General features: G+C 41.1%; 6 protein-coding genes, 1 long non-coding RNA gene and 1 pseudogene across 9 annotated transcripts in view; 3 read left to right on the top strand and 5 right to left on the bottom strand.

The window, feature by feature from the left end:
- spryd4 (SPRY domain containing 4) overlaps positions 1-735 on the bottom strand; it is a 1490-nt gene extending 755 nt beyond the window's left edge. Inside the window, exons 1-2 of the mRNA XM_076092130.1 lie at positions 585-735; positions 1-175 (exon numbers count right to left, since the gene is read on the bottom strand). The exon at positions 1-175 is cut by the window's left edge and continues 755 nt beyond it. Coding sequence (XP_075948245.1) covers positions 1-175; positions 585-699 — 290 coding nt within the window. The 5' untranslated portion in view covers positions 700-735. The remainder of the gene's footprint in view (positions 176-584) is intronic.
- A 4492-nt stretch (positions 736-5227) lies between these two features.
- LOC142950373 (acid-sensing ion channel 1-like) lies at positions 5228-42086 on the top strand. 2 transcript variants are annotated; one of them, XM_076092131.1, is made up of 10 exons: positions 5228-5589; positions 9302-9497; positions 38547-38697; positions 39541-39668; positions 40184-40334; positions 40436-40504; positions 40621-40795; positions 41243-41334; positions 41414-41493; positions 41964-42086. In XM_076092131.1, the coding sequence occupies exons 1-10, from the start codon at positions 5228-5230 to the stop codon at positions 42084-42086; spliced, it is 1527 nt and encodes a 508-aa protein (XP_075948246.1). The 2 variants fall into 2 exon arrangements, with proteins under 2 accessions (XP_075948246.1, XP_075948247.1); XM_076092132.1 differs by having other exon boundaries at positions 40436-40492; positions 40642-40795.
- Positions 42087-45874: 3788 nt separating this feature from the next.
- LOC142957962 (glycerol-3-phosphate dehydrogenase [NAD(+)], cytoplasmic) lies at positions 45875-53600 on the top strand. The gene is made up of 8 exons (XM_076099757.1): positions 45875-45994; positions 47424-47601; positions 47883-48023; positions 48225-48363; positions 49961-50073; positions 50322-50558; positions 52197-52303; positions 52396-53600. Exons 1-8 carry the CDS (start codon positions 45951-45953, stop codon positions 52490-52492), a joined length of 1056 nt encoding a protein of 351 aa, XP_075955872.1. The 5' UTR covers positions 45875-45950; the 3' UTR covers positions 52493-53600.
- Positions 53601-54274: 674 nt separating this feature from the next.
- Positions 54275-64045, bottom strand: g6pd (glucose-6-phosphate dehydrogenase). Of its 2 annotated transcripts, none has more exons than XM_076099755.1 (13): positions 63975-64045; positions 61766-61884; positions 59310-59347; positions 59070-59178; positions 58375-58592; positions 57845-58003; positions 57076-57201; positions 56514-56607; positions 56242-56428; positions 55912-56147; positions 55686-55762; positions 55389-55481; positions 54275-55314 (listed from the first exon to the last, which is right to left on the bottom strand). In XM_076099755.1, the coding sequence occupies exons 1-13, from the start codon at positions 63994-63996 to the stop codon at positions 55224-55226; spliced, it is 1569 nt and encodes a 522-aa protein (XP_075955870.1). In that variant the 5' UTR covers positions 63997-64045; the 3' UTR covers positions 54275-55223. The 2 variants fall into 2 exon arrangements, with proteins under 2 accessions (XP_075955870.1, XP_075955871.1); XM_076099756.1 differs by lacking the exon at positions 63975-64045 and adding an exon at positions 63817-63951.
- A 647-nt stretch (positions 64046-64692) lies between these two features.
- On the bottom strand, positions 64693-73931 carry LOC142948303 (polypeptide N-acetylgalactosaminyltransferase 6-like; annotated as a pseudogene).
- Positions 73932-76026: 2095 nt separating this feature from the next.
- spmip11 (sperm microtubule inner protein 11) lies at positions 76027-77335 on the top strand. The gene is made up of 3 exons (XM_076099760.1): positions 76027-76406; positions 76591-76798; positions 76877-77335. The coding sequence occupies exons 1-3, from the start codon at positions 76202-76204 to the stop codon at positions 77025-77027; spliced, it is 564 nt and encodes a 187-aa protein (XP_075955875.1). The 5' UTR covers positions 76027-76201; the 3' UTR covers positions 77028-77335.
- Positions 77336-78430: 1095 nt separating this feature from the next.
- Positions 78431-106856, bottom strand: LOC142957978 (adenylate cyclase type 6-like). Its single transcript, XM_076099759.1, has 24 exons — positions 106679-106856; positions 103313-103581; positions 102254-103193; positions 89075-89224; positions 88085-88206; positions 87373-87484; positions 87017-87144; positions 86758-86916; positions 86480-86621; positions 85703-85831; positions 85580-85608; positions 85346-85493; positions 84660-84757; positions 84331-84418; positions 84109-84225; positions 83851-84009; positions 83529-83704; positions 82910-82936; positions 82772-82801; positions 82534-82666; positions 82074-82337; positions 81759-81963; positions 81520-81644; positions 78431-81302 (listed from the first exon to the last, which is right to left on the bottom strand). The coding sequence occupies exons 2-24, from the start codon at positions 103330-103332 to the stop codon at positions 81174-81176; spliced, it is 3630 nt and encodes a 1209-aa protein (XP_075955874.1). The 5' UTR covers positions 103333-103581; positions 106679-106856; the 3' UTR covers positions 78431-81173.
- On the bottom strand, positions 93470-102247 carry LOC142958010 (uncharacterized). The gene is made up of 2 exons (XR_012956158.1): positions 94487-102247; positions 93470-93949 (listed from the first exon to the last, which is right to left on the bottom strand). It is a non-coding gene; the product is annotated as an uncharacterized LOC142958010 (long non-coding RNA).
- Positions 106857-116815: the final 9959 nt, after the last annotated feature.

Raw genomic sequence — 116815 nt, forward strand, 5'->3', positions numbered from 1 at the left:
CGCCCGCCGCTGATCTTCTCATCGCCAAACACGACGGCCCAGTCTCGGAAGCGCTCCGGGTTGCTTGGCACGTGGGTGGGGTCCAGACCCAGCATGCGGTAGATGACGGCAGTGTTTTTCTTGAAGAGGTCCAGACTGCTGTGAGCCGTCAGCTCATCGAGCCTGAACTGGAGATCTACAGAGAATAAGAATAGAAAAATGTTTTCTCAATGACTTTCAGTTTGAAATTTAATGGAAGCCTCATTTATCGTGTTATTAGCATCTAAACAAAGTTATGGGTCTGTTTAAAACAATTTGACAAGTGTATCCACCAGAGGAAAGCTCAACGTTTCCTCAACTTCCTTCACTTTTGTTTGCTATTTGTTTTGCCAAGAAGACGTGTTGACTGTTACTTCTTTACAACCCATTTATCGAGCTTGTTGTTGTGACAGGAAGGACCAGTTACAACAGGAACGGTCCAGAACAATAACAAACAGTCATTTGCTGTCAGTAGCTGTGCTTTGCCTGCTGGGACACTGACCTCTGAGCTGCAGCTCAGAAGCTAACAAACTATTCTTATTATCATTTACAAAACATCCACTCACTGTTCCCCGTCGAGGTGGACAAGTAGCATCTCCTCGGCCTGTGTGTGACTGACAAAGAGGGGACAGTTCGTCCTGCCAGTCGACATAGACGGGCTGCTTTCACGAGTATCGCCATGTTTTTCAGTGCTGCCGCTGCTGCTGCTCACAAGTTTTCTTCTTCTTCTGGTACTTAAAATGTAGCAGCAGCGCGCTCTGTCGCCCCCTGCAGGCCTGGAGAGGGAACACCACAGACCCGCCACACACAATAATGAGACACATCAGCACCAAGGACAGCATGAAGGACGGCTCAACGTTTGCAACCGTTTCACTTCTCAGTAAGTAAACCTCTGAAACCCCAACTGACCCTGACTTTATTTGACTGAATTATGGGGAAAATGTGAATTAAATGAGATTCACAAGACATCTATAATTTGATGAAACGATGCAGCCTTAAAAAAAAATACAGGGAATCTTTGATATTTCACTCAGTAGTAACATTAGAGCTGCAACTAACGGTATTAGTCTGCCGTTTATTTTCTTGACAAGGCAACAATAAAGTAACACATTCTCACAATTGAGAAGCTGGGGCCAGGTGTCATTTTTACTTACAATGACTTAAACCATAATAGTCTTCAGTAAAGAGCTTGAACAAGCTTAAAGTGGCAATCTCGGAGATTTTCATTGAAATAAATGTCTGTTGAGTCACCGTCACCGGAGGAGGTAACACAATGGTGATGGAGACTATGGCCGACTGATGAAAGTTTTGCAATATTTGCAGTTTTACAAACTGGGTGTCTGCGGCGACATTCCTGGAAAACATGCTGTACTCGAGTTTTTCTCCATTGTATAGACAATTCTGAAAACTTGAAGCTCATTTATCAACAAAAAGACTTAAATAGAATCGAAGTAGCACGGACATGGAACAGTTTCCCGCGGTCATTTGACTAGTGCAAAAGAAAATGGCGTTTGTTGTCCGTCAGTGGGGCCCTAGACTGTTATCCCAGCTCGTTGGGAAGAAGCATTGGAGACGTGTGGCTGGCTGGTTAGCTAGGTAGCTAGTCCTTCTCAGGAGTGGTGGAAAGTGAGGCGGAGGGAGCTTTAGACCCAGCGCTGCCGCCGGCCACCAGCCCATTGTTCAGCTCATTTTCTGTAACCAGCTTAGCATTAAAGCATAGTGGAATTAGCCAGCTTATCCGCGATTTGCCTTATGCTGCGATCCATTTGAACTGGGAAGTAGGAATTTCCAAGTTCTCAGTTGGAAATTTCACCTGGAACGCCTCCTGAAGTTGGATTTTTCACTCGGAAAGTCTCAAATTCTATAATGTCGTGCTATTTTTAAGAATTGTGTGCATAGTTTCATTTTTTTGTGTGTGGAAAAAATGTAGTACAGCATTTTCTCAAGGGAAAGTTGCCACAGACATCGAGTTTGCAATACAGCAAAGTGGCCAATATGCCCCATCACCATTGAGGTACCTCCTCCAGTGATAAACAGTGGCTTAACAGACATGTATCTCAATGAAAATCTTCAAGATATCCACTCTAAGTTGGTTTAGTTTATAGAGAGAAGCCCGCTACAACGGTCGCAACGGCAATTCTGCTACGATGATTTGAAAGGGAATGTCTGTTCTACTCCTGTTCTGTGTCTCTAGACAGACTGCTAAACTCTAGCTCAAAAACATAAAGTACACAAGAGTAAAAAACAATAACAGAATGTTCAACTGAAACAAACTGCTGGTGACTGAATAACCAAATCACATTATTCCTTCCAGGAAACCTTATTGGATAAATGATATGGACCTGTAAACCTGTAAAGTTTCACCGTTATATTTCTCAGCATACTATAAGGGTCTAAAGACCTTCCAGGTTGCTGAAAACCGCCACATTCCCAGAAGAAGTCTGACCTTAGTTATTTGATTTTTAAAAAGTTTATGTTTGGCATTTGGCTCTAAACAAAGAGCAGTGGGGATCCATACTAAGTGCGAGCTTCAAACGTGGGTAAGGACCGCTGTTGAATACTTAAACTTCCAACTCGTATTTGGATTCGATAACAAAAAGTATCTTTTGGCTTCTGCAGTATTATTACAACAGTTTGTTACTCCACAGCCGTGGTTGAGGATGTATACAGATCACTTACTATATGTATAAATACAGAACTTGAGTAAATGACTTGGTCACAGTCACATCTCAAAAAACCGTACACCTTTGGTTTGCTTAAGCTTCATTAATATTTTGAATTGAATACACACCTCTGCATTAGTTATAGCTGTTTATGCTGGATCTTTAGATACGATTAGATAAGAACTGCTCCAGGGCACAGTTGCAAATGTAGTAGGACCTTTAATGTCAAAGATAAGATATTTCATGCTGACGCATTTAAGGTGGGTGATGCATCTTTCATGACATGTACTAAATATTTTGTTACATTAACAAAGCTTGATTCAGCCTTGCTGCACAGTCAGATCCATTTTTCACGCCAGTATCCAGCCGGGGACTAAATGTCATTGTTTATTCATGGTCCAATCTAAAAATGATTTTCCTTTGTGGTGCCTGATATATGGCTTTGTCTTGGAGAGTAGCTGTTCAGATACTCTCACCTCTTTGAACCTCTGTAGGTTTGGGTAGAACCTTTCCTTTTAAATGTCTTTCTCTATTTCAAGTCTGAATTGAATGAATTCAGAATGTGAGCAAAGTCATGACAGATACACTAATTACACAACACACATTGACATAACAACATTACTGTTCCACATGGTATCCTATTGGGAAAGAAACTAAATTGATCTGTCATTTATGTCAATTTGATTTAGTCTATAAATTTAACGGTCTATCTTTGCATTTGGGACGGTTGGTCACACAAAACAAGCGATTTAAATATGTCAACTTGGGCTCTTGCTTTAACTGTATAGACATTTTTCTAGATTTGATTTAGTTGTTTTATAGACCAAACAATGAATTGATGAATTGAGAATATAATCAGATTAATCAATAATGAATATAATTCTCAGTGGCAGCCGTATATGTTGTAAGCTGTTAAATAATGCAATAATAATGATGTAAACCGTATAAATCTAATCATTGAGGCAGACTTTGAAAGAGTTCCGTACAGTTTCATGTGTTGTTTTTCACTCAAGAAATATTTTTTTTACCTCTGTCTAAATACTGGATTATATTTTGGTCTGTGAGTGTGTTGAGTCCTTGGTATTTGAGTTTTATTTCATGTCTTTCTACTTTATTGGCTGCAGGGAAGTGTTGCTCTCCCTCCATCTCTCCCTGTTGGCATACGTTGACACAGTCTGTTTTACTCTGAGTTGCCAGATTTGTCCGGGTCCGCCAGTCTCAGTGGCCGGGTATAGTGGTCACTCCGGCTGTATGTGGTTAAAGGGACACTGCACCAGTTTTACACTCAAAGTTCAGTCTAATTGTCCTGTCAGGAGCAGCCTGTTGAACCGATGTCTCCTGCAATGCAACTTCGATTACACGCTCCAAAGACAGGTGAACGAAATGCTAAATGAGAGACTGCACAGAAGAACAGAGGCCAGTGGCCTAATGCCCTTTTGCTGAAAGACGTTATGAGTTTGCCTCATATAAAGTCAGGATATTTGGGGCCTCTGCAGCTTCGATTTTGCCCTTTCTCCCTTTAATCCATCTCTCATGACACCCCTAATTTTATGGAAGCATGATACTAAATTGCAGTTGTTCCCCTTTAATGCACCTATTGCTCAAATTCATTCCACTTGGTGCTCCCCCCCCCCCCCCCCTCTCTCTCTCTCTCCTCCTCTCTCTCTCTCTCTCTCTCTCTGTTTTTACTCGGGCTGCGGTTAAGCTGTGAAACTACAGTAACTCGCAGGTGAACAGTAGCGCGTCAGTCCACCCTCCTCTCCTCTCCTCTCCTCTTCTCTCCCGTCCACTGCCGCTGCTGCCAGGCAGGCAGACACAAACACGAGCGGAGGAAAAAAAAAAGCTCACGACTCTCCACCGACCAGAATGTCCAACCGCCATGACTCCCAAACACGTTTTTTTTTTTCTTCCTAATTCCAGAGTGGAGAACATCTCCTGACTGGACCTGAGAATCTGCGGATTTGAAAGGACACGCGTAAAGGGCAGCTACAGGGGAACTCTTAATAAATGAGCCGGAGTGTCAAAAAGGATTCTTTCTCTTTTCGGTCTCCGGGTCTCCTCTTGTTGGCGTGGAGCAATGGTGCGTGCTTCACTGGACTCGACCAGCGAATTCGCAGGCTGATGAAACACTTTGTCAATCCTCTTTTTCTTTCTTTGCTTTACTGCACCCCCGTGAGAAACCTGCAAACCATCACCGTAGCGCAGCAGTGATCGATCTTCCTATTGACATTTGGGTTGTGCGTGCTTTTTCAATCGCCTCTCGTGAAATGCATCACTTCTGCTCGCAATTCCCGCCCGTCTGACTTTTGTTTTTCATAAAAGAGTGGCGGATGATCAAAATGTTTCTCCATCTGTCTGCGTGAGGGATGGCGACCAAACCGCGCCAAGTCCAAGAGTGGTTATCTTCACGTTCGCACATGTTCGGATGGATAATGACAGCTTATGCCACAGGTGAATGAATATCGGCTCGGTTTCTCTCAGCGGCGAGTGTTTTGAAGCTGTTTTTGTGACTCTGGCATTCAGATCGAGCTTGTTGCACGGTGACGATGGATCTCAAAGTGGAAACCGAAGAAATGGACACAAATCAACCTCCACCCATCGAAGTTTTTGCGCACAGCTCGACTCTGCACGGGATCTCTCACATTTTTACATACGAGCGGTTCTGCGTCAAACGCTGCCTGTGGGTCGTGTTTTTCTTGGGGTCTCTGACCTTCTTGCTGTTCGTGTGCGTGGACCGGATCCACTTCTACCTCGAGTACCCGCACGTCACCAAACTGGATGAGGTCACGACCCCGATCATGACGTTCCCCGCGGTCACCTTTTGCAACCTGAACGCGTTTCGGTTCAGCCGGGTGTCGCGCAATGACCTGTACCACGCAGGGGAGCTGCTGGCCCTGCTCAACCAGAGGTACGACCACTTCAAAAGTTTCTACATTCTACTGTATTCTTTATTATCTGTATGTTGTTTTCCCTTCATATCAAATCATTTATTCCACCCTCCACCCTTTCCCCCTGTTAATGTGAATACATAAATTAGTTTCATATTGCAAATATCAGTAGTGGAATGTAACTTACTCAAGTACTGTACTTTAAGTTCAAACTTCAGGTGCATTTACTGTGGTTCCATTTTTTTTGCCACTTCCACTCCACTACAGTTCAGAAGGAAATATTGAACTTTTTTCACCACTATCAGATGTATTTGACAGCTATATACGAGATACTTTGCATATTAAGATTTAGACACAAAACCTACAATGTTCTTGTAAAATGCTGCTACTAATGTATCTGTAAATGCAAAATTGTCGACCAGCTACAACAGTAAAATGCTGCTTACACATAACTGCATCAGCAATAACACTCACAGGGGCCACTTTTCTGCATTTTCATTATTTATGTACATTTTGCAAATGATTCTTGAATACTTTAAAGTTATATTTCCAATGCAGGACTTTTACTTGTAAAGGAGTTTTTTGTATTTCTACTTTTACCTAAAGCTAGGTACGGTAATTTAAAAAAACATCTTTTGTTATACTTATTGAAATTGTCAGTAAATTATGGTCTGTTTGACTCTAAATGGACCATAATTTACTAAATGAACATCATGCTGTATTGAAGAAGACTTTAAACTAGTGATTGAGACCATAAACTCATATTTAAGATGTTTACTGAGGTAATAAATCAAGTGAGAAGTAGGGTCATTTTCTCATAGACTTCTATACAATCAGACTTCTTTTTGAAACCAGAGGAGTCGCCCCCTGCTGTTCAGTAGAGAGAATGCAAGTTTTAAGACACTTCCGCATTGGCTTCACTGGGCAGAACCGGAGGTTGCCGTCTGGTTGCAGAATGACCATAAATGATCTCTGAACCTTGAACCTTTTAACTACTTTCATTGGAAAAGAGTTAGCAACACTAGGCTGGTTTTTTTTAGTGGATCATTTTTCAAATCTAGCGTACTAGTGTTGGTTTCTCCAATATAACCTTCCCAAACTTTAGGTAAACGATCTGAATACTTCATCCTCTGGTAATTGTGTCAAGCTCTAATGGTTTCTACCTTGTTGAGTCACTCAGTGCTTGTCAGGCTTGAATTTACTGAGGCGCTATAATCGGAGAACGGCAGCCGCCTTGTCGGTGCAGCTGAGGGCTCCGGATGCTGGAGCTGGCAACCACATATGCACATGAGGAAAAGAAGCAGAGAGTCAGCTTCCTTTGATTACAAGTGAAATGACTGATGCTCTGGGTATCTTTGTCAGCTATGCATTTAAATCCTCATGTTTCTGTGATTTTAACAGAGCCGAAGACAACTCCACTCCTTCACAGTAAATCCACTTTGTTTCTGTGCAGTCAAAAAAAGGTAACTTCTCTGGATAGTTTACGTGGATGAAGATGGTTGCACAGGTCTGTCCAAGGAGTAGAGAAAGAGGAAAGATCTCATAGAGAGAGTGGCTTTGAAAGTTGTTTGAAAGATGTTGCTCTATGTGGTGTTGTAATATTGTGCCAAATGTCAACAAGAGCAGCCAAAATGAAACAAAACAGCAGGATAGTGTTATTTGCCACGTTTAGTGACCAGTGTCTGTCATCTGAGTGATCAAGAACTCAAAAAAAAGGGGAAAGGCTCCGATGATTTGAACCTCTGACAGGCTGTCAGTTAAAGAGATCAAGGTGAGGGCTCAGCATACAGCGCTGAAGGCCTCTGATGGCTTCACTTTTATGTGGATGTGCAGCCAACTTCTATCCTAAATCTTTAATGAAGATCCCAGAATGAACACTAAAATTAGCTCTTTTTTTCTGTGACGTTGGTGTCACTGATGATCAACACTTGCCATCTGGACTTTTTTTTTTTTTTTAATGAATACATCTCATAATATCGCATTTCCAGGCAGCAGTTCACATGAAAGACTTTGCAGAGTTTGAGACCGAAGCATGGCTGAGTTTCCTTCTCCGTGTACTCATCTCAACTCTTACACTCTGCAGTAGGTTCAGTGCTCATTATCCTGCCTCCCTTGGCAAGGCATAGAGGTGATGCAACGGCACACTTAGCTGTTATACCCCCGGCCAGAAATGAAAGTGCTTGTGGCATGAAATCCATTTAAGACTGTTCTGCGCCCACTTCCCATGTTTGGAGTCATTGGTCTGGGAAATGTCTTGTGGCATGATATTTAAGCTGCACACATCCTGAAGTGCGAGCCTTCGCCGATCCCGGCGGCTCGTTCTCATGGGATTTTAACTCATAAGTGCCTTCTTGGCGGGTTTTTCCACAACACATAAACAGTGGGGGAAGCGATTGGCTCTCCTGAATTGAGTTATCTTTGAATCAAACAGAAACACTCCACTGCTCTGCCATAATGAGGCCTAATTCAATCTTAATGTCACGAAAATAATCCCTGAACTAATTTCTAAACTTGAATGAGGTTATTTATTATTGATTTGATGCTTGAAAGGTTCCAGGTACCTAATACATCATACATTACAAGCTCTTCCTTAAATAAGAGAGCATCTCGTTTGTATTAATGTCATCCGTAAAAACATATTAGGTGCAGTAATAGTCAGTCACACAAAAGATCAATGAAAGACCATATCCACACAAGAGTGGCCACATTCGTATGAGAAATTTTCATTTGAGGCAGTGTTCTGAAAAAAAAAAAATTCCACTCAATTTGCTCTTTGGTGAGTCCATTAAGATGGTGACATTTTTAATAATAGCTCAATGGGGGGATCACAGCGAGGGTATAGAGGCTGGGTGCATTTACAGCGGGTCTGCTCTTTTTTGATACGAGGCAGCGTGGTCAGATTTCTGTGAGCTCCATTAAATGAAAGGAAATGTCTTAGTGCCACTGAAAATGCTGTGTTTGATGTGGGCTGTCTGGCTCCCCACTCAGTTACTTGCAGGCCTTTTATTCCTAATGTAGTTTAAAAAAAGACTAGGGCTAGTAATGCAGACAAAATGAAAAATCACAGTGTAACTGAATACCAAGCTACGTATGTGGTGATATCTGGGGCTTAGCTGTTACCATGCAAGAAAACCTTTGAGAACTCAACGTACTATTAGTAATAAATATATGATGAAACATGACAACATTCATTCTTTATTTCATTGGACGAGCTAATACGTTCAGAACATTGTATCACTGTTACTGTTACAATTCCAATTAACACAAACACATTTTTCTCCAAGTTTGAATCCAGTTAAGTGAGAATGGAGTTGATGTGTGGCCTGAAGTTCCTGCATCGACAGTGAATGGACGACTGTCTTTATGGGCCCGCACAGCTCTTGTCTGTACTTTATTATCTACTGTACGATAAAGCGTTACACTCTGGTAGTGCCATCGGTTCAGAGCTAGAAAATGCCCCAGAAAACCAGCTATATATTGTTCCTCGGTTGTCTGTCTCTTGTGATTCATTGTGGACTCTATTATTTTTAGCTTTGGTTCAGAGGGGGAACGGTTGAGATGAAGACTCATAAACCTTCCTGAAGTGTGCAAATATATGCAGTCTACTTTATCGTCAGTGATCATTCACTGCAAAGTCCTGTTCCTCTCTCCATACCTACCTTCATAAAATCTGCACTTAAAATGTATGAAATACTTCTTTGACTTTTCTTTCTGTCTGTCGGTTTATTCCAGGTATGAGATCAGGGACATACATCTTGTGGAGGAGAGTGTCCTGGAGAGCCTGAAGGTTAAAGCCGATTTTCATAATTTCAAGCCGCGACCCTTCAACATGCGGGAATTCTACGACCGAACCGGCCACGACATCAACGACATGCTGCTGGCCTGCCACTTCCACGGCACTGAGTGCAGAGCGGAGGACTTCAAAGTGGTAATTTGTCTCCCAAGACGATTTGATCCAATCTTGATTAAAGGATGAGTTTAGTATTTGCCAACAAATCCTGTTAAAGACCAAAACCAACAATGAATTCATCCTGCTACACTAACAAGTGTCGTCTGTGTAGCCAAAGCCTGATATAGCACGTTCCTCTTATCCCGGTTATTAATTAAAAACCAACATTTTAATTTTTTTAACTTTCTGTGAAAGGAAAACTATAATGACACTGCAGCTATTGTGCACATTGTTTCCCATTATCCAAAAAGGATAGAGCCTCTTTTTTGACATATTTGTGTGAACAGCGTCCAAGCTTCTGGCTTATGGATGGTTTTTCCCACAGCAACAGTTTTACTGACATTTGAGAGCTGTCGTTGCTCAGAGTAAGAAACGCGTCACAGACCTGTAAAGGTTGCAAACGCTGATACAAGACATTTCTTTTTTAACAAGCCCATGTACCAGTCTGACGGGTAGGTAGTTTAGTGTAGCACTGCACATAAATAGAATAATTAATGTCAATATAGCCTCTGTATGAACGTACTGCTTATTAAAATGCTATTGAATAGTGTAACAAGATGTATTGCATTTTACACATTAAACAAGAGTTATATACAATGAAATAGAGCACTTGGTTTACAAGCTAGCTAGCCGTGACAAGCCAACTGTTTGACCCACCAGTACGTATATTTTGTGCCTTTCTAGACAAGAAAGCAGCACATAAATAGACGCAGGCGTCCAAACCTCACTCGTCCACACAGCACATTGTTGCTGAACTCAGTAACGTCAGGTTAGACATTTATAACTGGTTGATTACTAGCTAAAGCCGTATAAGAAGTTCGTCCCTTTACATTCAGTATTTGGGAGGATGAGCCATGCTGTTCTGTTTGTATACCAAGATAAAGCTAGTCAGACATTGTCAGTTGAAACCAAAAAATTAATTACTATTTTCGTTACCAGAAAAAGTCAAAATAGACACCAATTATGCCGATTTCTCACATCAATAAACCACAATGAACATGTGGGCACTGTTTATTCTGAGTGGATCCCACATACACAGTCCTTCTTACTGAAATGCTTACTTGGGCACCAAATCCGCCGCTGAAAATAGTCCACAACAAATGCCCCATTTAATCCTGTTTAAGTAACGTTTGCTAAAAATTACAATGTGCCCGTGTTTTAGGAAATGATTGCTTTAAAAAGAAGAAAGATTTTCGTCTTCAAAAAAAGATTTGGGGATTAAGAGTCACAGACAGGAAAGTCGTAAAGTATTGTGAAGCAGATTAACACGTTGTTCAACACATTGTTGGTTTTGGTCTATTCATTATTATTTTTTTACAATAAGAAAAATATAGAATATCACAAGCCTTCTCTTACTTTAACATTTCTTTTATTTTTTATTTTTTAAATAACACAGTTCATTCATAGTGGCGTGCAGACAACACTCACTGTATAAATCATAGGACTATCTATTTAAAGAATGATGAAATCCCGACAGCAAAGAGAGAGCAAACCTCTGAGCCAACGGAAGGAAAACACATTTTTCTAGGTTAGTTTTCGGGAAAACTGGGGAAACCTGCTGTGATTTTGTCTGTGGATGCTCTTGGTTTCAATCAGAACCTTCTCTGGTGTAAATACCTCACAGTACATGTCGTTGGGTGAACATGTTCGTCTTTTATTCCCAGAGCATGTGTCAAACAAAGTCTGGAATACACCTCTACGATTGAATCTTCTTTTTGTTGTTTTACGATGACACCATCAGGGTGTGTTTATCAGTCTGCCTGTAAAATACGTTTTCAATCTGTGCCGACAAGTCCTTGTTAAAATTCATGATCAAACATTCTTTTGGGCTTTTTATTTATTCTTTTGAATCCCCACAGCTCTGAGTAAATGTTTACATCTACCTTTTCATCTTTTTATTATCATTTTTTACTCCCAAAGCAAAGGTGTTATTGTGCAGCAATGTCCTTTTTGAAATGAGACCCTTGTTGAGAGGAGGTGTGGAGAGTGATGCAGTGAAGCTGGTCAAAGACATTTTTTTATACAGTCCACCGACATTATATATGTCCACGTGACGGATGCTCGTGTAAGTTTACTCTGCAGCAAAAAGTAGAGGCTGTAATGTCTCTGCCATAAAAAGCTCGCTGTTGCTGCTGTCACACCCAGACACCGCTGCCAACGGTCACTGGCATCAGACATGGTTTTTAATTTGGAGCCGAACATTGATCATTCCACACAGCCGCCTCACTGAATAGATTGGATTGAGTTTAATGGTATTTTATCTTTCGCCAAGAAGATTCATGCTTATCTTCGCTGGACATCTCTGGTTGTAGACCCTCTTATATATATATATTACAGCGCCAAATGGTTCTTACCTTGATTTAACCAGCAGAGATGTCTCAGAAGATCGATATATTTTTGGGTGGGGGAACATAAATACACACAATCATACACATTGACACCAAAGAGCATAGCAGCTGCACTGAAGTAGCTTTGAGGTGATATTTTCTGCTTATGGGCAATTTTTTAAATGTTCTCAGGAACCCATTGATAGGAACTACTGGAAGCCTTTATGCAGTTTGAAGTAGTGATATTAGTCTGGATCAACCCAGTTATTAGATGACTCGAGTAGTCAGGCACCTGCCTACACTAAAGGAGACTAAAGGTGGCTCATAAACTGCAAATAGTTTTTAAAATGCAGCTCAAGACCATAACGGTTTACACTCGCCTTTGTTTAGTGTTTTGTATTTGCATAATTTATTATTTAGTTTTTCACGCTTATGCTGTGTCTCAACTTTATGTCAAGTTCTTTCTATTTATCAAAATCACAAGTTTACCTCTAAAGGGTTTTACAATCTGTACACTCTATCTTCGATTCAATGTCTTTTGCTTTTGTGTTTTATTCTGAAGAAAAGCTGCTCAGTCGAGTTACAGCCTCGTGTTGACTTATATAAGAATGATTCAAACATCAGTGTGACTCTTAACGAGTCTCTTAACTCAAAGTGAAGTGAGTATTCTGAATCGTTGTTTGTCACTGAACGAATCCGTAGCATTTAGCAGCGAGGCTCCCCTCCCTGGTGACTGAGAGCCTCGCTGTCAGCTCAGCTGTGATTCAGTTGATTACCTCCTCATTTAAAGCTTATCAAACGACTGGGACAGTTAACACATTATGGTTGTTTCACTGGTTTTCACAAATAGATGGTCCTGCACTTGTACGAAACTGGACCTATGTATGTCACTGTGATGTGTTCACTTCCTGCTGTACGTATACTGAACTACCATTGAATGGATGCGATCATTTAGCTTAGAAAAATAAAGAGACCAAACTGCAAAGTCACTGACTTTTAATCTCTAAACTGAACTACAGGCGTAAAAGGCATTTAAGTCAGCAAGTGATTTGTAATTTCCACCTCTAGACTTTTTTTACTACATAATGCATTTATTTACTAAATGACTATATGACTCATCAGTATAACTCAGTTCAACCGTGGTACAAACTACTTCCTCCAAAATGATCATAAAGTTGAATCAACACCTCATTACAACATTATGATAGTATAACCAGATGCCCTCAGACTTTCCACCCATCTACACACCTGTTCCCACTTTCCCTTATCAGCCCTGCAGTACATATCTCAGCTCCTTTCCTTCAGTCAGTTACCAGTTATCCGTGTTGCTCATGTCTGCCTGCCTGCACCTTTTCCCTGCCTCGTTCTGGTTTGCCAGTAGGTCCTCAGTGTTTTGACTTGCTACCCTCACCAGGAAGCCTCTATATTTCGTCACTTTTGTCATTGAACCATTGAATTGTCCCTGTCTGCCGCGACTGCATGCGTTCCTTCCTCTAGTACATGACTTCCACCTTGTGACAGGTTTCTTTTTACTGCTGTAACAAGTTAATTTCCCCTCTGGGGAGGAAAAGTCAGTCACATTTTATTTTTAGCATTACACCGATTTTAAAACCGCTGCAAAGAGAGCGATGGTGTCGAAATCGGTAGTCAGACCAGTGCATAGTATTTCATAGGGTGGCGTTTACTATTTGTCAGCTATTTCATTTAGTAGATATATCATAACAATAATTTAAATTGTATGGAAATGCTGCTGATCCTCTTTCTGTGACTTTGGGCTCTTGTAAACTTGCGATGAATTTTGTTATTGCTTGTGACATTCTTAACTTTATAAATGCATACGTTACAACCTTTAGTTCAGCTGGAGCAGCTATCCATCTATGGCAAAGTTTAAATGTTATTTTCGGTACCTTGGGGCCCACATAAATCTAAAGAGAGACTTTAGTCACAGCAGACATTTTGACATGTCACAGCAGGAGAAACACAGGTGTAAATAATACAATGAACGATGGCTGAGCTCTATTTAGCTGCTTCAGGTTCGAGGTCCTGGTCCTGGGTTGGCTGTCATCGTTAACGAGTCGTTCCTTCTATAGGAAGTTAAAATGTCTGCTGTGAAAAGATTTATTAAAACGATGTGGGCCAAGACCACCTTTGAACCCTGAAACATGACAAGGCCTTGAATGAGTTTGTTGTCCTCAGAATAGGAAGTTAAAATATTAAATCCCCCCTCAAACAGAACAGTCGCTTGCAGTGAGAGGTGCCGATTGTGGTTCTGTGGCACTTTAATGATGCAGTAGTTGTTGGCCGAGCAGAGTGCTCTTTTCCTAAAACCCCCCCCCCCCCCCCCCCCCCCCCAACCATTACATCATGACTTTTCCCTGATTGGATTGGAGACAGCCTTCTGGTTCTGAGCACATGCTCCCAAACATTTGCTTAGTTCTGCCTCAATAATTCATTTCAGCAGTGGAATATGAAATGCACACATATTAAGCATGTAAATAGTTGTTGGTAGTGTGTGTGTGTGTGTGTGTGTGTGTGTGTGTGTGTGTGTGTGTGTGTGTGTGTGTGTGTGTGTGTGTGTGCAGTCCTAACACCTACTCAAGCATCTTATTGACCTTTCCGTGTTTTTTGTCTACTTTGAGGGGGATGGATAATTTATCCGGTAGTTAATTTATGTAGCTCACAAGTCCAAGACTGTTTTTTTTAAACTGTCCTCCTCCTCCTGGCTCTCGACTGTGATGGAGCAATTTCTCTTCTCTTTGAAGAGCATTGCGGCGTCCAGGAAATTGCATCCGGCCAGAATGTAGTGGCAGCAGAGAGGTGTTCCCCCTGGAGAGGTTTAAGGCCTTTATTTCTCTCCTCTCAACTTCCCTTTGTTATCTACATCACCGCATAGCTCCAGAAAACTGGAATATGCTCTCCCTTTGAAGACCGTCTTTGATGCATTGCATTGTTAATCTTTTCATTGTTTCATTGCAAAGTGCTTGATGAATAAGGAAAGAGGTATATCCCAACTGACTGTTCTTTGTGAAAAGATCAAAAGAATAAAAAAAGAGACTGATAAGAAACTATTTCAGGCTGTATGTGATACGAATATATATTCAGCACTCAACTGAATTGACAGGATCACTTCTTTAAAACAATAAATAAAAGCCTTCCCACATTATGTGCAAAACAAAGGAGTGATTGCCTCGAGGGGAGACTTTTCCAATTGATGCCACACACAGAAAGTCGAGCATGTTGTCATCTCCTGTCACAGAATTTCAAATGTCTATTTTTCTGCATCCTCACAGCTAATATATTTCCTGAGGTGGTGTTTAATAATACACCAGTGTGATGAACAGTGGTCCCAAAAGTGGGAGCTAGATACAATATTAGTTTGAACCTTCAAATTAAAAACAAGATTCACGTTGACAGGATTCTCCTGAGACGTTAAACTTCAGTGTGATCAGAAACTTGAGTTTTCTTTCTAAAGAATTCTTAGAGGCTGTTCACGTGTTGCGTCTAAAAACACCAGCCGTGCCGCTTTCATCCTTTTATTCAAGCTGTTTGGGAGGTTGCGCTCCTGCCGCGACCGCTGTTACTAAGCAACCAGAACCTGTGTGCTGCGATGGTGATGATTATGTTGCAATAATTTAGCAGGAAGCCTCGCTGACTAAACTAAACAAAGTCAAAACAAATGGATTTCCAGCACTGTAAATCAGTCACAGTTGCTTTAGTGCTTGATTTGTCGGACCTTTCAACCAGATGTTGAAAAATCCTCAGACGAAAACGGTGACGCAAGTAAACTCTGTGGGACAGATGGTAAAGCTCTTGGTAGCCCCGCACTAACACGATTAACTTCTTCTCCATATAGTCCGATATTTACAGAATATAGAAAAGATATCTGCCGGCTGTGATTGGTTGTTCCTCGTCACATGACATGCAGCGCGCGCTGCAGGGTTGCAAAAGTTTAGTTTTTTTCATCTCTGGGTGAAGCCGCTGCACCCTGAAAAATAGGGTGCAACGCTTTTGAGCAGCTTCCGCGCGTCTACATTGACAACAATGGATTTGAGGGCGCAAAAAATGCCAGTTTGTCATGTCACTTGAGGACATGTGGACGGGAAAACAGCTAGCTTGACTTTGGCCAACAAAATCCGCTAATTGACACATTTAATCTCGTGTACAAAAACAAAGTTGCAAAAAAAGACAATTCAGCGTTTAGTTAAACTAACCAGCTGTAGCTTCATATTTACTATACAGACATGAGGGTTTCAGCAATCTTCTCATCTAACTGAAAATCCCCAAAATGTTAACAACTCATAACAGCTTAAAAGCAACAGAGGCAGAATCGTTTTTCCTTTCATCGTTGACGTTGTTGTTTTTTCCATAACCTTTCCAGGATACTCTTTGGATAATTGATTTCATTTTAAATGACAAAAAAGGAAAAAGGAAAACCAATCAGGCTCATGTGAAGTTATTGTGTTCCTTCACCCAGAGAAACACTTTGAGGAACGGAGAAATGGCTCCGGCAGTTCTTGCAGAGTTATCGAAAGCACCCAGCGCTCCCCTTCTGCTCCTCAACAGTTGCAGAGAATCATCGCTGCTAATTGGACTCGGGAGGTATTCCCACTCACCAGTGAACTCCAGTAAAGTAGAACGGAGCAAAGAGTCCCACTCGTGACAAGCCCTTCTCTTGGTCTGATGCTTGGCCCTCTTTTATTTGTCAAACTCAGACTTTGACAGCTCTACCCGGGGAATAGATCTGTGTCTGCAAGCTCCCAGCACACTGCTGTCGTGACAGTTGTGTTATCATTTCTGTACTCTGATCGCTGCTGTCATGCCTCGAGAAGGCGACGCACATTTGTAGAAAAAATGTGAGACATGCTGTACCTCGGAGAAGAGACGAGACAGCTCAGTGGTATGAGGCTGTAAATGTACAAAGGATTCTGTTTAAGAAACACTGATATTAAAAGCACCATGTTTTAGCCTGTTTGTTATAAATCCTGTTTCTCTATACGTCACTATTGACTATTGGAAAAATGGTCAGCAGTAATATGAAATATACCCTAACCCTCTAGCGGCGGAATAAAACATATAAACCCCCCTCTGCACTGCACTTGAAATCCCAAATACAGTTTCATTTCTGCAGCGTGAGGTTGTCATTGAAGTGAAGGATTGGAAACAAATCCAGAGTGCTTTCATGTCTGGTTTCCAGTTAAACTGCTGTAAAGCTCACATAGTGATGGTTTTTAGCCGCAACCTGAACCCTCCTAAAGCAACCCAGAGGGTGACGATGAGCTCCGATTTCTCTGACAGCTCCGCCCGTGTTGGGAACTGGAAAAGAACCAGACTCCTGGGGGGGAAACAGCCCTTCTTTCCCCTGGCAGGAATATACTTAGGCTCGCATTGCCTCTGGGTTTTGTGGCCTGACGCGACAGATGTGAAGCACAGCCACCACCCACACTGCCCAGCGGCGTGCGGGTCAGCACAGCTGCGCTCCACATCTTGGCTCCGGAACCTGTCGCATCCTCCTGCGCTGAGCCAGCAAAGTTATGTCACCTCTCGGTCACAGTGTTTATCCTCATTTGTTTTCCCCGTCTTTCGCTCCTTTTTTTTTTTTTGTCTGCATTCCTCCTTCATCTCAAGCCCTGCACAGTTCATCCCTCACATCTGCCCCTATAGGCATGACAATCCTCATTACGCTTTCATGTCACGCTCTCTCCTCTCTCCTCTCTCTATCTCCCTTTCCCTCCCTCCCTCTTATGTCCTTTCCTTTGTTCTCCTTGCTCCCATGACATCCCCCTTTTCACTTTCGACTCAGGAGCGAAGAGTTTTCAAAGACAAAACAAAACAAAAAGAAATCTTGATGAAGAGATCTTGAGGAGAGGATAGGTGGAGAAATGAGCGCACAGGAAGTCCCCCAAATAGCCTCTTAAATGTTTTCCCACTGCGATAAACATACAAACACACTTAGAGGATTAAATTAATATTCGCCCCAAAGTGCTGAACGAGTGGTATTTAGTGCTGACCGCCTCCAAAGACTGATTTAGGGGCAGAGTAACCACACTACCCAGATCAGCAGGTGAATACTCTGGCCTCATAATGGAGAGTAATCCTGTACACGAAAGTCAACTGTCAGCAGCAAGACGAGCAGGAGAGCCATAGTGCAACTTTGTCGAGCGTATTTCCAAACAGGTACTTTAATGAACATTCACCTCCTTTACGTCCCCGCAGATGAAACCCATCAAGTTTAAAGCCATGTTAAATTACAAGTCTGCCAGCGTGTCACTTCAGTTATTATGTGGAACCCCCAAACTCGGAGAAGACCTCCGTTTGTTTGTCAGATCCCCATAAGCTTCTGCAGCTATTTGCATGGTGACAATACAGGAACACTCATTCACACTACTCATCACACCAACATGACTCATCGCAATGCACGTCTACTGTAAATAGAACAATAACAATTGACACAATTTAAACAACACAAAGGAAATAGACGAGCTCAGACTCGTTTCCATCCAAATGTAGCTCAAAATTTCAACAAATTTCCAGAAAATGTGAATTAATAAGTGTTTCCATCCACTAACATTATGTGAATATTTAGGAGTTTGATGTGTTGAGATAAACAGCTGGTGGCACCAATTCTCCAGTTGAGTGATATTAAACAGCTGCAGGTTATCTCCATTTCTGTGTCTTAATTGTTTACCTTTTGTTTTTTTTATGCCATTAGATTCCCACCCCTTAAGACTGGAGAAACTGAGGGTTTTTAGGGAGTAGCAGGGGGCAGTTTAGTGCATCATCAAGTGCAGGTAAAAGGAGAAGGAATGATGGAAGAAGAGAGGAGGCGTGCAGTTTTGCCACAAAAGGCAGAAATCAGCTTTCACAGGGAGAGGAATCAAATGCTATGACTGAGCTTTAAAACATCACCGGTTGTGTTTGCATACTAATAGCCTAATCATTCTTTTCATGCCTTTAACTGTAACTCCCACGTTAATAACCCAAAACAAATGTGTTCATCTCAAACACCGCAGATATCTTATCCCGTGTTGTTAAAGGGCGAACAGCCACACAGCGTCTCCACGACTCCAGCTGGTTTCTAGACGGATCAGTAATGCTGCTCAAGCACGCTCTATTTGCCCCGGCCTGAGAGGGGGAACCGCTTTTCTATGAAGACATTTCGGACTGGGGAAGTAGGAGGAAGAATAAAAAAAAAGCATAGATGGGCTGAAAATAGCCCGGGTTGGCTGCGCTGCTCTTCACATGGTTTATTTATCCTGAGGATTAGTGCAGGTGACTTGAAGGCAGGGCTATGTGGGCCGGAGACAGGCTCACAAAGGGCTAGCTGTGACTCAGACTGCTGGATGGAGTTAAGGAGGAGAGGAGACCGAGGAGCAATGATGCTGCAGTTCAGACCACCAAGCTCCTCTGTACTCGCCTGACCCCAAATCAGGCTAATTGTGTGTTTCCAGAGGCTGGCTGAGAGACACAAAGGCCTCTGATAGATGTGACAGAAGAAGGTGTCTAGTTTGGGTTCCTTGTCGTGTTTCAAATGTCTGTGAGGTGTTTCCTTTCCTTGTCTGGGTGCAGACCTTTGAATCTGGCCACTCTACCGAGTTCAAGTTGACTGATTCTTCTGGCATTGTAACATAAAGAAGCGGTTTCTCGTTTGAAAAAGCAATTGAGTCAACGAGCGATGGGGGAGCTAATGATCAGCCAATCAGTGCCAGTGGCGGGACTAACGCCTTGTCAAGCGTTGTCGAGCTGTGACGCTCAATATCTCCCGACACCATAGTTTGTTAAACCCAGTGGCTAAGCATCAGTGTCGACTTAAAATGTCGTTAGGCTCAGGCAGATACGTTTGTCTCTGGTGATTGGTTGGGATAATTGGCTGGGAGCCAACACTGACACCACGCTGCCGGAGACCCAGGTCGTATTGCTGGGCCCGCTGGAGGGAAGGGAGGCGTGGGAGAACCAGAACCAGGACTGACTGGAGCAGGCTGACAGACACCTGCTGCAGTAACATGAGTGGTTTTCTAAAGGGAATCTGGTTCCTGGAAACCACTTTCGTCCACAGGGACCGCCACAATCCACACCACATGAAAGTACCTCTTTGTAACTTTAAGTAAAGGATCTGAGTACTTCTTCTCCCACTGTGAGTAGTGCAGTGTGTTTGTATCAGATGGATCAGGATGGTTACAATCTAAGACAAGACAGCATTAAATGTTTCCATGGTTTCCATGTCAGATTGAATCACATTCACAAGACCACCGTGAAAACATGACGTACTGGATTTTAATATTTCTCTCCGTATGAATGTGATATTGCTGTAATGAAGCGCAGTAGCACAGACGTGCAGAATATATGAGGTATTGTTAAAGAAGAGTGGAAGAAATGAAGCTATGTTAGAATAATTTAAGAGGGACATAAGGAACATTTTGGTTATCCAGTCAGATGCGCAGGAATACACAAACACACACGCACACACACACACACACACACACACACAAACAAACTCCTAATAATCCTGTATTGTCGGGGAACATGTACCGTAAACGCTGCTGAATGATAGCAGACAGCACTAACCCTGTCAACAATGAAATGATCCTGACACAAACAGCTCTGACAGAGACACAAACACACAGAGAAGAAGACAGAGAGGCAGCTGCAGAATAAACCTGCCTTTATGTCTTTTTCTTTTCTTTTTTTTTTTCTTTCTTTCTGTGTAAACTGCACAAGAACTGTGCGCAGACAGACGGGGGCTCAGCGTGTGACGAGGTCGGAGAAATGGACGCAGGGCAGGACGAAGTGAGAAAAGACAGATGGGAGGAGTTGTAGTGACAGGTGAGGATGTGGGCTGTAGTCACTGTAGGTGTGAAACACCTACAGTGTTTCACACCTACAACGAACGGAACGAGGCAAGGACGAACGGACAAAAGACAGGAGAGAGAAGAAAAAACTGAGCTTTTTGAATGGATCGAGAAAGCTGCGGGAGATGGGAACAAGGAAGGCTCTGTCTGCATGTGTTACACTGACACTGCTTTTATGAGTCATTTGTTTTAATGTGCAGGAAAAATCCTGCCCAAATTTACTCTGCCCATATTAACGATTTGTATTATCGTCTGAGGGAAAGTAGGAGATATTAGTGTCTCTGCCAGGAGGATCAGACAACGGAGCACATATGCAACACACACACACACACAGAAACACAAACCAACATATATAAAGCGCTGTTGCAGGAGGTAGTGGCATTCACAACAACCGCAGCAGCAGCAGCCTCCTGGGAGAACAGCCAGGAGACTGATTAGTATTTCCTGGATGTGCTTTTGCACTTTTATATCAACCTCAGACTGGCATTTCCACCACAATTACTGAGCTAATCAGTTAACCAGCGCTGGCCTGCAGTCTGAGTTTGTGGAACACTTTTATCTGTTGTTTTTACTTTATAATGTTTCTGTGGGAAATAACGGCACGTCGGCAGGAGCCACAGTTCACGGGGGCCCACGTGTGGATTTGTGCGTGTGGTGTATTGTTGATTGGTTGAGACCTCGCTTCCTCTGGATGCTGCACTCTCTTGAGAGATTATCATTGTGACATTTTGCGATTATCGCACAGAATACAATGCAGACTGAGAGGAGAGTTGGGAGACGGATAGAAAGACATTTGCAGGCTGACAGGGAGGAGGAAAGGGGAAAGGACAAAATGGCCGGACTGTTCAATAACTGTCAATAATGTCTGAAGTTCACGTATTGGCTCATCAACGTCGTTTTTGGTCGCAGCGGGCAAAAGCTCTAAGGACTGATGGGCGAACTCCCAAAGAATGGATTGCGGCCGTTGAATCACTTGCAACCGCTATCTTCTCCATCTCAAGGTCCAATTCACAAAAGATATTGCGGTAACGATATTACAGCGCAAGCACGCCCTTCGGGTTTTGCAGCATAGTGCAGCAATGGCAGAGAGAATACGAAATATGAATTTATGAGACTGTGAGCTGTAGCCCATGACTGAAGAGGTGCGGAGGCATTCCTCAAGACTTCAGGAAAGGAATTTAAACGTGACGGAGAGAAACCGTGTCCGTTAGGGCTCTTGGTGTTTTCAAATGCACACTTTCAGACTTCAGAAGATGAAGCGGAGGACAAAAGAAAAAACATCATTCCACACTTATAATGTTACCACCAACTCTCTGAAGACGGTAATAATTCCACTGTATCTGCGTGTGGCTGATTTTTGTGAATTGGACTGTTTTTGCAATGAGGCTCATTTGCATAGAAAGGGGACAATTTTGCCCCAAATGTATGTTATTACCTGATTCAAATACATGCAAATAGCACAGAAGCATCGACACACTATTTGCATGGCAGTGCAGTTGAGGGTGCCTTTCAGTACACTACCCGTCCAGCACCAAACAGCAGCCAGACACTGTCGGCCACTGTAGCTGGTGCACATAGTGAAGCATTACGCTGCTAAAGAGCCAGATGTCTCCCCAGGAGTTGGTGGAGAGCAAAATCAGCGCTAAAAGAGAGTGAATATTGGACGTGCATTAATCAAATGGACAAAAACAAGACTGCAATTGAATGCTAATGTTGCTTCGTGTCTGCTGGATGTGTTAGTGATCAACTAACAAGTTTGCTGTATCAGCGGTTTGAGGTGATAAAATGTCAGTGGCTTATTTACGGCGTGTAAATCCATCAACTCGGGCGTAAATAAAAGAAAAAGAACACTCATATGGGGATTGAACGGCTCCCCTGAAAGTCCTGTAATTCTGCTTGCTGCAAGAAGATCTCTTTTGCTCATCTGTTGATTACTGATTATTACAAGTACTTGCGTGTGTCTTTCAACTCCACATGCAATGGAAAGCTTAACACCACATTAAGTCCACTTGGCCTCCATCTGTTACTGCATTTTAACACGCTAATAGTCCCAAGTTATTCTGTGACTTTGTACACCACAAGTGTCAGACGAGTGGGATGAAATGGCTGCGGGTTGACACTAAAGACAAATATGTGAGATCTATGTAAAACGATCGCTTCTCTCATCAAGCAAAGAGAGTGGAGAAATTATTTGTCCTTTTTTATCAAACGCATCATTTGGATGAATGGACATTTTTCTCCGTTTACCTCCCACACACTCACTTCAAATATGATGCAACTGTTTGTATAATGAAATGAAATTAAACACATCCCTCATGTCACTATGCATTGACATTAGGTAAAACAAGCATTTCCTCTTAGTGAGTGATGCTCGGATAACCACCCAGAATAGAGGACATCAGTCACCGCGGCGTGCACTGCAGGCAATGACGGGTATATCTTGAAAAGCAAATTGGCTGTGCGTTCGTTGTTTACTCTCTGCTGGTCATTGTTTCTCTGCTGCTCTGATAAGCGGAGCAGAGCTGAAGTTGAAGCCGAGGTAGAGGCGTGCTGTCTGGCCCGGCCCTCTCTCTCTCCCTCTCTCTCTCTCTCTCTGGGTGTTAGAGACACACCTGTTTAAAGTAGCTGCAGAAAGTTATTATGCTGCTCCAGTCGTCAGTCCTCGCTGGGTGCAGACGCTGCTGTCTGCACCGCACGACCCCGCCGCTTCAGCTAAACTCCATCCACACCGACGCAACGACACTTCAGTGCTCAATTAAGGGATCAGGCGAGATGTTTTCAGTCAGAACTGCATGTCACACGGCGTGTCACACTTCTTAGAGAGCCTCAAGTTGTAATTTTGGCTCTGACCTCTGACATGAAATAAGAGCTTCTGCCTTTTAAATCCTGTGAGCAGCCTTCAAAGTAAGTGTTTGTCAGCAAAGTGATGCAAGAAAGTTCATACACTTCCCAAGATGACCTGATATTAGAAGGTTATAGAGAGCGTTTGTAACTCCGTACGATATCTCATTTGGTATTTTCTTTCAGACTTTATGAAAAAAATTAAGCTGTCTCAAGGTGACGCCTATAGCATTTGTGGCATTTTTTCTTGACAGACTGTGAACACACTTTACAGATTAAACTTTTAGCAGACAGTGGCGTATTTACACATCAGGCACCAGCATTTATTTGGAGATGGTGTTTCTGTCCACCTGATGAATAATGGTCCAATATTTGCTCCTCTTTTTATTTCTCCTTTGCTCTACACAAGCTGCTGCTCTAAATATCCGGCTCTTTAGCTACTAAATGGTGTACAGTCGGTTTGAAGAGCGTTGAAAACAGCTGTCTGCTGCCAAAAGTGACACCATGAGAATGAACCAAAACAGTGAAGTTAAAGACCGGGAACACCTGATCCTTTATTAATATGAAAATATGTATTATTTGGCTTTATATGAAGCATAACAAATAGCTTAAAAATATAACTGTTGAGCCAAAATTATCATCATTTAACTTTAGCTGTAGCATGCTTAAGTATGCTTGAGAGAAATTATGTGTGTGTGTGTGTGGGGGTGGGGGGGGGGGGGGGGGGGGAGGTTATAACTTAAGACAATAACCTACTTATGGAAGGCCACTGAGCAATCAGAGCTTTAATCCTCACACTTTCAAATTAATTTTGGCCTTATGGTCCCTCTCATTATAACTCTATTGTTGCTTTTTAACGAGGCAGTGATTGGGTGCCTGCATGTGTACGTGTGCGTCTTTTAAAGAGTTATCAGAGCCCTGTGTTATCACCTCTGACACCTTATTAAGGACCGATTGTGTTAATTATACACTGATATCAGCGAGCGGAGATAATTTTGAATAATTTTGAATTTTGAATTGAAAAAACGAGAAGGAGAGAGAGGTGATAGGACAAAAAAAAAAGGCCCCTGCTGTAAAATGCAATTTCTACCTTTTAGATTACATTTATATGATAAAAACGTTCCTCTCAGATTTGTAGAAGAACACACAAATGACTTTGGGCTGACTAGAGACATCCACACGTTAAATTTAACACTTTGTTTCACTTCATTCATTAATCTCTCACTGTCACTGTCCTTTGTAACTAACCAGCATCCTTCCTTTTCTGCTGCTTTTAGACTTTCACCACACAGTTACAAAGCAAGAATATAACAATATTTCCTGAATAAGACTGGTTGGACATGTGATTTCACAGTCTCCACACTTTCCACACAGAAAATGAACAGGAAGTGAATTTTCGGTCTGACTGCACCATCATAGAGTTGGTTGCAGAGGTGTTTTTTCCTCGTTCTGTATCATTTTTTAAAATGTTTTTATAATATCTTCATTGTTGCACAAGGCGCAAAAGTTTAAGTTGCAGACGGTTTCCTCAGTTTTCTCACCAAAGCAACCTTTAGCTTCCACCCAGGGGCACAAAGAGGGGAAGATAACATACTTTTAAGTCAGTGATTATATGTTTCTTATGCACCTTAAGAATGCACCTTAGCGGTCGTAACCTTTCGTTTTTAGGTACACAAGACTACAAATTTTCTAATGCAGTTGTTCATCTTCTGTACTGAGGGGACTTCCAGAGTGCCCAAAATATCCCACTTAGCAACTCTATTGGTGACCTGATGACCTCATGTCACAGCGGAAATTGTTTTTATTCATCGTCACAGAAGGGACAGGACCTATATCCCAGCATGCATTGGGAATACCCTCTGGACCTTCTTGCTGTGAACCAGTATACTGTGCAGAACATTAGTTTATTGGAAAATGTATATAGCTTCAAAGAAACCCCTCACAGTGTTCCTCAGAAAGAATAAAAAGAGGAGCAGGCCTTTTCATCTTGGTTTCAGGAAAGTTTCCGGTTTCCTTTCAGTTGCTGTAAACAACCAGTCAGACCAGCTCACGACCAGCTCGACTGCAGGGTTTGGATGTAAACTCACCGTGGATACTGAGCGCTGCTGCTCTCGAACGCTCATAGAATGTCAATGTGGGAGCTGTGAAGGATATACGTATGAAGGAGCCATTGTGCCATGCTGAGAGGAGTTTTTATGTAGTTTATTTGGGCCTAAAAAAATCAGTGATGGACATATGATTCCATGTTTGTCTCCTTTCTGCCTCCTTTCCCCTCCAGGGAGCTCATCCAATCCTCAGCAGCACTGTGCCAGTTTTCATGCTGCTGGCTTCAACAGTCTCTCTATTGGATCCTGATGTTTTTAATAAGAGTTGAATTCATTTTCACCTTTTTTTCAGACTAAGTTTTACAAGCAGTTTGCAAATTGTCAATATGCAGATGCTGCTGCTGTGTGTTCCTGCTTTCTCTCTGATTTGTGCAGCAGCGAGGCGCTCATCAAGCCATCATTTGATTGCATCGTGTATTTGGATAACAAGGACGCCATCGCCTGGAATTGATGCCTCTCATTAGCTGCGCCTCAGACCCGGGCTGCTCTTCCAGACAGAAGGAAGATGACTGCGGTATTTCTTTTACTTCCCGTCCCTGTAGGATACCTTCAACACATCTTTACTTGCAGAAAATGAACAGATAAACAGACAGATGCGCTCTCACAACAATCTGACACCTGTTGTAGGGTTACAGCGAATCTCTGTCCAAACAAGCCTCCCAATATCCCATTTTTAAGTCACCATGGCAACCTCAGCCCGTGAAGAGGCTGCACAGACCTGACCCTCAACTTTCACCAACGCTGCTCACTAAGCTCAGTGGGATTTCTAAAATGAATCCGTTCCCAGAAAAAATGAAAGAAATAAATCAGTGGAAAAGCTTCTTTTTTTTTTTCATCCCCTAACTGATAAGAGAAAACATCTGAAATCCATAAAACCATTCGAGGGAGAAAATTCAGGAGAAATAATTTATAAGAGACAATCGTTTACAGATGCAAATCAATTTCATATCCATTTGTCACAGATTGTAATGCCTCTGTTTATAATTGCTACCCTCTATCATTTCCTGGTTGTGTGAAATATTGTTTGAAATGATTTTTTTGTTATTTTCAGCAGCTTCCAATTATTTTTGAATGTTTCGCAAATGGCCTCAGATAGTTCTGCCATTTCAATTTGCACTCGCTCTTTCACATCCGCAGTGTTTTTCTTTTTTTGTCTTTTTCAGCTTTAAAAGGAAACTGTATCGCGACAATGTGGGTAGTATGAACAACAATCAACACCCCTCCACGTTGCCAGCACCCAGAGCCCCACAGCTCCGGGCACCGGCAACACGGAAACCAATAGTTCATTTATTGACACATACCACCCACATTGCAATGATACAAAGATGTTTCCCTTTAAGCCACAGAACTATTTGGACTTTCTTTGTGACTCATATGAGTGCAGTGTGATTGTAAGACCGATTGCACGGCTTCATGTGCCACTGGGCAACTTTTATTGGATTGAACAGGGCCCCGCCTCCTTTGCTGTATCCAGGTCTCTTCCTACATCCATTCACTCAGCCTGCCAGCTGCTGTCAATCAAACACAGACACGCCAGGTTTTTCCCCAAAAATCTTTTTTTTCTTCCTTTATATAATAGTTTTTTTATTATATAAAGGAATGTATTATATATTATCAACAAATAAAAACATGTTGACATAATTTAGGCTGCAGAAAGGGATGGATAAATGTGATTTTAGTTGGACTGAAAGTGTTGTGTGGTACATGTTTGCTGTTTCTGTCATTGCCTGCTGTCCTTTTTTCTCTGACAGGACACAGCAGGAATCCTATTTCACCTGAGTGTTTATTCCCCCCTACACACACACACACACACACACACACACACACACACACACACACACACACACACACACACACACACACACACACACACATCCATCTAACCAAACAAAGAAACAAACACAGTGTGAGGCAATAAAAAAACGATTGGTTCTTTGACACACTATGCACAATACAACAAATGAATGGCTGAACTATGGCTCATTCCTCTGGAAAGTAAAACATATTTTCTTTCAGTCTCTCCAAATGGAATATAGCAATAAATCACAGGTGGACATGTCGCCTACTCATTAATCTTTAGGACGAAGAAACTACTTTTAATACTTATCTTCTAATATACTTTTACCGCCGTCTGAGCTCTGCTTTTGTGAGAAGCATGATGAGGTCTTTAACATAACTCTGCTCATTGATAGAGGACTCATAAGACGCGGGGCATAAAGTGATATGCTGTTTAATGATTGCTGCCTGCAACTGCAGTAATGTTTTAAAAATGATATGGTCAAACCTGCGATAACTTTTTATTTTTTATTTGGTCGCTTGGGGTAGCGGAGGTTTGTGAACACAACATTAAATTATCACTTTTAAGTTGATGGAGAACTTGTTAGCAAACTGCTGCTTACACATCCAGCAGTTACAGAGCAACATAGTCTTTCTGGCCACCGGATAAATGAAAGACATGGAATCTCTTTTAGTTTTGGCTTCACAAACTCCTGAGGGAAATGTCTGGATATTAAGCCTCCGCTGTGTTCACCAGCTAGCTGCTAACTTTGCCTGGCTGCTGTTTGGTGTTGAACAGCTGGTGCACGGTCGGTTTTTAGCACTTGAATATGACGAGTCGGACAGCTGGAACTCTGTAAAGCTGAAGTGAGGTGCAGAGTCGTGTTCACCACTACGACGACCCCCTCCACAGTGGCACATCATTGTTCCCACTGTCATTTAATACATTATTATAAAAACATTGATTTTAGCTGCTTCAACGCATTTATTCATGAATTTAATTATCCTCTGAAGTTGTTAAATTAGTTTGACCAACACGTTGTGGCTATGTCAACTATTGCATATTATACAGGACTCATGTGTTTTGTTCGACACGTTGACCTTTGTGCGTGCTTTCTGTTATCTTGCCTCCCAGCTTGAATATTTCCTTGTTGTCCCTTTGAGATTGGGCAGGTAGTGACGGCGTGAATGCTGCGAGTTTGGGTGTCTGAGTTGCTCACACGAACCATCTGTGAAATGAATTAATCTCTCGGTATTCAGCAACAGCATGTGACAGGCTGGCAAATCCAAAGCCTCAGCGGATTTCTCTCAGCAGAGTGTGAAATTTGTCACAAGGAGGTTCACTCCAGGGAAGGAGCCGCAGGGCCTTTTTTTTCCCTCCTGACAGTTTTCCCGCCCTCTAAACTGCACCAAAAAGTGACGGCAGTCCCGCAAGGACTACATTCATTAATTCAAGGTTCGTCCCACCTTTGCTGAGTGGTATTTTGGGAATAGCAAAATGAAAGTGAGGAAAGAGGGGTTTGTTAGCTGCAAAGAAACAGAGAGGTGCTCCGCTCCAGCAGCACCACTGTCTGTGTTTTCATGTTTCCTAACTAATGAGGGTGATGGCTCCCTCTGCGCTGTTGGGATGCAGTCCCCGATGATCAAATTGGCTGCTAATCAAAAGCTCGGGGCTGCAGTGATTCTTCCTGTCCGGTTTCCAACATGGGGCAAATCTACTGTACGAGCTGGTCCCAGTTCATCCCCCTGAGGAGCTCAACTACGTTATTACAGCCACTCAGATGTTGAATCATGGAGCTATTCCTGAAATAAATCTATGAGTACTCTATTGTGCAACTGAGCTGTGTGTGTGTGTGTTACGAAGGTTGTCCTGAAGGAATGGAGATGTATGTATGTCACGCATCATCCATCACAGCATCCCCATTGTGCATCCCTGCATGTATGTGTAGTGTTGCCCTCTGACATATTACCATATGTCTATACTTACTTACGGTCTTTATCTTGCCTTAGAACATGCAGTGTTTTACTTATTTATGTGGCTTTTTCTTCCAGGAAGCCGTCCGTCTGCCGCACAGCATCCACAGCATTTCTTTTGTCAGGCTCTCACAGCACACATTAGGAGCCCCTTCCCCGTCACTGCACCTCAGCAACCCTGTGAGGAAAAGGGGTCGGGAACTCTTTTTAAGCGGATTTGCCTTAACTTAGAGAAAAAAGTCATTAAAAGTAACTTTAACATGATACACAGTTTAATTAAGCGAGTGAAGACGGTATCGATTTCAGTCGGCGTAAATTATGAGAAAAGTCCGGATGAATGTGCAAAGTGAAACATGCAATTTGGGGAGCCTTCTGGGGCCATTAGGGAGTTCAAGGTGTCAGGTGAAATGACAGCCTCTTGGCTTTCCAAAATGAATTTCCCTCCATCCTGCTGGAAGGTGATTACGGCTCATTATAATACAATGCATATTATTAGACATGCACTGAGGAGACATCCGCACAAATTTGAATATTCAATTAATCAACATATATTGACAGACAGACTGACATTTACCATACTGGAGCAGCCAACAAACATCTACCCGTTGTAAGCCAGAAATATTTAATCAACCGCCTATTACAGCTAATAATATGTCATTCACAGATAACCTTTTGTCTTGGGCTCTGCAGCCAGACGGACGCGCAATCATCTCTCTCTGGAGATTAATCCAAACTCACCTGAAACAACCCGTCATTATTAGGCTCATTGTGATTATTCATAGAGATCCCTCTGGGGCTGTGGTGTAGTTAGTGTGCTTAGCCTACAGCAACAGATAAGATAATAATGAAACAAATACATGTTAAAATATACATAATATATTTGGAGGCTACTCAGTGGAGAGAGCGGGTTGTCCTTTAACCACAAGGTTCGAACCTCGGCTCCTACTGTCCACATGTCAAAGTGTCCTTAAGTAAGACACTGAAGCCCAAAGTAGCCCACTGCTCCTAAAATCTTGAGGACGGGTTAAATGCAGGGGTCACATTTCATACGGTGTGGTGAAAAATTGTAAGAGCACTGATACTGACTTATTAGTGCGATGAGGTTATATATTTGCATTCTTCACAAACTGTGTAATTTATTCATTCTATTGATAATGTAATTTGGAATAATAAGCTCGTTGCAGAATAATAAGCCCATGTGCGAGAAAACTGGAGAAAAAATGTCTGGTTGGCCCAGGGGTCAACATTGTTTTACTAGCTTTTTAACTAGTTTTAGCCTCGTTTTTGTCAGATTTTTTTGTCTTAGTTTTCATCAACACTGCTGTTGAGAGCATCCTGACGGGGAACATTACAAAGCGGTTTGGGACCTGAAGGCCCCGCAGTGGGTGGCGCGGTCACTTTACAGGATGGAAGCAAGAAAAAAATTGTTAGGGACACCAGCCACCCCAACAATAGCCTCTACTCTCTGCTGTTGTCAGGGAAGCACTACTGCACCCTGGAGGCAAGCTTAGAGAGGACGACTGTGTCCGACTGTCAGACACCTTTACATCGGCCTTCCTTAGAGACTTTGTGCTCAGCCACAATATCATGTCTGATTTATTAGAATGACTTTGTTCAGTCTCAAATTCATGTTATCATGTCACTCTTTTCATCTATTACCTTTTTTTTTTGCATTGCACATACATATTTTTTCTTGCACAACCTGCACTTGACACGTGAGGATTTAATCCTGGTTAACCCCGCTGTCTGCTACTTTAAGTGCCCTCAGCCGTAGTAAGGCCTGACTGGGCTCGGGGCTGTTTATCCCTCGATGTTTACTCAGCTGTGCGTGATGAGAGGACACTCTGGAGTTATAGGGCAGCTACTGTAGCTGCCGCTGGGTTGTCCTCTCTGCCGAGCGTGGGTTCTGCATATACGACTGGCACAAGCAGGCAGGCAGGAGATTTGTAGGCGACGGTGAGGATTGAGACATGCAGAGGAGGTTGGCACAAGGGATGGAGAGAGAGGAAGGGGAAGCTGTGATGATGCTGAGATTAATGGTACATGTCACAATTTGCAAGCAGTGCAAGTACTTTTAAACTGCCATCGAGCTATTTTACTTTATATAATTATATCGTACCGAACAACTGCGTCACATAACTGGCTGATAGTGAATGTCTTCGCCCTCTAAAGCAGCCATTTACCATCTCACTCTACTCTACTTTTGGTCACTTGGGAGAGAATAAGAGAGAGGCTGCTAACTGCAAGAGCTCTGAATGAATGTGAACTGACAATTCTAAGACATTTATATTGCCCATCCAAATTCACCAGACCATTTCCATTATTCACCGAGCAGCTCCCTGCACTGCAATTTTCAGCAGTTATTTAAAGTTGCTTTTGAACAGAAACTTCCCTCCCTCTTCATTTCGGAGAAAGGCAGGTGGGAGGAATCACAGGGAACCTTCCCTCAGGGTGTTATTTCCTCTCAGTGTGTGGTGCAAGTCCATCCGCCATAGAGACCAGGGATTGCATTAAACCAACAATTAGTTGTCCTCGGAGACAGATAGAGGCCCCGCAGGCTCTGCTGCCTCCGCTTGATCCGCTATTATGTTGTTTTGTTGTGAATTTCCCCCGTTTTCCTCGGGAAAGGTTTCGCTTTAATTCTCTGCTGATTTGGATCCTAGTGTGCCTCATCCATCAAAATGATTTTAAGCGTTGGTGCTATTTTAAATTGTGGATTAATCATTTTCTGGATTTATTCATTTATTATTTGGGCTGTAAAACGCCCAAACTAGTGCAAAATGCTCATCGAAGTTTCCCAGAGCCAAAGGTGACATCTTCAAAATGTCTAAAACCCACATATGTTGATTTTATGGTGATTGACTGACTGATTTATCGACTAATTGTTTTAGCTCTAACCGTGTTGAAAGTTGTAACTAATAACTTTGTTAATAAATCATTTACTAATTCTGTGTTAAGAGTTATTGTCCACAATGTCAGAAGTGATGTACGTTTACTGCTGTAACTTTATCCCCTCTAACCTCTCTTCTAACTAGTATTTGTGACTTCATTGGCCAGACAACTTATAGTGTCCACTTATAAGTGGAAGACACATATATATCAGTCGCCCTCTTTCTGCAGAATGAGTAACTCTTGCTGTTGATACTTCTGCCCTTAAGTATCATTTTTAATGCGGGACTTTTACTTGTAATGGAGTATTTTTAAATGGTTGTATACTTTTCCTCAGGTAAAGGATGTGAATAGTTCTTCCGCCACTGGACAGTGTCGTTATGCATCCATACATGCTAAAAACAACCTCTTCTCTCACCTGCTGCATGTTGAGGTATTATATTGTAACACCTGCCTGATTCAACCCATATCTCAAATTCACTTTGCCATGCTGTGATAGGTCAGCACAGTCTACATTTTTAGATAGAGGCAGTTCTCTGAGGCATATATAACTTAAGTGAATACACACTTCCATTTTTCTTCATATGATATGCTCCCCGCGCTCCTGAGGTGCCCCTTACCCGGCGTTATGATACTATCGTCTCTGAAGGTGATAAGTACTGAGAGCCCGGACGGTGTCTGAGAATAGTATGAGCGAGGAGGAGGACTGTCTCTACTGGCCTGTGAAATATTCATCAAATGAAGCGAGGGCGGGTGGGGAAATGCGGCAGGAGTCCACAGGGGAAAGAACATCATAGCTCGGGAGACACAAGGGAGGGAAGAGTGATGCAGACCAGGGAGGAAGGAAATGTTGGAGGGTTAGAAATATTTCTATTGTGTGGGAGCTGGTGGTTGAAATCCCAAATGTGATAGACAAAAAGATCCCCTCACAACAGCGGAGGAGGTTCTTTATGATGTTTCATCTATAAAGCAGCAGGTAAAGTGAGACAGAGACAGATGATGGTTTCCTAAAAGTATTGAATTCTGACATTTATACTGATTTCTGACTCATTTTCCTCGAGCACTGGAAAGGTTTATAACGGCTCATGTCCTCCGTTTTCTCCTCTGTTGTCAATAACTTCAAGAGAACTGGCCATCTGAACCGATTAGGTGATCGTTACTCGGTCCAGCCTGCGCCGCCCCAAGGTGTCATCCAACAGTCAATGCTTTGGACATGATGGTCTTGATTTGCATGATCAATGCTCACTCATTATTCTGTCTTTGACCTCCAGAAAAATACAATGGTTCAGCCTCTTTACAGTTACAGATAAATTGGCTGTGTAGACAAAAGCCTAATAAAGCAAATTCTTGAAAACAATCCCCAACAAATACACTATTAAGTTGGTTTTGCTAAAACCTTTTCCTTGCTTTTTTAGTCAACTAGCGGTGTTGCTATTCAGATGGTCATGCCATGCAATTTTGTACAGACATTCATGGTCACCAGAGGATAACTCCTACTTACTTTGTTGCTCCTTTGTCATTTCCAATGGCAACACCATGTTGACATTTGTGATTTAATTTAATGATTTAAACATCTCAAGAAATAGACAAAAAGTTTAGGAGTCACCAAGGTTATTACAAGTCATCCTGAGGGGAACATGAATGTCTGTGCCAAATTTCACGGCCATCAATCCAATAGTTGTTGCGACATTTTAATAAAAAGAACAAAAATGTAAAACTCATCGTGGTTCGAGAAGAAAATTCAGGGGACAAAGTCACTGAGCGTCATCCATTCAACAGACTGACATCCAACCTTGGAGCTACGCCGCAAATGAGGCTTGAAATGCTTTTGAAATATAGATACTAAACATTCACTTATAGGTTTTCAATTTTGTGACCGTTTTGAAACCACTGGCATAAAAATGTCAGATATTCATGCAGCTGTTATCTCTGTAGTGTTTTGTCAGCAGAGAAGGGCCTTTGGTCTTCTCTCTCTATTTAAGAGAAGGGTTTTTTGTGTGAAGCCTTTTAGTTATCCATACTCCCAGAGGAGCCCTGCGGTTCTCTTCTACCTATTCTATTTTAACTCTACTCTTGACTTCTTTATTTTGACCATCAGTGATGAGTGACTCAGGGTCTGATTCCGTGTTCAGGGCATCGTTATTACACACATACAAACTCCTCTGTGCCTCAGGCTTTCAATCCCCTGCCTGTAGTTTATTTACTCTGTGGAGAGGCTCTTTGTTGTTTAGCGTGGTGAGTCAGCTATTCATTTTAGAACCAATCAACGGGGGGGTGATTTGGCTCATGATGCTTTTATTCCTGACAAACGGTAGTGATCTGACGCCAAGATCACCCATTGCAAAGAGTGTAAACTGCAATTGGTCATCGGTATCATGAAGCCCTGAGTATTCTCTCATTGAATTAAGAACTTTAGTGCAAAGTGATCAGATTTTCTGAGAAATTTCAATAACTATGTGATTGTTATTATCAATTAAGACAACTTACTTGTGTATCATGATCTCTCGATATATGATTTCAACACGATACCATTCCTTTGAAAGACAATAAATGGTCATATTGAATTTTTGTCCAGCCCTACTTTTACTCTATCGGATGAATTGCCATGACATTTGGTACAGATATTGAAAATGGGAATACGGCACATGTTAGATCAAGAGGAGGAGGAGGGTTGAACTGAATAGATAAAACCTCAACCACATTCTTTTGAAATGTAAGCGGAAATCCAAACACAGTATAATATTGCTCCAGGTTTTAAATGACGGATGGGGTTTTGTCACCCTAAATCACCTTTGATCTGAGAAATGTACCTAACCACCCCGAGTTCAAGATGAGTCATCAAAAATAGTTTTAGGGTTTAAAGAAAAAAGAGATTTTGATACAGAAAAAATACTTGAAAAAACGCACTTGTTTAACATGTAACAAGAGATTAATGAATAATCAACAAATAGACAGAAGGTTAGAACTTGAGAAATGTATTTTGTGCCATCATCAGATAAATATTTTAAGTTCATGATCAAATACCTGCAGAACTAGACATTTAATAGCCTCTGCTGTACTTGTGTTTAGTGATTATTATCAATACTTAGCCTGCTAACACGCTAAGCTAAGATGGTGACCATGGCAAACAGTATCCTTGTTAAAAAATCACCATATTAGCGTTGTGATTGTGAGCATTTTAGCATGCTCATGTTTATCTTTTCCTAATAAAGCCTCACAGAGCTGCTGGCATGGCCGTACACTGTTAGTCTTATAAATATTAATCCCTTCATTTATTTCCATAAAGTTTATTCATGTATGAAGGCAACGAGTTTTTCCAGGTCATCTGAAATCCCAGTCGGATAAAGAGTCGGAAATTACACAAGCTGCACACAATAAGATGCAAAGAAATGTGGATGTGTTTTAGTGCCGGTCATCGTGGGCCTCTGGCTGCTCGCTGTTGCATTTAAATAGCATTTTCCCAGAGATAGCAGTTTCAGCGTACGGCATAATAACAGTGAAAGTGTTGGCACTTAACGGAGACGGCTTTAAAATCTTTGAAAACGTCCCCGTGAAACAACAGAGCGCTAATGGATTGAATTAACCCGGCTGAGACAACTCTTAGCAGCTCACAGATTGCAAGACTTCGCTAAATGGATGAGAAAGTGCATGAATTTGTGGTTCAGGGATTCTTTCAAAACCTGATGTGGCTTTAAAAACAGATATGTATAATCATGTGCATAATGATTCATTACAGCAGAGCTCTGTTGAGTGCTTTTCAATACGTGGGAAATTGTGTCTGAGTGACAACTTTATTGATCACAGAGCTCTGAATATTATACCCTGTTTAAACCGCAGTCAGTAGGTAATGTATTCAATTCTGTGGAAAAAGAGGATTGATTTTCTGAAGTACCTTAACAGCAAAAGAGTGATAAAAGCATACACAGGTCACAATTAACAAGTAAACTGAACTTTCAGAAATCAGAATTTCTCTTTGTCACCTATCGTCCTTCGTGTTTCTTATGATTTCTGCTGCAGAAAACCTTTTTCATATGTGCACAATCATTTATTAATTCCTCATAACAAGCAGAACAAGCCGTATGCATTCTGTGCAGACTTTGTGCATTATACATGTTTAATGTTTTCATTCTCACCACCTCTGTCACATCAACTATTCAACAAGAGGCAGGTTACAACTGTTAGCCGACATCGCCTCACTTCAGCGTATCAATCAAGATGCCGGCGAACATCATGCTCCCGTCATACACAGGGTTTTTACATTTATGTAATGATTTATTTATTTATGAAGTACAGCAAGTGCAGCCGCTGTGTGATCTGACACATTTATGCTTTCATTTGTGCAGAAAGGGAAGAGCCTCTCTGATAGCTGGGTTAGTTCTTACAGATGTCTCACGAGCCAGCAGGATTCACAGATCAATACGTTTGAATGAATGTGCAGTGAAGGCCACCGGCAGCAGGTTGATGAAAGAAGATGAGAAGAGAACGAGTATATAGTTTAAATGAGGCTCTGTTTACCGGATGATTGTTAGCCATGCTAGCTGCTTAACTGGATGACAACGTCAGTCTGTCCAGACTAAAATATGTTACTAACTATAAAATGGATTGCCAAGAAATTTTGTACAGAAATCCCCGGCCCACAGAGGATGAATCCTAATGACTTTGATGATCCTGACTTTCTGTCTCGCTGCAGCATCAGGTCAACATTTGCATTTCTCCAACACTCAAGTCTCTGACCAAATAGCTTTAGCTGTACTTTGCATTTAATACTACAAATGTTAGCATGCTAACCCAAGATGGTGATCTTGGTGAACATTACACCTAAACATTAGCATGTTAGTGTTGTGGGGACATTAGCACACTGATGTTAGCATTTAGCTAAAGCACCACTGTGCTCGAACAGAACTTGTTCGTACAAAGTAAAAAATTGTTTATAGTTTGTTTGAAAGGCAGAGTGTAAAAATGGACATCATAAGAGAGGAGGGAGGCGCGATGTCGTCTAAATTGTGGGTTACCATGAGTACTTTTACTCTCCTGGAGGGAGATCAAGCTGCAACTTGATTGTTCAGATGAAAAAAATTGAATAAATGGTTGAATAATAAATGAAAAAACAGAGCTCGTCAGAGCAGTTCAAACCCTTTCTCGCCTCCACACAGCAGGCCAATCACAGTGTGAAGTGGGTTCGTTTGTTGGGTTGTCGGCTTTTTAAAGTCACATCAATGTTCGGGCACATCCCCCGACACCGACATCGGAAAGATGGAGGTTTAACCTTGCAAACTTGTAGCGTATAGCTGTAGTCCCTCTCAAAGAAACACTCTGACAAACACCTGCAGGTCTGTCAGTATGAGTGCAAATGTGTGCACACTATTATTTGTTGCTTGCCGTGCATTTCCCTCGGGTTGATGTCTTGCTTTTACAACCAGCTGTCTCTAACTGACTACATGATAGATGGCTGGAATGTTAACGTTGCCCGTGGCAGGACCCAAACCCTTTCTCAACAATTACTTGGTTGGCTTGTTCTTTCTAATCCTAGATATGTCATTCTGTGCCATAACGCTGAACAATAGCCTGCTCCGAGCGTTAGCAGCTAAACTCCCCCCCCCCCCCTCTCTCTCTTTCTGTCCCTTTCGCTTTACGTCCCTGCTCTCCGTTGCTCCCTACTCTCCCACTCTCTCCCTGATTCTCCCTTCGTGGATTATGTGACTCATACTACACTAAACGCTCTAGTGCGAGATGAACTCTTTGCCAAAGCTCAGTATTCATCCGTTTATTTACTGCCGTGCACGCGTGGGCTGTTTAAAAGATGTCATGTGGGGCTTTCTGCTGATATCTCACACGCAGCTTTCGATCTAACATCTCGGCTTTCCTCAAAAATGAAGGCTGCACTCTCACTGGCTGGGATGCTTGGTCTCCATGGTAACATCAGGTTCATTATAAAGTGCCATAAAGAGCATGCGAGGGAACATTAAATCCCCAGTCTGCTCGTCTACATCACCTCACTGGTTTGATTGTGTAACCCACAAACCTCTCAGGAGGACTTCCTTTAATCACTTCCCTCTAATCTCTCTCCTTTACTCATCCGCTCTTTCTTTCCTCACCTCCTTCTCTTCCTCCTTATCTCCGTTGTCTCCACACACACACATGTTCACACACCCATAACAGAAATAGAGCCAAACACTGCCCCCCAGTGGGAAAGCATTGGTGGGAAACCTTTTGAAGTTTTGCAGAGCTAATGTAAAAAAAAAAAAAAAATCTCTCTCATGTGTCTCGCAGGTCTTCACTCGCTACGGGAAGTGTTACACCTTTAACGCCGGCGGTGATGGACGCCCTGCTCTCTTCACCACCAAGGGAGGTATGGGTAACGGACTGGAGGTCATGCTGGACATTCAGCAGGATGAATACCTGCCTATCTGGGGAGAAACAGGTGAGGTGTCCACAGTGTGTGCGTGGGCGGTCCTCAGCACCGCAGGGAGTGAGACTCTGCAGTGGTAGAAGAAGTATTCAGATGAGTGAAAGTACACCACTACAAGTAAAAGCACTGCATTCACAACCTTTCTTAAGTTAAACGTTGTAAGTATTCAGCTCAATGTACTTAAATAACAAAAGTAAAAGTACTCATTGTGCAGTAAAATGTTCCCAGTCAGTGTTTTACTATTATATATGATTCATATCACTGATGAATTCATGTTTATGTTGCATTTTGCTGCTCTAGATGTTTACGGTTGTGCTGGTTTTAACTCATATACTGTTGGCTAGTTTAATCTACAGCAATGCATCATATTCTATAAGATCATATGTTTGTAGCGTCGCTGTCCTGTTAGAACCACGTTTCTAAAAAGTCAACTTTTCATGAGCCAAAAGAAACAGCCTTTGTTTTCAGTTTTGTGACGATGCATTTTTCAGCTGACGCAATAAGGTTTTTAAAAAGTGTTTATCTTATGAAGTAGGAGAATTTCCTCAACCCATAAAGAAACATTTAAAACCATCTGTTTATCTGAAACATTCAAATTCAAAATCAACAAATCTGGAGATACTGAAAATCTGAAAAGAAAGATTTGCCTCTGAGATGTAGTTTAAAGTATAATGTTGCATTAAATGGAAATACTCAAGTAGAGTACAATAACCTGAATGTTGTACTTTAGTACACTAGTTGAGTAAATGTAGGTACATTCCACCACTGCCACTCAGAGACAAAACTCTGGATTCATTGGTGAAACACATTTTCACGGCGTGTTGCTCTGATTCATCATTCTTTGAATTTCTGCAGATGAGACTTCATTTGAAGCCGGCGTCAAAGTTCAGATCCACAGTCAGGACGAGCCGTCCTTCATTGACCAGCTCGGCTTTGGCGTGGCACCCGGCTTTCAGACGTTTGTTTCCTGTCAGGAGCAGAGGGTACAATCCGTTCCTCTTTGATCAACTTTATACAAATGTTAAACAGGTTTATCTAAAACCTGCATGATCACCTGACTGCTGGTGTTTCTTGAGCTGTTGCTCGTCATTTTTAGCCATATTGCTTTGTTTTGGTGAATACAATTGTATTATTACTGACAGGAATAAAATGCAAAAAACTATTTAAGTTGTGATACACCAGAATATCCTTTAAAGTCATTTTAATCTACAGTATATCACTTTACTGTATTTACACAGATATAGAATAAAATTACATTTGATTTAGCTGTTTTATTCCTCTATTTGCATTCTGTTATAACTGGAAGCATCCTCTTTTTGATTTGTTTTTTGTTCTTTATTTGTTTTAATTTACTTTTATTCACCTACATTTTCATTTCAAAACAACACTATACATTGTATTTGACTTTCTACAGTATATACTAACTAAAAGTGTCATTAATAGTATGCATAAGTGTGAATACTGCTTTTGTATAATAAGTGGCGTGTGTTCGTTGCAGCTGATATATCTTCCTCCTCCCTGGGGAGACTGTAAGGTGACGGCGATGGATTCAGACTTCTTTGACAGTTACAGCATCACAGCCTGTCGCATCGACTGCGAAACTCGCTACCTGGTGGACAACTGCAACTGTCGCATGGTGCACATGCCCGGTAGGGATCCTCTTACTTATTACTGTGTGTCGCATTAGAGTTACTTTAATGATATAAGTGAAAAATTACTTTACTGTGAGTGTGTGTCGCTTTGACTGCAGGCGATGCTCCCTACTGCACCCCCGAGCTGTACAAAGAATGTGCTGACCCAGCTCTTGGTAAGAGGCTTCGTCCACGTCTGTTCTGAATCTTTAAACAGATACAAAACACACACACACACACACACACCATCCCGTGACATTTCAAAGTCACAGCAGCATTGATCTGTTCCAAAGGTCAAACAGAGCTCTGGTTTTGTTCTCCACAGACTTCCTGGTGGAGAGAGACAATGATTTCTGTGTGTGTGAGACGCCGTGCAACATGACCAGATACAGCAAAGAGCTGTCCTTCGTCAAGATCCCCAGCAAGGCCTCCGCTAAATATCTGGCAAAGAAATACAACAAATCTGAGCAGTATATTAAGTAAGCGTCAATCTGCATTTTTGTCAAATGCAAACAATGCACTGAAAAGGAAAACAAAGAGGAAAACTAGATAAATAGCAAATTAAAAATGGGGTAATACTTTACTCTACGCAGTATATAGATATTTAATAAATGGTTTCACTAGAATGCAGTAATAAGTATATACGAGGATAATTTGTCAACAATTAAAACTCCTCATTTGAAGACATATTTTACTATTTTGTCATTCATTATGTTTACTCACCAGCCTCCTCTTATGGCTGCCCACAGGAGGTGTTATAGTTGTTGACAAATACGTTAATACACATTCATATCTGCGTACAACTACATTATAGTGTTTTATAAGCTATTCATTAAACGCCTATGAATGCTGAACAGTTTGACACAGAGTAAAGTGTCCCCTGAAGTGGACTTATAATGTTTTGACTTGCTTTCTTTTCTCCACAGAGAGAATATTCTGGTTTTAGACATCTTTTTTGAGGCTCTCAACTATGAAACTATTGAACAGAAGAAAGCTTATGAAGTGGCTGGACTTTTAGGTACATGTCGACTGTCGACGTTCTGTCTGTCTTTATGGTCGATGATGTTTTTTTATCAGCTTGATTCTTGTTATTCCAGGTGATATCGGTGGTCAGATGGGACTTTTTATTGGAGCAAGCATACTCACCATTCTGGAGATATTTGATTACCTTTATGAGGTGAGACCTCCTCTGGAAAGTGATTAGATAGAATAATAATCCTGCATGTAAATATTTACTGATATAAAGTTGTAGCTACTGGACCATTGAGGACACTGAGGTCATGTAGTTTGGATTTCTTTTCTGGTAATGTGGGTGTTTTAGCAACCTTAAGGGAGCCAAAATGTACACCATTTTTTAATATAAGCATTCCACTAGTTGTAAACTCATATTAAAATTTTAATAGATGTAAGCCGACGTAATATAAACAAACAAATTAACAAAAAGTTTTCTCCCACCACAGTTTAATGCCTTTGTATTTAGACCTTCATTTTGGGAAATAAAACTTACAGAACATATAATTGAATGGATAATTGGATAAAATATGAAAAACACAAATAATTAGAAACATTTCTTTACATTTACATCCTCGTTGAGCCATAAACTGCTGATTGTCGTGGTGACCCGCTCTGTGTTTTTACCCCTCTCAGGTAATAAAGTACAAGTTGTGCCGCTGCTCCGATAAGAAGCACAAGCACAACAACAACAACAACGACCAGGGAACGGTCTTGAGCTTGGACGATGTAAAGTGTCACGTCAGTAACTTTCATTAGGCTCCTGCAGACGCGAGGAGGAGGAGGAGGGGGCCCGCTGTGCTCTCTCGTCTCCGAGCGGTCTCGTGGACTTTGTTCATTGCAGTTTTCTTTCCAGACTGCAGGAGCGACCAGAGGAAGGTGTCTTAACTGTGCCTGGTAAGGTTTGTACGTATATACAACATGTGGCTGAAGGGAGGAGAAGCCACACGGACGGCAGTGCAGCAGAAACCAGAGATCCGATATGTTGTGATGGATTAAAAAAAAAAGTCAGACTAACTGCATGGTCATCTGTCAACAGCTTCTCAAGACGTAGTATCAGATATGGGGGCATGAACCGAGCTGAGGTTCGTACGTGTTCAGTGAATCAGCATTAGAAATCCCAGCTGTGTGGTGGTGTTTGTCATCTGTCAATCTGAAGGAGCTCTTTGTAAAATAATTGATGGGACAGGTTTGTTTTCACTTACAAGTAGTGTTTCTTTATTATTATAGTTTTTTTTTAGGCATTTGCATGTCAGTGCTGAACATTCTTTACTTTTTTTCCTTTGGCTTTTGCTTTCATTGCTCTTGTTCCTCTTTCTTTCCACCAACTTTCCATTTTTATATGCATGTCATCCAACCTTACTTTATGCCCGACGTCTTCCCTCGTTAAAACCTGAGCATTTTTGCCAATATACTGTACTACCTCATCTTGCAGGGTGACAGCGCCCTTAAGAATTTACAAGCCAAGCAAATTAATAATAAAAAGGTAATTTCCATGTATAGAAAAGAGCAGAACAGGTTGAAAAAAAAAAAGAATCTGGCCTTAAGGCGAGTCCATGCGACATTTGCTGAGCAGTCTTTTTAACAGAAGACATTTTGACTTGTCACAGTAGGAAAATCAAAGGTGTAAATGCAGCAGTGTCTAACTCAAGTTTGCCAATATTAGCTACCATTAGCTACCATAAGCTACTATTCACATCAGAACAAGTAATCCTAGAAGCCGCAAAATCCCTGACCGCACTGAACTGAATTGAGAATAGTTTGACTTTTAGGAAATAAGCTTATTTGCAGAGAGTTAGATGGAAGAGTGATACTGTAAAATATGACGTGACAGCCAGGAGCTGGTTAGCTTAGCTTAGCACAGAGAGTGGAAACAGGTGGGTAGCAACAAATGACAACAACCTATAAGCCCTAACCCGTAAAACCACGTGTGTCGTTTTTGCTGTAGTAATTGAAAGTGTTACCTTTGGACAGAGCCAGGCTAGCTGTTTCCCCTTGTTTCCAGTCATTATGCTAAGCTAAGCTAACTGGCTGCTGGCTGTAAACATTCTCCACTCGAGAACTAAACCCATTTTTTTCCCATAATGCTGAACTTTTGCTTTTAAACACTTTTAGTATTTTGAAGAACATACAGTAAAATTAGGGAAAACAAGTATTTTAACATGAAAAAGAGACGGTTGGATACACAGCCACAAAATGAAATGGTGTACAACCAGGTGCTACTTACTGTATGATTTGCCTTCAAAATTCCCTTTCAATGACAATCACTGTATACGTTTAGAGAAATTTAATCTAATCTAAGGCAGTGTCTTACATTTTTACATGTAGATGCTGTTCATCACATTTAAGGGAATTTACCTTCGGTGTTTGTTAAGTTAACATGGCAAGAAAAAACTAATCAGTATAAATATGTTGAATGTGTTTTGCCATCTTCTAGGGCTCTGAGTTGCATGTAGCACTGTACAGTAGGCGTCTTAAATGTGGTCCATCAACGAACAGGTTTATCTGCAGTTTAGGTCATCTGTCGGTGTGTTTGGTTGGATATGAATATTTTCTTTTGAATTTGTATGTGTGTTTTTTAACAACGTTGCCCGCCGTCTGCGTCAGATTCAGAAGCTGAAAAAGGAAAAATTCAAAATGCTGCCCTCGTATCCAAAACACCGTATCTGTCATCAGTTAGTAAACATGTGGGCTCTGGCGGTGCATGTTCAATACTGTGTCTATTCTAACTCTGTTTACAAGAATCAAACAATATTCTGTTGCCGTTAATTTACTTGCACTCATTCCCATTGAGTTCTGTGTTTTCTTAACAGGAAATGGGAAATGTATAGAGTGTAGCAGTGTAGTGTTGTTATCAAGCACAATCATACCATCAACCGCAGTGTACTGTAAATATTGGATAATAATCTCATTGTAATTACGATCGTCTGATCTGTGTAACGTTGTACTTGTTGTATTTATTTAATCTAGACTATTGCGTGTCTCTTTTTCTGTATATATATATATGATTGTAGGTTTATTTATGAGAAGTATATTTATCAAATATTAAAGTATCAGGCTATTTCTATTCCTGTTCTTTGTATTGCTACGGTCACAGCTGCTTCAAATGTATCATCAGTAAATAAAGATGAACAGCTGGGTTGTTGTTGTCAAGCGGCCACTGCATGAGGTCATGCATCTCAATACAAGTCCGAGTATTAAAGATTGATTATTTTAGTCTGGTGATGTATAAAATGCAATGGCCTTGAAGCAGTTGTTATATTAAAGATTAAATGCTATGTGTTTCTTTTCAGTGGATAGAATTTTCTGTACATATTTTCTGTTCATTCTGATCAAGATCCATCAGAGTTTGTTCAGACATTCATGGTTCCCAGATGATGTACTGTGGTTACTTTGGTGATCCTCTGACTTGTCCTCTAGCGCCACCATGAGGTTGACATTTGTGGATTTGAGTAAAAAAACAAGTTTTGGAAGGATTATACATTTTGTTCACACATTCATGTTCCCCTAAAGATGAATTTGAATTACTTTGGTGATCCCTTTACCTTTTATAAAGCGCCATCATCGGGTCAAAATTGCAATTTGTGAAGTATGAATAACTAAATCTAACGACATTCCCTTCAGCCTCAGTTGTACTTTGTGTTGAGTGCTGTATAGCAACTGTTAGCATGTTAACACACTAACTAAATGCTGCACATGGTAAACATTATACCTGCTAAACATAAACAGCATTGTTGGCATGTTGACGTTAGCATTTAGCTTCAAAATACTGCAGCCAGATGGCACAGTGACTGTGGCCTTTTTTAGAGCGTATTAATTCATTAATATATTCAGAAGTCACTGATGTAATCAAGGAAAGTGAAGGTTGAACCACAAATAAAAACAGTCAGTAAGTTTTTAACTAGAGGTAAATATAAAGACATAAGGAAAGATTATTGCAATATTTGACTTCATGATACTGTTTGTACAAGTGGTGCAGATATACTGTATATAATCATGAAAACTCAATAAAGTAAGTTGGATTTTGTTCGTAGAAACCAGACATGATGAATCAGGAGTTTTGTAACTTCCTACTCTTCTGTTAGCTCCAACTCTTATGCAACAACTTCCCCTTTTGTGTGAGAGTCCTCCAGACCAAACAATTCTTCTCAATGTGCCGGCTCTGTTCTGCACCGTGACAACTCAACACAAGCTCCTGTGAGAGAGAAAAGCAAGAATGCATATAATAGAAAGGCTTAGTAGTACACAAGTCAAGGCCACAGTGTTTTATTTAAGCATAACATAACAAAGAAGGATGTTCTGCTAAATATACTGTGGTGCATTCTCAGCTTTTAACAACTTTCTACAACATTAAGCAGTTTAATGTGACTATATCAATGTATTATAGTTCATGCAGTAGCCATTGTTCACATGGGGACTTTAGTCCGCATTACTTTAAGCCTACTGACCTCTAATCAGCTGGATGAATGAGTGACCAGACCTTTAGAGGGCGGGTCATCGTCTCCCCTCGGATGAACCAATGAAAAGCAGGCGTGCTGTTGCGTGTTGCGTAACTCCACTGCAGGTTCACAGCCGCATACAGTGTCATCCTGCTATCCATCGGGTTAACTCTACCGCTACACAATGTCAGCGCCGAAGAAAGTCTGCATCATTGGCTCCGGGAACTGGCAAGTTGATAGCGTTGTCCAACTTTTAAAATGCGTTGCATGTTTAACCCGGGTGAGCCGTTGCTAGCCCGCTTAGCATCACTGGGCACCCAGCCGGCCAGCCAGATAGCTACCGTTAACTAGCAATCAGCCGCTTTTCTTATGATACAGTGAGATACGTTGTTGCATTAACTACTGTGTTGCATTTAATCAACGTTAGCTGCAACATTTGCCCGTTTTATATCATTGATTATGTTCATAGGAAACCGGCTGAGTAGACAGAAAACTGACCACATGTCATGATTAACGTTAATCATGACATGTGTCTGCAACGGACATACAACACGTGAGCTCACTCTGCTTAAAGCGCCACTACAGTATGAAAGTGTTATTGTTGTTCTGCTGCAATATGCATCACATTCCTCCCGTCAATGTCTTCTCTTTGTGAAGCCGAACCCCGTTCAACAGTGTCAACCTTGTCTACTTCAAAATCATACAAATGTAATAACAAGCCATGACTGAATACTTTAGTCCTCTGGTAAATTCGGCATATAGCTTTAGTTCATGAACCAAACACTTTAATTGTTTGAGTTAAAACTTGTTTTTATACACACTGTTTAAAGCTCATTTATGCTTTATGTATTGTTTTTTATGCCAAATGAATGCGTCTCTTACTATAGTAACATTACTGTTGGGTAAACGAACATACAATCAGAGTTCTCAATGGAGTTTTACACACAGTCAGCAACAGAAATACAACATGTCAGCGCTTTCTCCTTAGCAGCTCTACAGTAGAAATATGTTTGTTACTTTACAGTCACCATCTAATCTACAATGGTCATGTCTTTACATTATTGCCAACAGAAGATGGCCCCTTCAACAGTCTTATAATTAAGTTAACTTGTTGACTTCAAAGTCCCAGAGGTAAAATATAAAATCAAGCAATTATTTTTTTAAGTTCTCTAGTAAATCTGGCATATAGCTTTAGTTTATCAACCAGACAGATTCATTTGATTAGTTAAAACACAGTGTTTGTTCAGGATTGTAGCTATTGTTGGAAAAAAAACTAAAGTTCTTTATGTGTTCTTATGCCAGATTCATGTGTTGGCCCAAAGTATAAGAAGAATTCCTCAAAATCATGAGTAAAAAAACATAAAATCAGAATAGTTCTCAATGCAGTTTGGCGCGGTGTCGACACAGATTTCAGCTTATCTTCAGTGCTGCCTGCCGGGTCATCCTGCTGGTGATCAAAGAGCAGCAACGTTCAAAGTGAACCAGTAGAAACCACACAAGGGGCCCTGATTGTCAGGAGTCACGTGTTATTATCGACTCTGAGAAGTGATTAACATCTAGACTTAAAAAGGCAAAATCACTCTGTGTTGGATCTCTTCTGGACTCTTCTGTTTTCTTATGTAAATTAAATACTAACCTGTAACTATTAACCATACAGGGGTTCTGCCATTGCCAAGATAGTGGGTGCCAATGCTGCTCAGAATTCAAATTTTGACACCACCGTAAAGATGTGGGTGTTTGAGGAGATGGTGAACGGGCGCAAACTGACTGAAATAATCAACAGTGACCATGAAAATGTGAAGTACCTTCCTGGGCACAAGCTGCCAGCAAATGTGGTAAGAAACTGTTGGTTTGTCACCATTTAACATAATATGTATTATTATGAGGTATTATGTGTACAGAGACATGATGCTTTGTATCTGCGTTTGTTCTTGTTGCTTTAAATAGCTTCCTCTATCATCACCTCATCATAGATTTTTTTATACATTTGACCATTCTGGTATCAGTTTCCTTAATGTTCTCTTAGAGCAGGTTGTTGCACCAGACTTTAATGTCGGTTACATTTGATTTGTACGAGTCAGACCTCTTCCAAAATCGCCCTCCGATTCCTCCTCAGCTGGCCGTCTCAGACCTGGTGGAGGCCTCCAGTGACGCAGACATCTTGGTGTTTGTGATCCCGCATCAGTTTGTTGGGAAAGTGTGTGACACCATAAAGGACAAGATAAAGACTGATGCTCTGGGGATATCTCTCATCAAGGTTGGACTCTGCTCTTTGAAATTTTGCACCTTTTTGTCTCTAAATAGTGGTGCGATGCTACTTCATGTTGTATACCAGACTCTTAGTTTACTTCCAGGTTGAAGCCGTAAACCAGTTGAGAAGTGTGATCTTTCACCCAAATACCAGCTTCTGTGTATGGCTTCATGTAAAAACACTGCTTGTGTGTTTCTGTTCCTCCAGGGCGTAGACGAGGGGCCTGATGGACTTAAACTCATCTCTGATGTGATCCAGGAGAAGCTTGGCATCAACATGAGTGTGCTGATGGGGGCCAACATTGCCAATGAGGTTGCTGATGAGAAGTTTTGTGAGACCACCATCGGTTAGTCTGTTCTACATATTTTTGATTGCTCAGCTTAGGGATGTTTTGAAAGAAACGCTTATTATTTAATTAGGACAAATATGCACATTTTTAAAGTTACAATAAGCAGGTTTTAGTCTTGAAGCAGGAAGTATGTTTGTTGTGGTTTGTGTTCTCTATCTTTCTGCGTCGTCAGCATAAGTGTGTCATTTTAATCCTACTCTGTAAATGACAGAGTGGGCTTGTTCAGTCTGACATTTGCTTTCTACCCGTCTTTGTACGCACCACATGACTGCATGCTTTTAGTGTTTGAAAGGATTGATATTTATATCAGTGCTGTGAAATGCTGTGAAACGGCAGCACAATACTTCCTTTCTTTCCATACAAAACAATATAATTGCTGTGTGTTATTTGCTCAGTGATAAATGGAGCGGGAAGCTTAAAGAGCAAACAAATCAAGTTTGTCTGCTCCAGTTAAAATCCTGGGACGAATGGTTTGTAATGTGTAGCGACAATTCTAGGAGAAATATGTTGTAATGTGAACAAAGAAGTGTGGTTTAAAGAGTACATACAAGTATAATTAATAGATGTGAGAGCCAGTCCTCACTGTTTAACCTGTAAAAATATGCATTAATCCACCGATCCGAACCTGCAAACCACTAACTCTTTGCATTATAGCAGCACTGAGGACTGAGAGACTGAGAGACGAGGACACAGACACTGAGTGTGCTGAGCTCTCCTCGGAGCTCGTCCCACAGGGAGCGGCTCGTCTTTCTCCAATGCACAGTAGAGGAAAGGTCTAGGCTGAATAACTGTAACAATTACACTGTTGCTCATTGTTAAATACGGTGGGAGCCTCTTATAATGATCACGGTTACAGTAACCAGCCGCTGATATGGATCAAAAAGCTTGTGACAGAATCATTCTTATTCTAATGCTGTAAAGATAATTCACTTATAGTCTTCATTTTGGGTCTATTCGTACTTGATTTATGGAAAAACATTTTTAAATCTAATGTTAGTTTAATTTAATTTTACTTTTCTTGCTTCACGGTAACCCGTCTACTTCCAGCTGCGTGCTCGTTGAAATCATGACGAGAAAACGACCGTGCACCTGTAGTTGAAGCCGCTCCTTGTCAAGTGGATTGATGGTGCCTGGTTATGTAATGCCCCCAAAGTGAAACTCTGCCACTGCAGCGTGGGTAGCACTTGCAGACGAACAATGCCCCCCCCCCCCCCCCCTTCAAGGTTCATCTTTATGCAGCACCCGAGCTGCAGTGACACAGAACCAGACGAAAGCCAGCAAAGACTCACCTCAAGCGAGCAACGCTCTCTATTTCACTACTTAATATTCATGTAATAAATACACAAATGTCAAATTAGGAGGTAATCTGACTAATAAAGAAAAACAAAGACAATTGGTTATAATAATCACTTTGACAGACGTGATCACATATTTAGTACATATTTACTCACTGATCAGAAGGTGTCTAGTTTTGATCATGACTCTTCAAAGTCTAAAATCAAAGTATAACTATTTAAAATGGTCGTGACATCAATTCATATTGTAGATATACCAAAAGATAACCAGGTTCTTTTTTTTTTTTTTCTGCTGGCAGGGTGTAAGAATAAAATCCACGGGGCTCTCCTGAAGGAACTCATGCAGACCACCAACTTCCGAGTCACTGTGGTAGAAGAGTACGATGTGGTGGAAATCTGTGGAGCCCTGAAGGTGAGCTTTTTATTACAGAAACACAGCTGCATGCAGCAGAAGTGGGGTTCATGCCCGTCTTACACTGAGTCATCATGCTAAATTACTATTGTGCAACATTGAAAATACTTTGGCCAAGTGGAACAAGTGTCCATTTAGTATTTAAATGTTGATCCTCCAGATAGTCTGCGTCTTGTCCAAAAGTATCCAGGAGTGTCTTCGTCTCTTGTGCCTAAAAGTACAACTTTGCCTCCTCGTCCGTCCTTCAGAACATCGTTGCGGTGGGAGCCGGTTTCTGTGACGGTCTGGGCTTCGGAGACAACACGAAGGCAGCAGTGATCCGGTTAGGCCTGATGGAGATGATTGCATTCGCCCGCATTTTCTGCACTGCCGGCCCCGTGTCCTCTGCAACCTTCCTGGAGAGCTGCGGTGTGGCCGACCTCATCACAACCTGCTACGGCGGCCGCAACCGCAAAGTAGCAGAAGCCTTTGTAAAGACGGGGAAGGTGAGCGCTTAGATTAGAGCAAATGCATTTACCGCTTTTTGGAAAATTAAAAGTTTTTTTTAATATTGTTTAGACAAAGTTAGACAAAGACAGACTACAAAAACAAAAGAGGACAAAAGCAAACTGGGTACAAGTTTAGACTGATGGGTAGAAGAGTCAAAAACAGGTTTTTAGAAACGATCAGATTCAGCAGTCAAAGCTGATGAATAAATGGATAAAATAAATATTTAAAATTAGTAGTAAAAGAGCACAACACACTTCTGTAGGTGCACGACCACTGTGGACAAACTACAACGAGCCAAGAAGGGAAACTAAAATAAACACGCTGCTGTCTTTAAATGTCTTTAATAAAAGGTTTAATATTCGACCACAAGTGGTTGACAGTGTAATGGTAAAAATATGCATTTGAGCTTTGTGTCCTCGATGTGAACTCTCAGTGAACTCGAAAACTTACGTGTCATCTATTAAGGAAAATGGCTACTGGAAAAGTAACAAAACTACTTGCAGAGTGGCAAGAACAACTTGTTCCTTCCATGGAGTAAAGAAAGTGCAGACTAAGCAGTAATCAGAACTGGTGGTTGAAACACCTCATGTTACCTTGAATGTATCGAAGCTGTGAAAAGTCAGCTGGATGCAGCAGACAAGCCCTCGTGGGTGCTGCACTTTTGAGAAATAACTTGTTGCTGTATAAATAAAGGAGCTTGTGTGATACAGATTTTGAAGCATTCACACAGTCTACTGAATACGTAGCTGTTGTGCTTTCTTCCCTCTTGCAAGAGAATAAACGGAAAAAGACAACTTTGAATCTTCTGAAGACTTCATTATTGATTTGTGAACAAAACTCTCTTCTCCCGATTAACTTAGGAATCTTCCATCACAACAGTAAAGACAAAGGAAATAAATATATATATTTATGAATTACAACCTTGTCGACTTGATAACGAGCTCTAATAGAGTGCGATAAAGTAAATATATTGAACTTCAAAATATAAAATAAAAGATAATAAAATCCATTTTATCGCAATAGAGCTTAAGAAAGGTGCTTAAAATCACGTGTTAATGCACCTTTAACCCACTTTGTTTAAAAATGTTTCATATTTTGATATACTGAAGTTTCTGCACTTCACACTTCAAACAGTAAAGTATATTTTTAGACGAGCAAATCCAAATAGCAGTTAATAAGGCTGATGCAGCAATATGGCTATCTTACGTACACATAACTCAGAAAATACTATAAAAATACATAATGTTACTTAATATTAACTACAATATGAAACAGAATACTCACAACACTGGTGGCATTATTATTATTCCGATGTTTTAAAGACACACTTTTACTGTGAAGACACTGCAGTTTTGTGCTTTTTCCCTCCCTCTACCAGCATAACTCTTTCTAAATACAATCTTCAACCTTAATATAATAATGAAAAGGACAAATAATATCTCGCCGTTTATAGAAAGTAATTATGAAATGATTCAAGCCCACTGTACCGTACTAAAAGGTAATTTACAGTCCGCTACTTGCTGAAATGTTTTTGGTCCAGAGGTACGTAAGCTGAGGAAGCTTGTAAAAGCTCGTGTGTGGACCGTCTCTCCTTTTCCACTGAACACGAGTCCACCCTTCATGTTTCTTCTCAGTCCATCGAGGAGCTGGAGAAGGAGATGCTGAACGGCCAGAAGCTGCAGGGACCAGCAACAGCAGCTGAGGTCTATCTCATCCTCGAGCACAAAAACCTCATTGACAAGTAAGTTAAGCAGCAACACGACACACCGGATCTCATCAGACATCATTCCAGCTGTATTTATGCACTCAACAATGCCTCCTCCTTCCTCCCAGGTTCCCTCTGTTCAATGCAGTGTATCAGATCTGCTTTCAGGGCCATCCAGTCACAGAGTTCATAAGCTGTTTGCAGAACCACCCAGAGCACATGTAAAAACAACAACAACAACAAACTGACCAAGTGCCTTTTTAACTGGAGAGCATTAACCTTTTCTCACCTGTTACCGGTCAGAAATAGACGGGGGACCAGTCACTCCACAGCTGTCGTGCAACCGAGCGGCTCCAGCCAGCGAGTGCAATGTTCACTTATTAAAAGAGGTTGCGTAACATTCGTGCATGTTCAGCTGTAGTTTTACCGCTTTGTCCTTAACGCTCAGTTTCTTTTTAAGTGCTTTCGTTTATTTCCTGACACGTGCATGATGACTTGAGTAGTAATTGATGACGGGGTTCTTTTCCCTTGTGATTGACAGACAGCACTTTTTGCCTGAGTTTTTTAGTTTTGTTTTTTAGAAAGCAACCCAATTGAAAACACTTATGAATATATCCAGACTTTACTGGATATCAAATTGATCATAATACAATATTTTTCTAAAAATGTTTGACTGCCATTCATTCAGTACCATGTTTGTACGATGTTCAAATGGCACCACATCATGCATTCAGATTTGGGCAAAGACCTGTTGACGGCCTTCTGTGAGGAGTTATTGTTGTCGTCCAGTGAAAGCCTGTCCATCAAGTTATTAATCATGTAATACCTCAGATAATTATGTCCTTGCTTGCTCTAAAGGTGTCTTACATAATTCACTGTTTCCTGTCTTGTACTGTGTATTAACATACTGTCAATCGCACAACTGTTTTTAACATAAAAACTGACAGTGCCTTAGAATGCACGATTGTGTATTTTTGGCCATTGATTTTTTTTTTTTTTGGGTCCAAACCAAAGACTTAACTACTTAACGTCCAATATTCCATTTGTTTTTGTGACCCTGCCTGATTTTCATTGATTTGCGGCTCATGTGTGTTGGTAATTATATCAACTTTTGTCTGTAAATAAACTAATTCTAATCATCGCTTGAATCCTTTTTCACTCCCTCACACATTTATCTCAAACTACAAATCACTGCAGCGGGAATCTTAGTTGGAAGAAATACTGCCAACTTTTAAATTTAAAAAAAGCAAAGAACAAACTATCGTAGTGGCAGGAGAATACAAGTGAAGTGGTCATTTGACAGTACTAGCTCAGCTTCATGTCAAAATAGTTCAAACAAGGCTGAAATTGAACTCATTTATTGTTCCAATAACAAAAGCTTTCATCTCTTATTTAGAAAATGTTAAAATTGTGGAAGGCTTATTTGAAAATATTTGCCTTTTTAATGACTGAATTTTTCTAACGTGTTGTACTAGGACTTTATAGCATGATGGACTTTGACTTTTTATGATACTATGAAGGTTAATGACTTTATGACATCTTACGAGTACAATGACCTTTTTATTATATACTATGCTTAGACTTTTTTGAACATGTTTATAGTACAATACTATACAATGACATTTGTATGGTGTATTATACTTTTTATGGCTTCGACATTTAAGACATACTATACTACAAATCTTTTCATGATATTTTTATGAAATACTGACTTTAAATGACATTTTAAGTTAAACTTTCACCCCAAACTTTGGCATTTTGAGTCCGATATCTCAGCGCCACTACGCACCACCTCTCCGGCAGTGCGCGGCTGCAAGCCAGTGCGTAATGCTGCCTCCAGACTCTTCCGCTCATCCTATTTGGCCTGAGCCCCTCATGGGTTTCACCGGAGAACACTCAGACACCAGCAGCGACGGCTCATCTCCATGACATGACTCAGTTAACTTTATAAAAATGAAAGAAGGTACAACATTGTGCTTAAAGCAATAAAAACCACAGAGCATGAAACCCGTTTACAGAGAAGCTAAAGCTAGTTTATTTATTACAAGTAGTGGAAATGTAGCTAGCTTTACATTGTGCACCTAACAGCAGTATCCAGTACGTTATTACATAGACATTCACTGTTGACCTGCGGTAGACACCGCTGCCGTCTGAATATTTTTGAAATATGGAATAAACATCAGCAGCTTAAATTAACCTAAAAAACATGTAAACAAAAAGGGAATGACGCTCAGAAGAAGGCTACTAAACAAGACAGAGCTCGTTTGGTTTGTCCATCAGGACTCTTAAGACTATTCCAGTATGAATGCTGTGAAGAGAAAAGTGCCCGCATTGCCCTTTTTAAACCACATTGTCTATCTAGCTTAAAGAGGAGGCAGAAAGAGTACGCAAGTTGTAAAAATAAATTCCACTAAGTGTGATTAATAACTGCAGTCAAAGCATAATGGTATTACAATCACAATGTTATTAAGAGTGACAGCTGGTGAACAATCCGTCCTGCTGTTCCTCGTCTCCGCTGTGTTCAGTTACCGTCTTTGGTACACCGCTTACGATGACTGAGCATGACTCAGCTGAGTGTTTTGTTGTTGCTCCGCTATTGATATCCAGACATGGAGCTAGTTCATCAGACATGTTGTGTTTGTTTAGCTTTGTTTTTTTGTTCACCGATTTCTTTTGTTCCCTCTCCAACTGAATTGGTCCCACCTCTCAAATATAACATGGAAAGTTGCTGTGAATGTATGAAGAAGTGCAGTATAAGCCCATGATGACGGCATAAATAGATCACTATCTTTTGAATGTCTGATGAACTGGTTCCAAGGAATAATTGCCATCCCTGATAAATGTTAGCTTGTTTCTGCTACAGCAATGGATCCACATAGTGGAAACTCCTCTTTCCCCAAAAAGACACGGCTCACTCACCCCCTCCTGCTATCCTACCTCTACTCCTCATCACAATTCACAACCTGTGAGGGTTGACCCATTTGTAAGTGCCTTCATAGCGAAATCCAACTTTCTTTGCCAGGTCGTCTGCTTCTGTTGGGCCCCGACTGACAAAAGAAAGTGAAACAATCACAATCAACACCATTTTCCAATTGAAGGAATACTGAACAACATTTCCTACCTTCCATATTTGTAAGAAATAGGTTTGGGCTTCTCTCTGTCTATGTGATGAAGAAGAGGTGTGAAGATCCTCCATGCTTCCCTTAGTTCATCACTGCAAAGACAAACAAGTCAGCATGCGGTGGAGGACATTACATCATAGCTGTATGTAAGGTTTTAACAACAGTTTCCCTTCTTCTCTGAGGCAGAGAAAAGATGCACTATGTCGCCATCTAGTGCAAAGAACTGGTAGGTTTACTGACAGGTTTAGTTTACAAGTAGTAACATGAGACAACACTAGTGAAAAACAAAGACACACCTGCGCACAAAGTGCATCTGACTCCCACAGAAGACGTCCAGGATGAGACGCTCGTAAGCGTCTGGAAGCTTCACGTCCTGGAAACAAGACACATTTTAAATCGTTTCTTTCTTAATTAAAAAAACATTCGGTTAAGAAATTAGAGACGCGATACAGACAGCTACTTTCTTTGTATTCGCTATATAAATCACTTGCTCTTTGCATAAACAAATCAACTTGAACATGCCTTGTATCTACTCTTGTAGGTGAGGTCCAGCTCAGTTTCCTCAGGGCTGAAGTAGACACCAGGCTTCTTGCTCATCATCTTGGCGTAGACGGCCTCGTTGGGCTGCACACGCACCACGAGCTCATTCCTGCGACACTGATTTCCAAAAATGTCCCCTGGGACATCTGTGAACTGCAGCCGCACCTCAGCTTTCCTCTCATTCAGTGCTTTTCCACAGCGAAGGATGAAAGGAACACCTGAGGAGCGAAACACAACGCCGAAGCCTCATGAAAGAGCACGGGAGACATCAGTGGGATTTTTTTTTTTTTTTAAAGGCCACAGTGTGTTTACCATCCCAGCGTTCGTTGTGCACATAAAGTACAGCAGCGGTGAAGGTGGCCTGAGTGGATCCTTTAGGAACTGTGGGATCATCGAGATAACCCAGTTTGGCATCTCCCTCCCCCTCTGGATTCCCCACATACTGACCCAGCACCACATCAGATATGGGCACCGGAGCGATGCACTTCAGCACCTTCACCTGCGAGAAGGAACACAAGAGAAACAGGACATAACTTAACATATCTCTCCATATTTGCAGTAGTGTTCGAGAGACGATTTTGTACCTTTTCATCCCTGACATCATCAGAGCTGGTGGAAGCTGGTTTCTCCATGGCCACCAGGCAGAGCATCTGGAGCAAGTGGTTCTGCATGACATCACTGATCGGGGGGGGGCAAAGGGAACAAACAGGTGGTCACACAAAAGACGGAGAGGAGATCGCTTTGATAATCGTCATAAAACGATAACCGATGTGTTAAAACTGGTTAAATCAACACTTTCTATGACGCCCATGTCTATAATGCGTTATAAACTATACTTATGCATTATACTCTGCTTATTGCCTTGTATAATAATAGTTATAAGCATAAACATTCATAATTAGGGTTATCAATGGATTTAAATGAATGATTGTCCATAGTTTATCATTTTTATCTGATCGAAATGTACCTTAAAGGGAGATTAGTCAAGTATGTATTACTCTTATCAACATGCTATATTATTTGTAGATGACTTTAAAAAGGAGGTAAGATTCCTAATTTATAAATACTAAACAAAACTTTAAGCATTCAACTTTAATATTGAAGTTCAAAGACAAACTTTAGGGATTTATTTTTCTCTCCACTCACCGGATGATGCCAAAATCATCAAAGTAGCCTCCTCGTCCCTGAGTCCCAAACGGCTCTTTAAAGGTGAGAACAACACAGGCCAAGCTGTCCCTGTTCCAGATCGGCCCGAAGATTCGGTTCCCAAACCTGCAATGACCGTCACATTATTCTTTGTGTCTCTGTCTGTCTGTCTGTCTCTCTCCCCGTCTCCGTCTCTCTGTGTCTGTGTCTCTGTGTCTGTTTGTGTCTGTGTCTCTGTGTCTGTTTGTGTCTGTTTGTGTCTGTGTCTGTTTGTGTCTCTGTGTCTGTGTCTCTGTCTTTGTCCGTCTGTGTCTGTCTCTCTGTGTCTCTCTATGTCCGTCTGTCTCTCTGTCTCTCTCTCTGTGTCTAGTGAATTACTTGTCAGTGAAATTCTTGCTCATAGTATGTGCAAGAATTTGGACCCGCTCAAGGATCTAGAGCTGGTGTCTCTCATCTTCCACTTGAGAGTGGACCCCAAAACTCAATATCTCGTACTGTAGGTATCCTATAATATATTATAATACTATGGGCTAAAAATAACACAGGGAAGTACTACTAAGTATTAACACTACGGGTAAATATAAATAATATCAACACCACCTTTACCCGTAATGTTTGGGAAAAGACTGCCGTTCGTGACAACACGCATAAACAATCTTCAACGGGTTGAGACTTTCTTCCTCTACACATGTTCACGATATCCCATTCAATAAATAAATAAAATAAATGCACGCAATGAAGCGTTCTTATCGGACGATGCTTGTCTCACCTGAGCACCATGAGGTTCTGCACCATTTCCTTGCCCAGATAGTGATCTATACGGTAGATTTGGTCCTCAGTGAAGAGCGAGGAGAGGTGAGTGGACAGCTCCTCGGAGCTCTGAAGGTCGTGTCCAAACGGCTTCTCTACGATCACCCTGGTCCACCCTCTACACACACAGAGAGAGGGAAAATAACACGTCAAGTCCACTTTGATTGACCTCAATGACACATTAGTGGGACACAACTGTTTAAATTGGGTTTTCTGCTTAAATCTGAATTAAAAGAAAGTGAGGCAAAGATCACAAAAAGAACATGACAGAAGTTGTAGAGGATCACTTGTTTCCTCCATCAGACCAACTTATAAAAGTAAGAGATGAAGACAAATGAAGGAAAACTACTACTACATACACTAAATTGCCAGGTTATAAAAAGGTACACCTCGAGAAAATCATTTTTATTTGTAATGTTCTGTTTTTAGAGCGGTGTTGATTTAACGGCATCATTTTGCAGTGTAACAAAGCAGAAGTAGTGTACTGACTTGGTGCTCATACAGCGGTGCTTGATGTTCTTGCTGACATCGTGGTAGACGGTGGGCGGCAGCGCCAGGTAGAAGAGCCGGTTTGCCTCGGGTCCTCCGGGAAGAGACGTGATGTGCGTGTCGAGTTTAGAGAAGGAACTCTCGTCAGCATATTTCCCACTGATGTACGTGTTCCTCCCGAAGAAGGCCGACAACCGGTCTGCATCTTTATCCGTCGCCTGGGTCAGAGGGTGGGAACGTTTACACACCCACGGATTAAATAAGGATGTTTTTAAAAAGAATGTTGGTCTAAAAAGGCTGACTTCCTTTGGCCACTTGGGGGCAGCAGAACAGAGCTGTTAACACAACACTGACATATCATCACCTTCTAAATTCAAGCGGCAAACTTATTACTAGGTTTCTAAACCTTTTTTTCTGCTGTGGCCGAAAACGACGCCATGAGAGCGGAGAGAGTGAACCAAAACAGTAAAGTTGCGGACCGTAGAGCTAAACCATAAACTTAAACTCACTATAAAGCTCTGTAAAGCTGAGTGGAGCTGCAGATTAAGGTGATAAATCTCTGTCGGTCCATCGTCGTTTAGGATTAGGCCAAAGGAGGGAGGAATGGCAGATGGACCTAAGGACATTATTTTTGCTACTGTCTGCTCTAAATTCCTCTATCCTCCTTGAGATCTATCTCAAAAGTGCAGTTTTACCTTCAGGTATGGCAAGCAAGAAGTCCGAATGGCATCAACTGTCAGGTCAGAGCGAGCAAAGCCCACGAAATAAGTCTGCTCAGGGAGGAGGCCGTCTCTGAACAACCACCTGGGAGAGAGCAGATCAATATATGGATCAAACTATAGAAGCTGCCGTCCAGATTAGAAGAGTCTCCTTCCTCAGACTCGGCTTTGCTATTGATGGCTCATCCTTTTCACGGGGGTCAGAGGTTCGCTCACCATAGAGTTGGGTAGATCTTCTTCTTAGCCAGATCCCCCTACAGGTGCAAACACACAATCACAAATATGATTTCACCAAATAAATCTAGGTCGCAACACACAATCATTAGGTGTGGATGCTGTGTTTGGTTTTACTGTGCACCCTATTTAACCAATGCACTTTGTCAGAGTGGTGATTTGTTTTCCATGAAACAAGTTGCTGCCGCACCAGAGGTCACACGGTCTGGCAACAGGTAAGTAGGCAGCTTTGTCTAATTTTAGGGATTGCGCCACTTTAGTAATCCCACTGAGAGTAAATGCCAACCACCAACAGACTGTGTGGAGACAAAAGACAGTCCCTGGTGCCAAATTAAATCATGTTGAAGAACCTGTTGCTAAGTAGTTTAACTATAAGATGTGTAAGACAGGAGGAAGTAGGAAATCTGAGATGAACCGAAGCATACCTCAAATCAATACAAGGAGAAGACAGGACAGGACATTAGAAGTCAACTTAACCAAAAAGTAGTTCCTTTAACAGTAGATTGTTGGCTTAAATCACAATCTGACATCTCACTTTATTCATCTCTTCCTCAACTGGAAATTCAACTCCATGTGTTACCCTGCTTCTTTGTTTAAGACTGCGTGTTTAAAATAATTGCTGATGAGAAGAACTGAACAGAAATGTCTTTAATGTTACACTTAAGTTAGGAAGTTGGTCATTGATGTGGTCTGGTATGTACAAAGTCATAACACAACACAAGCCAAGGACAAACCTGTTAAACAAACCTTTCATATCATGAAGCTGCACCGCTATAACCGTTGAATTAGTATCAGTAAGTAAATGTTTGATAGTGTGGCGTGACTGTAAGTTAACACTTGATGATAAACATGCAAGTATCTCGCAGTGCAGCCATTTAAAAACAGCTGCAGAAACACACACACACACACACACAAACACGCATCTATGAACCAAGTGGGGCCAGAGTGAGATTACACACACAGCCCAGCACTTCCTGTGCCAGTGAAAGAAAACAGCTGACTGTCAGTGACACTGCAAAAAAGAAAGAACTCATTCCCCAACTGAGCAAACAGTGCAAGAGAAGGAAGGACTGAGCAAATCTAATATGCAGGCTGACTAGATGTTCTGGTTTGAGTATTGAGAAGCATTAACAACTATTTGAAATAAATAAATAAATATATATTTATATATAATTTACAAAACAATATTTTTAAAAAATATACAAAAAAAAATAGTTATTATATACAAGTGTAAAAAAAAAATCCACATATAAAAATAAGATGTACTAATATATTGTTGATGCTCTCACAAATATTTCCTTTTTTGTAATCAGATGTAATAGAAATCCACACATATATATATATACATATACATATACATATACATATACACATACATATACACATACATACATACATACATACATACATATATATATATATATATTTAAAGTGATTGCTTTTTTTTGAGACTTTTGTAATTTCGCTTGATTTACAAATGCTTTTTTTTTTTTTTCCAACAGAACAAAACTGCTCAGCCCTCTCCATGTTGAGCGCTGTGTGGAGGCACTAGATGTGCTTTGAATCCCATATAAAGAAGCTTTAAATGGGAGAAACTAATGAATGAGTAGGAGACACATTTAGATCGTCGGGTAGAGAAGAAGAATGCAAAGAGAGAAACAAAGAAACAGTTCTAAAAATACCTGAAATGATTTTAGTTCATGAACTCGACACCTGACCAGTATGAGGAAATAGTGAAAAGGACATTTCTGATCACATTGAGATTGATCAACTTATTATTCCATTTATTTTAGCAGTAAAGGAAATTAATTATGTCTGTGACATTGAAAGTCACAAAGTTGGTTGACTTATTCTTTGCAAAATAACACAATTCAAATTTTTTAGTTGTTGAATTGACTTTATTTAATCTAATGAAAGTTGTTATACAACTATTTTATATTGTAAGTTATCTTATCTGTGTAAATACAATAAACAGATGCATTTGAGGGGTGCGTTTGATTTAAATGAGCACAAAAAGAGTTTTTAAGATGCCATGTTTAAAAGATATGATTTACACACTATTGAAAAGAGGAACCTTGAGGTTTTTTCTGCCTCCGTGTCGGGCTCGTGAAAGCTTGGACGACTGTGTGGTGAAATCAGTTTCAACAGTTCCTTAATCGCACACATGTGCAATTATTGCAGTACACTCATCCGTAATCATGGCCAACAATGATTGCCTAAGAGGCCTGAACAGTAAATGTGTCGAAATTATAAAAGGTAACAGAACAGTTACATGCTGCTGGTTGGTCCTAAAAGATGAATTTATTTATTTTAAATCACGCAGTACATTTTGTGTGATTAAGACATTTCACACGTGTCATTGTATTTCTCAAGTGTTGCACCATATTTATATAATTCACTGACTAGATTTTGAGTCCCCTCCCCTGCTCTGCTCTCACCGATGCTCCCATGATGATGAAGATGTGAGCGGACTGATCGAACTCTTTATCTTCATGGAGCTCCTTCCTCAGCTCCCCAAACACCTCCGACCGAGAGAAGGGAAGTTTGCTCATTTTCTCTAAAAAAAGGAGACAAAAAAAACACCACCCCCCAGTAAATAAAGATTGTCCAAAGTTATTTTACATGTTAAAGCAACATCGGGGAGACAAATACAGACAGTGGTCTACCGAAAAAGAATGCATCAGTGCTGCCGATGATTTGATAAAAATAAAAATGGAAGAAAGTTTGTTGAGTCATATGTGATATAATGGACTTTTGCTCCTGGCTGGTAGAACCGTAATAGCTTTGTATAATTGTTGCAGTTTAGGTGAAGCAGTGCAGAGTCTGATTTGAAAATTCTGCACTGTCATTGGTCACCGTGTCAGCGACATTTTCATACTAAATTAATATTAACTGAATGGTACTTAAATGATTACGTGATTATCCAAGATGAAAGACAGAAAACTAATCGTCAACAATTCTGATATTACAATCTTTGTTTAAGTGTTTTTTCAAGCAAAAGATCCAAACATTCACTGGTTTTAACCTTTACAAATGTGTGGATTTGCAGCTTTTCCGGTTTTATAAAATTGTAAATTTTATATTTTTGGGTTTCGGACAGTTGGACAGACAAGCAGGCAATTTGCTGACGTCACTTTCTCAGAATTAGGTTGTTTTCACCATTTTCGCATATTTTAAAAATACACTACTCCTGTTCTTTCAGTTGATTAATTTAATAGAAAAAAATATTGATTGATTTACATTGAGCTGCAACGGTTAGTCAATGAATTGACTGATATGTATTGTTTCAAGTAATTTTGGGGTATTTGCTGGTTTCCTTTATCTTCTGTGATTGTAAACGGAATAGCTCTGGATTTTGAAAAATATTCAAAAATAAACATTTATAGACCAAACGATTAATAGAAAAAATAATAGTTGGATTAATCAATAATGAAAATAATCGTTACCGGCAGAAACCAATGGATACCTGAAACCACAGTATTATTTTCTCTATATACTATATTATATTTAGGACCTCTGCACTACTTTATATCTTCAATCTTCTTTATTTTTTTACATTTTGTTGTTGCATTGTTGTCATTTTCATCGACTAGCCCTGTAACATGTATTGTTGTGCATATGACAAATAAAAACGAGATTAAAACCATAAAACACAGCACTATTGTTTGAAAATGGTCAGCTGTGACATAAAGTAGGCTATATGTGACTTTTACTAATGGGCCAAGAGGAAAACAAACACTGGCATTGGTCCATTACTTCCTCCATTATCCAACAATTAAAAGATAAGGAGCAAGATTTTTGAGAGATAATAAACTTGGATTTCCTTGTGAATCATGGCAGCAATGAACCAAATCAGGAAGTAGGTACTTTTTCACCGATTTCAACACCAACACAAATGGTAATTTAGTGGGTGAAGTGTTCCTTTACCTGCGTTAAAATGGACAATCAACAGTCATGTGAGGTTACAGATGAATATCATCCCTAGTATTAACATAAACAACACTCAGAAGGACACCACGTGTATTTCCTGTTAGACTACTACCACTAGCTCCCAGATTTAGCCCGACACACAACACACTATAATGATATTAGTCAAATCCTCCACATAATCCTGTATTTACAGGGCTAAACTAGATACGTTCGGGTAACACATCAAGATAACGAGGGCTGACATGTTGCTGCCCATCATGTTAGCTACCAACATCCAGCCTGAAACACCTCACAATATGCTGCTATTTAACCACATTTACGTTAGTAATGACTGCATGCTGGGCTAACTAAAACTAAAAACCGCTCTGTCATCATCCCTTTAGATTCACATACTCATGTTATAAACATGACAGACTTGACAAGCGATACAATTCAAAAACTTCCGCTCCGCAGCTAGCAAAACATCCACCTAGCTTAAAACGAACGTTAGCTTATACACACGCGACAGTGACTAACGGTTATAAGTTAGCTCAATAGAAGTGAATCTACTGCTACTCACGGGTCCGTTGGCAGTTTAGCGTCAAACCGTGGACTGACAGCGTCGTACCAGAGGCTTCACGGTACACACTCTCACTCACAGAGTCCTGCCTACTTCCCTGTTTAAGTGACAAAGAGGAAACGGAGAGGTTTTTTTTATTGGTTTGGGGAGAAACTCACCAGCGCTCGCTCGAGTTCCCATCGCGCGTCCAATCGAGTGACGTCATCGACTCTGCCGATGGGCGTGGTTTAACATTACGACCCCCTCATCACGCTCTCACGCTCTCACGCTCAAACACACCACACTGCCAATAATGAAAAACCAGACAGGTGGGAATTGAAAGGAGCAAGAGGAAAAAGGAGCAATTGTTTTGTTTAATCTTTGAACACAATCTCTCAGTTTATTGTTGGAATGCTGTTAAGCATTGTATTGTTATCCTGTTTCTCTTTATTCAACTTCTTCCGTACGTATTTTGCTACTTATCTCCTTCCACATTTTTTAAGCTACAGAAACCGTTCAAATATCAAAATGTTCAGCTCGTTAAGGACACTTCATATTTCTAATCTTTCAACTTTTTGAACTATTAAGCTTTTTTTAAATTTGTTTTGAATGGGATGTCTATGGAGACATTTTTCAAATCCTCTTAAACTTCTTCAACTTTCAAATCCTTCTACCTCCTCATACTTTCAGCTCCAGACACCATTTCAACTTTAAAATGTTGAAAAAAAAACTGAGCTATTGCTGCAAAATTCAGCTTTTTGATATCTTTTAAACTTTTTAAACTCACATTTTAACTTTTATGATTTTTTCAGTCCTTTTCTGACTTTGTAATGGGTGTGTATTGCGCAGTTTAGAGTGCGTGATGTCACCGCTAGAGTGAAGAGCAGCTTCAGAATCTTGTGAAAAAAACATTTATCTTTTGCAACTGTGTCCACAATCTTCACTCTTCATGCATAATTTCTGGATGTAGAAGTAGCTAATCGTGTCCTTGTCGTAGACAAATGACTGTGGAATCCCACAGGTTTACACATTTGGCACAGAAGCCTGTAATTGAGAGGAAAACCAACTTTCTGCTCCATAGAGACCAATGTTAAATTTTGCTTCAAAAACATCTTCCACAGAACACGGTACCCCATTTCTAAATCGCCAGTTCAGCCACATTTTTTACACTACAGACACAATTTTTACAGGATCTGTTCTTCAACTCATCCTTCCTCTCATTTATTAATATCGGAGCAATAGGAGCTACGGTTATGGGAGTTTTGAGGATTTGTTTGAGAGGTGTTTCCCTGTTTTATCTCCATGAAAAGGCTGCAAGGACACAGGTGTTTCTGATCAAGCTAATTAGTGATGTTGATAAACACAGACTCACAGACTCTCCAACAGGTGCTCCTCACCATGGCAACCAGTTACACGCGCAGGCAGGCTCTCTGTCTCTCTGTCTCTCTCAACACACAGACACACATGAGTTGGAGATATTCATGGAAGATCGTTAGACCTCCTGTCTGTCTCACTCACTCAGTCCATAAAACTGTCTGTCTGCCTGTCTCACTCACTCACTCCATAAAACTGTCTGTCTAGCTGTCTCACTCACTCAGTCCATATAACTGTCTGTCTGCCTGTCTCACTCACTCACTCAGTCCATATAACTGTCTTTCTCACTCTCTTCTCTCTCTATCTTTCTGTCTATGTCTCTATCACTCTCTCTCTCTCATACAGTCATTCAGGTCTATGAGATTTTGAGAGGACTTTTCCCTTTCAAAATGTTCAGCTTTTTCAGGAGACGGGTGCTTTGACTTTTCATATTTGTAATCTTTAAACTTTTTGAAGCTAAGGATCTCTATGGAGAAAATCTTCAAATCCTGTTAAACTTCTTCAACTTTCAAAGCCTTCTTCTTCCTCATACTTTCAGCTACAGACACCATAGTTAGACATTTCAACTAGAAGGGTTTTCAGCAGTGCAGTTTAAATGCTTTTGGGCTTCAACATTTTTCAGACGTGTAGTCTCCCATTTCTTAATTTTCAGCAATTTTTTTACAATTAATTTCAGCTTTCAGCATTCCAACGCATTTTCAGCAGGAAATGCATTTTCTAGTTTGCATCTGTAGTCCCTTGGCAGGTCAAAACAAAGAAAGCAGAATGACAAAAGGTACGAGGTAAAGACATAATACAAAGATATACAAAAAAGAACACACAATACAAAGCTACACACAATATCCAAATGTATATCCAGTGGTGGAATAAGTATTCAGATCCTTTACTTAAGTAAAAGTGGCCTATTAACACACTGGGAAAATGTTCTACTGCAGATAAAAGTCCTGCATCACAACATTACTTCAAGTATCAAAGGTAAAAGTATAGGCTACTCATTAGTCACCGTCAGTGTTTTACTATATGAAGTGTTTGGAGTATTTCAGTCCTGGTTCATTTAGAATTTCTAACTGAGAGAAAGAGTTGTTCTTATGGTTGAGCAGTCTGGAATCTTTGATAAATGAGCTTCAAGTTTTCAGAATTGTGAGCATAGTTTCATTTTTTTCCCCCATGTCATTCATTCCCAAAGACTGGTTCGGGATCATGGGTCGTAGGAGATTTTATTATAGGCCGCCAAATAAATTTCATCAACATACAGTACACCTTTGAGCCACATGAAGGAGTTTGGATGTTCGTATTGTTCTAATAATTGTAATCTACTTAACATTGAATCTAATGATACACCTTTAAAACTGACAAACCATTGTGAACAAATTCACAATAGGCCTCATCTATCGTGAGAAGAGCGACTTTGTGCTTAAATTAATGTCTCCTGACCATTTTACCGCCATCACCTTATATTATCTTGAATAGTTAAACCAACCATGTTGAAGAGAGATATTTGATAAATCACATTTTTGTTTGATGCATGTGTTATTGAAAACATATACATGTTAAATGTATAAATGAACCCAAATACATGCATTTAGGGAGAGTTCACAGGGTTTTTTCCCCCTCTTATCAGTAAAACAATAAGAATCCATGTTACCCTTTCATATTAGACTCAACGTTATAGTTTAAAATTATCAGAATAATACAGACATTCAGGCTTTCTCATGTGGCTTAAAGGTGAACTGCAGATATAAATAATCAATAAAAAACTAAGGAAGACGTTCTATATATTTATTTGGCGACCCTTATAAAATCTCCTGCGACACAAACTTGTGGTGCAACAATGTGGCTCATTGATGTGTTTTAAATAGGAATATGATCAAGCTTTGGCTACAGAAGTAATAGGTAGTAGTTGTAGGATCATTGTAGTGTTTGGTCTTTTAATGGAATTTGTTGACCTTAAGAAAAATATAAAATATCACTCATCCTTTGATTTAACACTCACATGCCCAAATGCTCATTGAATGAACGAGTTGGTGGTCAGTGTAACGATTCCCCCTGTTGTTATATAGCCGGGAAGTGACTCCTTGCGCTGCGCAAAACATGCCTTCTAAAGTTCAGGCGAAGCTAATATGAGGCTTCATCCGTCTGAGTTAACCAAATCCTGAGGGTGTTTTCCAAAAAGTCACAAGATTCCCTCTTTGTGTTGAGAGCTTTCTGTCTGAGTTGTGGCAGGCGGATATTACAAAAGACCGTAACTATGTAAGATATCTCTTGATTTGATTAGTTGACTGCTGAAGGCTCCTGTTAGCTTTGGCTGAACTTTAACAGGCACAAAGACTGTGGATTCATTCCCCATCTTTCACATTTGAGCTGCACTATTAAGGATTCCGTCACGAACAATTACAGGGACGAACAACTCTTTTAATATATACATCGAACAAAAAGTTCGGAAATTAGTGTTTGGAGATTATCTCATCTCGATATCTCTCTGCATTGAGATTTCCTCCAATGCCGCCCCACACCATCACACTGCCTCCACCAAAAGGTGTTACTCTATCGGTGCAGCAATCAGCATAGCGTTCTCCCCGTCTTCTCCACACTTTGACCCTACGATCCAACTTCCTTAGGCAGAATCTCGACTCATCGCTGAACATAACATTCCTCCACATGTTCAGGCAGAGAAGATTTGGCAAGTTTTTATATGGGCGCAACCCACATACTCAGCTGTGCTGCTCAACCCAGAAATGCATGATCCTTACAAATGGGGCACCATTTAAAAGGTAACTAAACAGGCTTTCCAACGGTATACAATTTATTGCCAAGAAGCATTGTTACAACAGAGAAATAATCTACCAAACACTAATTTCCGAACTTTTTGTTCGATGTTTACATAAGAGCACGTGAGAATTGTGTTATTTAAAAAGGAAAACAAAATTTAAGTTAAATAGAAATCCATGAGTCAGATGAAGGCCCAGCTTTGGTTGACTTGGCTGGATTTGCAAGCAGTCATAATCACGTTTCCTTCTGATGCTGTCAAACACTTCCCCGATGACAGGTTCTTCAGTTTGTTTGTCTGAAAACAACAACAACAATGTAAACTCTAAGAGGATCGTGTTCAGATTAAGAAACTGTCAAACAAACTTAGAGATAGAGAGACAGAATGAGGAAATGGATAAGTATTTCCCTGCGCAGCTTGAGACATGCAGTGTTGTAACATGAGTTGCTGCAGAGTTTGAGTTAATGTAGAGAAATACATCGTACCTGCGTGTAGATCCACACTTGCTGGGGCGCTGCTGTGGTTACTTTTCCCTTCAATTGACAGAATTTAAGAGACACACGAGCTCCTCCAGGGGTTGCATGTAAACACAGCGCATTGCTAACGCTGAGCCGTACCTCTTTCTGGGATGTGTACTCAAAATACTACAAAGACACATAGAACAAATGGTATTTTTAAGATGGAAAAATTTATATCATTTTGTATAACAGAACACAATTCCCCCCCCGAGATTTTTCTGACCCACCAGGTTTGGAAGCACTGATCAAAAATAACTTAGCGTACCTCTGCCACACGACATTGGAAATCTCGAACAAGCCCCCAATTTTTTTTTGTCTTCTTCGCATGCAGGCAGAACTTCCGACCAATGTTTTCCAACTGCACAAAAGATAATAATACAGTAACTGGACAGCCAACAGTCTGGATGTCCATCTATTGTAACTTTTGGTTATAAATGGCTCTTAAAATAAGAAAAATGATGTTCTGTAAAAAACAAGAAAATAACCCATTTTGTTTTGTGGGTTGATTCAAAGTGAAGACATTAATTTTATGAATCATTTATATTTTATATTTTCTGCATAAATTCAAATATCTATTTGAAAAAGACATTGGGCATGTAAAATTACTCAAAAGTGCACACAAGTGTGTTTTTGAAATACAAACTGTATACATTCCATTGAAGATGATAAAAATGTTGATAGATTATTAAGTATTTCACCCGTCCGTATTTCACCGGCCTGATGTCAGGCACATACGCCTCTGGATAAATGTTGTTCAGGTACCATGTGAAGTTCTTGCACTTCAATCTCTCCCTGAGTTCACGACGTTCAGAAACATCTCCAAATAAATTCTGAGGAGAAAATGACAATGGTGAGGCACAACCTCCATCATCATTAATATAATGTGACTAACTTCCTGGGTTATAAAAATACTGTCCCTTTGTACTAACCTGTTTAAAAAGCAAATCAGCCTGTCTGTTTGAACGATAGAAGACTAATTTGTAGTCGTCCATCCAGACCTCAGCCAGCCGGACCAGGTTGTGAGTGATCATTGAACTTCCTTGGGGGTTCCTTGGGAGCCCACACACCTATAGGTGTGTGGGCTCTTTTTGCGGAAAATGTGCCCCACAACAGAACAAGGAAGGATCTCAATCTGACCTCCACATTGCCAGACCTGCAGTAGAGAGGACAAACGGCGCGAGGTAAGACTGAAGCTGTTGACATTTTAAAAGCATATACGTGTATATATATATATATACTGTATCTATATTGAAAAACATTGACAACCTCTTACCCTAAAGGACATTTCCAAATTCTCCCCTCCCCAGAACTCCATCTGGTCATCGTAAGTCCCGATGTGCTGGAAGTATGATTTAGATATAGAGAACAGGCCACCAGCAAAAGTAGGAGTTCTACAGAACCAGACACAAATCAATACCAATGACCATCACTGATTTAATTTCAATGATTAGTTTGGTAAATACGCTTCTATGCTTTCTTTCAGAGAGTTAGGTGAGAAAATCTACACCACTCTCAAATATGTACAAACATGTCGCTGTAGCCAGCAGCTGGTTAGCTTATATTCATTCATTCATTCATTTTATTTATTTCTGTGTCATGCCAAACATTTGGCCCACTATATTTCATACATATTTTGTTCTTGCATATACAAAGCAACAGAGAACAAAAGAACAAAACAAAACCCCAAAAAGATAGCTATAGCTTTGCACAAAGACTGGGAACAAGGGGAAACAACTATGGCTCTGTCTAAAGGAAATAAAATCTGCCTACCAGCACCTCTAAGCTCACTAAAACAATATCTTGTTTGTTTAATCTATTTAAAAATAAAAGTTAAGAAGGTTACTGCTCCCGGCTAAGAAATACTCCATATAAATCCTGTAACCTGTAATTGTAACTTAAGTTCAGGCTTCAAAAAGGCTTCAGCCTTCTCGTCTAACACCTAGGAAGAAAGCAGATGTGCATATTTCCCAAAATGTCTGAATGTATGAACATGACTGAACTGCATCTGCATAATCATGATTGTGATTACTCCAGTCATCCAGTTTGCATGATTGTCAATACACTACTAGTATTTGATGCAGATTTCATTAAAATAACTATTATAATAAAGAGGATAAAAAGAGCCTTGTGCCGCCGATAGAGATGCTTTTTAAAATCTGCGTGTATGTATTCTCATATCTACCTGATGGGATGTGTCTCATTCATCCTTCCCTTCGTCTCCTCTTCGGGGACAAACTCCCATCCAAAATGGAGCCTCCAGTCAAAATTCCCTCGACTGTAATATTGTGGTCCAGGGATTGGCTTTGCGAACTTTAGGTCATACGGGTTAATAGCGGTGATATCCGGGCTCACCACTGCAGCCGGCTGGTCTACTATCCGAGCTAGAAGAGGCTCCAGCCATCCGGGGAAGCATTCACCTACATGGGAATGTAGAAGACAGGAGCCACATTTGTCTGTCAGTAAAAATAGTTTTCACAATCAGAGGCGTAGCTTGGAAGTTATTGGTCGAATGTGATGGCTGTTCCTTTAAAGAATCGACCGAAATAACCCAATATTAAGCAGTTTCTAAACTCCAGTCAAAGGATAACATCTGATCATTTTTTTACCCAGATCTAGAAAATAATGTGTCTGGTTTTGCATTCTTTGATTAAATGCAACGTGTGATTGACTTGGGCAAAACATTCCCAAGTATGGCTATAATACACATCTGTACCGTCTGCTGAAAATAGCGTGGTGGTGGTGGTGGTGGCATTTTACACAGCTGAACGAATTCCATTCACATGTCAAATATAGTAGAAAAAAGGTACTTTAGTACTCTATTGGTATTGCTATCACTTAAAAGGTACTGGTGTTGGTACTGGTACCACCATTTATTTTAGATGACACCCAGCCCTAAATGTGGAGCACATACAGTGGGAATCCAGGAAGGTGAGGACCTCTCCTTGTGCAGCCTGCCCTCCCATCAGTCTGGCTGTGATCAAGCCTTTCCTCTCCCTCTGACGTAAAACACGTGCTATGTTCAGCTGCCGCACATAGTCATCCAGACGAGTCTTCAGGTGATCTAAAGAGAGAAGACATTTTAGGTAAGGCAGGTAGTATACAGGAGGTTTTAGCGCTTTTTAGCTGGAAACAGCTGCCTGCTGCGACTGGTGATGACGAAACAGTAAAACCAAAACAAAGAGCTGAAAGATGCTTTTAAGCTCCACAAAGCTGAGAGAAACTGCAGGTGATAATTCTCAGGGGCTCATCGCTATAAGTGACTCATTTTAAGTGATTGTGTGATCCATTGCTAATGTACAAATATTAATCAAAGCTGATTTAAGTTAAAATACTTGTAGTGCGTCCATGTTATCTGCCATATTTCAGAGGGAAATATTTTACTTTTTGCTCCACAACAACTAGTTACAGTACTTTATTTACAGTAATAGTACATAAGGAATTTAGAAATTAGAATTTTCCCAACAAAACATGTGATAAGCTTATAAAATATCATGTTCGACCAAAATCATGCTTATTATTACTTCTCTATTTTAGTATACTCATTTTACTAAATGTATCTTAATTTTATTGTTATTCTATAAGGCAGTAATGTTAGAGTTACTTGTTATACACCTTTTATTTCTTGTTTTATTCTTGTGTTTTTGTAATTTAATATTACTTCTGTAATATAGTATCATCTTTTTTATAGACTTTATATTTACAACTCTATTGCTTCTATGTTTATATTTTCACTCTATGATTTATTCTTATTCTTCTGTTTTTTATCTTTCTTCAGGATTGATAAAGTTCCATCTTATTTCATATGACACACAGGTACAGATTAAACTGCCTAATATTCAGCAAAAATAATTCTAATTCGTTCCATCTTACCCAACTAAAACAATAAAATGTTACCATAAAAAATAACAAATAATAAATACTGAAAATGTATTTTAACCGTGTGGTATTGCCACTTTAACTTCAAGTGAAGGACTTCCTTCACCACTGATACAGTGGGTGCATGAATGGAAAGTTTAATGTTTTTTTAGAGATCAGTGATACAATATGAACAGACATACATCAGTCTACTCATTTGGATAAGACACTCACTGTCCGTGCTGGCATCATCCACCAGTAAGATCTCTGTGAGCAGGGCTGCAGGAGCCGTGTGCAAGACGCTGTAGACCGTCCTCAGCAGGGTGGACCAGGCCTCATTGTGAAACACGATGATCACGCTGGTGGTCGGGAGGCCAGGACAACGCTGAAACCTCTGTTCCAAGCATCTGTCAGAGCCAAACTGAAGTTAACAGACGTCAGATTTGTAACTGGGTGTACACTAGTGTTGAAAAGTTTGGGATCACCGTGCAGTCACATGGCTGAGAGGACTGCTCTGTATGTTTGAACGTTTTTTTTAGGTCGTAGAAAGTCCTCTTTTCAAATAGATGATATTTTTAATGATGGCTTTGTTTTGTACATGGAGAACAAAACACGCTGCACAATGGTTCAATCAGACTGACAACTGAAAGGACAGAAAGAGACAAAGATACCTCTGAGAAACAGTTGCATGAGAATAGAAGAGACTGTCATTGGTAGAAGAAATTGAAAGCTTGGCATCAAAATTGGATTTAAATAGGAACAGGTTTCTGTTTCAGTCAAGTGCACATTAATGCCCATAACAAGCTGTAATTAACAGGCGTGTTGCTTTAGCAAAGCTATTCTTCACAATATTCTAGGGTTAGCACTATTGAAATTGGATTAGGGAATATAAAATGAATATGCATGGACTAACAAATCACAGTGCTAACCACTGAGTAGACCGAGTAGGGCCCGATAGGAAAAAACATCTTCCCAAACTATCCAGAGCCTTGTGATTTAATAATGATAGAGAGTCACTTGCACTTTTCTGGACTGGAGAAATAAAATGGTTCCAACAGTATTCTCACCTGTCATGACACACTGCGGGGTCAACGACTAAGTTTTAATCACTTAATTATTCTTTGTTTGGGGAAGGAAAAAGGAAAGAAGAAAAACATCAACATCGCAGGTGATTCCAAACTTTTGAAGGGCAGAATCATAAGTCGGCGTCAGTGACCTTCTGCTGAGATAATGAACAATGGGTACGCTCACTCTGGATGGCGTGTTTCTTCACCCAGATCACTGGCAAACTGGTTGAACTGGTTCTTAGCAAACCCATCTAATTTCTCTATACGTTCCTCAGGAGCCAGTGGACGTATCCCAAACGGTTTGCCACTACCACCTGGTGCCATGAGATCTTGGGGAGGCCTCTGAAGGTGAGGCCTGAGCTCCTCTTCAGTGTAAAAGCCAGGTCGACAAGTAAAACCTGGCAACGCGTCGACAGGTCTGGGGGTGGATCCTCTGAGTTGAACCACACCTGTCACAGGTGGGTGTGGTGGTTGTGGAAATGCTGTGTAGTTGTTGATGTAGTATTTAATGAAAAGTATGACCAGCAAGCAGAAAGCTGCAACCTTAACTGGAAGGGCGTGTCAACCGTAAAATAACTGCATGGCATGCACAGGGAAGGACGGACCTAAAACAAAGCTGAAAAGAGACCAAATAATATACAGAAATATACAGAAAGAATAAAAAATCTTTATAAAAGCAATGAATCTGAAATCTCTAATATAATACTACTGCACTTTGATGACAAGTACTATTTTCTGTAATTGTTATATTTTACTGGCCCTCATGTCCAAGGGTGCAGGAAGTTTTTAAGTTCTTGCCGATACTGCTCAAACCATCATTTCATGTTGTCCTCCTCCCACCCCCAGCTTCAATCATCCCTGAACACATGCATTCAAATCTATTAACGCCAATATAATGTGTTTCAAATAATTATTCAACCCTCATCCTACAAACTGGGGTTCCCAGTAACCGCAGAAGTTGTTTTTTTTACCAGTGTTTCTTTACTTTGTTGTTGTTTTGTGGAGGAATATATTCACAATTTGCTGTTTCTTACAGTAGTTTATTCTGTTTATTCAGACCGTGGTGTGTGATGTGTAGCATGTGTTTTATGTAACAGGGATGAGGGTTAAATGATGTAATTGCCACAGAATAATCTGAGAATATTGACAAGACTTCAAAAATCTTAAAGAATTTGTTTTTTTTTAAATTAGAAGAAAGTTACAATTAAATTCATCGACAGCACTTCAACAGTTAACATACACTCTCTGTGTAAAGGAAGGAGTGATTCACACAGTTATGCCAGCAGAGATACATAAGTTGAATAGCTTGTTTGACCTGCTGTCTGTGTTGTTGGAATAACAAAACTCATTTTGTCTGTTTCACTTGGGAGATTTTTTGCAACAAACTACTGCCTGCCCAGAACCCACAGCACTCGATAATCAGACTAAAAAAGACAGCAAGCACGGATTACAAACTGCATGTCTGTGCTCGGCACAAACACACACTGGAACAATTAAGAAGCAATTACTGAACAGACTAGAATGACACTCGCCACTCACAATGCGCTGACAGTGGTGCATTCACGTGAATATACTGTGCTCATGAACTTTAAGTTGTAATGTAGAAACGACATGGCTGCTACAAAGAAGATGTGTTGTACTCTTACTGCTTGAACCGACACGTTAGCTGATTTTGATCTCTTGTTTCCACTTAAGGGGGCGTTCACGTAAATATTATGGGGAACAGATTTCTCCGATTATTACAAAGAATTTGAACCTCGCAATGTTAATGAAAGTAAAACATATTGTAATGCGTGTAATTTACAAATAAACAGACACACAGAACCGAAAACACAACCTTCTTGGCGGAGGTAACTAACTTTATGTAAATATTTTGCAGATGTGTTTTCTTGTTGGAATGCGACCATGAACGGGTTGTTGTAGCCTATTTGGGTTTTGGCAGGTCTGCATGCGTACCGACACTGAATCTTTTACTGGTACAGAGTACCGGACCGTACCGGACTACTTTCACCCCTGCTCGTGCCTAATAGCCATGACAAATGTGTATTAGACACATTACATTTACATTATTATATTATGTACATGTGTTTTTAAATAATGCAGAAACCAGCATGCTACTTGTTGATAATACAAAGTTTGAGCAAAGACAGCATGCAGAGAATTACTCAAATAATAAGAAGAGGAAATGTTGTGGGGGTTTTATGGCGTAAAAGGTACAAATTAAAAGACAATTGAAAATGTCGTAAAATTTGACATTAAATCACTTTAAAATTATTTTTACAACTGTTTCTGAATCAGTACTTACTATATTTTGGCTGCAGATGAACGAGCCATTCCACCTGTAGGCCTACTCACGCAGTTTTATTTCCGTCATGAAGATAAATCTGTTTCTTGTTTTTCATATGAGCCTTTATGGCTCAGTTGGTTGTGTTTTCTGTCAACACAGTCAAGCAACACACTGATCGAACCAGTTCAAATCTTAAGTGCTTGTGAACTGAATGACACACCACATTCGTTATTCACGTTACTGTTAAGATGTCTAGGGGACATGGAGGGAAAAAAATAAATTAAGCATGTACACATTCGTAAACTGTTGCGAGATCCCCCAAACATCTTGTAAATTAAGTCTAAAAACAACAACAACAAAAAACAAAAGAGTGACGAAAACGTGTGCTTATTGTTTCTTTCCGTTTTATTTGTTTGTTTATTTGTGTATTTATTTCTATTTTAGTTGAATCTTCAACATTTACCTCAAATGACACCACGTGTGGGCGGGGTGCTTGTTGCCACGGTGACACCTAAACAAAAAGTGTTGATTTATTTACATGCTGTCTGTCTGTCTGTCTGTCTCTCTCTCTCTCTATCCGTGTCTCGTTGGCAAGCTTGTTTTATCTGAGTTATTGGACATATGCATTGGACACATATTGGACATATATACCATGGCCTTCTTCGGTGTCACACACCTGGGTTATCAAAACCCAACAGGTGATAAGATGATAGTGAATCCCAGAGCAGCAGCTCATCCTCGGGGTAAGAAGAGCTGGACTTGGAAAGTATAAAGTTAGCACACAGGATGGTGTTTTCTGGCATGAGCTCGTAGGTTTATATTTTTGCATTTTTATGAAATCTCAAGCAATACACTCATTTTAACTTGAGTTTGGTGTGTTTTTCATTATAGTGACAGGTTTATGAATGTAAACAAATGAATGATCAGCCTATACTATAATAACATATCTCTATACAGATGGTGGGAACATCAGATCAGGACCGTCTCCATCTCTTCAAGAACACCAGGGACCCCTCAGATGTACAGACACATGCAACGTTTACCACCAGCCTCTTCACTACAGCGCTGACATGCACCAAGGGAGCCATGAGCGATACAAAGAGATGGTCAAACGGCTTCAAATACCCAGATGTGAGTGGACATAGAAAAGAGACATTAACGGTCAAATGGACTACGTAGGATCCAAATGGCAGCTGTATTCCATGGTGACAAGTGTCTGTCTGCTCTCTTGTCCAGCCCCTCACCAGCTGTACATAATGCCTCTAACGGAGAACCAGAAGTATGGATGGACGCTGTGCAGGAGTCCTGAACCATGGACTCAAGTCAAACGGTTTCCCCGAACGTACAGTGAGATGTCAAAGTAGGTAACATTCCCAAATATCATATAAAAAATTTCCCACATGTAAGGTAGATGTAAATGCAATTCATGTGTTGCATTCACAGGTTTGTTAAAGACATGTCAACAACAGACCGGGAGTTCAGCCTATTCTGACAGCTTTTCTTCTTCAGTTATTAGTTATTTGATGCGAAGTTCTGAGATTAAACTGGTAACAGATTCACTTTAGATTTTTTTCACTAATGTTTTGTTTTCTTTTAAATCTAGGCTGAGTTTTTGTTTGTTTTTACACAAGCTATGAGTAACTGCCTCTCTAGAACAATACGTCTTAACCCTTTTAGCTCACAACCTTTCTTGAGGAAGTGTGGATGTGTGAACACAAATAATTCCAAAACTAAATACCACTTTTATATATTAGGTGGATTTAACATAAATTACAAGATAAGAAGCCATCTTGCCACCTCTCAAGGGGTTCAGGCCTGCAGGCCGGCACCACTGTGGTGGTCTATACAGAGGGTGGAGTTGTAATGCCCTCTAGAGGAGATCAAAAATAATTACTTCTGAATTTTGGGAGATAATGATCTTTAGTAACTGGAGCATGTGGAGTTGCTCAGGAACATTTCACCACTCAGTGGCCAAGAAAAGATGTTTACATTATTCCTCCTGAAGAAGTATTTCACAGATATTTCAGTGCAGAGGGATTGAATCCTGAAGAGGGCCTTGATGGATACAGGCTGGTTTCATCAGGGAGACACAGGAGGTCAAAGGATATCAGGACATGCTCAGGCTTTGAACACTAACCCTTCAAACTGCATCAAATGTCCCAAAAATGACTTAATGGACCTTATTCAATTTTACCAAAGTGTCACATTAGTATGTCACAAATATTAAAAAGGCTATTACTTACCATAACTTGTCTGTAGATGGTGCAAAGTGGCACTCAGTGATACTACTGGTCTTGCAGCTCTGCAACTGGATAATAATGGTTTGGTCTGGTCTCTGGTGCTTTCCACCAGTGACAGTGTCCTTGTTTTGGTAGCCACTTAGCTAGTGGTCCGACCCCCCCTCCCCAATGAGTCTGCAAAAAAGCCTGAAGTATTAACCAGTCTGCTTATTTCACAGTAAAAAATGGCGACTGGTGAACAAGACATCTATTTTTTTCTTTGTGTTTCTTACAATTACTGTCATCTAATTGTGAGAATATTTCTTTGCAGGCTTGAGTCTAAATTATTAATAAATTATAATCTGTGAAACATTTGTGAATGTGGTTATTAAGTATGTGTATATTGACAAGTAAACCACTTTCTAGTTCTTTAAACATAACATATAATGTTATTGCATAATGTATGACGGGTCTGTTCCTTTAAGCCACAGGTAATACCTATATGCGGTCCAACTAACAACATTAGTAAATCTATGAACACGCAAAACAGCCATTGATTTTTTTTATTATTTTTTCTTCATGGGGAAATGTTATTTTTCTCTTTGTCATAATCCTCAACTCTTCTCGTCCTTCACCTTTGCAAAAAAACCACTCCCCTTTCAACTCCTCCAACTCAGGGAAAATACAAATAAAACAAAAACAAATAGGGAAGGATTCATCAGGCCTGAGCAAAACACTGTTTCAGTCGTATGGGGACAACCTCCCTCTCCTGTTCCTCCCCCAAAACATCCCAAGAGTTAACAATCAACACAAGTCTATGGACAGCAATAGAAATAGAATACATACAATGCACATTTTTATAAACTCATGTCCATTCTATAAACTCTTTGCTTATATGAATCACCCTTCATTGTTCACAGTTCACTTGATAGTTGGTGATCTCTATTACATTACTGTCCTCTGGTGGTCCCACCACGCCCCAAGGCCCAATATCATTGCACAGGAGGGGACCAACAGCACAAGGCTGCGTGAGCTGGCTTTGGTACAAACGTGATCAACTGTTGGTTGCCATTGTCGAGTGTGGTCGGAAGAGCTAAATCAGGGGCCGATTCTCCCAATTACAAAAGTTGAAGCCGGAGAAAGCCAGGTCGCTGCAACGATGATGTTTACTGGAGATTATTCTCGACAAGCCCTTATCCCTTTTTCTCCGTCCAAACATCAGCAGTCCAGGCAGAGCAAGCAGGCACTGTTCCTGTTCACTGATATTCTATGATTGGTTTTATTTTAACTTAAGGCAATCAAACTCAGCTATTAGTACTTCTACTGAGCGTGGAGGGGGGGGGGGGGGGCGGCGAGAGAAACAATACAATAAATATATGTATAGGTTTATTAATTCTGTCCTCTTCACATAGTGTAACACCAGGGATGTAATTTGTTACTACTGAGAAGTGAATGTGTGGGAGGGAGAGGTCACCTTAAAGCCTGACTGAGAATTACAATACTGCAGTAGTGGCATAAATAAAATAAAAAAAGCACAGTGAATCATCTGTATATGTGTGTTTACTGCTATGCTTATGTGAGCATACACCACTCGGGTTCCGCTGCAAAGGCAGCTAATGGTTATTACTTACTATACATGATCACACCTATCGCCAGTTGAAATACTGTATTGTACATTAGGACTGAACAGCAGAATTCATTGGCTGCAGTTGATCCGTTGGTACCAGTGAGCTTGAGCTTTACAACTGGCATTTTACAAGAAAGAAAGCGTGCTGGTCTTTGATCCTTTTCATTGGAATGGAATCATCATAATAAGCATAATAATTAATCAGAATCATCATAATAATAATAATAATAATAACAACATTAAGAATATACAAATGATGGATACAGAAGTGATACAAAATACCCTACGTTCAAACAAACAAAAATAAAAACAAGATACCACAATCAGACATGCTTCAAAGCAGTTATGTTTGGCAAGAAAGCAGTTTTTGTTGTATCATAAAAACCTCACAGTGAAAATAGTTATGCCCCTTCAGGATTACAAAGCACAGTATTCAGTCAAAATCAATATACATTTCTTTCCTTCATCTATTTCTTCTTCACAGAAGAATCAGGCTGTGTGGTACCACTGCGTTGAAATACGAGGTTTTTCCCCCCTGATGGCTCTGATTTTAAGTTCCTTCATTTCCATGTGCACCGAAAAAAAAAATACTTCTCTGAAAAGGGAAGGAGCAGCGATGACAATATACTGTAAGGGCTGAAAACCAGCTGCACACTGGCTGCTCAAGCTCTAAGGAACCAATCTGACATGAAGTGAGGATGAAGAGGATCCTAATCCCAGCTGGAGCTACTTCTAGTCCTCAGAGATAAAAAATATAGATTTCAGATATCACCTTCTTATAACATCCTTAGTCGTCTTAAGTCATTTTGTTTTGAGGTTGAGGGCAACATCACAATTTAAAGTCAAAGTGAGCGCTTTGCTGTCTGAATGATGAATTATACATGTTTCTATGAAAACAACGAAGCAGCCGGTGCTGCCAGCAGTTGGCCAAAAAGACAGAGGGTTCAAGCCTCCTGCCCAAAAAACAGAGGCGGTGATCATTGCTGACTTTAGCGAGAACATATCAAACATGTCTTGCCTTGCTTTTAGTAAATACTTTAGTCTTTGGTCAATATATTCCTCTTCAGTTTATACATATATTCATACACACACAAATATGCATTTACATACACACTTATAAACGTGTAATGAACTGGATATTTGTGCACGTATGTATTCACACTTTTTCATAAAGGACCTTTTGCACAAAACATCGAGATCTAAATAAATAACTAATTCAGAAACAAAGTATGAGTACCTGTTCATAATTCATGTGAAATAAAAAAAATTTACCCGAAAAAAGAAAACAAACAAACCTCAGAGTAAAAATAAAAAGTAGCCTTATGTACAGCGTTAATCTTCTTTTGACACAGGCTAAAAGGCGTTGTTTTAAATAAACAGACTTTGCATCTTTCAAGAAGCCTGAGAGAGAGGCTAGACATGAGAACAACACGTGTCCTTCAACATGTATGTGAGCCAAAATGGCTGTCAAACGAGAACATTTTCCTCTCATCAAGAACACTTTCCTTTTTGAAGTCTTTAAAAGTTTTTCTTTTCCTCTTTACTTGGGATTCAAGTGATGGCGTCTCTAGTTTTTAAGCCATTAGCTCACACTGTGAGTCCTCGCTCAGTGGTGCTGTGTCTCTGAAGTGGGGATCGTCCCAGCATTGCTGCTGCGTCGGCTGCTAACTGCTGGGCGGTCCTTCGTTCAGGAAGTAGGTTGTCATTTCCCCTTTACCTTTGACCTTAACCACCCCCCGATACTCCAGCACGTACCCTTTGTTTGCAAGCACCTGGTAGAGGTCTGTAGTCACCTGGGAGCAGAACGGCAAAGGGCACACTTATATGAAGCTGGAGAAATATCTGATCAAATGAAGGACATTTATTATTCTCGATTATTATCTTCAATTCAAATGTGACGGTGGAAGGTTACTTATGTCAGATCTTATGAGGCAACAGTTTCTCTCGTTTGTTGGGGTAGAAAAACAAGTTTTATTCACTAAAGTTTAATAGCTGTTACATGACACCTACCTGTATGCAGTCAGGTACACCTGTGCTGTCCATACGACTGGCCACATTGACCGTGTTGCCCCAAATATCATACTGAGGCTTCCGTGCACCAATAACCCCAGCCACCACTGGTCCCATGTTCAGACCTGGTAATTAAAGACAAAAACTCTTCACTGCATCAACGAAGCTGCTACTGTTTCCCCGTTTACCATATTAGAGAACTTTAATGTGATTTCCCAAACATTTGAATCTTCGCTTACCTATCTTCATCTGGAAGTTGTTGAAGGAATGCTCGTTGATGTACTTCATCTGCTCCCTCAGTCTCATGGCGTAGTCAGCCAGTGCAATAATGTGTGAGCGCCCCTCTTTGTCGTAGGTGGAGTCATTGAGACCGGACGCAGCCATGTAGGTGGAGCCAATGGTCTTGATCTTCTCTAGCTGCCTGTACTTGTCTTCACTGATGATCTGAGAACAGATGGTGATCACATTTGTGCAACTTGCACATTTTTTATTTTTTTTAAATTAGCTGCAAGCAAAGGTCAAAGGGACGACACGCTGAGCTTTACAAACGTTACCTCATCAAAGTCAGCAATGATCTCGTTGAGCAGCCGGAGACACTCCACTCCCTCGTTGTTGGCCTCCAGCTCCACGTAGAATTCGGAGAAATTGCTGATGGAGGCGAACATGACGGCCACACACTCACAGGACTGGTAGTATAGCTCGTCGTTACGCCGTTCACGCGTCAAAAAATGAGCGGCTACGTCCTTAGGCAGAATATTATGGAGGAGGCGACGATTGTAGGCTTGCAGTTCCTCCATCTCCTCCTTCTCCTCTGTGGCCTGGGAGTGAAGGGTCTTTATTAGATATATTATATATATAGTGATAACATGTCTGGCAGGGCAGATATTCTATTAGAAGACATTAATAAACTGTGAGGCAGCTCAACCATCTTCTCCAGCTTTTGCAGAATTGTGAAGAGATTGTGTCTGCAGTTCACATGGTCAGAAGACGCCCTCTAGTGGACACTAAACATACCTGTAGTTTCCACAGGAAGTCGAGGCGTGCGGTAGATTCAACCTGCTGGGCGTGCAGGTACAGCGCCAGGACAAATACTGTGAGGATCACTGGAGTCATGACCCTCAGGGACACTTTGGTCACAACAAATGGGCTGCAGAGTAACGAACACATGGTCACATTAATGGAATAAAAAAAGCGTTCAAATGATAGAATAGGACATCAAAACCTTCGAGAGTAACACTGAATATAATCTTACCACTGGTTTGTAGTTTCATTGAAACTGGACCTAAAAGTAAAAACATTCTGGTCAATACAAATGAAGTAAATAATCATGATAATATTAATTAGTTAAAAGTGGGTTTTTTTAAGTCTTAATACAAATTTAAATTCTTACCATTGAGCACTAGTTTTATTTAAATCACTAAAGAGGAAAAAGAAAACAGAACAAATAATGAAATATACAAAACTCTTGACATTTAACTAAACTTGAATTATATATTAAAAGTCATGTATGCTTTAATTTATGGCACAAATAGGGACAACGTCCAAAAAAGGTCTGGGTGTTGTTTCCAAACATTTGATATTGGTGCCAGTACGTTACTTTAGCTTCAATACTGGTACCAAAACAATACTTTTTTAAGCCCTTAGTTTAGGATATATACGAATGTTAAAACACTTTTCATTTAACAAAATATGGCAAACTGCTCAATACAGGGCGGATAAAATAGAAACCCATATTTTATATAAATAAAGTCTAAAGTTGTGGAAGTTTACTTTTTTAGATCAGGAAATGTCTGAGAAGTGAAAAAGTAAAAAAAGAATCGGACCAAGCATTCAATGCCAACTTCCGATAGCCTTGCTACCGATTGATAGTCAATCAGTTTTTAATAAGTATTGAGGTTCAGCCCTATATTCAACACATGAAAAAAGCTGCCTGGTTTAATTCATTCAACATTGTCCTGTGCCCCCCCGCCTCTGCATTAGCATTATATTCTACAGCCTGTGGCACTTACATGGCATTGGAGGTGACAAAGAGGTCTGCGTTGTCGAATAGTGCTACTTGTGGCCACTCCACCAGCAGCAGGAAGGTGAGCTGGATGAGCAGCATGAGGGCCAGCTTCCCTATGCTGCTGATCTGCAGGAACACCGAGCAGGCCAGCAACGTCAGCAGCACACTGTAGCTGAAATACTGGAGAGCAGCATCACAAAGAGGTATTATCGACAATAGATCTCAGATAAACACAAATGCAAATGTGACATTTTCATTTTTGAAAAGGTTCGACCAGTGGCACAGGGAACCCAAACAGTGAAGTGGTGACACAACAATGAATTCACCTCAGGAAAAGGGCAGGAGGGGCCTTGGTTAGGACAGATCTCTAGACCCCCTTCAATGGACACATTCAAGCTGCGGATCAAACAGGGCGTCACCAGCGCTGCAGAGGTGTTCAGCTTCTCGGCAACACATTGTTTCAAGCTCATGGTGTCACAGGCAAACTGCAGTGAAGCCAAACACACACACACACACACACACATATATTCAGCCTGGTTTTCATCATATATGGATATGCTGTCTGCCTGTCTCTTCAATCTTACCATATTAACAAAGGCAGAGATGAAAACGAGGATAATGGTAAATACTCCAACCAGGGTGCTGTTGGTGCGAGACTGGACAATCTTCTTTGAAACAGTCTGCATTGCAGCTGGAAAGAGCTACAAGAGGACGGGAGAGGAAAAATAAATGATTTACACATTAAACATAGAGTGAATGACGTACAAGCAGAAAATATGTTTGTGTGATTTGAAAACCTGTGCTACCTTGATGCAAGAATATATGGCACAAATAAAAAGGATGTTGGCGAGAATGACGAAGATACTGATGTAGATTCCCAGCATGACCGGGGTGCTGCAAGGGAGGAAACATAAATACAGTTATAGAGAAACATTTAGGGTGCTTTCACATCTAAGCTGTCAATCAATTGTTTTGGAACGGGACTATGTTAAAGCAGATATGAATTTTTTTAGTTTACTTTTATTTTTTTACTCAGTCCAGACCAAATGAATTAAACTACAGGTGTGAAAGCAACCTTAAAAACACACAGTACATACTGGAGGATCTCCAGTATGTGAATGTTTGAAGTACTCACTGTGGAAAGATAACAATCTGTATGAAGGATATGAAGCAGAATACTAGTAGAGTACACGCAACATAGCCTCCAAAACGATCGTCCACCTTCTTGGAATACTGCAACAGGAAACGGCAGAAGAAGAGAGTCAGATATGAGCAGCAGCGGTTCCCTCCTCCAAACATGAATTATATTTAAGTTGAAGAAGCACAGACGGTAATTACAGCTGGGCAATAATTCAATATAATGATTCATCGTCTTTTTGACATTATCGTGAGGAAATCATATATCGAGATATCGTGATATACAATTACGTTGTCTAAATTATAAGTACTCATACCAACAAAAAATTCTCCGAAAATCTGATTAAACTCTTCAGTTAAATCAAACTATTTTCTTAATCTGATTAGTATGTATTTGTGTGCATGCATGTAAACATTTTTTATTTATTTTATCTCTATAAATTAACTTGAAACTGTTGTTTATTTTGCACTAAAGTTCTTAACAATAATACTTTTCATTTGTCAACTATTTAATTCACACAGGTCTTTTACCATGTGGTTATTTCATATAGAGTATTTATTGAATTACCAGAAAACATGCTACGTTGTGATATATATTGTTCTGGAGATATGAAATGAACTACATCAGTGTAGAGGATTTTGGCCATATGGCCCATCCCTATAATCAGAGGTCTTAGTTCAAACCTTTTTCTCCAGGCTAGACGTCTGGAAGGTGAGTAGGAACTTCTTAACGTGGTCTTTTCTTAGCTGGTCAATGCTGCGAGCGTCAATGGCTCTCCCCAGAAATTCATCCACCTCGTCCTCCGGGTTCATGGCCTCCTGAACACCACGGCTGCAAAAATAAAAATGTTGTTAATGAAATCAAGTCAAGCAGTGCAGCAGCCTTTCACACATGTAAACAACAACAACAACACTCACTTGTCTTTACTGGAGGTCTCATCAATCCCCTGAAGAAGAAAGAGGCACAAAACATGACTCTCCCAGAAAAGCTGCAGCCTGGCTCCATCAACAAGAAAGGAGTGTGTTGGTGTTGAGTCTCACCATTTGTCTGAAGACTTTGGAGTCTTTGGTCCTGGAGAAGGTTCTGTCGGGGACCCAGCGTGGCATCAGACCCTCATTAGAGTTGGCTCTCGTCCGCTGCATCCTAGCCATCACTGCCTTCTCGTCCTTCTGCTCAGAGGGAAGAACACGAAGGCTCGATCCACTGTTCTCATAAGACACAGTCACTGACCATAGAAGTGACTAAATAAACTAGAAGAGTTCCTGTTAAGATTATGCCGACTTCACAGTTAATTATGTAACAGTTAATCAGTGTGTCACCGTTGACCTGCACCTCAACACCACTATAATAAAGCTTCTGGACCCCACTAGTTATACTCAGTGGGGATTGTATCAGCTCAGGCTCAGTTAGCCTCAATTGTGTAGCTTTGATCGATGTTTCAATTCAATAAAGTTTCACATTTGTTAACTATGGCATGCTGCTCTGGAAATTATTTTTGACTTTGAAAGGAATTAAAGCCTAAGAATAAATAAAAACAAATGTAATAGTATGAAATGAATGTGTGAGGATATTAAATGCAACTGAAATGTAAACTAGACAATCATGTATTCAATTATTTGCTAATAGGCTAATGTGCAATAATCATAATAATAATATAAATAATAATTAAAATCAGAGTATAAATAAGGATTTAAAAAAAGGAAATATAAACAATAACATTTTAAAGCAAAACAATTATAAATAAATGTGATGTAAGTTTTAAAATGCATGATTTTATATACATATTTATTGAGCGGTCTGTGTTTTTGTTCACTGACCCGTTTCTGGCTGCAGCCGAGAACCAAGAAGGTCTCAATGCTGTTGTCCTTCAGATACGCGTTCCTCTCCCCTCCGAAGCCGGGTTCCACCTCATAGTCTCCATTAAGATACTGCAAGGTGGCCTTAGTGATGTGGATCCGCCTACAGAAAGACATGGGATTTATAAATGTTTTGGTATTATGCAGAACTTGGAGATGTCAGACATTCTTCTGAACATACCTAGCAGCTCCACAATTGCATGTGCATGTGATTGTGAACCTGTGTTTATTTCCCTCACCCTGCTTTGCCTCCCGCCTCCATGTGATTGGCCAGCGTGACATCGTTTGACCACACGTCAAACTGCCACTTCCTGAGTCCCAGCACGCCGCAGTGCACTCGCCCACTGTGAATCCCAACGCGCATGTTAACGTTGACCCCCGTCACCTCGCGCACCAGCCTGTAGACACACGGCCCAGAGAGTCAGGGTCCCTTCTGGGACAAAAAAAAAAAAGAAACTCCAAAACAAACACACAAACGCCAACACCGTTTCCACTCACGAGATCGCCTCTATCATGTCGACGCCCATCTCCACACAGCAGTGGGCGTGGTCAGCCCGGGGTTCAGGCAGCCCGGACACACAGTAGTAACAATCGCCCAAAATTTTGATACGTAGACAGTGATTCTCCTGAGAAAGGGAGAGAAAAAGATCAGAATGAGGTTGACAAAAGGTATCTGAGGGCTAAATAAAAGGAATAGAATGTTGGTAGCTGTCATATCTCTCAGGTGAGAATGATGCGACAGCCATGATTAGCTTATGTTATTTAACTGTGGAGACCTCTAAAGCTATGTCCCGAAATGTCAAACTAGTCCTTTAAGAAAACACAACAGACAGACGGATGCTGTGGATCCTTACCGATGCCAGCTTGTCGAAGCGGGCAAAGAGTTCATTGAGGGTCATGACCAGCTCCTGAGCCGTGCACTGAGAGGCCAGGCTGGTGAAACCCTCGATGTCTGCAAACAGAATACTGAGGACGAGAGAAAAGACGGGGAAAGACAAACATTAGGTCCGGTGTTGAAGTTTTAGCATGAGCAACGTTAGCAATTCTAAGGAACACTGATTATATTTCCGGCCCTAATCAGCAGCAGCAGAAGAACGATATTGCAGTTTGTTATTATCAGGGCTGCTGGCCTTGAGAGAGGCCGGAAGTTTGACCGTCAACTCTTCTGAAGGAGATGTGTGTGTGTGTGTGTGTGTGTGTGTGTGTGTGAGGGACAGAGGGGTGCTGTGTGTTTGCTCAGTGCTGTAATTGAATGTGTGCCGAAGCTCTCCATCTTTGGGGATTATCTTATCTTGGCTGCTGGTGATTAAGTATTCCCTCACTAGTGTTAATTAGCCTCCACTCTGCCAAACCACTCTACCCTCCTATGACTCTGTGAGCGCGCGTGTGTTAGTGTGTGTGTGTGCAAATGTGTTGTGAATCATTTTCAGGAAGAATTCGGGAAACATTGTTATGTTTTAAGGAAGACATGACTGTACTTAAAGGTTGTCTTGCACTAATATGGAGGTTGATAAATTCATGGGTGAAACATGAAATACAGCACTGAGGCCGAGCGTCCCGGCTGACCTGACATTGTCGTGTTTCTGGATGTAGATTTTATGAAACATCATGTCTTCCTTCTTGGCATTGATGTCAGCCTTCATCTCCATGGCAACGTGCCTTGGCAACACTGAAAGCAACAGACGTTCCTGGAAACACACACACACACACACAAAGAAACAAAATGCAGATTGTGTCATTCACAATATTATTGTCTATGTGCAATGTGTCAAGGGTGTGTGTGTGTGTTTGTATTTTAATCACAAGGCAACATGTACGTCTTACCCCCCCCCTCAATCACAACAATAACAAATACTGAATTTGATGACTTTGTGATGTAGCGTGGGCTCATGGGAGTTGTTTTCAGATGTCGTGACTCAAGCAGAAATCATGGTGGCAGACGAGATGATGTTTTAAAGTTTTATTATTGTTACGTTTACTCACGCTTACTCAAGATAGGTCGTTTAATTCTAATAACAGTTACCGTAAGCTAACGTAGCGTTAATTTGTTATCCGTGGTCAAAACAAGCATACAAAAAATATTCTTATATTCTTTATGGTTGAAGATAGTTCTGGTGAAACCGAGGCTCCTGCAGAGTGTGTTGCATTGTGGGTCGTTCGTAGCCTTAATGATGCTAGGCTAGCTACTTAATTCATGTATTTTAGAATGAATCCAGCTCAACCTGCAAGAGCTTGTGCTCATGTTTTGCTGCCAGGAAGTAAATGCATTCCTGATGTGTTTTTTACCGAAGCGGACCAGGGAGCGAATCATCTGACCAAACATATTTTTTATTTTTATATTATGATGAAGAGCTAAAACAGACAACTGCCAGTAACTGCCTCCAAGAGCTTGACATGAGAGTGAATATGTATATCATGTTTTATTTTTACAAGACAAAAGGCTTCAAGGATGAGGACACTTGTTCCAAAGTGTTGGCAAAAAGTCTTATATTTTGGCCAATTTAGTCATAAATACATATCGACAAATGTGTATTATGCATCTGTGTGCAGACCTACCTGTTGTTGATTCTCCCTCTGCAGGTGTAGCCTGGCCTGGATGTATCCTCTGGTCTCCTGGAAGGCTTGTCTCTGGGAAACCTCAGCGGGGTAGTGGGTACAGATACCAATGATGTTAGTGCACAGGAAGATCAGGACATTAGCGCTCACCTGGAGAGACGAGAGAGGAGGGAGGGAGGGAAGAGGTGGTCAGGCTTAAGAAAGGAGGATACGGATAATCCTGTGAGGCATTGGAGGCAGTGAATGAATCGTGATTTAAGCATAAAAGTAAGCAGGTGTAAAGTCAAATAGAGTGACGGTAGTTTCTCATCAAACTAGACAAATGACACATTTCTCATGCACCAGTGTTGTTGTCATTGCTTTCGGGACAGCATGGTTTCATTACTGAGAGAGAAAACACACAGGATGTACACATTTATATTGTGTAAATAAATATTGTATATGACTGATTGTGGATTTAACCTTAAATCATAATAAAAAACTAATATTGTTTTGTTGACAATAAAAGAAGACAGTGTGATGCTGACAGAGATAACGATAGATATACAGTTCATCTCAAGTGCTCGTCTTTACCGGAAAGTCTTTACATAAAAAGACGTAAAAACATCAACTGGTGAGAGACTTTTATTGCACTCTTTCTGAGTGTTACATTATTGACGATCTTTTCTCAAACATTTCTGTTCTCTTTCTTTCTCAAGAGACTTGAGACAAACTGTATGTGCTTTAAGGCCCCTTCACACTGTGGGATTTTGGGCTGTATGAGGAAAGAAAGTTGACAATCGCGAGAGAAACTTTGTTAAAATCTTTGGTCGTTCCTGGATCACGCTGGGAGATACATCCACCAACGTCGGAGCTTTGTCAACCAAAAACAAAGACATAAATTCTCACAATGTAACTGCAGGTACAACCTAGGCCTTCAAATCAACCAATCAGAACACAACATACAAGGACGGAGAATACTCTGGTCGGCAAAAGATTTGTAAAGAATATTTTGAACAAGTTTAGGGGGTTATCTTGCATATGTTTATATATTTACACGGTAGCGCTTCTATTCACCACACAATTCAATATTAATATTGTCACAAACTAATGAGAGGCCATGTGTACTGTCGGCCGCAGCCTGAAGCAGGGAGTTGACAAACAAATGGGATGTGATAGACGATTGCTTATGGGTGGTGTAGTTTACTTCTTGCAGATTGTGTGTTTCAGTCGCCACCCTGTGGAGTTCAGAGGATGAGGCAATGAAGGACTACGCTCAATGATGTAAATAAGATATTCAGAACTACTTAGTAGGTGTTCATTATAAGGAATTAATGATACCCTGCAGCCAATCAGGATCAAGTAATCACCCAGACAATGGTGGAAATATATACGGTGGCTACAAAATGAATAATGACAATAGCAAAAGATGCTAACGGTGCATCAAGCATATAAACAGATGGGTAATGGAAAGATGAGTTCAAAAAGAAAGCAAACAAGGCGTGGGGGTAAAACATAGACAAACAGCATAATGGACAACACAGATAAAATGAAAGACTGACAGATGTTGAGGAAGGAAATAAGTGGAAAGGAGCAGGATGAGGAAGGAAAAAGACAATGTGAGCATGACAAGAGTAAAAAAAGAGTTTGAGTGAGTGAGATCTGCAGAGAGAGAGCGAGAGAGCGAGAGAGAGAGAGAGAGAGAGAGAGAGAGAGAGAGAGAGAGAGCAGGACAGATATGGGCCACAGTGACATTAGGCAGATGGCTCAAAGTGCTCAGCTCTGTTTACATTGCTCTCACTGATAAAGCAAAAACAGCCATGAGACAAAAGTGGAACCTACAGCAGGATGTGTTTGCAGGTGAATGCCTCCCGTCAGTCCACATGTGTGTGCAGTCAAAGACTTTAACGTGTGTTATCGCTGCAGCTACTGTAAGTATTTATCAGTTGAGACTCACTTAACGTGGGTACAGTGTCACACGCCGTGTGTCTGAGCTCACAGGCGCAAACTAATTGCTTGCTTTTCTCAAGAGGGCAAGGGCTAGTGGGTTTGCAGAGTACACCGTAAGGTCCTGTGTTTACGCAACAGCACTCCACCTCTTTAGGAGCTCTGCTTTAGGAGCTCTGCTTTAGCAGCGTTTACCTGCTACCTGAGCATGCCGCCACGCTCCCAGCGCAGGGCCGCTGCACCTGCTCCTCTGTGCTCAACAACACACTCATTTATCTAAACTCATGACTTATCACCTTATCCTGCGCGGCCTTTTCTCTGCTGGTTTGGTCCAGCACGATTATAATCAAGCCACTATGCATTATGGTCTGCATTGCTCACTCCCTGTCAGGTGGCGTTCATGACTGAGTTACCAATATGATTATGGCCTACTAAAAGGGTTACGTTCGGTTTATGGAGACAAAAATAAACCAGGAATTGAACATCACGTCACTGGAACCTCGCATAGTTTGTTTTTTGCCATAAAAAGCAGTCGTCATTTCCCCTCTGGGTGACATGATGGAAGTGGCCAGCCAGTCTGTGGAGAGGACCTCAGCCTAATCCCGGGATATCAAAATGGCATTATGTAAGAGCGGCTCTGATCTAGACCGGACAGGCAAAACGGCAGTACACACAACATAGATTAAAATGTATTTTCTCCACACAAAAAAAGCCCCCAACAGCTTAGGGAGGATATGCAGGCTGAATCAATAAATGATCAACATGGGTCCATGGAGGCATTGCTGAATAAATGACCACCTCTGTGCATAACAAGAATGTCTGCTTCATATCTGATATACCTCCACAATTAAGTAAAAATAAATCTATAAAGTACATATTACTTAGTAAAATAAAATAGTTAGGAAAGCTGACACAGATACTTAGACTTGTGAAAGAAATTTCAAATTAAATTCTCATGGGGTATCCCAAAGTTTACAAAGATACCAAAGACGTGAAAGTGATTTTTTAGGGAACTGTAAAAATCATGCATTCTTAACTTCACTAAGTGTAAACATCATATAGTAGCTTCAATGAAGAGCTGGGACAAACCCGAGACAGAATTATATGCAATACTGTCAGATAGTGTGAAATAAGAGGATTTTCAGTCAGATTCCTCCTCTGGGGACCATGCATACTGTATATGTACATCATTTCAGAGCAATCCACCCAGCAGTTGAGATGGTGGACCGACTGACCGATTAACAATTCCAAAAACATACTGCTACTGGTGGTGTGAGAAGAAAATACAGATGTCTAAACAAAGAAGTGGTAAACGCAACCTGCCCATCGTTGGTAATGCCTCCACATCCAAACACAACACCCACATCCAAACACAACACCCATCACCACCCTTCACCTAATGACACCCCTCTAAAGATCCCGTCTCAGAGTTGGACGAGCAGGCGACAGTGAGAGGTGCGCTAATGGAACATTCAGAAACCTTATTTATAATTTTTCTCCTCCTTTATGATGGATTTAGCACAGCAGCCATTTACTTTAGCAGGAAGTCTCTGGTCCTGACAGTGAGTCTATAAACATTGACTTTTAAGGCTGGGAAAGAGTGTTCTTTAAGGAGGAGAGAGCAACGTGAGAGACTGCAGACAAATGGGACATTTAACAGCATCCTAATGTACCTGAATAAGAATATTTAAAGCAGCTATGATCAATAGTTTTATACAAACAATGGATCACACGGCTACCTGTAGAGATGAACCCACAGATAACTATCACAAAACTCTGCAGCTTCTCTCATCTCAACAAAGGTTTAAGTATCTTTTAGCTCATTGTTTTGGTTTTCTGGCCCATAACTTAACTGTTGTAGTTCACTCTCATTGTTTTTTAGCCGCGGCAGGCAGCTGTTTTGAGCGACAGAGCTAAAAGAGAGTGAATATTAGACTTACATTCACCAAATGGCCACAAACAAAACTCCAGAAATTTGAAAAAATCTGTTATTGTAGGTTAAAACGGCCAACATTAAGAAAAACGGATCAACAGGAAAAACAAATATAGTCCGCCTTTGCAATGAATTAATTAAACAAGCCTCTCCAAAACAGACAGTAGGATGTGACTAATAGTCTGCACTCACAAGCCAATTCCAATACAAACCAAACAATCCTAATCAAACTGTGCACAGTCCTTGCAGAATGTCAGCCGAGTATCTCTTTTCTTTTTTCCCCAGCATGTTCACACAGCAGTAGGTGACCTGACCTCTTCGTTAATCCCCTCATCCTGCTCTCCATCCCATTTAACAATACTCAGCCAACACCCAGCACCGATCACAGGAAGGTGTGCTTGTGTCTGTGCGTACATACATGTAAATGCACAAAATTAGCAGGTCAAGGAAGATCTTAACGTTTCCCCCTGACACCTGGTATCCCTACGGTACCCCTTCATTTACTCAGACCCTTTAGGAAGTCAGTTGACAGAAAGCTCTGCAAATTACACTTTTAATCCCTTTAATCAGATACATTTTACCCAGACACATGCTTTGTCTCTTCAATCATTCAGTCAGTCAGTTTAGAAGTTGTTGAGATGCAAGAAAAAAAAGCTTTGCTATGATTTGTATGCAGGTATAATGTTCACCTCCTGACTTAATATTCCTGTTAAAGAGCTCATTTTGAAGCCAGTCATTATAGACCTCGTATTCATGGAAGATGGAGATGTGACGATGATTTTATATAAAACTCAATGTTGTTGAAGAGTCTCTCTCCCTCTCTCTGCGCTTCTTTCTCAGTCTTGTGAAAAGGTTCTGCTTAGTGTTGGCCCGAGATTCACACCCACGGAGACTGTGAATTATCGGAGATGGCAGCGCTGCTTTCACTTAGCAACTATCACCCACATTCAACAGCCTCCCACCAAAGACCTGCAGTCCTCGACCCAGGTTCAGGGAGGGTGCAGCATGGGGACCAGCTGAGGAGGTAAGGGGGGTAGTGGGTGAGTAGATGACTTTAGGCCTTTTTACACAGCCTGTTCAAGGGGGGAACGTAGTTATTTGCTGGTTGGAACTGTAATTGTCTCCTGCTAGATTTGATCAGCTACAGCTACAGCTGGTTAGCTCCAAGAGTAAGGTAACTAACCAATGTGTTTGTCAAATGTAATACAATCTCAGGTGACATTGGCTGGGGTTGAGGGAGTCTAAACTTCCTCAAATCCAACACGGAGAGGAACAGAGTCGCTGATTTCAAACAAAGCTTTGTTATCATCCAGGACCGGCTTGCACACAGGGGATGTGCTAGCTGTAAACAGGGATGTAACAAACCAATGTAGTTCCTTAATGATATGCTAAACTCTTGAAATAGCACTTGATTACTACTGTCGGTAGTCAGACATGCTAACGGTTCAGATAGCAGGTTTATTTCTTTTAACATACAGAATGGTGACACGACAATATAAAAAAAAACAATGCAGAAAATAAAAACATTAAATCATTAAATATGTCATGCTCACATGGAAAAAAAAACAATCATTGTCCAGAAAACTGACGCTGAATTTATAAGACCTTTTCCCAGAGGGAGCAGTGACTGATGGGATATTGTTGTTGAAGCGGAGCCAACGAGAGCGCAAGTCAGAGCTCATTGGCCTTTGAGGAGCATCTGGAACTCCTTAGAACATCTGTGTTATATCAGGCTGTGTAAAACACACTCCAGCACCCCGAAACACAATGACGGTGCTTTACTCGTGACAGAACATAAGAGTCTCCCCCGTAGGTTGGCCCTTATCTTTCCTTGAGAGCGTCGGTTATTTATTTCCATATTCTTTCATTTCATTTATTTTGACTCGCGCTCACTGTCACTTTTAGCCTTTGTGAAAGAGTCTGCGTGTGTGTGTGTGTGCGGTGCCAGGCAGCTGCTGGGTTTGTGTACTCAGCCTGAGCCTCATGTCTACACACAGCTCACACTGCCCTTATCTGAAGTGACCAGAACCACATCAACAGATAAAGAGTCGAGCCCCGCCTGCTCACTCTGCCGGGTGGTCTGTACTCTGTCTGGAGGTGAGCGTCGACCGGCTGCAGCTCACTGAGACGCATCAAACATTTGTGTCTTACAGCGGATAAACTTCACATAAAAAAAGTATTTTTTACGCTTCAGATGAAAAGCTATTTTGGAGCACAATCACATGTACAGTCTTGTCATTTCTATAATTTGTGATGAACAGCAGGGAAGAGTGTTGACCTTTCTCAGGAAATCACTTTCCAGGACAATATCAAACAGTTTAAATGCATTCTTGGTTTCTAAAATCTGTCATCATTGTGACTGACATGAAGCGGTGTCATTTAAACAAAACTGCAGCACTGTGATGCGACGGTACAAAATGTAATCACTTTTGTTCCAACAGAGTTGAATTTACTAGTTGTTTAGTTTTTCCCAATTGCACGTATATTTTGTTTGCATCACAGTGAACAGCAAGTCTCTTTTTATTCATATCTTTTTTACTCTTAAAATGTAAATGAAGACAGTGTGTGGATCCCCTTCATAGATCTTTACATGTTTATACTTAAATAAATGTAAATATTACAGATATTTGTATCAGAAAAAAGATCCTCTTTCACATGGAATGATTGGGACAAAGTCCAGTCCACACACCCTCGTTTCTTTCTATTAAACAAACAATCAAAAAAGAAGGTTAACATGGAAACATTTCATTACACTGCTTAGAGAGACCCAAAACACCCCCTCACTCATTATTTCCTGGGGAGTATTATATATAGTATATGATAGTTTAAGCTTTAAAAAATATATATATATATTTGAATAGATGCAGTTTACTGTGGACTACGTACATTAGCAGATTGAATCTTTCAATCCGTGGAGGAAGGAGTGTATTTGTTGTGCATTTAAGTACAAAATATGAGTCCAAACAAATGCGTGATGCATAAGATAAATCACAAAAGAGCGGGAAGTGGGGAGCTGATATTATATCTGTTCTGTTAAACAGGAAATGTTGCAAATGTTCGGCAATTGTTTCTGCTCCCCTAAGAACAATTTATTCAGTAAGCCAGTCATGATGTACTTTATCACAGCAAACATGTTTTTTTTAAGCGAAACAAAACAGGCTGCCACTGTAACTCTGTTCCCCTGTCACCACTTGTGTTTGTGAGCATTTTCTTTTCTTTTCCATAAACATGAAAGTATGACTGATGCCAAAAAGATTTCCATAAATAGTTCTATTTGTAGTCTTTTCTGCATTTCCAGTTTTAGACACATTTGAGTATTCTCGAGGCTGTGCACTGAAACACAAGACCATAAGCCTTAAATAAATAATGTGCATGCTTGTCCGGAACAATTGAAGTGTAAAGCCAGTTTCAAACTCCTTTTCCCTCTGTCATGTTTCTGTAAACATGCTGGGGGTCCTAACACTGAAAACTACACACCAGAAACATTTCTGCTGGCAACCAGGCGGGTGTGACTTCTGTGGAGAGAGTGTGACTATTAAAACTATTTTGGCATTGTAGTTGCAAAAGTGCCACAAAATCTGCATAAAAAAGGAAAAAGGAAAGGAAAACCATTTTTTTTTCTCACGATATCAACAAGTTCTTCTCGAACGCACGGGACCGCTGCAAGCACACTGGGCCCTACGTGCTGTGGACAGACAACAGGTTCAGGGACGACTGCTGCGATTAAACAAAAAGCCTCTTAGAGGAGCAATGTCAACATTAGAGGAATGCAAAAGAGTTGTAATTAGCAATAAAATCAATTATCTGTGCCAGAAAAAGAAACTCGTATAAGTAACAGAACCATAGAAGGTCAATTACTCAAGCTATAGAGCTTTCTTTATCGTCTTCGAGGCCTAAACACTCGTCCTGCACTATACAGACGTGCGCAGTCACAGCGAGCTGACCAGAGATAAGCTTCCCTGAACCACACAACTGGCAAACAACATCCTGTGCATCCCTCCCTCTCCCCTCCCCAGCACCTCTTATGACCTCTTCTCTGTCATCGCCATGTTTAATCATGGACCGTCTCATTTCGACAGCATGGGGGGGGGGGAGGGGGAGGAAGGAAAAACAAAGCACGGATCTATCCGTGTCTAGAAAGCTCGGACCCCTCCAACATCCAGGTCCTAAAACTGCCAGATTACCAGAAAGAATGAGTGAACGGCAGCAATCAATTTTGACCTGGTTTTCCTTCACTTGCAGCAACGGTTACCAAACTGTACAGCAGCCGGCTCAACTGGCTGCTTGAGTCGTAGTTGTTTCCATGGCAACCGTTGGACCAACTGAACACAAGCACTGAGGGAGACACTTAGCGATGCTGTTTATTCCCCATCATTCTCAGAAGTGATGCTAAACTGATAATTAATTTTCCAGCGATCTTATTGGTCCACAGATTGGTGGTGGTGGTGGTATGGGTGTCTTGACAGTGTGTGTTTGTGTGTGTGTGTGTGTGTGTGTGTAATTCTGTATCAATGTAAGTGAATACAAGTGAATCCAGGCGGTTACAAACAAGTGAAATGTATTCATATGGAGAAACAATTACACAAAGAGGGATCACATCACATTCAGGTGCATCAGTGTTTAAATTTTGATGCACTAAAACCTCTCTGGAGTCTTTGAATAACACTGTGTGTGTGTGTGTGTGTGTGTGTGTGTGTGTGTGTGTGTGTGTGTGTGTGTGAGAGATCCCATCAGTCAGCACCCATCCTGGTCGTGAGCAGAGCGTACATGTGACAGGTATCCTCGTTAAAATGCTGCTGCTGCGTTAAACACAAATTATTTATCAAGGAGGCCGAGGAAAGGGACTGCGTGGGGAGAATATCGGATTCTCCTCCGATCACACCGCCTCGCTGCTGCCTCCTCCTTCACTTTTACTGGGTGTCTCATTCTATAGCTGCAGCTTTGCAGAGATGATCATCACACGCCGACACTTCTTCCACTGGGATCGAAGTACAACCATCTTGATGCATGATGCACACAAGGTTATTCCAGCACCGGGAGCTGCTGTGAAACTGTGAACAGCTGATACAGTTTCATCAATGTGAGATTTGCTCTTTCTCTTTGTAACATCCTGGAAATTTTTAGAATTGAGTAAACAGCCATTTGGAAAGTTTGACCGTAGTGGACTGAGCGCATTACTACATAAGCGGCACATTGTTATTTAAACGCTATTCCCTTATCTTATCTACTGAATGAAAAACAAACAAACTTTAAACACTAAGCGGGAGAGTTGTGAAACACATCGACTGTCCCCTGAGCCAGAGTTCAAGTAGAGCCTGATTTGCCCTCTGTGCTCTCTTACGGGTTTTTAGGGGCTTTACCCACTATCTCTGCTGTGCTTAAAGATCAAAGGTCCGTCCCAAAATGCATTAGCTTACGCTTCATTAGCGTGCAGCAGAAAAAGATAAATAAATCATTGTCGTATCTGTGAATATACAGCATTAGCCTTCAGGGTATGTGAAAACCGCAGACCCATGTGTATGCAGAGAAAAGGGGGTGAGAGTGACCTGCCTGTTGCTCTGACGCAGGCTCTGATAAGACTGTCCCATGTGACGCAACAGTTAGCAGAATCGCCAAGGGCTGGGTATTTTTAGGAACCAGTATTTGACCTCCCACAGCACGTATGTCAACAGCATCCACACAACAATGCTTGTTGTAAGGGACAATAAAGCAAATAACGCCGGGGTGAAGAATGTACAATCAGGAGGAGCTTCATTGACAGACATATCGGCAGTGATCAGTGTGCATGAAAAGCAGCAGAGTGGCGTGTATTAAAAGCGTCTCTAATCCTGCACACAAGCACCCACTGTACCGCACATGTCAGTCTTCACATTCAAACAGACACCCACACATTCAGGCAGGACAATAGCTTTGTGATGTTACTTCTCAAAGAATAACAAACTGCTGCAATTCTGACAAACATCAATAGAGACTTGAGGGGAAGGTGACAACCATTACAAAGGAGGGGATGTGTGTGTGTGTGTGTGTGTGTGTGTGTGTGTGTGTGTGTGTGTGTGTGTGTGATGATGGATGGGACATGCACATGTGTATGTACTGCTAGGGCTAATTTATTTCAGCCGAGGGGTCTGAGGATCACAGACATGTCGACACAAAAAAGAAACATGGAGTAACAGCAGAGTGAAACTCCCGTGTTACAGGTCGTCTCCATGTTAAAGCTCCGATAGATTGGCGTTTGTTTTGAAATCAGTCCTGCGTAAAACAAGGTGGTTTAAACTCTCTTATATACTGTAGTTTATTTTGTGAGCGTGTACAATAAGGCGCTCAGAGTGAAGCTAAGAACAGACACTGGATTCTGCTGTATGCAGCTGTAAAAACACACACATGCCAAACTACGCCAAGAGAAATACAGCTCAGGAAACAACCAGACTGCATGTGTTTTGAAAGGTTTGAAGGGATTAAAGGCCGTGACTTTCAAGAGACGAACATTAAATACTTATGAGGCAGACAGACACCATTGAGATGTGCGTGAGAGCCTCAGTTTACTCTGGTCTTACATGACTTGAATAACTACAATTGCAGCCTCGCGGTTGTGTGCGAGTCCCCCAAACAGTCAAGTTGCAGCAGACATCTGTCCAACGATTTCATCACTTCATCATTTTATCCGTTTGTGCAAAATCTGAAGACATTCCCTCCAGACGTTACTGAGGTATCAAGATTTGGAAAGACGGACGTCAAACATGTTTTTACTACTGTTCTGTTTTCAGCTTATATTCTTTGCGGATGTCTTGAATTGGTTGGTCTGCTTTTGTGTTTTATTGAGTAAGACTTCATGGTCATAAATAAATTAATGGCCTGTAGAGCCATTCTGTCAAGACTTTTATTGTGGTCTTCCATATCACTGATTTGGAGCACTATATTATACACAAAATGTCAGTTCACGAGCGTGCTTTGATCAGATTTGATTGAGGGCAAATGGGCAACATAAGCGAATGTACGCGATCACCTTTTTACAAGTGATACCCCCACTAACGGATAACCTCTCATGTAATGTGACCAAATCCTGGTCCCTCATATCTGCTTTTACATGAACTATTAGTTTAAAATAAATCCCAAGAATAGTGTATTTTTTGGGAAACGGCATTCAAAGACCAGCCCCAGCTGGTCACTGATTTAACTCAGTGAAACTAGTCTGATATACAAATAAGACCTATTTAATTTACTTCATGGATGATAGATCAATCAGCTACTCGTACTTTCAGAAATCAACTTGCACTTATGACTGAGGAGAAACCCAACTCAACTGTACCGACTCCCTTTCAATCCCCTGTTTAAAACCTGCGTTGCTAGCAAACAGAAGTTGGCAACGAAAAGACAGAAAAGAGGATCTGCATTTACATCATTCCTCAATACACAACTTCATCATTATCTCTTCTCATCACCACCAACAGAAACCCGGTGAGGTCAATGAGTTATCGGAGAAAGAGGAAATACTTGCACACAAGCGTGAAGCAGTGATTGATGATAGAGTTTTACTGTGTCACGTATAGTACACAGGCGACCTCTGGAATAAACAGCATTGCAGGGCCGCAGCTATCTCACGACATTCATTCACTTAATGACGGCAAACAACGTTGCAGCGTGTGAGGGATATATGGTATATCATGCATGATGTGAGAGTACACAGCAGTTACTGAGTTCCCACGAACCCCTAACCTAGTGCTGTACTTTTTAAATAAATGTATAATAAACAATATCTTAACAAAGTGATCGGTCTTTATGTGACTTGTTTGGGTTGTTGTTGTCCCGCTAACACATGAGAGGATATGTTACTGAATGCATACCTTACTGTTATGGCAGAGACATTATGGTGATAACCAGTGTTTAGTCATTAGGTCCTATATCCCCCTATTGTTTTCATGTAATGGCTTTCCCATTATGTTTTCCATAACCTTTCCCCAAGGAGAAAACGGTTAGAGCTCAACAGAAAGCGAGCCACCACCATACTGCGTGCCCCCCCCCACCCCACCAGTCGGCCTCACCATCGTCACCCCACCCTTGGAGAAAAGTACAAAGCGTCCCTTGTGTGAGAGCACAGAGACCTGAGTGATATCGCTTTATATCATGTTATTCTCACACTGTCACACAACAGCACACTCACACACACACTCACACACACTCACACAGAGCTGTCCGGCCGGGGCGGTCCATTCAGCCCGCTGACCTTCAGCGAGCCACCAGGTCCTTGACATGACGCACAAACAACACACTGTACAGAAAGACCCACGAGCCGCAGAATACATGTAAATACAACACGGTGGCACTGCGTCCGCTTGTGTGGCCAGTTCAGTTAGAATGAAACCGCCATATCGTAAACATTGTGACGGAGGAGACACTTTAAATGCCCCCAGACATGAAGCAACATAACAATGTGTCCAGTTCAATCAGTCTACAGTGATAACGTATCACAATTTTCTGTTTGCTTGTGTATTTAATTACATATCAACAGTGTTGGGAAAGTTACTTGTTAAAATGTAATAGGTTACAGATTACTAGATACCCGGTTAAAATTAGGCATTAAGGTAGATGTTTCCTCAGGTTTGATGTTGAAAGATTCTTTTCACACTATTCAGTATCATCAAATGTTTTTGCAGAATCAGAAGGCTGCAAAGCAACAGAATGAATGTACATAAAAGCTTTTTACCAAAAATAATATATATTCTGATGTAACCTCTTTGTAAACACCAACATTTTGATTAGTACTTCTTTCTCAGTAACTGTTACAGATTACAACTACAGTTATTTTGTAGTTAAATTACACAACGGTGTTACATGTAAGAGGTTATCACTGCTTATCAAATACCTTCCAATTTTCCACTTAAAATAGCTGCAAATTTGGATGAAACATTTTTAGGCCTGCACCTAACAACAATTTATTATTTTTGTTTAATGATTATTTTCACATTTAATTACAGTACACACAGTACAGTTCACAGTACAGAAGCAAAAGACGCTCTGACTTCCGCTTCACTGGGACTTTAAAAATAAAGTTTTGAACAACGCTTCGCTACACAACATGCATTTGTGTAGATGGATCAACCGAAGGGTCAAGGGTAAGGGTTAGAGAGTGAGTAGAGTTAGAGGAGGTGAAACATATATACTGAACTTCATTCATGAAAAATTGTAGGATGAAATGCTGATATATTTTATCTGCAAGACAACATAAAAGGGAAATAGTGACAGTAGTTTCCTCCCATCACCATCAGTGTCAGTTCAGGTCACCCAGTTAACAGTCAAACAGTCATACGTCAAGCCTCTCTCACCTGTTTCCAGAGGAACTGGTCTTCCTGATTGAGCTGCCATGTTGTGACCACGTGTATGATGGCCAGCAAGGCTCCACTCAGCACAGCCGCTCTCATCCTCACAGGCAGCAGAGTGTAGATGATGTAGATGAAGAACACGGACCACCAGATGCCCTCCGAGGCGCTCCTGGGTGCCACCATGAGCACCCCGAACACCTGCACGGACAGCAAGACTCCGATCACCAGGTAACTGACCATCCACATGTAGTCCTGGTGGAAGCCGTTGCGGTTGCACACCACCATAAGAGCCATGAAGAGCGCCATCGCCACCGACAGGGCTGACGAGTAGGCCACGTGAGGGGCGGCGTGGACACAGTGGAAGGTCAGCATGATGCCGCACACGATCACAAGCACCCCCATGAGCATGGTCAAGGAGCTCTGGTTCAGTCTGAAGAAGTAACGCTGGTATAGGCGCTCCAGTTTGCGGGACTGGAATTTTTTAGACTGGAACACCTGCACCACCCTGAGCCAGCAGTCCGCAGCCGTCACCACCCCTGCTGCGCCGTTGGCACCGTCATCGCCCATGTCCCCGCTTCCTCCGTTACACCCCCCTTTCCTCCCTTTCAACTCGCCATCCTCAAAGCCCAAGTCGACCGATTTCAGCCCCACCCCTTCCCCGGGAGCCCCTCCCCTTTTGCCGTAGTGGTCCTCCTGCCATCCGCAACGGACGCCGAAGTTGCCCCCGCCTCCCATGGCCCCAGCCCCCCCTCCGCGGTGGTGCTGATGGAGGGGGGCTCCAGAAGGGGGCTCCATAGCATCTGGGTCCCGCAGACAGCTCATGTAACGCGGGTTGCAGAGAGATGAGCCTCCCTTCCGTTTGGACTTCTTGCCATTGCGCTCCCCCCACGCAGTCTTGCGGTCGTCCACCCTGGCGACTAGGAAACCACTGAACCAGGACATTCTAGGTGAGCAGAGAGAATGTTCAGTACAGGAACAGGTCAAAGACAGATAACAGCTACAGCACTGATACCATGTGGCAGGAACATTACCTCCTCTAGCCACCTGTAGAAGTTAATTTACCTGTTGGGGTTCTGGTACATGTCCCAGCCCTTTCCCTTGCAGCCGGTTCACTCATTTATCCCCGCGGACAAATTTTTTAAGTAGTGAGGAGGGGTTTGTAGAGGCCACACTGCAGGGCCACAGGGTGGAACTGACTAGATGGGGTCAAAAAGCGCACCAGTCGCTTCACGAAGCCCCAGATTTTTGTGCCAGGAACAGCACTCAGAGACCAAGGTTAATGAGACGACCAGTCTCTGCTTCCAGGTCTATTTCCATGGCTTCCGCTGGGCCTAGAGGAAAAGCCAAACACATACAGTAGATTGTATAAAAACGATGCACAAATAGATATTTGTTATGGTGTCGTGGCTCAGATCTTCTTCGTCCCAAATCTGAAAGGAAATAAAAAGCATAACTGTCGGCTAAATGCACAATGAATCCCATTTCCTGGACAACCGGACACACTTGTGATTGTGTCTCATAAAAACAGAGATTCATAGATCAAGCTACTTCCAAAACTATGGGGGAGGACGGGGGAGAGGGGGAGGACAGGATCCAAAATAGCTTAATGGCCTGGGTTTTTTAAGGTGAACCAGAACTTGCTTCATTTGATCCCCGTACTAAAATAAACCCTCTGGTGTAAACACGCGACAGTGTTTTGGAGTCAGTTGGGCTGAAGATAAAGAGCGACTCCTTCAAGATCTGTTTATTATCCCAATCGGTGATAAAAGTAATAAATACAGATAAATGCCACTGGACAACAGGATACTGTCAAGACAAATATCAAGACAGCAATGGGAAACACAGCATGACAGGATCTGTGGGCCCTGCAGCGTTAAACCCAAAGTTGTTTAGAAATGACTAGAAACTAAAAGCTACTTCCCTTTAAGCATTGTATAACGCGTATAGCACAGAGATACATGTTATTGTATCAGTGTGTTGTTGCTGGATGAAATCAATATGATGTCCTTTGAGCACCAGAGGAAGTGTCGCCTGTGAATTAATCGAGTTTTATATTCTACTGTTGTTGTCTTTATTAAGCTTTACCTAAAAAAATGTTTGTTTGACATGTCGGCTACTGTAGACGGTTTAAATACACAATGTTTGACTTGCTTTTGTACCGATGTATGAACGTGTATATCTGATATATCTTATGGATATTAGTTAATCTCTTCCAGTGTATAAAGTAAGTAGTGTCTTGTAAACCAGTGTGCGTCTTTGAGTCTGTGACATTCATTTAGGATGCACTAAACCACCAAGGCCCTTTTCCAGAGGACTGCGTATCGACCAGAGGATACACATCTACATTAAATAACGTTCTTCAGCATTTCTATCATCAGTTACATTTATTCAGTCATGGTGGGCCGGTGGCTGCATTTTTAGTGCCACAGCAATGCATGCTTCACGTTACCTAACAAGAGAATCCTAATGAGTTTTCACACAGCGAGGTATACACGTAGCATATTTGGGGAAAATAGAGTTCTGGTATTGGATAAACTTGAGTTTTGGTTGTAGTGTCGACAGAAAAAGTGTGCATTTCTTAGATATTAAAATTGTAGGTTTATCCTGACCTGGTCCCATTGTATAGTATGTCTCTAATCTTACTATAATAACCCGCCAGTATCTTTATAGTTAATGTAATAATAGTATAGTAGTGTGCTCGTCTTCGTCCTGATTGAATTAAACGTCCACATATGCCTCAGCAACTGCTACCAGCTGATCTAACCAGGCCTCCAGACACCCGGAGCTGCACACAGTGCAGAGAGACACGCAACGCAGCCGCCGCGTCTGCTGCCGCTACCGCCGCCTCATCGATCGGCATTTTCCACCGGAGAGGCACGCTGTGTTGTTGAAGCAAAAATAGCATTTCCTCGCTATATCTTGCCTGCATGCGCCTTCTCTGGCACGTATCCGTCCAAGCCGTGTCCCTCCTCCCTGGCAGCGGATCGACAAGATTCAAGGAGAACCGCACCCCCACCACCACCCCCTTCTCTCTCTCACACACACACACACACACACACACACCTCCCCTCTTCTCTCCTCCCACCTCCACCAACACCTCCTTCCCTCCACCTCCCCGGCTGCGTCCCTCACTCCCCCCCCCCCCCCCCCCCCTGCACAAGGTCGACCAGCTTGTACCCATTTGCAAACGTCGTGGTGTTGCCAGTCGCTTGTTGTGTGTGTGTGTGTGTGAGTGTGTGTGTGTGTGTGTGTGTGTGTGTGTGTGTGTGCATGGTGCTTGGCTGTACTCTCCGGTTTCCCCCCACTAGCGTTAGGAGAGAGGAGGGAGGGGAAGCGGAGAAGGGAAGGCTGACTATTCCTAGGGGACATTTTCAACCGGACACTGGCGTTACAGTCACAAACAGCGAGCATAAAGTCAATCCTTGTGGGCTTGTTCCAGTTTAGACAAGTCCGACGCTGCATGCATATCTCTCTGAGTGTGTGTGTGGTGGCTCAGTTGTCATCTAGATGCAAAAATAGATCAACTAATTAGTGGTGTGCAATCTTTTTTTATTTCTATAATCATGTGCGGATGATATGTTTCCGATCCAGCGTCTAAATGCCATGCACGGGCAGGCCGTGTGTGAGGGCCCGCATTCAAACAGCGTAGGCTTCTTGTTACATAACACCATGGCCTATGTGACAACCATAACGGGGACCATAAAAAACATTCCGCTGTGTCCGGTGGACCATGTTCGGACACACACACACACGCCTCCGTCAGCGATTTGCATTTGTGCAAATGTCCTTCAGTCTGCAGCAAAGCAGCAGCTCTCAGGGTAAGTGTATTGACAAACACGAGTCCTCGGTAAATAAACGGATATAAACACGTTATTGCTGCTGCACATTCCTCAGCATCAGTCAGTTGATGGAAGTGGACTATAGCTGTGAATAATACTCTAAAAACTGTTATTTACAAACCCCATGTGTTGGTGTGAGTAGAGGATACATGGAGGTGTTTAAGTTTAAAGTTATGTTATGAAAAATGATCTGATGTGAATCATTATGCGCATCAGATGCGACCTGCACGAGGCTCCAGCTTCTGAATGTAGCTTATTAACACTCCATCAGGACTGTCAGCTGTAATAAGAAACAATGATGCAGCTCATCACACAGATATGTTGCTATTGGCCGCCAGTGGGGAACATTAACTGACCGTGTATCCTCCACCACCACCACTACCCGTGTGTGAGGCCTTACAGCAACTGTTGCCAGCTATGTCATTCACTCCTGCAGACACGGTGCACTGGCAGAGAGCTGTCCGAGGCGTCTGCGGTTCAGTGCAACAGCGTTTGGGACGTTTGTGTGACAGGAGAACATATATTATATATATATATGTCGGCCTGCAGTGTGCAGCAGCAGCAGTTACTGTCAGAAAGACGGACTCACCGTGATCATCTTCTGTTTTCTATTCCCCGACAGGACCGCAGCAGACAATCCTCCGGTTCGGAGTGGAGGACCATTTGTAGCCTGGCTGTCGAAAGGATGGTCCGGTTAAATTGGTCACCCTGTGCTGGATCTCCCTCCTGTCGTCTTCTCGCGCTCCACTCCCTTTCCTCTCCTCCCCCTGACCCTCTCGGCTCCAAGCACCACTGTCAAGACGGGGACAATACAGACATCACGCTTCCGGTTATTGTTTTTCAAGTTAAAACCCGAAATGAAAAGATCAATATTTTGATGTCTGTCCATTAAATACAAGGGATACAGCCAGCAGCGGGTTAGCTTAGCACAAAAAATATATATTTTGAAATAAAAGAAGATTGTATGGTTGTATAATACATATTGCCTGTTTATTTCATAACGCATTTATCTAATTTCAACACTTAATGTACCCATAGACAGGTATTCATCCAAATACCAGTCTATTGGCAATACATCTTAACAATTTTGTTCTCAGAAAAGTGTATTTGTTTTAACATATGGGACACTGGTTTATGGTTAATATGAAACATGTTTTTGTCTTTATCTCTCAATCATAGATAAGACATGTTGTTCATTGTTGATGTTTATAGTCATATTGATCTATGTATTTCTAGTGTTCTATATTTGTATCTTAGCTTTTGTTTCAGCTCTGGTCAAGTCAATTTTATTTAATATAACCCAATATCACAATTGTACAGCATACGCCACCCTGTCCTTTTCAATGCACGCTTGATCAGGAAAAACTCTTTTAAAGCGAAAATATGTTAGAAACCTGAGGAAGAGCAAATGAGGAGGGATCCCTCACCCAGGACACACAGATGTGTGAAAAGAATAGACCAAGATAATGAAATTACAATATACTGTCCAGACAATCCATATGACAAAAAGATGGCAGGAGGATGTCAAGCAGCTTCGCCAAACAGCTAGAGCCTGAGCCACACACCCTCCTCTCCACCTGGAAAGAGAACAGTCTATTTCAATCTATCTTCCTGTAAATTGTTCTTGGAACTGTGTTGAAGTGCATTGAGAGTCAATGTTCTTATATGTGTGCACATATTTGGCCAATAAAGTGGATTCTGATTTTACTACTTGTGTAAGTTTACTCTCCACAACTATATCATTTAAAATATTTCATATTTCCGTGTTACAGCAAGACTGTATCGTGTTATGAGACGATTGCATCGATCACCTTTATTTTTTCAGCTTTTATTCTGAAATAAACTTTCCACTTAGGCCCGTTGTAATGCTGTTTAACTGATGCTGGTTTGACGCTTGACGCAGCTCTCCTCAGCCCAGGCGCGCCGTGGCTCACACCACTCTCTTCCCACTTTTAGTAACTCGGCACTCCCTCTAGGGGTGAAGCCGTGTCTGTAGCGAGCCCAGCCGGTCAAAAACCACCAGCTATGATCTCCAGCATGAGTCTCCAAGAAGTGAAAAAAAAACAGTGATGTGGAGGAGGAAAAGTCAGCTTACACCTTCATTTTTATTTACTCAATAGTGTCTAAAACCTTGTGAGGCTGACATACAGCTGGAAGAACTCATACTTTATTAAAAGTAGCAACACCACAGTGCAAAAATAGAGAAACATTACCAGCAAAATGTACTTAAAGATATTGTGAGGAACATTTAACTGGTTATGAAAAAGTTTCAATTTAATACTGATGCCTCTATATGACCTACATAAGTAAACAAGACCATCAGCGGGAAGACTTGCTATTTTAATATAATTATTCTTAATGCTTGTCATCGGTGCCACTGGGTTGGATTCCGTGCAAAATCAGAAGAAATTATGCAGCTTCACCTTAAAGTCCTTCAGTGACCAGCCCACTGTTGAAAGACCCAGATCAGGTGTTTGCGGACTCCTTCAACCTGCACTTTTTTCTAAAGTGTATCTGGCGCTCTACAACACTTCCACTTTCGTCCACAGGGGCCGCCAAAATCAACACAAAATGAAAGTTCCTTGTAGTAGCTTTAAAATGATCAACAGTGGCCTCTTTCACAGTGTTAAATTATGCCTTCAAGGTCTCGAATGATGATGCATCCTTTTTTTTTATCATACTCAAACAAGATAATGACACACACGTTATTGTCATGTGCAACCAGACATTTTAGAGACTTCATGGGCTCTCCTGTCAGTTTTGGGTGCACGACAACTTATAACTTTATCTTTCTTATAAGTAAATGATGACCGCACGTTAATACCAGCATAACTTCGCACACCTACTAATATAACTAAAGAAAAAAACTGTGTGGATATGGGGGGTCTTTAATCTAACACACATAATTAAGAAGTTGATAATCATGTTTTATGTACAAATCAACTAAACTAGTAACTATAGCAGTTAAGTAAATGCACCAAAGTGAAAAGTACAATATTGCCATGTAAAATGTCAGAGTGGAAGGATAAAAACACATTGTGTTTACCCTTCCTCCACACCTACATTACTTTGTGTATTTGGGTACTTTCCATCACTTACATGCAGCAAATGTGATCAGCAAATTAGCCCCATCTTTACCAGCTGCAATATTAGTGGTAGTTACGCAAAATGAATCCCTTGTAATACGATATATATTTTTCTGAAATTAACCATTTTACTTAACCATTAAGTATATTTTGTTGTTGAGTCGTAATGCACTTTTTAAAAGCAATTATACTGTCACTTTGGCCCATTAGAACCTGTGATGGACATTTCTCCCTATTTTTAATTGTATTTACATATCAAACAATCAATTAATTAATTAATCTAGAAATAAATCAGCAGATGAATACAATAATGAAAATGTGTGGCAGTCAACAGTACAACATTAAAGCCCTGCGTTTACAGTCATGCATGAGTAATAATCTAATTATTTCATGTATAATAGTGTAACAATCACAGTGGGGGATTTTTCTGCATCAAGTACTTTTACTTTTAACACTTTAAGTACTTGTTTCTGATTACATGCAGGATTCTTACCTGTTGCAGAGTATTTATACACTGGGGTATTACTTTACCTATAAGAGATCTGAACACTTTGTTACAAACCATATCTTCAATGTTAAAAGAATAGTGTTTTTCTATATTTTTACTTTTTATCACGTGTAATATCTGTGTTACCCAAAAATCTCCCCTGTATGATGAATTCAAAGATCCACTCTGAAGATTCCACTGAGGTTTACTGTTTGCATCCCCCTTTAAAAAACACAGACGAGAGGGAACACAGTGTTGAACACAAACCAACACAACTCTAAAATAAAGAAAGATTAAAATTGTATATCTGTATCATCATGTGAATTGATTTTTTTTAAGCCAATCTTGACACCCCCGGCAGAAACACACACTTAGTACGGACCTGTTCGCTTGCTCGAGCGATGACGCTTCAGTCCTCACGGTTTATTTTTGCTCCGGCATTTTTCCTGCACGCTTTACATTCCACCCCTCCGATGTAGCTTATAACACACGTTTTATTTATTTTCTTTTTTTAACCCTGACCAGTTTTTCATATAATCTGAGCTCGGATATTAATCGCCTTTTGTTTCCTTCCCTCCCCTCCGTGTTTTCCGCTCCTACATGCCGCTTCCCCCGCTGTCTTTTACTGCATTTTAGATGTATTTCGTGTCCCTGGTCTCCTCCAGTAACCCATGTCTGTGTGCAGCCCGCCTCCCTGCGCTCTCAATAGATGGTGCAAGTCAAAATGTCCAAATCGCCCGTAGACCCACTGTCTGCTGTGGAAACAGGCTCTCAGTCGCACTATTTTCAGGTAAACCACCACACATTTTCATTCCTTTATTCACAAGTGCGAATGAGGAGAGAGAAAGAAAAAACAAAAGGTTAGCTGATGTCTTGCTACTTGTTGTTGAAATTGAGGCGTCGCGATTTGGCAGCGAGCTACTTTTTTTTTCACCTCCGCCTTCACTGAAACTGCAGATTGATGCTTGATCGGTGAAGAGCCAGTCGGTGCGATCATTAAGTAGACTCACATTATGGTTATTATGTCTCTCACACACACACGGGATACATATCCCTTTACGTGTTGATACGTTTGCTGCTTGTGTCTGTTCAGGGATTTATTTTTATGGATTTTTATTATTAATTTCAATGCATTTCCTTACACGAATGTAGGTAAATCAGCACACATCAGTAACTTGAATATACCCTGACTTTTATTGGCGTAAAGATACTGGCACACCATGACTCTGACTCACCTGTAGCCTGAATCTACAGGGCCCTGTCAGCATGCTGCAACATCCATGCTTTGTTATTAATGGACTGTGTTACAAGAGGCCCCGGGGAAAAATATGTCTCTTGCTTTACACAGACCAGAATGTGCAGCTGGATTAATTAGGTCCTGAAATACATGTGATATTGGCAAAGCCACAGCTGTTATATATATACTGGTGCACAGCAGCTCTTTTGCACCAGTCCCTACTAAATACACGCTTTTATTTTGTTATTTTTTAAGAAAAAGCCTAAAACAAAAATCAGCACAGTGCAAGTTGGTTTCCTGCTATCTGTCTATCTCTCTTTATTTATTCCCTCACTGGTGTGCGTCTCTTTCATCACAGCTGCCCAGGAAGTTGCCTAAACGCAAGAGCCGCTTCAAACGCTCAGATGGCAGCACATCTTCTGACACGACATCCAGCTTCATCAAACGGCAGGTAAGGGGGGGGAAAAAAGCTCCCCGAGGCATTTGTTGGCTTCCTTTCTTTCTTTATGTATTACAGGCAATGTAGGCTACATCATGAGCTGGTACATCACAGTCACAGGCCGATTATCTCACTGATTGTCAGTGGGAGGGAAGTACTGCAGCTTCTATGGAAAATGTGGGCCATGTTGTGTTCTTAAGTCTGAATAAACCTGTAAGTTGAAGATGATTTTTCAACAGAACAGGTGTCTCTGCATTGTTTTGTTGGCTTTTGGTGCAGGCATGCAGCACCTCTACTCGTCTCAGGTTTAAGCTGTTGGTGGGGGAATCACAGTTCCTGTTTTGGAAGTTACAAAAAGACATTTGTAGTTCTGCATTTATTATCCTTATACATCCAAAACATGTGCTCTGCATCTTCATCCTCAGAGCTGCTTCATCCTCCCCAGGTTCAGTTGTTGTTCTGACCAGCAGAGAGCAGCACAATGCGTGAAAAAATGGCAGTGAGTTACAAAATCCCAACACAGCCCAGTTTTCTTAATTAATGTTTCCAGGTCAAGCACGTGTAGAAGACTCTGATGGAGATTTACTGTTATTTAAGACAAAACTCTGACTGATTTCTGGGCCTCATGATGTGACTGGAGGGCTGATGTGAGTCATACGGTCTCATCTGGATCAGCCGATTTGATCGAGACAGTTTTACTCCTCGTGTTTGTTTCTCAAGATGTATTCGATTTATTGATTTTGGGTGTCGTTGTAAAGCAGAGGTAGTTGTTGTTTCCCAGAGAGTCCAGCAGAGGGGAGAACTTGATCCTGTGCATGCAGAGCTCATCAGATGCTAGATCCCCGAAGTTCATGAGCCTGGAGGCATCAAAGAGGGAAAGTCAGGAGTTGGGAAGGATTCAAATATCACTCCTCAAAAAGGAGCCCGATGTACTGATGACAGAAACTGACAGATTATTTATATTTCTGCAGGCTTTTACACCATCTCGAGTATTGATTTAGTCCTGATTTATTCATTTAGAGCTGAAACGATTAGAGTAGAATAGTTCACCACGGTGGAAACATTCTTTGGCCCACCTAGAAGTTCACTAAAACACACACACACACATACACACACACCACACAGCAACACTGACAGCATGAGGTAGTTGATTACGTGATTAGATGATAGACAGAAAATGAATCTACAGCTGTTTTGATAATGAATTAATCATTTAAAGTCATTTTTCAAGTGAAAATACCAAACAGTCAGTTTTGAGAGGATTTGCAGACTGTTGGTTACACAAAACAAGTGATTTAACGTCATCTTTGACTTTAGAAAAGGGTTTTACTACTTTTTATAGGCCAAGAATGTTCGGATTATTAGAGAAAGTAATCAACATATTAATAGATAGTGAAAATAATTGTTAATTTAAATGTTTAAACCAGCTTTTGTGTGAATTTAATCAACTAAATCCTAAACTAAAGATCAAAACATGTTGTGGATAAGAAAGAAGTTGAAATACCTCTTCAATAAAATAACGTATAGCGCTGAAACAAAATTCATACTTTTGATAGTCGAGTATTAATCTTTTTAAAGTGAGAGTGTAAGGTGTGAAAGCAGAAATAGTGCAATCCTCCTGTGTGGCTCAGTGGACAGAACGTTACGTCCTTTAACCACAAGGTTGGCGGTTTGATCCCATAGTCCTACTGTCAGTGCGTTGAAGTGTCCTTGAGCGAGACACTAAACAACCAAGTTGCTCCCCGGATGCTTTACAGCAGCCCACTGCTCCCAAATGCAGGGGTCAAATGTCATGTACCTGTATATATGTGACAATTGTAATAAAGTTTTTATAAAAAGGTAATATCATAAGCAGTAACGCTCAAGTCAGCACGCTCAGATGTTTTGCTACTTCGCTCTTACTTGGTCTGGAATGAGAAGTAGCTGATCAAAGCTAACATTAGCTAATGCAAACATTAGATAATGACACTACAACAGTGTAACTGTCACAGCTAAGACAGCTACATTATTAGCAATTGACCCTTAATTGTCTATAAAACAACAGAAAATAGTTCCCAGGGAATGTGAGATTTTCTTATTGCTTGGTTTTTCGGTTAGTGACCGATCAAATTAAGGGAATTTTTAGTTGCACTAATATCAACTGCTGTATTTATATTTGATGTGTACATTTTTGTTTAAAAAAAAGACAACATCTCTGGTAAACAAAGGAAAAACGTTAAGCAAGCCTACTGTATTTAACATTCAGATCTGATGCATATTAAATACATTAGTCAATTAGTAAAATAACATTTAAACAGTTTGTTTAATGTTTGTCCACTTCAACGATTATTTCCATTATTATTATTTTCATCAATTAATCTGCAGATTATTCTGTTGATTAATTGTTTAGTCTATAAAATGCTGTGTAGTGGATACAAGTAGTGGAAAACAGCCATCACAACTTCACAGAGCCCAACGTGACATCCTAGAATTGCTTGTTTTATGTGACCAATACTCCAAACAAACCCCAAAATATTTGATTTACTATCATATGCGATACAAACAGGAAGCAACATCCTCATATTTGAGCACATATCTGGCAAAAATGACTCGAAACTATCTAACTATTATTTTTGTTGCCGCTCAACTCAAAATGCAGTCGAAAAGAAAGTAGTTTAAACGCTTCATTATAAAAAAAATTTCATTAACTTAAAGTTCCCCATTAAAATTCACTCATACGGTTGTGAGGGCTAGAGGCGTGATGCCCCTCTCTCCACAGAACCAGTCACCGCAAACATGATGAAAAATACCTCCGTCTCACCATCAGCGTGAGGGACTGTGGAGCCAGGGTAACTGAGAGGCGTTAGTGAGAAGAAGTGGGGGGGAAAAGGGCTGAGCAGACATCTTCTTCAGGCGGGGACATTAGTTATCCTGATCGGGGGGGGGGGCTTAATGACAATCTCCAGATTCCCTGAGAATATTGCACGGCTTAAATTATTCACGATGCTCATTTTGAAGGCCTTAGGCGAAGTGATGTGTGGGTTCATTGTTCACACGAGCACCTTTTAGTTTCTTTTTAATCATTACACCTTCTCCCTCTCTGCATGCACAACAGCCCCCCCCCCCCCCCCCAAAAAAAGGTGATATGATAAATTGTTTCATGCAGAAGCAGCCGATTTCCCAAACAGAGCAGATAGTTTCTGGTCTGTGATAGGGGTGGGGTGTCTATGGAAGGAGCAGTGGAGTATGACTCATTTCTGCAGCAGGATACAATAAGCAGTATGCTGCCATAAGTGTGGATGTATGTGTTGCATGTAGGACACGAGGGGTCGGAGCAGGAGGAGAGATCTTGAGCTGTGCCTTCTCTGTTTCCTGTCTACGTGCGCGTGTTGAATTGGACCTTTGATAGCCAAGGATGGGGTGCAAATTTAGAGAGGTGGTTTGATGAAGTGGTGCAAAAAGCTTCGTTTCTTTGTTTGCGTGTGTGTGCGTGTGTGTGTGTGTGTGTGTGTGTGTGTGTGTGTGTGTGTTTTGATGGGATGAGGTGGGGTAAGAATAGGAAGGAAGGTGTTGCCTGCTTCAGTGCAGGTCGTCCCTGGTTTGGGGACGGGACACAGTACAGTCTGTCTGCATTTTACAGCATGTAGTGTATAGAGAGCGAGGGGGGGGGACCGGCAGCAGCAGCATCACCAGCACATTAACTGAGTAAGTACAAATGACTCGACACAGTCAGCTTCTTCTTCTTCTCCCTGTCTGAAACTCCTTCTCCTCCCGTCTCCCTCCATCATCATCTTTTAGCAGCGTTTCCATCGTTTTATCGCCGCTCCTCTCTCTCTGTTTTCCTTTGTCTTCCTCCTTCAACCCCCCTCTTCAAAAAACGCTTTTGGTTCTCTCGTTCCTTCCCCTGCTTCACTTTGTGATTGCCGTCGTCCCGTGTGCGCTCTTCTCGGGTCCTCGCTGACTCTCGTGATTGATCAATTTGAAACACGGTACGCCTGAACTCGACTTTGATATTGATGTAACCACAGAGTGATTTATTGCGTTGTGTATCAGAGAGCTCTCTGCATGTGTAACTTGCTGACATTGAATTACGACCGCACCTTTAATCGAACATTTTTGAAATTGGATATTTGGCTACTGGATTTCCAAATCACTGGAGCTGGCAGTTTTTTTTTTCTTCTTCTGGTGTTTCAGTCTTCTGAATAATATATTCTGCTCTTGTGCAGAATCTCCGTCCTGCAAATAAAGCCAGAGGAATTTGATTTTAGCATTAGCAAATTGTGTTTTGCATGTTATATCCATATATTACAAATCATATGTATTCAACATTACTACCAACCATTTCAAAGGTATGCAGTAGAATGAATTTTGAGTTGTTTTTTTTCCTGCTATCCAGGTTGTTGTTGGTCATGTGAGCGTCATGGCTCTAGGAATAGCAACGTTGTTGTTCCAGACTGAAATATCTCAACAACTAAGTGATGAGTTGCCATGAAAGTTTGTCCAGATATTCATGACCCCAGATTATGAATTGTAACTTGTGCAATCATGAGGTCAAACTTTCAGTTTGTCCAACACTTTGGTTCATGACCAAATATCTACAAAAACTAATGACATTCCCATCAGCCTCAGACGGACTTTGTGTTATGGGCTAATTAACAACATGCCAACATGCTAAACTAGAACATTGATCATGGTAAACATTATACCTGCTAAACATCTACATATCGATGTGTCTAAATGGGACACTATGCTTCAACAGAATTGCTTGTCGAAGTTAGCGTGGCAGTTTGTGTTTGTATAATTTATCGGTGAGGAGGGGAGATGGGTTATTGGTTCATCACTATCATCGCCTGGTAGTAACATTGATCAGATGGATCATATCTGCAACTTTTGAGCTGACAAGGCTCCAGTATGAATGCCAGTGAAACAAATCGCAATGAATGTCCGAAGTTTTGTGTTGGTGTTTTTACTTTCTGTTTATAAAGCAGTTTTTTTTCATGGTCCCTCCTCTCTGACACCTGCTGTCTGTCTGGTGGAAGTGTTTTTTGTTATTTTGCAGCCTTTTTAGAATAAGTTTGTGTGTTTTGTCCGTCTGGTTGTTCCCCTTCGCTCTTCCTCTGTATCTCTCTGCACACCTGGCAATCTGGGATCAGCAAGTCATCCAGTAAAGATATCTTCCCTACAAGACCCCCCCCCCCCGCACCAACAGCCGGATCGTTGTGCCATACATGGATTACCTGCCTGCTTGCCTGTCTCGCCAGTCTGCCAAGCCCACCAGCCAGCTCACAGCATCGGGTTTCCCTCCACCAAGCTGAAATCTCCAGCCAGCCAACAACTCACCATCTCTGCCTGCATCTGTCAATAAAAGACTTGTTTTCCCCGAGTTGTTTTTCTGCCGAGTTTGAGGCGAGAGATGACGACGCTTCCCATGAGCCACCGAGGCGAGACGATTCACCTGAAGCCGAGCCGATGCAACCGGGCCGCTTCCGCCTCGGCCT

The sequence above is a fragment of the Anarhichas minor genome, unplaced genomic scaffold, assembly GCF_050575085.1.
Source record: "Anarhichas minor isolate MPS153535 unplaced genomic scaffold, ASM5057508v1 ptg000003l, whole genome shotgun sequence".
NCBI lineage: Eukaryota > Metazoa > Chordata > Actinopteri > Perciformes > Anarhichadidae > Anarhichas > Anarhichas minor.

Bases quoted from the DNA above. Each gene is read 5' to 3' on its own strand.
- LOC142957978 (XM_076099759.1), bottom strand. From the start codon at position 103,332: ATGTACCAGAACCCCAACAG. The intron at 103,194-103,312 runs GTAAATTAACTT...CTGCTCACCTAG, and splicing joins ATGTACCAGAACCCCAACAG to AATGTCCTGGTTCAGTGGTT. The intron at 82,802-82,909 runs GTAAGAATTTAA...TTTTACTTTTAG, and splicing joins AATAAAACTAGTGCTCAATG to GTCCAGTTTCAATGAAACTA.
- spmip11 (XM_076099760.1), top strand. From the start codon at position 76,202: ATGCTGTCTGTCTGTCTGTCTGTCTCTCTCTCTCTCTATCCGTGTCTC. The intron at 76,407-76,590 runs GTAAGAAGAGCT...ATGAATGATCAG, and splicing joins AGCAGCAGCTCATCCTCGGG to CCTATACTATAATAACATAT. The intron at 76,799-76,876 runs GTGGACATAGAA...CATGGTGACAAG, and splicing joins CTTCAAATACCCAGATGTGA to TGTCTGTCTGCTCTCTTGTC.
- LOC142957962 (XM_076099757.1), top strand. From the start codon at position 45,951: ATGTCAGCGCCGAAGAAAGTCTGCATCATTGGCTCCGGGAACTG. The intron at 47,602-47,882 runs GTAAGAAACTGT...ATTCCTCCTCAG, and splicing joins ACAAGCTGCCAGCAAATGTG to CTGGCCGTCTCAGACCTGGT. The intron at 48,364-49,960 runs GTTAGTCTGTTC...TTCTGCTGGCAG, and splicing joins GTTTTGTGAGACCACCATCG to GGTGTAAGAATAAAATCCAC.
- g6pd (XM_076099755.1), bottom strand. From the start codon at position 63,996: ATGGGAACTCGAGCGAGCGCTG. The intron at 59,348-61,765 runs GTGAGAGCAGAG...TTGCACCTGTAG, and splicing joins TCATCATCATGGGAGCATCG to GGGGATCTGGCTAAGAAGAA. The intron at 55,482-55,685 runs GTGTGTCTTTGT...TTGTCTTTGCAG, and splicing joins CAGATGCACTTTGTGCGCAG to TGATGAACTAAGGGAAGCAT.
- LOC142950373 (XM_076092131.1), top strand. From the start codon at position 5,228: ATGGATCTCAAAGTGGAAACCGAAGAAATGGACACAAATCAACCTCCA. The intron at 5,590-9,301 runs GTACGACCACTT...GGTTTATTCCAG, and splicing joins CTGGCCCTGCTCAACCAGAG to GTATGAGATCAGGGACATAC. The intron at 40,335-40,435 runs GTAGGGATCCTC...CTTTGACTGCAG, and splicing joins TCGCATGGTGCACATGCCCG to GCGATGCTCCCTACTGCACC.